Source organism: Anarhichas minor, unplaced genomic scaffold (genome assembly GCF_050575085.1).
Source record: "Anarhichas minor isolate MPS153535 unplaced genomic scaffold, ASM5057508v1 ptg000058l, whole genome shotgun sequence".
Classification (NCBI taxonomy): Eukaryota; Metazoa; Chordata; class Actinopteri; order Perciformes; family Anarhichadidae; genus Anarhichas; species Anarhichas minor.
Window position 1 is genome coordinate 7,141,659 of NW_027466504.1, and position 139,072 is coordinate 7,280,730.

The window sequence follows — 139,072 nt, forward strand, 5'->3', positions numbered from 1 at the left end:
CGTTTTTGAACGTTGCATCGGTTTGTATTTTATAGAAAGTTCTACAATTAATGAGTTAATTCTTACTTACATCTTCATAGAAATACTTAAATAAAATAAATGCTAACATGCTGATGTTTAGCAGGTATAATGTTTACTATGTTACCCATCTTAGTTTAGCGTGTTAGCATGCTAACATTAGCTTAAACCAGTAAACAGCTTATCTGAGGCTGATTGAACGTTTTTAGTTCTGCAGGTATTTGGTCATGAATCAAAGTATTGGACACATTAACATGTTGACCTGATGATTGTTCTCTGATGAAAAGTCAGAGGATCAATAAAGTTATTACGGTTCATCCTGAAAGATGAAAAACATTTCATCACAATCCATCCAGTAGTTGTTTAGGTATTTCACACAAAGTCACAAATGTCAAAAGGAAAGTTTATTTGAATATCATCTTTCAACAACAATTCGAAGTGTTTTACATGAGACGGAAAGTTTATGAAAAGAAACATAGTTAACAAAATAAACACAAAAACATATTTTGTGAGGAATAATTGAGGAAATATAAAATTATACAGTTTATGATTGTATTCCTGATGTTTTTGAGAATAATAATATACCAAAAAGAAAAGATACACATGACAATATAAAGATAAAAAAATTCAACATGCAGAGCATTATTTTCTCATTTTTCAACACCTATTACCCATTATTATATTTATTAGAATTTAATTGCAGATAACTTTTATAATACAGGAAGGTTCCCAAATCATGCAGTTATTTCACACCTGAAGTAAGTCAACGTTTTGATTTCACACGGGACACAAACAGCGGTCTCTCGGAAGTCCTGTTTGTTTGACCCTCCTAACCGCCTAAAGGAACAGTGTGTAACATTCAGGGAGGTTTATTGGCAGATATTGAATATAATATTCATAACTATGTTGTAATCGGTGTATAATCACCGGAACTAAGACTTGCTATGTTTTCTATGGAATGAACTGTTTGATGTCTGTGTTTTTCATTATTGATTTCTATCATTTATAAACTTCACTCAAAAATGCTATTTATTTTATTGACATTTTACATTTGTTTCCAGTTAGTTATTAATGACTTTATATTTTGACTTTGCTGTTGTAAACATTACTGTCGCTGCTCTAGAAACAATAGTTAGTTATATCCAAGTTATACATTACTTCTAATTCTGTTCTGAATTTATTTATTTAAAAAGATGTATATATGTTTGGGCATGATTTAGTCATGAATAAGAACCGAGTATTAACAAGAGTAGCTCCTTGTTGTACTAAAATCCTAAAGATACCGATCCCTACCCTAAGGCTACCGTAGTTGTCTGAAACGCTTGGAAAGGGAGGGCTGTGCTGAGGGGTAATTCGTTGGTTGCAACCAGCCACAATCCACTAGATCCCACTAAATCTTACACACTGTCCCTTGAAGTGGACTTTAATAATAACTAGAAAATGCATTTCCTGCTGAAAATGCGTTGGAATGCTGAAAGCTGAAATGAATCTCAAAAACATTGCTGAAAATAGATATCCAATTTAAAAAAAATTGCAAAAAGCTTAATAATTCAAAAAGTTGAAAGATTACAAATATGAAGTCATATGTAGCTGAAAGTATGAAGAAGAAGGCTTTGAAAGTTGAAGAAGTTTAACAGGATTTGAAGATTTTCTCCATAGAGATCCCATTCAAAAGAAAATTGCAAATAGCTTAATAATTCAAAGAATTTAAAGATTACAAATATGAAAAGTCATATCACCCCTCTCCTGAAAGAGCTGAATATTTTGATATTCGAATGGTTTCTGTGGCTTAAAAAATGTCAGCAGTAGTGATATTTGTAGTAGTAGTACTAGAAGTTGTAGTTGTAGTAGAAGTATTATTAGTAGTAGAAGTATTAGTAGCATTATAATAAGTAGTAGCAGTAGTGATATTTGTAATAGTAGTAGTAGAAGTTGTAGTTGTAGTAGAAGTATCATTAGTAGTAGAAGTATTAGTATTTAGAAGAAGTAGTAGAAGTAGTAGTAGTAATAGCTGTAGTAGTGGTCGTAGTATATAATATAACAGTAGTAGTAGTAGTAGTAATAGTAGTATTTGAAAAAGTCTAATTTTGAGCTTAATGTTTACATACAGTTAATCCATGGGGCTTTTATTTTGAAAGGGTGGGGCTGGGTGGGGGGGAGAGGAGACATAATCATAATGTTTGACACATAAACAGAGGTTATTAAATGACAGGCTTCATCACAAGCATTTCAGTTATATTTCACTCTGTGGGGCTTTTATTTTGAAATGGGGTGTGGGGGGGGGGATGGACTCATAATGTTAGATAAACACAAGCAGGTTATTAAATGTCAGGCTTCATCATAAGCATTTCAGTTAGAAATCATTCTGTGGGGCTTTTATTTTAAAATGGGGTGTGTGTGGGGGGGGGGGGGGGGATCCTCTAAAGATCTCTAAGAACCTGAATGACGTATGAGAGAGAGACACAGAGAGAGAGGGAGAGAGAGAGACACAGAGAGAGAGAGAGAGACACACAGAGAGATAGAGAGGAGTGTGTGTGTCTGTGAGTCTGTGTGTTTATCAACATCACTAATGAGCTTAATCATAAACACCTGTGTCCTTGCAGCCTTTTCATGGAGATTAAACAGGGAAACACCTCTCAAACAAATCCTCAAAACTCCCATAACCGTAGCTCCTATTGCTCCGATATTAATAAATGAGAGGAAGGATGAGTTGAAGAACAGATCCTGTAAAAATTGTGTCTGTAGTGTAAAAAATATGGCTGAACTGGCGATTTAGAAATGGGGTACCGTGTTCTGTGGAAGATGTTTTTGAAGCAAAATTTAACATTGGTCTCTATGGAGCAGAAAGTTGGTTTTCCTCTCAATTACAGGCTTCTGTGTCAAATGTGTAAATCTGTGGGATTCCACAGTCATTTGTCTACGACAAGGACAAGATTAGCTACTTCTACATCCAGAAATTATGCATGAAGAGTGAAGATTGTGGACACAGTGGCAAAAGACAAATGTTTTTTTCACAAGACTCTCAAGCTGCTCTTCACTCTAGCGGTGACATCACGCACTCTAAGCTGCGCAATACACACCCATTATAAAGTCAGAAAAGGAGTGAAAAAATCATAAAAGTTCAAATGGGACAGTTGAAAAAGTATAAAAGATATCAAAAAGCTGAATAATGCGGCAATAGATCAGGATTTTCTCAACATTTTAAAGTTTAAATGGTGTCTGTAGCTGAAAGTATGAGGAAGTAGAAGGATTTGAAAGTTGAAGAGGATTTGAACATTTTCTCCATAGAAACCCATTCAAAAACAAAATTGCAAAAAGCTTAATAATTCATAAAGTTTAAAGGTTAGAAATATGAAAAGTCATAGCACCCCTCTGCTGAAAGAGCTGAACATTTTGATAGTTGAACGGTTTCTGTAGCTTAAAATATGAAGGAGCAGAAGAGTTTCAAAAAGCGTACGGAAGAAATATAATTATTATAAGAAGAAGTATAAAGATTTGAAGAACAATAGTTGGAATGCTTAACAGCATTCCAACAATAATATACTACATACCTTTCAATAACAGTCACTCATTGTTCTACATCACTTTCTCTGACCAAATGCTAAAACGTCAACATTCAATGTAAATGTGGTTTGCAGAAACGTACAATGCCAAAATGTTTTCCTGGCGCCTGGGCTGAATCTGATTATGTCACGAATTATTGTATATGTCCAGACATAAAAATTCAACCAACTCTGTAATCGTGTATTTTCTACATTTGTCAGATTTATACAAGTTAAAAATGTTTTACATTGCTTCTGCAAAGGGTGCCATAAGAAAAAAACAGTTGTAATAGAGCAAACTTTCCTTGTCCCTTTATCAATCTATATATATTACACATATACAGTATATATACATTTACATACACACATATATATATATATATATATATATATGTATCATATTTTTTCCCCTCCATTTTGTAGTACAGCTGATTTTGGGTAAAAATACATTAATTTAAAAGAAACTCTTTGAGTAAAATGTAAAAAAGATAATGTTATTTTATTTCTATTAAATAAAAAACTGTTTTACGACACAGGGCCACATAGTAACACATTTAAACGGTGCTTTCAGACAGAAGGGGCCGTTTTTTCACACCACTGTGACCATGGTAACCACTCTGAGTTCATTGAATTGAACTTTGAAAAACACTTATGCTAACTCTAATTAGCTGCTGTATTGATCAGACACCTTTCGAGAACAAAAACCAAAATGTGACTTTCCAGACACCATAAAACTATATGGAAAAAACATTGTTATTGCTTTTTAAAACATATTTACGAAAGGAAAGTCAAAATAATAGAACTGTTCTTTCAATGTTCAACTGAGGTTCCATCTACTAACATCATACTGATTATTAATCAGTGGGTAGATCACAGGATGAAACATCTGTCTTTGTATTTCTGTTTTAGTTCATTTATTTCTTCTTCTTGTTTTTTCACCATGTCCTCCATTTGTTCTTTTCGATGTTCTTCTTTGTGACTGGAGAGGTCTTTTAACAGCTTGTACTGTTTTCCTTGCCTTTCCTTCAGTTCCTGTATTTCCTCCATGTGCTTCTCTACCAACGCTGTGAAGTCCTTGGTGTATTTCTGTCTGAACTCATTGAACTCTTCCGCTTGTTTTCTGGCCTCCTCTTCATATTTCTTCTTCATTTGCTCCAGGTCCTTCTTGTAAGTTTCCTCCAATTCTTTTCTCTCCTTCTTCTCCTGTTCTCTTCTTGTTCGATCTTCTTCTTTTCTTTTGATTTCATGTTTTTCTCTTTCTTCTTCGTATTCGTCTTGGAGCTTTTTAAGTCTAGCTTGCTCTTTGTGTCGTTTCTGTTCATCTTCTTGATATCGTTTATTCCACCATTCTTTTCTTTCCTTCTCCCAGTCCTCTCGTTGCTTTCTCATCTCCCCTCTCATCTCCTCCAACTCTCTGTCAATGGTTTCCTTTTCTTTTGATTCTGACTTTATTTTTTTCTCCAGAGCTCCAACCTGTTGTTCCAACTCCTGTTGTTGAATTTCCTCCTGCCTTGTCCTCTTCCTGTCCTCCTCTTCTCTCCTCTCCTGTTCTTTCCTTCTCTCCTCTCGCTCCTTGTTGATGTTTTCTTCCATTTGTTTAAGTTGTTTGGCTCTCTCTTGTTCAATGTCTTCTTTCTGTTCTTTCATTCTTCTCTTCACTGCTTCCATTTCTTCTGCATGTTTTCTTTGAAGCTCCTCCTTCTGTCTCTGCATTTCTTCTTCTTTCTCCTTTAGGATTCTCTCCACTTCCTTCTGTATTGCTGCTTCGGCCTCTTGGAACATCTCTGAGGTGTAGCAGCTGCCTCCATTCTCATTCATCATTGTGTTGGTCTTCTTCATCAAATCTCTGACTTGTGTGCGGTCTGTTTGATTTTTGTTATTGAAGACCTGGTATCTTCCTCCACAGTCATTTATTAGTTTTTTCAAAAAATCATGCTTGTCTTCTTCTATGTAACTCTCAATTGTTGTATCTTCCAGATCATCTCCTTTGGTGAATATAATGATGATGAAATCTGCTGAATTCTTGCCAAAATATTTCTTGATCAGCTCAACAGAGTCTTTCTCCTCTTTTGTCAAGCGGCCGATCTGCAGCACCAGTAAGATAACATGAGGTCCAGGAGACAACATGGTGATGCATTTCACAAGCTCCCCTTCAACCTCATCTTTGGACAGAGTCGTGTCAAACAAGCCGGGGGTGTCGACTATGACGACAGGCTGTCCATCAATCTCTCCTTTTGCTTTTTCGCAAAACCTGGTCACTGAACTTGGGCTAGTTTTAGAATTAAAATGTTTTTTGCCCAAAATAGTGTTTGCTGTTGCACTCTTCCCGCTGCCAGTCCGCCCGATCAGCACCATCCTGAGACACTCTTTACCCTGATGTTTATCATCACCTCCCACCTCCGTCTTCTGTTTCACATCCTGCAGTTCAGCTTCAAGTCTTGAAACCTTCTCCATCTGAGCCTTGGTGAACATCTCCATTGTGAAGCATCTGGATCCTTTAACTCTCATCTTTTCCACAGAATCCAACAGCTCTAGGATCTGCTGCTGGTCCTTGATGTTGAGAACAACATATCTTCCTCCACAGCTCTGACAGAGATCCTGGATCTCCTTGTCTTCTTTCACAAAGTTAACAAAAGCTGGAGCATCAGGATCTGACTCCACAGTGAACAGAAGCATGGTGAAGTCATTGACTAGAGAGCTGAATGTGTTCTGGATGGTCTGTAACTCTCCCTTGTCTTCATCAGTGAGGGGACCCACAGGTAGGACCAGGATGAAGACATGGACGCCCTCAGGATCACTGAGGAAGATACACCGGAGTGATTTCTCCATCACTGCCTCCTGAGGTTTTCCATTCAAGGCAGGCAGCTCCACCAGAGAAACCCGACGTCCACACACCTCTCCCTGATGTTTAACACACTCTGATGAGTTGGAGACTGAATGAAGCTCTGTCTGACCTAAAATGGCCTTGGCTGCTGAAGTCTTCCCTGCTCCTGTCCTCCCACACAGAACCAGGTTTAGAGATTGTTTCATGTGGTCAGACTTTGGTCTGATGGTGTCTTCAGTGAAGGTGAGGTAGGTTCCTTTGTTTTCATGCACAATGTTCTCAATGTTCTGCATTAACTGTGTGTGGTCTTTTTCGAACTTGCTGAAGTGTCTTCCTCCACAGTCTTTAAGGAGTTCATTAACAGAGACATTCATTTCATCCCCCTCATGTGTCATGATGACCATTGAGTGTTTAAAGGCATCTTGCTCAAACAAACTGAGGATTAACTTCAGTGTTTGTCTTTTCTCCTCAGTGAAATCAGAAGGCTTCACTAAGAGCAGCAGAACATTTGGTCCAGGGAGACAAAGACTCACACAGCTCTTCATCTCTCTTCTTATGGTCTCCTGAGACAGACTGAAGATGTTTGGAGTTTTCACTACTGTTAATGGGTTTCCTTTCCACTCTCCACAAGTGGCCACAATTTCTCTGTTTGTTTGGTCATGAAAACTTTGGTTCGTCATGATGAAGTTACCGAGTCTTGTCCGTTTGTCCTCACTTTTTCCCAGCAGCACAATCCTGAATCCAGAAGCTACAATAAAAAAGAGAGAAAGATAAAATGGCATGAACTCAAGATTAGGTTTTAATCACACTTGGCTGACATAATGATATCTGTTCGGTCATCGTCAGGCTTGGCAAATGTTCTGGTTCAAATCATAGTGTCAACGGTGCAAATTCTGATTATGTAGGTGGGCGTATATAATCCCTGCGCCATGCGCTGCATTATTCTCCAAAACACCAGAGGGCGTACAAACAAACTGAGCTGTGAATAATCAAAAGACAACAATGTAAACGAGCATAGACTGTAGGTGTAAGACATAAACAAACCTACAAAATGGGATTGTAATTGTTTTAAAACTCATATCTCATATTCATGGACTACTTTAGTGCCTTTGTACAAACCCTGTAAAGCGAGAAGTCAAGTATTACATGCAGTTTAAAGAAACAAAGGTTGAATACCCTGTAAACTATTTGATTTGAATGCAAAATATTTACTCAAATGAAGATTTTTAAGACCTCCTGTTTCTAAAGCATCTAAAAGCAAATTGACCTTCTTTGTATAGTCCAGACATGTAAATTCAGATGTACACGAACAAGCACGGCAACCACTTGTAGAGCCTACCTGCGCCATGCATGATTACGTAATTTTCCAGTGCACGCCTCACGCCGGCTTATCTATGGCGACTATAAACTATGCTTTACTCTTATTTAAGTACACACTGTTCATCAAACGTGTGAAATCAGCAGTGAGGACAGTTAAAGTGTGGCCAGGGGGAGCAGACTCAGTACTGTGTTTGCCGCTCAGGCCATCCTGGACTCCCACATGGACATTGACGCTTATGCCGCCACCATTCTGGACCACATCAACATCAACAATGTCACTACCCTCAAGTGTATCACAAAATTGTCAAATCAGTAGCCGTGGAAAGACGAAGGGGTCTGTCTGCTGCTGTAGGCAGACAACACCGCTTTCAAATCAGGTGGAGGCTCAGGCCTACTAGCTCAGGTTCTTCCAGGGCAAACCTGAAGTGGGACATCAAGCACAGCCAGAAACTAACAAATGAGGAGCACTTACACAACAACTCCGACTCCACCGCATGGCAAGGCATCCAGGCCATCAAAGGCATCCTTTGAAAGGGACAACCAGGAGGCCATCAAGACTGTGGTCCCTGCAGACCATTAGCCCCTCACACTCTCCCCCACTGACGTGTGCTGCACTGAGCAGGATGCGTGTGAGGCTGCTGGTCCTGATGGTATATGTGCTCAGTGCCTGTTTTGGGCAGATGACTGAGATCCTGACAGATATCTTCAACCTGTCACTGGCCCAAGCAGCAGTTCCCAAGTGCTTAAAACCCACCTCCATCGTCTCTAAACACTTTCCTGACTTAATAACTTCCACCTTGTTGCACTCGACCCCACCATCATGAAGTGCTTCAAGAGGAAGGTCTTGGCTCATCTCAAAACCTGTCTCCAACACACACTGGACCCCAGCAACACCAACTCGAGAATGTTGTTCAATGACTTCAGCTCAGCATTCAACACCAACATCCCCTCCAAACTGATAAACAAACTCAGTGTCCTGGGCATCAACATCTCCCTCCTGCAACTGGATACTGTACTTACCTAACCAGCAGACTCTAGTTGAACAACCAAACCTTCTCAAACGTCCCCGAGTACCAGTGTCCAAAAGCATTGTGAGCTGTCCCTCTTCACCTGTGACTGCATGCCTATAACTTGATTCCAATACCATTATCAAGTTTGCAGATGACACAATGGAAGTGTGCTCATCAACAGTAACGATGAGTCAGACTACAGGGAGGAGGTCCGACACCTGGCAGCATGGTGCCCTCAACACCAAGAAGATTAAAGAGCTTATTGTGGTCTTCAGAAAGACCAAAGGTGGCACACACAATCCCCTCGGTATCAACGGGACGTTAGGATGAGGGTCTCACCAGCTTTAAGTTTCTGGGTGTCTCCATCTCCAAGGACCTCTCTTGGCTCACCAGCCTCTTCTTCTTGAGGAGACTTAAGAAAGTCTTTCTGTCTCCTCAGATTCTGTTGTACCTCTACCGATGCACCATTGAGAGTGTTGGGAGTTCACCATGTGGTTGGAACAAAGGGGCTAGTCAACAGCCGGATTTGGTTTAAATTCACAGCAAACACCACGAGACGTTAAGCCTCACCTTTGTGTGACTTTTCATCCAAACTCAACACTGGGGTCTCATTGGACGAGGGCCACAGGCACCCCAGGGCTTCTTGTGCGGCAGCCCTGCTGTCCCTGAAACTATAAAACTGCGTCACCTCCAGTCTGTGCAATCCCACGCAATTCGATTCGCATGAAAGGAGGTGCACACAACGTTGTTGCTTTTGAAGAAAACCCTAGGTCATAATCTTAACTTTGCTGGAGTTAAGATAACTCCAGCGATTATGTTCGCTTAACATAATCTTAAATGGACTGTGTTTTTTTGGGGGGGGGATCCGGTAGAAGAGAACAGATAACTTGTATGCCCTGTTCTCTCCCCGTTAATGTCAACATTTTGCCGGTTGTAAGGACAAGAATTCCCTTAACTTTCGAGGACCCCGAGTTTAACCAAGAAACTCGAAGAACCACATCGACCGCTACGAAGTCATCTCAGAGTAAGAGGCTTGTGTCTGGGCAGAGAGAGTTGGGTCATAGTGTGTTTATTACCTTGTTTTGTTTTGTTTTAAGTTTACTGTATTGTTATAACGTGTTATTGTGTATGCTCATGGACCGCCAAGTTCCGTTAGTGCTGTGAAGAAACTACTGTTGTATTTCATACTGCTCTAAAAGTGTTGAGTTAGATCATCACCCCAAGTGAAGTTGGTGAATTGTGACTTCATCAGTTAAAAGACCAGAACCGCGGCTGGCCGAATCTAAGTTCGCCAGTTGGGTTTCTGCATGATAAAGTAACAGTTTTCGTATTTTACTCAGGCGGTAAGGATCTGCCTTGTTTTAAGTGTTCCCCTTTTTTTCTCTTCTTTTACTAATCCATACATACACACACATAGTCACACACACTTATAGGTTTTGATACCCATCTCAGACACACGTGGTGTGTAAACGCAACCTCTATCGTAGTCTCGCGCCATTCTGTAATCTCGCGCCATTCTGTAGTCTCGCGTGGCGTGGTCATGTGCGAGACTACATCCGCCATTTTGGGTGGTTTTCTCACTTCTCCCCCTACACACACACTCACACACTCTCATCACAGATTGTTTGTTAATTTTAGATAGTAGGCTCATAATTGTATGGTAGTTGTTAGTTTTAGATATTATTTGACTTGATCAATGTTATTAGAATTTAATAAACTCTGTTATACTTTAAAGAGCAGCTTTCTGTGATTGCTTTGTGCATGTGTCGGAACCACGCATACTGACTACGGGGGTTCCGCAAGGCTCAGTCCTGGGCCCCCTTCTCTTCTCGCTCTACACAACATCTCTGGGTTCTGTTATTCGCTCGCATGACTTCTCCTACCATTGTTATGCCGATGACACCCAGCTGGTCTTGTCATTTCCCCCCGGGGACACTCAAGTGGAGGCACGCATCGCTGCGTGCTTGGCTGACATCTCGAAGTGGATGACGACACACCACCTCAAGCTCAACCTGGACAAAACCGAGCTACTGTTCCTCCCGGGGAAGGGTTGCCCGCACCGAGACCTGTCCATCACCATTGATGATACCGTGGTGACGCCAACTCGGACTGCGAGAAACCTGGGTGTGACCCTGGATGACCAACTGTCGTTCTCAGCAAACATTGCATCGGTTACACGCTCCTGCAGATTCCTGCTCTACAACATCAGGAGGATTCGCCCCTTCCTCACTGATGAGACGGCGCAGGTGCTAATCCAGGCTCTTGTCATCTGCCGCCTGGACTACTGCAACTCACTACTTGCCGGAGCCCCGGCGCTGGCCATCAGACCTCTGGAGCTTGTCCAGAAAGCTGCAGCTCGCCTGGTGTTCAATCGCCCCAAGTTCTCCCACACAACTTGCCTTCTCCGTTCTCTACACTGGCTACCTGTAAGAGCCCGCATCCAGTTTAAGACTCTGGTGCTAGCCTACAGGGCAGTGAAAGGAACAGCTCCTTCCTATCTCCAGGCCATGGTCAAGCCCTACACCCCGGCCCGACCACTTCGCTCTGCTACCTCGGGGCGACTGGTTGCCCCGTCGCTCAGAGGTCCCTGCGGCCGATCGACCCGGTCGACCACAGTGGTGGAATGAACTCCCCACTGACGTCAGGACGGCAGAGTCGCTGCCCATCTTTCGGCGCAGGCTGAAAACTCACCTCTTCAAGAAGGCCTACCCTTCCGCTTAGCACTTACCTAGCATCTACTGTATTCATACTAGCTTATTGCACTTATTGTTTTTATATTAGCTTGTGGCACTTATTGCATTCCTTTGTTTCTGCACTGTACGTTGGCTCTGGTTTATGCTCTTAGATGCTTGTTTGAGGTAGGGACATGCACTTATTACTTCTGGTGACTAGTTGTTCTCTCGAAAACCGATGTTGAATACACTTATTGTAAGTCGCTTTGGATAAAAGCGTCTGCTAAATGACTGTAATGTAATCTGTAATGTAATGTGTATTGTGATAATAGCTGGATATATGGTCTGTGCTCGAATTCACACCTTCACTTTCACTCTGAATGTGTAACAGTACTTTGACTATTGACATTGTGAGTGAATACTAATTATGAGACTTAGTTTATAGTTTGGTTATTGGCCCCTGTTCTCAGGGTGGTGCCCTGTTATTATTAATAATTGTTAATAATGTTACTGAGATTTAGAATTCTATTGATGTTAATAATTTAGTTTTTCCTATTTGCTGATAACCAAACATGCTCCTGCCAGATCCCAACAAGAGCATCATCACCAACTGCATCACAGGATGGTGTAGGCAACTGCAGAGGGTGGTGAACAATGACTCCTCCTCCTGCCACATACTGTTAAGTGTTACACACTGACTCTCAGAGGACCAGCAGGCTCAGGAACAGCCTCTTCCCCTCAGCTGCCACCTTGCTGAACTCTGCACCAAGGTTTTGTTGTCTAAGTACCTGAACTTCTAAGATTGAGGTAATCTCATCTAAATGTGAGTGTGTTAGCCATAAATGACTTGTATCTTCAGTATCAACATTTGGATAGTTTTAAGGTGGCATCATGTTTCTCTTATTATGTATTTACAAAGGTAAAATAGTTACATATAAATGTAACAGATACAAACATGATATAACTGTAGATAAAATAGTTTTTATTCTGTTTTATTCTTTGTCAATGGTGAAGAATTGTGGGATGTGTTTGGGTTCATTATAGAGAAAAGGTGCCACCAAAAATCTATCTGCAATCACATGATTAGCATTGAGATAAATGTACTTACTGCGAGTCACAAGGCTTTTCTCTGAGAGGGAGAGTTGTGGACTGATTTTAACTGCATGCAGCCCTGTGAAAAACATGACATCATTAATTTGGAGCTTCATGTTTTAATTTCATCAAGAAGGATTTGTGTCAACAAAGTATTTATTGGCTTGTCAGAAATGTTTCTGCACTTACCAGCAGCGTTAACAGCACCTGTGATAGAAGTCAGTGTTTTCTTCTGTTTTGGACTTTGATGATCACCTGGTAGAGTAGATGATGTGTCCACAAAAACATCGTAGCTAACGTGCTCTCCATCGTTCTCTTTTACAATTTGACCCAAACGTGTTAACAGCTCTGGACGTTCAAGGTTCTTCTGGTTCAGGTATCTGTATCTACACATTCTGATCAGGTCTTTTAAAGGCTGGTCTTTGTCCATGGAAGCTGAACTCGCCTCTCTATGTGTTGATGTCAGTATCAATGAATGATCAAATGATTGATCACTGAAGAGATTCAGGAATCCGCAGAGCTTCACTTTGTGTTCCTTAGTGAAGTCTTCAGGCTGTAGAACCAGCAGGAACACATGAGGTCCAGGATTAGAGACACGCGCACAGTGTGCTACATGTTTCATCATGTTGGGGTGCAGCAGATTTGGAATGTTGATGACAACTATCTTTTTCTCCTTTAACGCTCCACTGGCTTTCAGACAGTGATCTGGTTCTTCCTCAGTGTTGAATACAGTCTCTCCCAGTATGAAGTTCCCCACTGAACTCCTCTCAGACCAGCTGTTCCCCAGCAGAACAACCCTCAGCTCAGACACTGAGGAAATCAAAGATTTTGAAAACGCAAATAAATGCAGATTTACATATATCAATTTATAGTCTCATTGCTGTTTAAGTTCAGGGTTTAGTTAGGTATAATTTTACCACCTAAATACTGTCAACTCAGATGTTCACAGCAGGTTAACACTTACTGTAAGGTGGCAGCCTCTCATTGCTGCTACTGCGCTTCAGAGGATGCAGCTTATCTGTGATTGGAGGACACAGCATTCATTTACTAATCACATGTAGACCTTCTTGTGGCAGTAACACTATCATTCAGATGTCCCATGCAGACTTCTAAAACTCTGCACCAGATATAATACAAAGATGTGGAAAACCTACCAAAGCCTAACTCAAACAGAAAGAGACCCAATCTGACAGTGAAGGTGTATTTGAGTATGTCCCATTGGCTAGCTCATGGCCGCCGCTCTGCACTGATCTCACACGGCGGTTACAGCTGATAGCGCTGTCCCAAACGGCGACGTCGGCACAGGAGCGTAGCGCCCACCCTTCTGTTCCCCCTCAGGTTAACACTGTGAGCTCTGTCAGCACTGTTGCTGTAGTTAGCACTGTTAGCACTCTGAGCTAGCCACCGGCTCAGCTCATCACCATGTTGAGAGCCGTGTGGTGGCACAAGATATGCTCTGAGTTTAGAATTTAACACCTTTAACAAGCAGCCACATGGAAAAGCAACATTTTCATTTTTTCGGCCCTTCACAGTTCACACATAGTTTTCTATGCCGTACAATACACCTCTCATGATAAAAACATATAATGAGAAAAGTTATATGGCAGCAAATTCAAACAACAGCTGCTTGTGTTGTGAATCCTCTAAAAGTAAATGTTTTGTCTCCACCAAGTGGAGGCAACTTTCAGGAAGATGATACATTTTCAAGATAAGAAAATTGTAATATTTTTTTATCCAAGTGTTGTCTCTGCATCCTCTACAGTTTGTAAAGAAGATACTGCACAATAGAACACAAGTGATGAATTATGATCTCCAGTTGATTGAACATGACTATTGTCCAGCTGTAGGCTGTATCTCTGCAAAGCTGTGAGGACAGAGTGCTTTCATTATATTCATGTTGTGTGGACAGAGAGAGAGAGGACAGTCTGTTATCCAGACTAGTACAGTCTGACTGGACTCACCTGATGCTGCAGTCGCCATAATGTGCTCTGCTGACATCATTCAACTCAACTGCTGCATTGAAGAACCTGAAGGGAGAACAATTCACATTTGAATGATCTCACTTTTTCACACAAAATGTTTTTACAGAGGAAACTTCAGCGCCGATTGCAGCTCTACAGATTGGTTGATAACTGAAAACTGCAGCCGCAACAAGACACTTTGACCTTTATACAAAATGTATCTTATTGTCCATTGTTGTTTTCTACTCTTCTCTATTAGCTTGCTCTCCTTGTTTTAGCTTAATGTTTTCTGTATGTTCCATCTCGTACGTTTGAATGTAAGTTCACTGATAGAAACCACAGTCAAAGTCCTTGTGTGTCCACACATACGTACATGGTCGATAAAGCAGATTCTTATTAATAATAACAATAATCATAATAATAATAGAAGTGTACTCCTCCACCAAGGCCAAATTACCTATTTCCTAAATGTAACAAAAGGGAAAAATACTTTGTGACTCAGATCAGTTCTAACATGTAATGTCTTCTTGCTTGGCTCTTCTACTCTTCCACCACGTTTAATATAAATCACAACGCTAGTTTTTCCATAATGCTGATAACAAACAGGCCAAACTGAAAACACAACCTCGTTGGCAGATAATCAAGGAATAATAATAAATAATTGTTTATCATCTGTATGTAAAGAAAGGTCTTGATACATATAAAACATATATTATGATTGTGATGTTGCAGAACAAATAGATCTCTTTATTAAAGTAATATAAATGTCTCTATCGTATCATATCGCTGCACATTCACACTGTAGACAACATGTCCAATCAGCACTATTCCTCCTTCATGAGGTCTCTAAATGGCGTCTCCACAGTTCACTTCGGCCTCAATGTGAACATGAACGTTTGTCACAGTCGTCTCAGTAAATCTCCTCGTTTCAGTCCGATATTAAAGAGATTAAACTTAGACTGAAAACATATCAGCACCTCTCGTTCCAGACCCAAACACAATCATCTGCTTCTCTTCACACTGCCTGATGGTGTCTTCTTTCTCTCAGCTCAAGCACATGAAGTTAACTTGGCCGGTCACATCCGGCACACGACACGTTACACGTTGTAGCAGTACAGTGTTCACACACATCTATTATTATATTATATTTGTACTTCTTTTACTTTAAATACTTGGTTATGGAGTTTTGGCCGAGTTCACTCACCTCCTGGCATCCTCGCTGCGACCCAAACAGCAGCACAAGTGAAAGTAAAAGTTAGAAGATGTTACAGGTCCCAGCATGAATGGGCCTGATCACAAAGACATAAAAGAGAAGGAACCCTCTGCTGCAGCAGCAGGAAACCTTTTCACAGCTACAAATACCGGTGTGGTTGTGTAGAAGAGAGACAGTCTGGTTGATTGAGGCTCTCCTTTTCAAAGAGTTCTTCTATACATTACTCGCTGTGACAACAGCGAGTCGATTTCATCAATGAAAATGGCAGCGGGCAATGGCAAACAGGGCTCGCACCATTTTCTCTCCCTCGCCCACCCACTTGGATGTGAGCGATGAAGCGCTGATGCTGAAGGTGGCGCCCGACTGGCAAGCTATGCATTTACCAATCAGAGTTTTCACGGTCCCCGGGGGTCCAAACAAGAATAGAATAGAATAGTACTTTATTCATCCCCAAGGGGAAATTTGTCTGTGGCAGCAGCAAACAGGGTTACACAATAAAATAAAAATATTAAGTGTGGGAAATGCACAATATATACAATGTAATAAAATAAAATAACCGAGCAGGACCTATTAGATTTAAGAAGATAAAGTAATAAAAATACACAGTATATACACTAAGTAGAATCGTATTTAATTAACTAAGTATGAAAAAATAAACAAAACAGTAGTGCACAAGATCACCAGCAGCAGCAACAACAGTGTAGCGTTGTTATAGTCTTGTGTTTGATTTGGCCAGAGGTGATATATTATAGAGTCTAATAGCAGAGGGCAGGAATGTTCTCCTGTATCGGTCCTTGTGACAGCGGAGCTGAATCAGTCTGTTGGAGAAAGTGCTCCGCTGTCCCTGCAGTAGGTGGTGGAGAGGGTGGTCCGGGTTATCCAATATGGACAATAGTTTCTTCAGTGTCCTCCTCTCCACCACCTCTTCCAGATAAACAACAGGATGCCTCAGGGTGGACCACGGAGGCCAGGAAAGATGTCGGGTCGCAGCATGGGCCAAACCACAATCTCCTTTATGGTGGTCTTGGCAAACTCCAGGCCCGCTATGTCATCCCAGCTGACGGGAGGCCCGTGGTCCATGATCCCGTCACAATTCGTTCTCAGGAAAACCTAAATTTGTTCTTTCACTTTCACCTAATGTAGAGAGAGACCTCCAGCCAAAACTAAACAAGTTGTATCCGTATTAGATTTACAAAACATTGACTTATGATGAAAATATGAGAATAATAAAGAGGCAAATAACTTATTTTGAAAATGTCGGAACGGGACCCATAACTTGTCACAACTAGGGAGTGCTGCATTTATCCCCCAGGTCCGCCCAGAGAGCGGCCACGAGCTGTTATGTGTTATTATGTCGCTCTGTCAATTTCCACGTAACGCTTCTGGATTCGTGATAATATATTACATACTACGAGACAGTCTTACCCTTTCTTTCGAGCATTACAACTTTATTCTCCAGACTGTGGTATCAACCAAAGACACAAGTGTCCGACCTGCTAACGGTGTAGTGAGGTGTACGGCGCCATCTTCTGGCCGAAGCCACAACCACAACGCGATAAATGTAACGATTAGAGTGTCGCTTTATCGTGTGGCATGCTGGGAAATGTAGTAGCAGCTTTGTTGAAATTCAGTCGGGCACTGAATTTCAACGTAAATATTTTTGAAGGGAAGAATACCTTTACATAAATTGCATTCAGAATGGTGTTTATTTACTTATAATGTGTGTTAGACATATTTAAATATGTATTACTCTTGTTATTAGTGTACGCGTAAACTACAGTAACCACAAACGTGGAGGTTTTTGTTTATGCTGTCGACTGTGGATGACAGCGACTGTCGAGCTGCAGAGTATCAAAGAATACGCCGCCGGTGGGGGAAAAAAGCCGCTTTTGTGATATTGTGTAGCTAACTGGGTAGTTAGTTCATATTCTGCACTATTTGGTATTAACATCTCTGTCTTTGATGAGAGATACAGAAAAAAGTTTCCTGAATAGCCATTCATAGTGGTCGCAGTCCGTTAGCCAAAGCTAAACCGGAGACGGGATCTCAATTATCGTTCATCCAGACGGGACCAGCCCCAGGAGCCGGTTGCAGCAGTCAGTCACACCCTTGTCTGGGTCAAGGGAACCCTGTCTGCGCAGGGACCTTAAATTGCATATCCTCCACATGTTAGGGTGTTTTATTCAAACAAATACTAATAACCTTCTGTTCTGAATTGGAGCTTCAGAACAATACTGGGAGTTAGCGGTTAACTGGGAAGTGTGTGCTGGATATGACTGACTCATCGTCATGGCACGGACGGAGGAGATAACCCCGAACAGTCTGTCTGCTGCAGGGCCAACCAGACAGTCTCATACCTAGCTACACAGCGAAGTTATTCAGACGTTCAACTGTTTATATTACCCCCTCGTAGTCAGCGTTGCAGCATGAATAACCCGATGTACACGTTTGTCACCCGTGACGAGAACAGCACTGTTTATGCAGAAGTTTCCAAAATCCTCCTCTCAACCGGACAATGGAAGAGGCTGAAAAGAGACAATCCCAGATTCAACCTAATGCTTGGTGAACGGAACAGACTGCCCTTTGGACGTCTCGGTAAATATGTTTTTATTTCTTATTTCATATGATGCTGACACGAGTCTGTTTGTGTGCCGTATTTGGTGTGAAGGATGAGGCAGCTGCTGTGACTGCGCAGGTCTGCTTCCTCCAGCATCCTTGGAAAGATGGTCCCTCTCGTTTAGATGTGCACGCATGTGTTTTTAATCCATGTCCATGTCATCACGTGGGTCCCCACAGGTCACGAGCCAGGACTGGTGCAGCTGGTGAATTACTACAGAGGAGCAGACAAGCTTTGCAGAAAGGCGCCCCTGGTTAAGTGCGTATTTTTCCTTTTTCAATGACACATCTGTATCTTTTGCTGTCATTCATGTGTACTTTGTTTGCGCATGAATTATTTAAAGGGGGGTTACATTAGCTGACCATTTCCCTTCTCTGCCATTAGGCTCATAAAGACCAGCCCAGAGCTGTCCGACTCCTGTAACTGGTTTCCTGAATCCTACATCATCTATCCCACTGACCTCAAGACCCCGGTTGCTCCAGCCACGAATGGCATCAGCCATCTGAAGAGCAATCCCAGGACGGATGAGCGGGAGGTTTTCTTGGCCTCCTATCACTCTAAAAAGGAAAGTGGGGAGGGCACAGTGTGGATAGCCAAGTCTTCCGCCGGAGCTAAAGGTAGAATCTGTTATCCACGTATTATTGTTTTAAATCCAAGATAGGAGTAATCCTTAGTCTGACATTTCCCCTTTGGTGTGAAATAGATAACATACACTTTCTGAGCTACTCTGAAGAGTTTTGCTCTGCTAAAGGCAACAATCTTTCTGTGATAAATCCCCTTTTATGGGACCTACTCCTTTTTTTGTCAACTATTTTAAGTTGTGGTTCATGACACCAGTGGCAGCTTCACATATTTGTTCTGTCTTGCAACAGGTGCTGGTATTTTCATATCCCATGATGCTAATCAGCTGCTGGAGTACATCGATAATCAGGGGCAGGTCCATGTTATTCAGAAGTACCTGGAGAAACCTCTGCTTCTGCAGCCGAGAGATCGGAAGTTTGACATCAGGCAAGTGTTTTACGTGTAGCCCACAGAGAACACGCCAGTCTGTCTGGACTTTGTAACTGAGGCTGTTATTACGCTATGCCGTTGCCAGGAGCTGGGTGCTAGTGGACCATCACTACAACATCTATTTATACCGGGAGGGTGTGCTGCGGACGTCCTCGGAGCCCTACAACAGCTCTGACCTCCAGGACATGACCAGCCACCTGACGAACCACTGCATCCAGAAGGAGCACTCCCACAACTACGGACGATACGAGGAGGGCAACGAGATGTTCTTTGATGAGTTCAGGCTGTACCTGCTGAACACTCACAACGTCACCCTGGAGGCCGCCATATTACCTCAGATCAAGCAGATCATAAAGTAGGTCCTTTTTGTTTTTGCTGCTGTTTTTATCGTTGGATCCCAGGTAATAGAAAGCATTGCTAAGCTATCGCATTGAAACATGAAATACATGTTTTTTTTCCAGTCTCATACTGTATCCAAACACAAAAACTAGCATATTTGTGTACGTCTTCAAACTCTACTACTGAAAAAAATGCTGACTGAGTTGTCAACTCAAATCTGTTTTAGTTGACAGTGAACGTAAATAACATGTTCTCGTTGAAGTTAGTTAATAAGTCAATGACGTATTGCTCTCATAGCTAACTGGATATAAACACGACAGATTAGACGAGACAACGTTTTTGTACGAGGACATTTGGCAAATGTGAAAGCCACTGACTTCAGCTCGGCGAAATGAGCATAAAATCATATTATATTTGTGGGGACTTTGATAGGATTGTTCACTAAAAACAAAAACAGGTGCTTTGGCTTTCAAACTCACCCTGTAGGTGAGGCACTTTTAGACAAGGTAGCAGTTCTAGGGATGTTGATCTGTCAGTCGGTCCACCGCTTTGGTTAAGACTGAAACATCTCGACAACTATTCAATGGATTGCCGTGGAATTTTGCACCGACATTCACAGTCATTTGGTTAAACTTTCATGTTGTTCATTACTTGGGTTGATGACCAAATACAGATAAAATCAGCTGTACTTGTTGTTGTTTTGTGCTAATTAGCAGATGTTAGAATGCAAACCCGCTAAACTAACGCGATGAACGTGATAAACATCCTGCCTGCTAAACATCAACATGCTGGCATCATCAGCCTCACAGAGCCGGTGGTTCTAGACCCTTTGTCTTGATACCTGCAATATGAGTGAGAATACAGCTATTTACATCTGACATCTGACTTTATTATCGAGACCACAAAGCTAGTCACGGAGCTGTAATATGTGCTGTGGGACCTTTGGCAGTTAGCCTTTTACTGCGCACTTCTCTTTCAAACGGCAGTCGAGGTCTGTAAAGAAGCGTTCCTGATGAATCGTCTCGAGTGTTAGCACGCGGCGGGGCGTTGTTGAGGTGTTTTGTCGAGCTGCCCGGCGATTGGATATGATTTTGCCGTCTGGTTTCACAGGAGCTGTCTGACATGTATTGAGCCGACAATCAGCACCAAGCACCTGTCCTACCAGAGCTTCCAACTCTTCGGATTTGATTTCATGGTGGACGAGAGCTTCAAAGTGTGGCTCATTGAGATCAACGGAGCTCCGGCCTGTGCGCAGTCAGTACCATTCAGCTGATCATTTGTGTTCAAAATGTTTCTTTCACTTCTATTTGTTACTGTTTTTTTTCCCCCCGTCCAGGAGTCTTACAGCCTTGTTCTCTGTCTCCTATTCACATCTATACCTGCAGTCTGCATTTAGACTTCTCTTGGCCTCCGTTTACAATATGGAGAAAACAAGCTTTGAATCCATTTCCCTTGTTATGTAAAAAATGTGTGTATGTTTGTTGTTTTTCTTCCTTGGAGGGTCAGAGTCAGAAATAGGAAAGCTTTGAAAGCATTATCATCGTTTCAAAGATAAACTGTAGAATTTTGCTCCTTACTGAACTTTTATTTTTGGAACTTTGACTCGTCGGTGAACTTGACGCTATTCAATGCAAACATGCCATGACAGTTATTTTCCTCTGCTAGATATTAAATCAGTCAACCTTCCACCTCCAGGAAACTGTATCCGGAGCTATGTCAAGGCATCGTGGATGTGGCCGTTTCCAGTGTCTTCGCCCTGAACAGCGGCGGTGACTCCTCATCTGCATCCTCATCCCCTTATTCTTCCTCCCCGTCCTCCACCTCCATCTTCACCACCAACTCCTGCTCCTCCCCCAAACTGAGAGGGCCTCTCCACGTGGGCCCTTTCACTCGACTGTAAGCACACGCGAATCCTCCCCCTTCGTCTCCTCCGTACGGCTTCTTCACGCTCCGTCCTCACTCCTGAACTCTACCTGAGAAGTAGCACGTGCCGGCGAGCATGGAGAGGGAAGTCACGGAGCTGCAGAGAGGATCTCTGCTCTCCTGATATGAATGTTACGAATGTGAAGACGGCGACGAGCGGATTCGGGGAGTTTCTGAATTGAGGACGGACGTCCTTCCATCTCGGTCCCACCACCAGACTGTAGTGCCTTACATTTCCAGCCACGCTCCCTTACAAAGACTGCCAGTTAGCTTGCTCTGTTGCTGTGAGTCCTACTTGTTCTATAAGCCTTTGCACTGTTGCCCAGTAAAGTCGATGCGGTCATGATCAGTCCACAAGAATGAACTTAAAACTAGACACTTGGCATTTCACATCTTAGTGAATTTGTGTAATTCTGAATGCTATTTTTCTCATCAGACATAGTTTTTTTATTGCAGCTTGTCTGCAGCTATCTGAACCCCTTAGTTTCATTTAGGAATGTGAGCAGCGATCAATAGTTTAAACTTAAAAAGACTGAAATACTCACCCAACTGTCTGAGCTGAACAATCAAGCCGTCTAGGTCAACATTCCTCTCAACATAACCGCATGGACGCAACATTTTATTTACATTCAGGGCGATCTACCTGAACAGGGAGACCGTCCTTCATCTAAACCCAGGTTTAAGTCCGTCCTAACGAGTGTCCCTGACCTCTGACCCCCCCCCCCCCTACGGCAGAGAGGAAAGACAAAAAGAGAACTCCCATGAAGTATTTGTTCTCAACAAACTCCTTACAACACATAGTCCAGCTGAAGATGTTTTTTTAGATTTGTCATTTGAAGAGAGCATGTTTGTGTGAAAGCATGTAGTAGAATGCGTCCTCATTCAGGCCCCCGCATCAGCACCTTTTAGCCCAGTTTGTAAAAAGAGCTGCCCTGATGTCTGTTTTATTTCTGGTGTATGAAGAGCTAGACTGTCATCGTGAGGTGTTGTCAATAAGTGTGTGGATTATGGGTTTTTTGAACCGTCGTCATGAAAGTAGAGTAGCTTGTACGAAGAGTGTTAAAGAGCCCAAACCGACAGGACGCGAGAACATACGACGCTACTTCATGCTTTTTACACCGGTCTTCTTCAACATACTGCGTCAGATGTGTTGTTACCAAAGACACGGTTCTTCATCCCATCATTGCCTCTTCTTCAGTTACTGTTAGTATTAGATCAAGTCTTTCTACACTTGTTTTTATTATTCTTATGTTATTATTCCTTTACTTTTCTTTTGATGAATCTCTTTGTAAATAGATGGGACATTAGAAGTGTAACTGTCCAAGATGACTTCAGACATGAAACTTTAAATTAGCTTTTTTGTGACAGCTGCACTTTGGGGAAGTCGATTTAACTGTTTAACTCCAGGCACTCATTTTTAACAGAATAAGTCAATCCAGGACTTTTAGTTGGCGCGTCTGTCATCATGGTAGAGTCCCTGCTGTTCCTCTCTTCTATCCTCAATTCAAACATGTCGAGGCTTCACTTCCCATGTTGCGAGTACCATCCGTTAAGGGACACCATCAGAGCATTTATTTATGTTTTTAAACGTGTGTTTTTTGTGTGTTTACAAGCTGACTCTTGGGAAATACAGGATATGTCAGAGAGTAGTTACAGAGCAGGTAACACTGTCAAGAGATGTGGATATTATGGGATTAATCCCAGTGAGTAATGACATGATGAATCCGTTCCTGTGATGTATTGCAGAGCCCTCATGTAGCTCAAATTATGTATGAAAGTTTGGGAAAATATCAATTTGGCAGAAAATTGGTATTTGTGATGATTGTGTTGGCAAATGGGTCACAAGTGTTTGCTGATTTTGTTTACCTATCGGAAGCAAACTGTCAGTATTTGTTTTAATTCAATTTTTAAGGGAAATGTCTTTTCATCAAAGGGAAAGTTGCCTTATTGGGAATTGCATTTTGATAAAAAGAAGCAATGAACCTCCAGCGTTCAAATGCACCTTCATTTGTTTGTATTTAAGAGATTTCTCCTCATTCATTATGCGACCTCTTGAATTCAATGATGTCATTTTCTCAATTTATAATGTTTTCCTCATATTTCTCCTGGATTTCCTCATCTTTACCAAAGATTATATTCCTGCTGTATTTTCAGTGTCAAACTATGTTTTGTCGTTGCTGTAATCTGGACTTTATCACATCAACTGGCCAACAGGATCCATAATCAAGGGTCATGTTCAGAGGGGCGTCTGTGTTTTTGTTGGTGATGTTTTATCCAAACTCTTGCATGAACATTTGTCTTCATCAGACACAATATTACTAGAATAAAATAATATTACTAGTATCAAGCCATGCCATGTGTATATTTCTGCTTTATGTGGTTCATTTCCCAAAATGTTGGACTGTTACTCTACTATATATACTTCTCAATATGAAGCAACACTAAACAGAACTAGATACGTTTTTTGGACTATGAATGTAGCTTAAGAAACACTGAGTGGCCAGAAAGAGGCTGACGTGATGTGAAATGCAACAACAGCCCTGTAACAGATGTTCAGTTGTTTCTTGTGTGTTGACTTAATGGTGTTTTTCTATTTCAGTTTAAGTGAATTGAACGATGAATTTCAGTGTTTCTTGTCTGTGCGTAATGATCGTCTCCTCTGTGTAATGAGACGACTAGTCATACTGTAGCACGTGTGGTAAAATAACACACGTAAAAGTGTTGTCTCTGTTGCAAATATTGAACGATTTTTAATTTAAGCAGCAACAACAATCAACAGGATATAACATTCATCTTTTTAATCCATAGCAAATTGAGTATTTTTAGGTATACAATCAAAATGTCCCGACAGCTCTGGTGGAGATGGACTCATCCTGAGGACGGCTGCTGTCTTCCAGATGTTTTTACGGTCAGGTCACTACCGTTACATCCTCACTGGTCTTGATGAGAGATGTATTAATTAATGAAGGCCTAATTAATGAAATTTACGAGGCTGTGCCACGTGCGTAAAATGCGCAGAACGCCTCTTTCAATGTGGAGACATCGATCCTGCTGCTGTGTGATGACTACAAGTATTTAATAAACTAAAAGGAAAGAATACTAAATACAAACAAACGGCGTGAACATACACATTAGTGTGAAGATAACACTGATTTAATAAAAAAGGTTGTAGTATGCAGATAGCACCGTATTGATCTAGATCCAGGAGGTGGCAGCAATGCCACGTAATTGATGCCGTATAACCCCAAAGACGAAGAAGAAGAAGAAGTGTTCTTGCTCCCACTGAAGAAGACACATGTGGAAACGTAAACAAATAGAGATTGATGACGTGAACAGGTGTGTGTGTGTGCTGTCCTCCTCCTTCAGCCAGAGAAGAGTTCCAGCAGCAGCACAAGTTTGATGAGATTGAGTTGTTTCTTTGTTTGAAATTCATAAGGCTTCATAAAACTCTTCTTAAGGGTTATAAAGAATACAAAATTGTGGAAATAATGTTTTATAAGTTCAGCGTTCATGATGCTTTGTACCTCCATGTCAAAGTGACAACGATGTCTGTGTGTGTGTGTGTGTCTGTGTCTGTGTGTTTCTTTCCTTCTGCTTATCTTTCTCTCTGCCTTGTTGTCAACAAATTATGAATATAATGGTTTATGGGCAGATGGGAGTTTGTCAGTGTTGGGGAAGTTGTGGATGATTGTTTACAAGTTTTTGATAATGACGATAATCACAATAATACTGTTAATATTCGTAGTAATAATGAGAACACATCAAAAAGAAGAATATGAGTCCTGTGTTACACAGCATATTATAACCATGACTTTATTGAGTTATTCAGACACATAGAGAACTGCTCCAACTTGTCAGAACAGATTGTAATTTCTACGTTTCTGAAATGGAATAATGTGTTACAAACATCAATAAGACGTTATAGCATAACTTTATGAGTTTTAAGTGAAGTGACAGCACTGTAAGTGATTAGCTATTGTATGAAAGCTACTATAACACTCTTATAAGGACTTATGAACAGTATTCGATGGCTGTGAGTGAAGTGTGAGACCAAATACAAATTCACAATGATGATCAGAGACATGTCAAGTGTCAAGTCTTTATTTTCCAATAGTTGTAAATATGAATAAGCTGTGTATAAATTGATTCAACATTCATCTTTCTGGTGAAGTAAAGACACAGCTGATGGAATATTAACCAATTCAAATTGCAGAAACTCTGTTTTGGTCAGATTCATTATTAATGAAGGAATCCATGAAAAACTAGGTGTGATTTGAGACCTCATGTTTCAGGAGTTCTCAGCCAAAACAGGAAGTGTTTTATAAAAGTCCTCATGGTGGCGCTCTCCCATCAAAAATCATTTGTTCTCTTGTTCATGGCCCAACTTTGCACCAAATGTCATTGAAGTGTGTTATGTTGTTTTTGAGATATCCTGGTAAACAACAGACAAACAAACAAACAAACAGCACCAAATAGCCTTCACACTGTCTGTGAAATATAGTATTTAGTATATAGAAATATAGTAATTTTAAATTGTCTTTCAGTTTATGGGGAGCAGCTCTGTGTGTTGTGTTTGATTTGATTTGGTCTGATAGAAATAATAAATGATAAATTCAAGGCAACGCTTTGGTCTGTTTGCCACAATATGAAGAAAAGAAATGAAAGTCTCTGATGTCAAATGAATATAATAATTAAATACAGGCTGAAGTTGGTTTAACAACTTATAAGAAAAGAGATAAAAGAAGAGGCAGATTTTAAGGAGCTTGTTGTAACTTCCATGTGATGTTCTGCTGAATTTCACTCAGACTCTGATATGAACTCACATAATGAACACTGACTTTTGACTTATCACAACATCGTTTTAATTTAGTGAAGAAGCTTTCTAAGTTATTATTATTCTAATAAACTAAATTCTGTATTTGTCTTTAGTAAAGAAAATAAATCCACCTAAAACTCTTTTTAGACTTACATTAAAGCTGACTTGATTTTTTTATTTATCTTGTCTACATATTATTTAATGAGGTTTGGTAAAATAACGTTTGTACTTGTCTTTACAAATCTTAAGGCTTTTATTAAAAGCTGATTTGAATTATTGTTCTGATGAGGAGTTGAGGAGCTCCGTGGCCCGTCCTAAACCTGCTGAGACTCTTCCAAAGCCTCGGGCCACCATCCTGCCTGCAGACCTGCCGGTTGCCTCCAGCATGGCCCCCGGCCCCCGGCCCTCCTCAACTCCACTGCACCACGATGGCCCTGTTATCCACAACCGCTCTGACGAAGAGTACCAGCAACTCCACCACCAAGTTGTGGACAATATGCTGAGGTGTGTTATGTCAAAAATCTATCTGATGATTATCACATGTTCTAATCACTTTAGTTTTTCACTCAATTTATACCATGTATAAACTTTTTAATCTCATGTCTTCGTCTCCTCACAGGTTCAAGAACGGCCATCTGTGTCCGCCCACCTTAAATCTGGGACGTCGCATCAAGCAGAAGCTCTGGGAGAGACTGGACCGTCCGACATTAAAAGAGACAGTGGACAAAGACGGACGGGTCCACGTGGACATCTCATACGGGGTAGGTGTTCATCCTCCACATTATTTTGTGGACACTTCGGAGGAACCAGAGATGTAAGACCAGGCAGGTGCCGCCTCCGCCTGCAGATTCTGGCCGACAGCTGAGGTCAAACATCCACCTACAGCCTCTGCAGCAACCTCCACCTTCAACCTCCGCCTGCAGATTCTGGCTGACAACTGAGGTCAAACATCCACCTACAGCCTCTGCCAGCAACCTCCACCTTCAACCTCCGCCTGCAGATTCTGGCTGACAAATCTGCAGGTCAAACATCCACCTTCAGCCTCTGCCAGCAACCTGCACATGCCGTCTCCACCTGCAGATTCTGGCCGACAGCTGAGGTCAAACATCCACCTTCAACCTCCGCCTGCAGATTCCGGCCGACAACTCCTGCTCTTCTCAAAGCTAAATAAAGTCCATCAATCTCTTCCGTCATCAGATCAGATAATTTGAGTCCACAACAATTAGCATCAAACTGATTCCTTCATATTTGAGATCTGTGATTTGTGGGATTTCTAACACAAGTTTGTCATCAGACACTTTTCTCATTTTAATTATTTGTTTTGCAGTTTGCCAGCAGCTTTCTGTTATTCTTAGTTTAAATGAGGAATGTTAAAGGTTTAACAGTGATAAAGATCACAACTTGTTCAAACTTAGAAATATCAATTATCATCATTCAAAGTAAAACCTTCAGTTGTAGCAACAAACCAAGCCAGTCCTCATACTTCACCGACAGTGAGCATTCCTAATATAAAACGTCTCGTTTTGATTCAGTACAAAGTGAGAAATAATTCTTGATACTAAAGCTGAACTAAACCTTTGTAGGTTTAACTTCATATCACACATTTTTCTACATTAATCTTCCAAGTCATGCACTGTTGATATATATATCTTTAAAATATATAATATATATATACAAAATATAGAAAAGTCTAGATTTTATTCAGTACAAAGTGAGAACAATTATTTTTGCTTTGGAACCATTTCAGAAATCTGAACACTGAAAGGTTGTGAGCTTGTTATCATTCTTCCCAGCATGCTTCGCAGTTGAGCTGAAAAAAAAAAAAGGTTCAAATAGTTTTTAAATATCGTGTAAATATCAAATAATCTTGTATTTCAAGACAAAATAAAATATTACTAATTTGAACTGATCATTTGCCTGTTTGTGAGCGTTAATAAACAGTGTCGGGCATTTTGACACATAACATAATGGGTGTTATTTTTTCCACAATAATGAGTTAATAAATCATAAAGATGTGAATCGTACCACCTTAACAGAAGTAACAACACAGGAGAGTCAGAAGGTGTAAAGAGAGTCAGTACACATCTACAAAGTCCTGACAAGAGAACTAATAGACAGCAAATGAAAGAAGCTGTGTGGTTGAACCAGACTTCACTAAATAAACCAGAGTAACAACAGATTACCAGTCCAAGAAGTTTAGAATCCAGAAAAGGTTAAAGGGCTTTTTAAACCTCATCACACATTTAAGTGTCATGTTGCACGTTTGTCATAGAAATGTTGGAGACAAAAGTAGTTCCAGAAACGTATTCATTTTATTCTTCAAATAAAGGAAATATGTTCACATTGTGATCCACTTTTAAGCTACTCAGCTCAATATACTGTCTTGTTATTAAGCGTTAGAACAGGCATAACTTCTTTATATTTGAATATCAGATTGTGAATATAAGTTATTGTATCATGCAATCTGTTAACATTATGAAAAACATCAACTGTGCATGACTGTGGATGATATAAACTCATACTGAGCACACAGATGTTTAAAGATACGAGATAAGTATTCATCATTATTATTGAAACAAGGTTTTAGGTAAATTGTACAAGTGCTGATCAGCCTTCAACGTTGCAGCTGCAGGTTTTTTTTTTCATCACTAGATGCCGCTTGAGCGTACACCCTGATGACGTCACGTTTGTAAAAACCCAAACCTCTCTGAACAAATAGCTCTCTCGCCGGGTGCGGTGGCGCGCGCCTGTAATCCAAGTTACCGGGAGGCTGAGGCTGGAGGATCGTTTGAGCTCAGGAGCTCTGAGCTGCAGTGGACTATGCCGATCCGGTGTCCGCACTAAATTCGGTATCGGTATGGTGCTCCTGGGGGAGTCCGGGACCACCAGGTCGTCTAAGGAGGGGTGCACCGACCCAGGTCGGAGACGGAGCAGGTCAAAGCCCCCGTGCCGCTCAGTAGTGGGATCGCGCCTGTGAATAGACGCTGTAGTGCAGCCTGAGTAACACAGCGGGACCCAGTCTTTTTACAAACAGCTGATACAACAACAACAACAACAACAACGTTGCTACATGTTGCAGCAGCTTCATCACTGCTTCTTTATATTCTAGTTCCCATGAAAACGACGAGAAGCCAGTTGTGTTTGTTTGTCCTACAGCGCCTCCACCTGGAGGAGAGGAGCGATGAGCATCAATCACAGCAGTCAGTGCTGCACCACAGATACAGCAAACTAACGGGGCTTTCTTTATGACGTTCAATGAACTTGGTGGAGAGGTGAATAGTCACAAACAAACACTATTATCTTTGTTTTTCTGTTCAAATTAAGAAAATATGTCCATAACAATTCTTCAAGGTATAAAAATCTGGATCACAAACATTTAAAAATGTGTTTTTCTATCTTGAAAGTTGGGAGACATGTTGGGAGAAGGAGAGGACACAAACAGGAAGTTTTAGCTGGGCAGGAGAGGAAATGGAAAGAGAGTTGGAAGTATATGATGAGTTTAGTGCAACTGCTGTGTGGCCTCTTAGACCTGTCTGGGTATTAGAAAATCTGTGTGTAGATCTGGAGTCACTTAAATTCATGCACAGGAATTAGACTGTTGACATTTTTACAGATGGATCAACGGACCAGCAAACAGATGCAACAGCGTCTTATGTAGCCGAGCCACCAAGTGGGATTTAACAAGAGAACAGCTCATTAAAGCTGCCTTTATGTTTAAATTCACACCATCTTCTCCTCAAAGGTATCATGTTGAGTGAAGGAAGAACACAAAGCCATCAAGATGAAACTACACTATCTGGAGAACGGGACGCTGACAATGAACTTCATCCACCAGACTGAACTCTTCCTCCTCCCACAATGCTTTGCGCTCAAGGTACTGTGATCAGTGTAATGCACGACTATATGAGATGTTTCAATGTCTGTTCGTGTATTTTTACTTCATCTGATTTTAAATGCATGTTAGAAATGATTAAACCTGTTTTCATAAAGTCCATCAATCTCTGCAGAATGTTTAGTAAACTTGTGTTCCTTAGTTGTTGAACCATTTCGAAACGTATGCAATGCAATGACTGAATGTAATATAAAAAGCATAGAATGACTTTCTCAGCACAGACGTTTTTGAATTTAATCCAAAAACGAGACAGGTAGTACGGAAGTAAGAATATGTCATAATAAAAGTCAAGGCAACAGAATGAAAACTGTTAGTCTATGATGCAAGCACATACCAGGGTAACATTAGAAGAAACACAAATAAATATAAATGAATAAGCGTGGGCCGATGCAAGTATGTTAGCAACAGTAGTTGACTACATGCATTTTAATATTAATTTATCCACGTGCACGGCAAGAATATAGTTTTCGATTAGTCTGTGCATTGTTTGATTGCATTGTTTGATGCAATACAGTTCGTAATATAATTTAATCAAAGTGATTTTTGTGTGCGCAGAGTTGTTGCTGTTAGCACTTTCCACCGTATTGTGCTGCTGCTTGAGTGAACACAGAGCATAGACTGTAAAAGGAGAGGCAGAGTACGTGTTGACCGTTTCTACCAGCAGATAGCAGTATGAGTGTATTTAAACCATAGATTTAGTTATATTTACCGATGTCTTTGTTAATTATCTAGGTTATTGATACAGATGTATTTAATGAAGGATATTTCATCTAGTATTTGATGTTTATGGTTAATTTGCGATATTGTAAACATCATGTATTTACTTGTTATTTGTATGTCATGAAGAGTGAGCATGTGTGGCTCATGAAGCAATAAATAATGACAATTTAAAAATAAACAGACATTTGGTTCATTCTTATTAAACACTAAGCATCATTTACCTACCTCATTGATTTATTTGTCACACTTAAAATCCTGATTTGAATGGTTAAACAAAAGAGGTCAAAGGGCCAAGATGAGAAGATCTTGTGGTCCAAATAAAATGACTTCAGTTTTATTGCCATTGAGATACAGAGACTTTGACTCTAAGAATATTCTAAATGTTTTCCTAATCTCACAAGACAAGAGCAACAAATAGTTTAATTGCTTCTCTTTTCTTCTTTGCTATCATGTTACACGTCTTGTGACCCCTCAGATTGATCTCTGGAGCTGTAGGCGGATGCAGACCTTCAGATGTGTTTTTATTTTGAAAATAGTCAGCCTTAAGTTAACACTGATTGTGTTTATTTTAGTTCCACCTCGAAGCCAGATTTTAGGTCAGCTTCTTGAATGCACAGAGGGCCCACAGAATTAGAAACATTTTATTTCAAAGAGAAAACCATTGATTACATTCTTATTATAGGGAAGGGGATCCCTAGTTACTTGGCCAGAGAGGGATGCCCGAAAAAGCTGTCCACAAACCTTTTGCCGGATGCATCAGTGGCGGCAGACGGTTATAAACAAGAGGTAGGCTCACTGACACAAGTGTCACACTTTGGCACCAACCTTTCACAGAGCACAGGACCAGGAGGCTGCAGAGAGGGAATTAGCTCTGCAGTGCCCAGATGTGAGTGTACTGCTGCAGCAGTACAATGCTGTCAATAATCTGCCACAATTTTTTAAAGATGGACTCAAATGTCTGATTGATGTTATAACAAGAGATTGTCACCACTGATGTTTTTTTTCTTTTTTCTCTTGCATCATCATCTACTTGGAGATGAACAGTTAGCGGTATTGTTACATTGTTAACAGTGGTATAAATAGTCATTCGAAACTATACAATTCACCTGATTCTAGTAATGGCTTTTAGTTCTTCTTATAAGTGCTGTAGAGAAGTGTAAGATTATTGGTTCAATTGACAAATGTCTTGTCGTGGCATTTATGTTGCAGATGGGATGGGGTTGTGTTTTCTTTACATTTTAGGGGTAGAAAGGGATTTTTATTTAAAATTTTGATGAGTATATATGTCACTCCGTTATCCTTGAATATAATATGTATAGTTTTATTTGACTAAGTTTTATTTAAAAAAAGATAAACTTTCATTTTTAATCTGTTATGAGAAAGGCTGGACCTGTAACATCCACTGTTGCTAGTCTTTCACACGTGTTTATTAAAGAAAATGAAATCTACTCAAACTGAGGATGGATTTAGTCCTCTCTCCGACCACAGAAACTCCACTGATGACAATCATTTCTGGACAGAAGAGTGGTGTGTTTTGGAACAGCTCTTGTAAAACAAAGCTGTGATGATTGAAATCATGTGCGCAGATTAACTGCCGACGGAAGAATCTGAATAATTGAGATACAGCAATACAACTCAGATACAGGAATGCAATCACAATGCAATCACGATAAAACAGACTATCAAAACGTACACGGACCTCCCAGGGTCATCTGTCTGATTCCCTTGCTTGTTTTGTTGCAAAGTATATACTCGTCCCGTCCAAACATTGCTCGTCTGAGCCGCTGGTAGGACCCTATTCAGAGCAGGCCGATGCTGAGCTATGATTGGTCAGTATGCGTTCGCGGAGCGGGGCTTATCGAAGGGTCAATTTCATTGGTTAGCACAGCCATATTTGCTGCTCCTATTGGTCCGACTATCTGTCACTCAGACGGTCGTCGGGGTCATTTCAGTCCATCTGACTGTTGCTTCAGGTCAGTCCACCTGCAGTGTGTCAAGAATGGCGGGACGTGTACTTCTCCGAGTCTGTACAACAACAGTGCAGCTGAGGAGCAATGTGGTGGCTCGACCGTTACACCGCGCTATGGCCACAGCTAAAGGTAGGAGTCTGTTTATTACTGACGACATTAAGAGAGATATATATATATGTATATAGTATATAGACAGCTCGCTGTCACTGCTGATTTATAATGTAGAGAAGAAAATGACGTTGAATTTCAACACAATTTATTCGCAGCAATGAAATGTATTTGTGGTCACTGTATGTGCAGTGGGACTGCTATGTACCACCGACATGTCACTATATGTTCCGCCCTAATGTGACTACTGCGTTTGAATCAAACAATGAAGGTCATTTGGACTTTAACTCGAGGACAGGCCTTTGCGAGACACACCCTTTCTGGTCAGATGCCAGTATGCTGATAGGGGACAGGGGCACAGGCTGGTGTGGGTGGCGAGAGAGTGCCGACGTGCAGTTTCACTGACTTTCAAGTAACGTTAGACATACAGCCCAACTGTAGTTTGATGTTAACCCATCCCATGTATGTTTTATTTGTCAGGAGTACCAACCGATGAAGAACAGGCGACTGGACTAGAGCGACGTGCTCTGCAGGCCCTCAAACGGGGAAAGGTTGGCTACTTTACACACAAGTGTACTGTGCTTAAATCTTAAAATGTACTCATTTTCTTTAAATTCACAATACAGGATCCCTACAGTATGCTGAAGCCCAAGGAGTATGCTGGCACAAAGGCGGAGCCTCACATTGTGCCATGCATTGGAACCAAGAGACTGGTGGGCTGTCTTTGTAAGTGATGCACATTAAGGACAAAGTCCAGTGATCTGTATGAATGCAATGTGTACATTACAAACCAGGTGATCCGTGATGTAATTCTCTGCAGGTGAGGAAGACAACACAGCTATTGTGTGGTTCTGGCTCCATGAGGGAGATGCCCAGCGCTGTCCTTCCTGTGGTTCCCACTATAAACTGGTCCACCATGAGTTGCCCCATTGAAACTAAATTCAACACAAGCGCTGTACAAACATACACACATACAAACAGGACAACACAGACGTCCATATTTGCCTCCTTCATGGCCATATACTGCAATGTATGCATGTCATTTATCATTAAAATGTAAACTTGTCGTGATACAAATCTGTTGTCAGGTTTTTAAATCAGGGAACTTATCCATGGTGCTGTGACAAAGGGCGAGTTCAGTTATTTAAGCTAAACTGGACTACTTTTAGTACTAATCTCATTGACATGTCATTCAATGGAACGCTGGAAATACTTAAATATCAGTGATCATGTTAATACATTTTTAGCCAGAATTCCCAAAGCTACAATGTTGCAATACACCTGTAATCCAGGAGACAATACTTAAAAATAACTTCAACAACAAGACAGTATTTTATCCCCAAAGTAACTCACATGTCTTTCAGTGGCTGTACTTTGTTTTTATTTGTGGATTGTTTAAGGCTGACAGCCAAAAAAATCCACTCAGGATCTAAAAGCAAACGGTTCACACTGCTCTCAATCAAATGTCACAACAGAACTTATGTCAAACATAAAGGGAGTTAGTGTACATTGTCTGGGTTCAAACGTGTAATACACAGGGGATGGACACAACATCATAATCTCCTGTAAAATACAACATGACTCACTGCAGTAGCCATGCAGCAACTACTACCGCAGTGGAGCTTAAAATGTTCCATTTTTATTGAGACCCGGTCAGAGAAGTGTTGATTTAAAATCTGGTCATTTTGAGGCCACAATAGACATGATGGAAACATCTCACTATTGCATTACATGATAAGCTTCAGAAAGGTAGTGCTACTGCATGCCATTCTATTTTACAGGTGTTAAGTGTTGCTGTATGCATACCCTGTACTCTATATACCAGTAGTTTGCCTTATCATACTCGTCATATTCCAAACAAGAATATATCTACAAGAGCAATATCAAATGTCAATCGACTTGGAATAGAGCATCAAATACTGTGACGGCATGGGGGGAAAAAAAAAAGCTGGGAAATCAAAGTCAAGATTACCTGCGACAGTCTAGACATCAGACTCTTAATCAGTTTTAGTGCCATGCGGCCTCCTCTTTCCACCCAGTGTCCAATTCTTACAGCAGAATTCAGGCTGCGAAAATGAAAACATTTGGGAATGCGGTCACCCTCAACAGTCTGGACATGGAGTTATAGGCATTTCTGTGTTCCATCAGGCAAGATTAAAGCCTTGATTGTGATCTATAGCCTGTAGAAGCTTCTCACGGAGTGTTTCCAGACTCCTGTACTTGGGTAGGTCCAGCAGGTTGAAGCAGGTGTGGGCCACAGGTAAGTATTGCTCCCCTCCCCTGGTGGGCTGGATCACCAGCTTCAGGCTTTTCATGCCCAAAATGGGTATGCGGTCACTTCCTGTGAGGAACACTGTTGAGGCAAGAGACGGTTCACATTTCCAGCTGTATTTCACAGTACAAGACAACCGAAATACACTCGAATAATCATTTTAAAATTGCAGAATTAAGGTGGATTAGTTTCCAACAAAACACATGAGTAAACTCAGGTTGCCAAAACCGCAGCTTCTGTGATATTTTCTATACATGGTGGGCAGCACTTACAGAGAAATTGCTTTTTCTTCTCTAAAGGAAGACCGTGGAACACCTCCCAGAAGAGCCTGATGGTGGGATGGTCCGCCCAGTACTCCCCTTTGTATTCAGTACTCTGAAGGGTGAGATACAAGTTATTGTAACTATTTAAAATAACAACTGACCAGTTTTGTAATACTCAATGTATGTTTCAAATTCATCAAATTATCCACTTTCAAAAGGTTACATTACAAAGTCCACAAAATGAGTTATGATAATATGAAACAAGACCTTTTCGAGCTCCGTCCAGTCATAGTTGGTGTTGCCAATGACCATGGCTTGCAGTTCATTTGGCTGGAACAGCTCAAGAACTTTTCCACCGCACACCTTGTGGAAGCCAGCGTAGAAGCACTCAAACAGCGGGGCCACTGATGTGTTGAACAAATAGTCTACGTATGCGTAGACAAAGTCCTGCCTACAGGGGGGGGAACGTTACATGTAAAATAAAGTGGCATAACAACAATATGGCTAGATTTCTAAAACAGAAAGTAATGCAAATAATAAAATATCTGCTACAGGTTATCAGGACAATTGAGACAATTGTACCTGTTTGATTTGTTGACCGTGATGTCTTCGCCGTTCCGTACTAGTTCCAAGACCTCCGTGGCACCATAGTTCTCCTCTGTGATCTGAAAATGTAGGCAGTGTTCGGAAATCACAACTATTTATGTTACACGTGACGAGACTGCTGTTCGTCAATCATCTTACTGTGAAGTTCAAGCAGAAGGTTTCATCCAGGTCGTCTTCTGTGTAGTCCAGTAAGTGCTGCAGACTCCTAGTTTATGAGGACACAGAAATAGACACATTTTACAGTATTTTCTTAAACAGACATTAGGTGAACTCTTTCAATCAACACTCTGTGTGGTAATATAATTGCAACATTGGATGCAGTTAATAAGTTACCATGGTAAACTGACATTCTTAAAACATGTTAAATGGGAACCTCAGATGACTGTTCCTTGATCTGACCTTCCCACATCTGGCATTAGCTCTTTCAGGTCATCTAGTGTTGGCTTCCTCTTCAGGAGCTTCTTGTACAGGGCCACGGGGAAGTTGAGTTCCACTATCGTGAGATTGTAGATGGCCAGACCACAGATCACCCCGATGAGGTTGAACAAGTCAATGTCCTCAAAGGTCTGTAAAGGATCGTCACACCTTTTGTTAGAGGGCATACTCAATGTGTCTCATACATTCATTTATATACAGGTAAACAAAAATAGGTATGCATTTAAAAAAAACTATGCCTATACGTTGTGCGTCCCTCCAATTATTTAGCTACTAAATGTAATAGCAAATGCATATTATCAAGTACTAACAAAACAACAAGCGTAACGACTGTAAACAGGATTGGGAATGTACCAATTTATAATACGAGAACTACTTCAGTGTCTCTACTATCACACACGCACTTTAATACAGCTAGGGATATTTCGGCTGCATGAGCATACAAAGGTTATTAATACAGGAAGTACCTTGTTTGAAAACCAGATGAGCCTGGAGTCCTCGTGGTAACGAAACATCCCGTATTTTGGATCCAGCAGCTCTTTCATTATCAGGAGGAAGAACTCCTTTCTCACGCCTCCTGCATCGACTGCCTCTTCTCCCACGAAGATCACCTGCCATGAATCTCGCAAACATTAGAGCAACAGCAGCACCTTTTGGTAGCCCAATCCTCCACCAACTCCCAGCTAAATGCTCCACTATGTTCACCAGCTAGTTGCTAACTTTCTCTGTTTGCTGGATGGTGCTGGGCGGGTCGTGTACAATGGGTTTTAGAGCTTGCTTTTTCGCTGGAAACAGCTGCCTGCTGCCATCATACCAAACCAAAACAACAAGCTGAAAGACGCTAAAGCACTGAGGGGAACTACAGAGCAATTTTCTACGGGTTCGTCACTGAGCAACACCTTTCACATACACTTCAATCATTTGCTCCATTGTTAATGGACAATCTCGATTATAGCAGCTTTTACCTTGAGTGGTTTCTTGTAGTCAACATTCTTTGACTTCCTGAGGACTTCCATGGTGTCTCCAACAATATTTTCTCTCCGAACGATGAGGATGAGGCACGGGTTGACAGACTCAACCGCTGGCAGGAACATGGAACTGAAGTTTTGCATCTGTGCCTGGTCCACTGCCATCTATCGATATAACAAGGGGATGGTGCATGATTGAAAAACATTTATACGTTTCAAAGATTCAACAGTGCAGTGGATTCAGCTCCTTATTACCTGCATCTGTATGACAGCATCAGTTTGTAGCAGTGTGGTCTTTGCTTGGGCATCAAACACAAAGGGATACCTGCAGAGAGTCACCACACCATCATGACCCTGGGGATAAAGGGGGCAGGAACAAATGGTTCATACAAATGCCTAAACACAGACGAATGGAATTAGGTGACATCAGCAGTAGACTCACCAATGGGTACATCTGCCTCTGAATCCATGTGACGTAGTCATTCCTGATGTCTATCAGGTCATCCAACTCATGGATGTAGAATTTATCGTACTGAATGATGTGTCCTGCTCTCTCACTCACCTGAAACCACAGACAAATGTTTGTAATCAACACTTCTTCCAGGTGCTGTAGGATGTAAATGCGACAGCTGTTGTAACACAGATCCATGCGTTTATTTTTTTTTGTCATTTCTCACCATGTGCAGGATCTCCAGGAGTCGGAGGGACGTGTCCAGGAAACAGGTGAAAATTCTCTGCTCTACCGAAGGAATGCCCATCTTGTGCATCTGAAGCAGATACACCACCACTTCCTTGTACAACTCAACCAGCCGCTGGAAGACTGGGGGCTCAAATGTAGACCACCAGTTTCCTGGCGCAAATACAAGACCAAACATGTGAAGAAAATATGACTAGCAGAAATTGTTGGATCATGTGTGGCATGAAGCATAAAAACACATTCTTCATCCTACCTAGGACCTTCAGTGGAGCCTCTTTCAGACTGAGGAGGGATTTGGCGAACGGGATCGCGATGGTCACGTAATTATTTCGGTCCCCGAAGAGAGGGCATTCTGGAAGAGTGAGGTAGACTCTCAGGGCTTCAATGTCTGGAGGAGAGTTGCTTAGTTTGGGTATTAGGTTCTTTTCCAGACTGGCAGCAATCTGAGGGAGACAGATTAAAGCATAAAGGTGCGTTATGATTAATGCAATCTTGGAACCCATTAGCTATCGGTCTGACGACGGATACGCCTCTGGGGGCAAGGGGCTCATTTTCTGGTGTTTTGGTGTAGTCAGCAGATATCCGGGCCAAGACTTCCTTTTCCGTGCGCTGCTATCCGACTGCTGATCCGACTCGGCCAGTGCAGGTGGAATGCCGTTATGTACATTTACAGCAAGTATCAGTACAGTGCAATATTAGTACAATTAATAAACTAGTGGAAAACCAGCGACGCGGATGCACCAACAACGGGATATTTCTAGAGACCACTGACCTGCTGAGCGATCTCATGGTGATCTTGTCGGATCACTCTGTGCAGCAGGACGCGAGCCATGTTCACATCCACCCCTGAACATTTACTGCTGGTGCTGTAGTGATCTGGATGACTGTGTAAGAGAGACAGATCTATTGGTGTCGGTAGCTGTACAAAAAGTCAAATACCCCCACTCACTTACAAGAGGGAGACTGAATATTAGAAACATAATGTTAACGTACAGGAGGACACCAAACCATAGAGTTGAATCAACACTGTAAATTAAGAAGATAGATAATACATATAATATAAATAAGAATGGATGAATCACAGGACTATCGTACTGGACTGCATTACATCGGGTACATAAGACCTCGTAACTTAGTGCGGCTCTGGCAGCAGCCATCTCCCAGCTGTTAGCAAACTGGCTAGCACAAAGTCAGAACACACTTTCAATGAAATTATTTATAGAGATATCTTGACACAATATTTCGTCATCTAAATTGATAATGACGAGCACATACCAACTCAAATGAAATGAGCACGGCCCAACATGGGAGTAGGTCTGATACTTCTAGGCTGCTAACATATGTTACGGATCTTTTTTCAATTTAGACATACAGTATATCAGTTGTAAATAGTATCTGAATAAGAAAGATTAAACACTTGAAGACAAAAGCATTGGATTTGATAATAATTAAGACGTTTAGACCAGACTGTAGAAAAAGCACTTTGTCTAAAAAAAGGGGATTACCTCATTGACAGAAAGGATCCATTGAGGCAGCTCGCTGAGGAGAACACAAGCTCAATCTCACTAAAGGAATCATAGAAGAAAAGTAAGTTAGTGTGACAACTTTTCACAAGAAAATCTCCATAAATAACTGACAGAATCATGACAACTTGTAAAAACATATCTACAATGAACTTAAAGTAACGGTAACATGTGGTCAGCCCAGGTTCTTGTGAGGAGAGGACCTTACTTTGAGATTTCTAGTGGGAGTCTTCCTGGTGAGTAGTTACACCACTTGTGTATGATATCCTCATTCAAGGTGCAAATCTTTCTGTGGGGATCTTGTATCCTCGCATCATCCATGTTCTGGAGTTTCTACGAAAAAAAAAGGGTAAAAGTTACAAGACCAACATATTCCCTAGAATGGTTGTTCAAAAAAAAAAAGTCCCAAGTATCAAATCCGGGGGCAGAGAAATACTTTTATCACATGTTAAGAGACACTCCTTGAAATGTATCCAAAAGATTTGTTTGCATGAGAACTTACATTGGAAGTGCAATAATGAGCAAAGCTCTGGTCTCCTCCGGCATGAATCCTCTTGACATAACAGCACGGCTCAGAGTCTGCAATGTTGAGCAAGAAATAAATGTATGGATAGATGAGGTTGGGATGACCTATGTCTAAATATATATATATATATTAGTGCTGGGCAAGTTAACGCGTTAATTTCGCGTTAACGCATTCATTAATTAACGCCGACAATTATTTTATCGCGCGTTAACGCATTTTTAAAAAATTATTATTATTATTATTTTTTTTAGAAAGACAAGAGACAATACATAGACATAACAACAAGAGGATGACAAGAACAGTGGGATAAAAGCCAGCAAACATCCTATAGTCAGACTGTCTCATGTTTATCGTTTTGTATTAGAGATATGATGTCCCTTCAGGGTTGCCGTAGAGAAAAGGCGACTTCCGCTTCTGGTGACGGGGGGCAGAAATAAAGAGAGAAGCTGCACCAGCTGTTGCAGACTAGTGGACATCGCTGCGGTAAAGTAAGCAGACACTCAGATCTCCGTGGTCAACTCAGCAGACACTTACATGTTAGTGCGCCTATATGCTGAAATTCACGGTAAACGCATTTAAACGGCACAGATCGGGAGCGAGCGAAGGACTTTGAAAGTTAGCGGAAACATTAACGTGAGACAACATCCGGTTTCTTCAGACGAACATCCGGTTTTCAGAATAAGATGCCAACAAAGTATGAATTATATTCACATCAAGTATAAAACATGCTACCTGCATCTCGTGAACCAAATGTTATTGCCCTTTTGTTCATATAGCAGTACTTTTAAAATAAAAGTGCGCAATACACTACTTTTGAATTAATTATTGAACTTTGCCATAACAATGCGATTAAATATTTTAATCGTTGCCCAGCACTAATATATATATATATATATATATATATATATATATATATATATATATATATATATATATATATATATATATATATATATATATATATATATATATATATATATATAAGAGAGAGAGAGACACACAGAGAGACAGAAGGAGAGACAAAGAGAGAGAGTGTAGAAATACAACATCTTAAGGATCCTTCATATTTGTGATATTAACATGAATTGAAATGTGTTGCTACAGCTACAGATCCCACTGAGAATCAACAACCAATCCTGTAGCTTTGTGCAGCTTTGGGATCCTTGTTTTGGTTGTCCAGTCTATATGGTTGAGTGTCTGTGTGTCTCACCTGTCTACAGACATGGGCTGACAATACAATACATGATCTGCCTGAACAGAGCGAATAAACTAAATGAGTGGCTGACGAAGAAAGTCGTCTAGTGAATCAAACCAGGAGTAAAATAAAACTTTTCTGTCACAAGAGCTTTATAAGCTAGTTAGTATAATACAGTCAGGGCCATAATTATAATGTCATGTTTTTGTTGTATCCATTAAATTAAAGCTGAAAGACTACAATCAACCACTTATTAACTGCCTCATTTCAAACCCATTGGAGTCGTGTACAGAGGCAAAAATGTTTAATTGCGTCACAGTCCAAATACTTTTGGCCCTGACTGTAAATCCTTTGCTTATGTGAGTTTTGTTGTTTCGATCTGCCTTTCACTCCTCAGAAAATACTCAATGCAGCTGTATTTACAGCATCTCACCTGTATCCTTGGAGGCCCCCCAGGGGCCTTTGACAGTGGCAGGGCTTTTTCTGTTGCAAGTGGAGCGAATACCAAGCTGCCCGTTACCAGCAAGCCCAAACGAGTCCATCTTTCCACAGGAGGGTGTGAACGCCAGGGTGTGCTGCCTTTTAATTGCACAGTGATTTGAAAAATTGTTTAGTTCTTTTAAGTCATTTCAATGAAATTCAATTATACCCATTTCCCTTTTACACTAATTACTCAATATTACAGTATGTACATTGATGTCAATACACAAAAGTATATGAATTCCATGTTTAAAATAAAATGGGTAAAAATACACATCAATTTTACCTTCCACATGAAATCTGCGTGACTACATTTCCCATGAGCTCAAACACTTTCCTGGGGTTGATTTCGTGGTTTGTGGAGTTGTGTCCAAGTTGTCCGTATCCTCCTGCTCCAAATGTGAACACACCTCCTTCCTGTAAAAACCATAAACAAGTTGTTCCTGTTCCTACCGAGAACAAGAGTACGGCAAGGCCAAAATGTTCACAGACAGCACAACACAACACATACCACCGCAGGTTTATCAAATCACCAAAAATGCTATAACTTAACTTGGTGAGTGCTGCTGTGTGATCTTCTCCACAGGAGATGTAAATCACTCTCTGTGATCTAAGGGACTTCAGCAGGGCTGGGAAAAAACGATCTGAAACAGACCTTCTGACAGTTAGTCTGACTTGAGGGCTTGAATGCTCATAAGTAGTAGTAGGAGTAGTAGTAGTTTAGGGTTTTGACCACCCACCATTGCAGTCATTGAGACCCAGCTGACCAAACTTGTTGCGCCCCCAACCGAACACTGCTCCTGAGAGAGTGAGAGCAAAGCTGTGAGCACCACCTGCTGATATCTGAGCAAAAGGAATGCCCTGCAGAGACTGAATCATCTGGGGCGCGGAAATGCTCTGTCCATTCATTCCTAGCCCAAGTTGTCCGTATCGATTCTGGCCCCAGGAGAAGACTTGGCCCCCTATGACAAGAAATAAACAACATAGAATGTCTAAATATGTTAGAAAATATAATAAGCTGAATGAATAAATGTGCATTTTGTGGGTACAAACCATCCTCACCTCTTGAAAGTGCATGGGAATGCCAATACCCACAGGCTACCTGAGCAATTTGTACATCTGACAAACTCTTGATATTTCTGGGGGAAAAAATAGCATTGCGTGTTTTTCTATTTTTTTTAATCACTTCACATGTTTAAATAAATCTCATCATGTGCAGTAGAATGTAATTAGGTAAGTTACTTTGATATTTAGATAAACATGTTTATACACATTTTAATGTGTCATTACATAAGAAAGCATGAGCAAATAGTGTGTTGTAAAATATATATATATATAAATATATAAATATATATATATATAAATATATAAGGGTTTTAGGCCAATCAGTTAAGATGATACATCAGTTTCTGAATTTACCTAGGCACACGAGCACATTCTTCAAAGTTTTGTAGGCCCAACTGCCCATCTGAGCCCAGACCCCATGAGAACACCTGCCCTTTGTCATTCAGGGCAAGTGTATGGGACTCTCCACATGACACTGCCAGTATGATCTGTGCATCCAGGGCCACAACCTGTTCTAGTAAAAGACAAAGAGAAACGTGACTAATGATTTCACTAAGTGTTTGTACATATATACATATATACAAACACACACCACCAACCTGGTTTCTTTCTGGACTTCTCATGCCCCAGCTGCCCGAGGTCATTGCAGCCACAGGTGTACACTGTCCCGTCCTCCAGCAGGAAGGCTGTGTGTCTGTGGCCACACCCCAAATCGCACACTTGCTTCCCGTGAAAGAATTCACATTTTCGTGGCTCAACCACAATCTCTTCATCAATCCCACCCAAGCCTAACTGTCCGTAGGAAGCATTTCCCCAGCACAGCATCGTAGCTCTCCCCTTTGGCTACACGAGCCAGCAGGATCCCCGTCTCTGCAAAGACGAGAGAGACACCTCAGCTAATGTAACCTTACAGAGCACGTTCAGACACCCATAGTTTTGGTTGCAAGATACACTTCAGCTGGTATCACCTAGCAAGGTAACGTTAGCCGAATAACGTAATGGATAACTAACATTATCGCTAACACACATAGAACACTCGCGTGCGAGTGGCTAGCTGTCTTGTCTAGCTGCTAGCTGTCTTTAGGATTGAATGATACAACACACGATATCAAAACGAGCTCGTAGCTGCACAGGTAACATGTAAACAGATTAGCCAAGTAAGCTACAGTTAAATATTCGGTTACGTTAGGTTAGCTAAATTACCGAAGAACGACTTCCGTTTTGGCCGAATGGAATTCCAAATTAAAAGTGTACGTCTAAACATGTTAAGAAAATGTACTACTTATTGAAAGAACATTTTACCCACAACTAAAAGTGCAAAGTAATGATAAACCCAATAACTGCCATTTTTCTTCTGAGACTTAGCGATGTATGCATATATTTGTAATATTCAAAACGGAAGTAACGTTATTATTCTTGTTCTGATACAGTCTCTGACAGGAGCATTGAAGACAGCATGCCTCTTGACGTTCGTTTTACCATAAAACAACGTGGTGACATTGATTTAGCGTAGCTTTTCTCCAACAGTGCTGTAATCATACGATGGCTGAAACGTTAATGTTAGCAAGTTAACGTAAGTCTCAACATAATGTACGTTAGCTGAGTTAATTTAGTAAGCAGACAACATTCATAAGTAGAGCAACTTAAATATATATTAATCCCTTACGTCTTGTGGAAGTTGTAAACAAGTTAACATCAGGTCTAACACGTCATAACGTTTCTATAACGTTAAAGCCAAATACCAAATCTTACCAAACCCGCCAGATCTGACAGTATTATTGTCGTCCAGCCAGCTGCTGATCCGACTGTTAAAAACGCAGACAAGCACACTTTCAGCGGCCAACAACAAGCGAGTTGTGGTTATTCCTGCCCAATCCCTCCCCTTCAGTGTCTGTCAACAACTGCTGCACGGGGCTGTTAAAGAAGCCCAAAAAGTCAGCTGCACTAGACTCTGAATGTCCGTTTCTTCTTTCAGAAGTAAAACTTATTTTGTAGTAACATGGCGGCACGGCGTAAAAGACAGTGCGGCTGCGATTCACAGTTTCACTAGATACCGAGAATACTGTCAGGATTATCTGATCACCTTCCTTTCAAAGGTTAGTGTTGCTGAAGTGTAAATGTGTTGACTTTTAATATGAAGGCAAACTCATTTAACCGGAAGTTTACGCTTTACTTTGTCGAGGCGAAGAAATGTCGCGATTCATCCACAATGTTCTAGATGGGGCGCACACGCGCATGCGTATCCGTGCCGCTTGTACATGTACGTGAATGAATGTATTGCCTTCGCTAGCCTACATATTATATGTAGTTTTGTATACAACACATGTATGTGTACGGTTGTGTGCAGGTTGTGTGAAACTAAAAGGAATGGTGAAAGTGCAATAAGTGTGCATGCGCGTGGGAAGGTTCTTAGTGCTCATATTCTTATCAACTATCATTGAAAGACATAAGTTATAAATGCCCATAGAAAAAAGACAATTTAATAAGGAAAACTATTCTACAATTTACGAATATATTCCAAGAGGCTTATATAAAGGAATCAAAAGAATAGTAAAGTTAAAATCTGTACTACAAAAACACTAGAATTATAATATATGAGATGAGATTATACTTATTCAAAAATTCTTATTTATTATACACAATATTCAAATTATTTTATTTTATTCAAATTTTGCTAACCTCATGACCTTAAGATGTCATTAGAAGGATCTGGAACTTCTCTGCTGGACCTCATTTGTCTCCCTCTGTTGGACGTTATACATAAACTCAGTCTCTCGCCAGTGCACTTGTTTTTTGTGAAAAAAGTAATCACATGAAGGGTCTTAAGCACTATTATATTAACTAGCTTCGCTAGCAAAGAATATCTAGAATAGCTTGTCTTTGGTGATGCCACAGAACAATAAAAAAAAAACAACTAACTAATAGCAATACTAATAGCAATACTACAATAAAAAAAAACATTCCAATACAAGTAAAAGTCTTGAAAATCCTAAAAGTAAATGTACAGAAATATCATCAAAATTGTACTTAATGTATTAAAATTAATGCTGGAATATGGCCCTGGAGAATGTAACAGTATCATTAAATATATGTTGGATTGTTTACACTGATGTGTTCACACATTAATGTTGTAGTAGGTCCAGGAGGAGCTAGATTGAAATATTTACTATACTGTTAGGTGGTTCATAACAATGTGTTTTATTTTAGTCTATTTTACAAACCTAGATTTTGTAAGAAAAATCTAAGTATCTACAGCAGTCAGAAAAATGTAGTGGAGCAAAGAAGTACGATATTCCTTTCTTATTATTCTGGAGTAAAAGTACAAAGTGAAATCAAATAAAAGTACTCAACTTAAGTACAAATACTTCACAACTTTACTTACATGAGTAAATGTACTTGTATATGTATGTTCTTCATAGCACTTGCCATAAAAGTATTCGTGGACAGCCGCCACACAAAGGGGTTAATTTGGATTATTTGATGGCAGTATATATGATGAATAAATTAGCAAAAAACTGCAATACATTGTTCCTTTCGATCAATACACTTCCAAAGTAGGTTAGGTACTGGTGACAGATGGTGATTCAACTAATCTTTTCCACGTTTTTCACAGTGGTGCATTCAATTTGAAATCATAGATCACAGTCATAACTCCTTTCTTTTATTGCTTTACGCAGGTGACAGATACAGTCAAAATTTCAAACTGCGTTAACACTGAAAGGCAACAATAACCCTCCTTCCATAACAATAGCTCATTCTACGCAGTCGCTTGCGTAGCAGCACTCGTGTCTCGTGATTAACATCTTTCAATTGTAAAAACAGGTGCTTGTTAAAATCCAGTTGATCCTGTATTGCTGGTTCTTCACGGGGTTTTCCTTTGGAACTTACGCACTCTGGTCCGACGTCTCAGAGCAGCAGGAACTTATTTCACTCACATAAGTTACAAATCAGCGCACAAACAGGACAGAACCAAGAGGAATAGACATGTTGCACTTGCTGGGAGTAAGTAAAAACATCTTTTTACATTATCTTAATTACTTCATGTCAACTAATCAATGCTTTTGTCGACTGTTGACTGTGGTTTATGTTATTTTGACCAGTGTTTTCTTTTAACATGCTCAGGTCGTTGCTGGCCTTATCTTCATCATAATGTGCTTTTCAAAAGGACTCAAAGAGGTGAGTTTCTCTTGTGTATGATTTTCTGTTTAAAAATGTAATTCAGATGAAGAATTTAAAAGGCAAGAACAAACAAAAACAGCACCAGAGCTGCTCGAGGAAGTGATCAGTGTTAGGAAGAAGGAAATAAAGTGTGGTTCTCGGCAATGATGCATTATTTCCTTTGACAGGGAATTAAACCTCAAAAACTACAACTATCTGAAACATCTGCCAGCAACAAGAAAGTGAGTAACCATCCAAAGTTAAATGCTGGAATCATTTGGGATAATTGAGATGGTATATTTTACATTCATCTTTTCAACAGAAGGATTTGACAGAAGAAGATGTGCATTTATTGGCCAAGATCCTTTCAGTTGGATTGGTGGATGCAGATCCAAACTATCTCCACCATCTTAAAGGCTTCAGAGACCTGCGTGGTGCCTGATTCAACACATCACAAATAAGGACATTAACAGAAATGGATGGACAGTACACATCTGGAATTTTGATGGCATCCAAATTCAGCATTGTGTTTTGGATTACCACAAGTCCAGTTATTCCTGCAGCCCGCAGATGTTTCATCATTAATGGAAAAATGTGCACTTTATTACAGGTCAAACATGACATTGTAATGAATCACAAAAGAACTCCCTTTTGTGTAGAGGGGAACTCAATAGTGCTTATTATCGAGGGGATAATGTTGATGTTGGATCCTGACTGCTTCCTGTATTGCTGAGTGGGTCATTTGTGGAAAAGAGCCTCTGATTGAATTCAACCTGCCTCTTTTTAAATCAGGAACTGCTTAAAATGAATATAATAATAATAATATAGAAAGAGGAGGATTACTTGCTGTTGCTGTCAGTGGTACTTGCTTTATTTGGCTTGCTTTGATGTTTAAATTGCATTATTCAAGTGTTTGTGCAATGTAAATAGCCCACTCCTTTATTGAGCTGTAAAACTACACTCTAATATTTACATCGAAGTATAAGTGTTACACGATATAGCTGTTGGATGCAGTTTCATGACAGATTAACTCCTTTAATGTGAAACTAAAACTCTGTAACATTTGTTTAACAGCCACTACTGTGGCTACAGTGGACAATAATGGAGAGAAAAATGATAGCTAATTTTAGCTGAATGCTAAACCGTAACGTTAGTTTACTGCTTGCTAAATAGGAGTTTAGCAACTAGCCCAACTACGAAGCTACTAATCATAGACCAACAAAGGTTGTAGCATCAAAACCCCTGAGTGTATTTATTTGAGCAATGTGGCCTTTTATTGCTTATAATTCTAACTTTTCATCTGAAAGAGGAAGATTGTGTTACTTCCTCTTTTAAAAGTTACATAGTCATAGTTTAAGGGATTATGCCTACTGTTTGATGATATTTATGTGGCAGAGATGCTGAATTACTTTGCTTTTGTTGTCATGTTGTTCATGTCCTTACCTAGAGTAAAGGAGACAAAAGAGAGAGAGAAGGAAATGAGACACAAATTAACATGCGATCCTATGTTTGTACCCAGTGATAAATTCAATGCCTCTTACTCCAAACATGGCTGTTGAGCTGGTCTCCTAGCACGTAGAGCAATGTCACCACCGCCATGTTAAAAACGAAGAAGCCCACCAGACCAGCAGTGCTGAAGTACGCCAGAAGGGGGTACACCCAAATCCCAACTGACAAGTACACCCATATAATCCTGCAGAACATGTTTAGAGGGAAACAAATAAATAGTATCACTGTATCTGTCTGAGCATCTTGTACTGTCTTGTCTCAAAGAACTGTGCAAAATATTCACTGGCACATCGTTTCCACCCATTGGCACTGAGGACACAGATTGTAAGAGCAAAACACACAGCACAAGGAATCTCCCCCTTAGCATCAGGTATATTTATGGTTTGTACCATCAGACACACAAGGATCTGTAGGCAGCATTGCAGTATGTGAGCCAACTATTGAAGGTACAAAGGAAGTTTTTATCCCTCAAGCTGTTTGTATTGTGAAATAATAAACACTGCTGTACTGAACTAGTCTGGACTAGTTATAGTAAGAACACAGACACATTTAAACACTCATGTGCTTTCAGACACATTGGGTTATGTCAGAGATTGATTTAATCTATATATGAACTTATATCTTTATTTTATTTATTTATTGTATTTATTTATAATTCATTCTCTAGTCCTCTTTATGTTAGTGTTTCTTAATTCCTTTTACCCCTGCATGTTTAGGCTTTACAATTTGTTATTTTTTAGTCAAAGACATCTTTCAGTTTTATAATACTGCCTTATTTTTTTTAAAGTTTGAAGAGGTGCTGCACGTCTATCAATCTGCATCCATTATAGTAACTTTGAGTGACCTCTTATTTGTGCTTGTTTTAAAATGCTGTGATATTTGTATGTCAATTATATACATGAAAATTAAATGTTTCGTCATGATTCTGCTGCATATGCTGACTCGACACTTACCAAATTAAGTACGCCGAGCCCACACCTCCTAATGCTGCCAGTGCATATTTCGTCTGTGGGTAGATGTGAGGCTGCACCAGCACTTCTCCAAGTAAAGCAGGAAGGACAAATGTGTGCTGAGAAAACAGGATGGGAATAACTCATTATGTGTGATGGTTTATGACAGGAGAATTAAGGATTATTACATTTTTGGCACATGTTTGTTGAAAATGCAGATTTACAAACCATAGCATGGTTTATCCAGGGAGGAAAGAAGGTGTCAATTGTAGCTGGGTAGACTAATTCTCTGTCATAGGCAAAGAGCGTCCAGAAAAGTAGAACAACAAACTAAACGAAATACATAGAACATGGAGTTAACGTAAAATTCTTATTTAATGATTAAAAAGATGTAGCATTTTAAAACATTTTTTTCTCACCGTGCCCACAGGGAAGGCAAAGACCGAGAAGAGAAAGTCTTTACATCTGTTTAGAGTATTCTCTGAATGTTTCACAGCTTGTAGATCATTCAGGGCCGCCAGTCCAAAGAATGACATTTGTAGTAACTGAAATATTACAAGCAACATAACTGTTTTCCATTTTCCATTTTCAATTCTGCAATATACGTTATTGTAAACTATTACTACTATTATTATTAGGTAATATGGGTGATGTACTCACCAAATTCAAAAAAGTAAGGTACTTCCAAGGTCCTCCATAAACAAAGATTCCTGGTGGCAACTCCTCTCCCTCCTTCCCAATGAGACTCTTCACAACAAATGCATACCAGCTGAATGCTGCTACGTGGTACACTCTCCTCAGGGTTGAAGTCATTCTAGTGTACAACAAACAACCCAACAAAAATAGTTTAAACAATGGCAAAAACTACTCTTCTTGAGTTTCTCCCTCAAATTGAGGTACAGGGAAGGCAGTGAAGGTTATTTAAAGCTTAGTGTAATTCAGCACAAGCTTAAGGCGTTTTCAAGCAGCGACAAGAGGCCCACTGAGACAAGAGGCCCACTGTTTCTTATGAAGCATAGGAGTCCTTCTTTCATAACCAAAGCCATGTAGCATGTGACTGGAGGCAATTTAACTTAGAGTGAAAGGATAGTGTTTTGCAAGAGAAGTCGTGCCACGTTAAGTAAGCTAATCAGTCCAAGTTAAGTAAGAAAATGAAGTTCAAGTGAAGTGAATCATGATCATTTGACAAATACACTTGAATTGATCTTTACAGAATAGACTAGACTAGAAGGTGTGAAGCTTGTCAAAGAACGGGAAACATTTACTTGAAACCCAGAGTTGATTCCGAGCAGTCATAACATGTCCTGAAATCCTCAAGTGTCATTGAGCAACATACTGAATGTCCGCCAGCATCAGGTAGGCTGTTTAAAAGTTGACCGTGACCTCTGACCTCCTTGTAGAGGGGCACACATTTTTATTTGTCAAATTGTGAAATTGAAAAGAAATGACAGCCATGACATGTATAAATCAGATCATAAGATACAAATACCATATCTGTTATTTGACAGATGACAAATAGACTCAATTTCGCTTTTTTTTAAGATCCAAGAGAAGAAAAATTGTTACATTTATTTTTTTTGGATTTTGTGTTCTGGCAAGTATTAAAGTGTTCAGGGATTTGCATGATGGTCATGACAGATCATTTGGCCTGAGGGTGGTTGTTAAAAAGGGTGTCTGTTGCTTCAGGGCTGTGTGGCCAGCAGAGGGCGCTCCTCTCCTGATTCCTGTGAAGCAACAAAGAAGAACAAGACCAGCTTGCTAAAAGCATAAAGAGTAGCCAGGACACAAAGACAGGCGCTGTGTTTAACATTTAGAGCATTAATAAAGCAGCAAACAACGATTTGCTAAATAAAGATATAGTGGAGAAATGTCTACCGAAGCAGGGAATGTAATATGCTTACAGTTCTTTTTTTCTGTTATATCTTCATGTTTATGAATGCAGCAAGTTAGAACAGTGTATTACAGTAAGATAGACACTAAGCTGGAGAGGCATATGTTATGTTTATTAAAGAACTATTATGTATATCATAGTAACATGCTGTATGTTTTATCTGTATACATATTCCTATATTTTTGTATTGTTTATGGTTCTTTTCACAAACCACACGTCCCATTATTACAAGTTATATGCACTTTAAAATGTGAACTGCTCTCTGTAAATGCAAACCCAGAGTTCTGACCAGACTTTCCACTGCGACTTCAACTATCCAATCTCCACAAAACACTATTTCTCAGTGACGCTAGAGGAAAGGTCATTGTGGTGAGACACAGTTAAGGGATGCCTTGTGTCGGCTTGGGAATTGCATGGTCAGTAAGTCATGCTTTCATTAAGCGGAAAAGAAATAATGCTCATTAATCCACATTGGACAGCTGATTTTCAATCACTTCGTCAATCAAAAAACATTTAAAATGTCATTCCTGTCTTATTTTGGCAGATGTTTCAAACCTGATGACTCACAAAACTGATGTTTCCAGGAAGTAATGTCTTTTGCGGAACATAACATTCAAGATGGAGATTTTAAGGACAGATTAGAAAAAAAGAATGGGTGTTTTTCACAGAAGACATTTTGACATGTCACGGCAGGAAAAGCAGAAGTGTAAGTAATAAAATGAATGATGGCTGTATTCCATTTAGCTGCTTCTTCAGGGTCCTGGTTGTGTTCATGCTGCCTCACGGTCACACTGTCATGGCTCACTGGTACACTTGAACACCTGTACTTTTCATAGTATGACAAGTCAAAATGTCTGCTTTACAAAAATGTCTATATATCTAGAGAACTTTCTTTTGCAAAGTCAGGCACACAAAAGCCAGAAAAACACATGTTGAAAGAAATTTGCAAGTGTATTGTATTTGCAGTTTCGAAATTTCTTATTTCAGTGTACAGCTATGATGAGTTTTCATTGAAAAAAATCAAATAACTATGTAGTCAATTACCCCTCTGGCATCTAGCCAATCAGGTAGCTTTGGCTTTAAACTCATAAAAAGTAACATCTTTCCTTATGTTTGTTTGTTTCACAAATCATCAAATTTGCTGCAGTTCTGTTCATATTTTTTAAATTCCATGTTTGATTCAGATTACAAAGACTTAAAGCTATAAAGTATTTACACCAGAACACCACCAGTCCAGCATGCATAGAAATTTATATATTCACTGGCTTTCACAAACACGTGTTATTAACGTCTTTGTTTAACATGGTTGTGAAATTCTACAATATAAACAACAGCATATTACAGCTTGATAAACTCTGACTACTTTAGATGATCTATTACACGTTTACATCACATTTTGTCTTAAAAACAGTTAACATTAACGCAACGGCTGTCATTGCAGTAAAAAAGGCAAGGTCAGACCTCAACACAGACACAAACTGTTGCACACATTGCACTTGACCCATGCAGTCAGTAATACCATATTTGATCCCTCAGTCCAGATACTTTTCACACCGGTAGCAACTTGTTAAATCACCCACGGGAAGAAGCCCTTTGTTGGTCATGACGCATGTAATTATGACATCAGGCTTGAATTCATGTATATTACCGGTAGTTTTACACTTTAAAGTTCAATGCCACCGATACAGGTCCCCTGTTTCTTCCTCACGATATGTCTTGTTTGCGGAGAACAAGCGGAGAGATCCTATTTCTATTAAATATCTTTGGTGAGAAAATGTCTTCAGGTCATCATTTCAGCCTTCAATTGACTTTGCTTCTGTCTACACACACTATGCTTTGCAACTTTCTTTGGATCCCCATTAAGGTGCCATCTGTGAAAATAATGGAGACACAAAATGAGTTACAACAAGGGAAACAAAGTAAATTTAAATAGGTAATGGTAAGGAGGTAATGTTAATGTATTCATACCTCAAATCGGCTGTAAACTTTCCTCTCCTTCCTCATGCTCTGAATCCGCTCCAGCAGCTTGTCACGCTCCTCACTTGTCTTAGGCTGCCCTCTGTTAAGTGACCTGATCCCTCTTTCTTTCTCCCTTTTGGCATTTTTGTCAGCTTCGTCTTCTTTCTCGTCATCGGTGACAGGAGACTCTTTAGCAGCTTCGATCCGGCTTTGGCTATTAGCAGAAATTTGCTCCAAAAGCAGCTTTGTATCATCTCTGAGGTTGCTGCTTGACAGCACGTTGGCTGTTGATGATTGGTAGCGAGACTGACTTGATTTTGGCTGCTTGGACTGTGGTGATGCAGGAACAACTTCATCTGATGTGATCTCTGGCGGTTTGGAGCAGTTATTTTGCCCTACTTTTTCAGTTGTTTCCTCATTGCAGACGGACTCCTGTGTAGTAGTTTTATTTACCATATTTGTGGCCTCTGTATCACCAGTTTTTATCTCATCAGGGTCAGGCTTTTCAGGCTCTTTGTTCACTTCTTGTTCATTCTGTCTGTCCAGATGAGTATTTTCAGCAGATACAGGTGACTTTGAAGGGTGGGGTTCAAAAGTCACAGATTCAGGTGTTTTGCTAGGCATAGGGGGCTCTGTTGGGACTTTTGAGGTAGGCTCAGTTGGGCTAGACGTTTCTGTTGATGGAAGCATTGGAGTTTCAGTTGAGTCTGTTGCAACCTGCTTGGGAAGACATTCAGTATCTGAGGGGCTGTGCAATGCAGTCAATGTTTTTTCAGTCTCAGGGGACAAAACTGATCCAACTGACTCTGTTAGAGGAGAAGAACATGATACGGTTTCAATAGGAGTGGGAGAGACAGATCCTGTCAGGTTAAGTTTGGAGGGAGGGTTCGCTTGTCTTTCTGACTGGGAAGCATTAGGAGTAAAGTCCGGGAGGACAGGAGAGCTTGTTTTTGCTGCACTATGCTTGGGTGGAATGTCTGCTGGGGGGGTCGAAGTAATAGTCTCATTTTGAGCAGATATGGATTTACTTTCAAGCTCAGCGGCATTATGTAAACATGATTCAGGCAAGGAAGGGCTAAGGCTAGAAGGTGTGCTACTAGCTTTCGCATTCTTTGATGATCCAAGATCCTGAGATTCCTCTCCAACACCATTTGGAGCAGAGCCGTTTTCTGATTCAGGAGCATCTTTTTTTGAAGGTGTAGGACCACAAGATTGTTCGGAGTCTGTCTTTTCACTGGACTGTGATGAGGAGGGTGAAGGACTTGGATTGATCTGTGAACCAGAATCTGGCACAATGTTATTAGCGGAACAGCTTTGGCCTGATGGGTTAGAAGAGCTGAATTCTGATTCAGTGTCTTGTTCAGGTAGCAGAGGAGGAGAGGAGATGCTGGTTTCTAACTGAACTGATTCAGAATTTGGGGTGTTAGAATACAACGCAGCAAATCCAGAGGATGACGGTTCCTCCACTGAACTGGGAGTTAGTGAACCAGACTTCTTTGAGGTACAATCAAAGCTTGGGCTTTCATTTTCATCAGTACCTTGTGCAAGAGAAGGAACACTAGCAGGAGTAGCGATTGGTGGTGTGTTGTGTATGTGTGGTGGTGTAGGTGGAGGACTGGGGTTACTCTGTTTTACAGCAGGATTTGACAGCTTTGGCTCTTCCGGTGGTTTGCTCTGAGTTGCTTCTGTTTGTGCAGAAACAGGCAGAGTTTCTGCTGATGGACTGTTCTTCAGCTCTATCTTCTCTGTATGAGTTGAAACTCTGGTTTGTTCTTGTTTACAGCTTTGGGATGTATTGGGATCAGTCTTGACCAGACTGTTTTGCTTGTTAGCTTTATCACTGGCATCTAAAGATGGACTAACTGACTTGTATGGCTCTGTGGATGCTGTTTTCCCCGAGTCCTCTGCTGTAGCATTTTTAACTAATAAACCCTCAGATGTTGAAGTGTCAGCCATCTTTTCAGAGGTGTCTTTTAGTACAGGCTCCTCCTTTATAACAGCAGTATTGCTTTTTAGTTCAGTTGGTGGTCTCATCGGAGCCTCCTCTTTGCTTTTTTCAGCTTCTGCAGCCTTATCGGCTTTGCGTTTTGCTGCCAACTCTTTGAAAAACAGGAGCCTCTCATCAGGATCACTCATATCTACACGTAAGGGAGTGGTGAGCAAAGATGTGGGTGGCTGTTCTGGCTGAACAGTGCTGGGCAACTTAGCTTCAAACCCCTTGGATTGGGGCATGCATGGTGAAGAAGTTGCTTGCTCTTCAGCTGGTGGCTTTAGTGATTCTTGTACCTCTGAAAGATCCTTTGACTTTTTGTCCTTTGGTGAATCTTCATCATCATGTTTACTGTTTCCATCATCTGGTTTGGATGGGTCTGTGGCAGAGTTATCAAAAGAGGCTGACTTCATGTAACGGCTCCATTCAAAAGGTTCTCTTGCTGAAGACCTCCATTGTCCTAAACCCTGAGAAACAAAAGGTAGTTTTGTCTGTTCTGCCTCATTTTGGTCACTTTGATCATCCTTTTGGTCCAGAGCAGTTTTGGTATCTTGAGAAGTATGCTGCTTTTCCAGTGAGCTGAATATCAGAGAGGATCTTAACCTAGAGGTCCTTGGTACAGCTGCATTGTATATCCTACGGAACGATTCCTCCCTTAGAAGACCAGCAGTTTTGGGTTCCTTTTGTTCTGCCATCTCTATCTTCTCCACTTCGGTTGTGGATGATGATTCTGAAGGTGCCGGTGTTGTTTTGGTTTCTGTTGATACTGCAGTAGGTTCCTCAAGGAATTTCTTTGGCGGTTCTCGTGCATTGGTTTTGGCATAACTTGGCATTTGACTTGCCCTGGGTATTGCAGGAACCCTAAACTCCCTCACATTAGGGATTTTAGGGACTGATACATGTATGCCTGGTGTTTGCTGTATGGGGTTAGAGGGCTCTTCAAAAGTATCTGGTGCATCAAGTGGTGTCGATGGCAGGCCTTCATCTTCTGCATTATCATATGCACTGAGATATGAGCTAAGCCTCCAGTTTCTTAGCCCCCGTTTCACCGTAGGATCCTTGCGGTCAACGTCAGGCTGCTGGAAAAACTGCTTTTGATCAGTTACATCGGAGGGGGCGGGAGATGTTTGACAAGCATTTGGCTGGCCTAAATTCATTCTTCTAGGGTGAGATGACCCAAATGGTAAATTTGATGCAGGTAGTAATTTCTCTGAGCCCTGGTCAAAGTCTGCATTTCTGGTAGATGATAAATAGCTACGCACAGGGTCAAAGTTATCAAGTGGTTCCATTTCTTGTGGTAAACCAGGTTCAGAGTACTGATCTGCTGAATAAAAGTCTTGGTTCCAGAACTTGTCATAGCCGCTGTAATCTGCTTCTTTTCCTGGACCTGGTCCAGGCTGCTGCCCCCTCTGGGACTGCCTTCCCTGGTTCTCAGGCTCTGGCTTTCCCTGCTGCAAGAACGGATAAGAGGATCTACCATGAGCGTCTTCAGCATAACTGTGACGTTTGAAGGCAAGGTTTTCCATCATAGGCATCTTCGAGGGCCCCTGATCAAAAGACGGATCCATGCGAGATTGCTGGGATGTAAGTCTACTGTACAGATCTGCAGGGCCGTGCGTGGACTCCGGCTTTTTAAGGGGCATCATTCTCCAAATGTCCCCGCGTTCATCATTGGAATGTCTCGGCCATTCCTCTGGATGAGCGGTGTCCATTGACTGAAATTTCTTTGGCTCTCGATACAGTGTTCTATCACCTGGATTTTGCCTCTTTTTTGAAAGGCTAAACTCTTCCATTGGAGTGAAATCTTCAATCATCAGCGGATCGGACTGAGCGAACAGAATCCGAAACTCTTCATCAAAGGTAGATACAAGCTGTCCAAGGAAAAGGTGTGCCATACAGCGGTGGAGCTTCTCAAAAGACCACATGAAGCTGGACAAAGACATGACAATAATTGAGAATGAATAGAAGCACTTAATTCATGGCATACTTGTGTCTGTTTTTTTTATGCAAACAGATACAAACTAAATATTCATAAATTCACAAAGTGTGGAGGTATTTTTTGGCTTTCTATGGCAATATTAAATGTGTTCACCTGTAGTTCCCACTCAACACAGCCCTGCAGTCTGTCAACAGGAAGCGATCCATCATCTGACCTTTGAAGGATTTCCCTGAGCAACACTGATACGTGATGCCGGACACTGTTCTCACGCGTAAAAGCTGAAAGACAAGCAACAAATCACCCACAAATTAAAATTAATTAAATCAATGTTTTAATTGCAATCCAAGCTAAGTGTTGGTATTGCACGAGCAAAAACCCTACCAAAACAGAGCATAGAAATAGATAGAAAAGATACCTTTCTATATGCAGTTACTATGATTTCTATCAATAGGAAAATGTCTATCTTTAACGTTATATCAATGAAATGATATATTATGTTAATTAACATCAATATGATAAAAACAAACAGGTAATATACAGCATGTAAATGATTAACAAGGAAAAACCACACACAAGGACAAAGCAAGATGAAGAAGTTTTTAAATATCTCGAGGACTGTTGTTTGCTAAAAAGCTTCCCAATAATAGTATATGCAGTTCACTCAAGTCAGTTAGGAGTGCAAGCCAGCCATATAATGTTCGGAAAGAAAATGACTGATAACTTTTCATTGTTTGTTTGATGGAGTTGCCTCTAGCAACAGCTGCAGTGTACCTAACTGTACTTCTGCTTTTCTTCACAAGTTTGGTAAATAAGGACAGAGTGAGACTGTTAAAGGATAAGTCTGGCGATATTCTATACTTTTGCCAACTAATCCCATGACTCAAATCTTTGTGACTTCCCTATTCTGTCTTTGGCTCTCAGCCCCTAGCCCATACATTCCTACTGAAGAGGTAAATCTTTAAAAGTAGGTCATAAATAAAGACAGGATATAGCTTGGCACTGTAGTTTTTAGCAAATGTTAATCAATCAGGAGTGCATTCGTTGTGGACTATTTTCAGCTGCGGACTACTACACAGTGAGTATTCACAGCAGCAAGACAGTGACTCAAAGTAACCTACGTGGTTATGTTAATCGGATAAAAAGAGAACATGACACACAGTAAAACATTCAATATTACGTTTTCAATCGTTTTTCAAGCTCAATGGCACAGAGGAATAAGCTACATCAAACTTTAGATACACAGAGAGAACCGTTTGTAGGATGAACTCATTGGTGTTTTTGGTCTTTTAACTAGATGTGTTGACAATAAGAAAATATCACCAGACTTAACCTTTAAGAATTCAAAAGAAATGCTATAACATTGCATCGGCAGGTTTTCCAGCTTTTAATGTAAGCAGCCTTATCTGTTGTATAGATTTTTCTGAGGAATATGTACTCACTTGAATGTTCTGTAGATTGACTCTGCAGCTGGACACCATGTGGACGAAGTGATGTGCGTTCTGCTTGTCTAAAATGACGTAGACGGCAACATTCCTCATGGCAGCATCGAGAATATCAGCAAACACGTCAACGTCAGTAAACATGTCCATCACTATAGCAATCACCTGAAGAGACAAAAGCCACAAACAACACCAGATTTTAAATTGCACTGTCAGGAGAAGGACACGTCTTTACTAGTTTAGCATGAAGTCTCCCTCTGTCAAGAAAGTGAAAGATCTACCTGCTGTGCATTCTTGATAAGTCGTCGGGCCTGCTCCTTAATACTCGGCATTCCAGGCTCAGGGGGGTTGACCAGAGTTGTGACCTCTGTTGGCCCAATGAAGGGGTGCTGCTGAGGCCAGCCGAGGTCCAAGCCCGGGGCGTCCTGGTCAGAGTGCATCGGCCAGTAAGTGTCTGAGGAGTTATCTCCTCCGGGCTCCGGAAACTGTTGCTCAGGGTTGTACCTCTGCTGAGGGACCTGAACCGAGCTCTGAATAAACTCAATTTCAGGTGAGGACAGGAAGTCCACCACATCTGCTTTTTGGAGGAACTGATAGTATCCCTCCAAGTCCTTCTCAATCAGTGCGTCAATAGCCACGCGGTACTCTTCCCGATAGTGAGGGGGGAGGTAGTTGGGGTCCAGGGGGTTATCCCCAGCAGAGGAACACTGAGAGCGATGTGCCATTCTGTAGTCTAAAGAGAGGGCGATGGCAAAAGTAGTCATGTGATGAATAGTATGAATCATCCTTTCCCCAGCTAGATCATTCTGAATGATCACTTACTTAGAGCTAAAACAATTGATTAAAAATGAACACTTTTCATAATTAGTTAACTGTTACGAAACACTTTTCAACAATCCCCAGATTTCTCTGGTTCCAGCTTCTCAAATGTGAATATTATTTTGTTTGTTCTTTTTGATAGTAAATTGAACACCTTTAGTTTTGGGACAGTTTATTGATCTTTTTTTTTTTTTTTTTAACCAAACAATCACCTGATGAGAAAATAATCATCAACTGGAGCCCATCAATTTAGATCATTGTTTATCGTCTTTCAGATAAATCATGTTACGAGATTGATCACATCCTGTTGTCATTTTACACAACTATAAACTCCATGTGACTGAATACTGCTGCTTTTGTTTTACATGTTGAAGTTGAAGTCTCAGAGCACAATAATGGTTCATTGGATTGTGCATCATTTAGACTTCTTCATATGTGAACTGATTTTTCCAGTCCAACCATGCCACCCAGCCCTACGGCTAGTTCTACCACACTACTCTTAGATGTGCGTCTGTAAACCTATACAAGCCACAGCACAATGAATGAGGAGAAGGAATCCAACCACAGGATAGATTATGGTTATAGGGTGTGGCTCCTCCCTCTGGACAAATGCACGGCCAAGTCTCCATTTGCAAGTTCATGTAAAGTCACATAAATGAAGTGCCGACAAAACAAAACATAAACAAACAAACAAACAAAGCTAAACACGACTGACATGACGGAATTAAGATAATACATTTGACCCATTAAACGGCTTTCCGTCACCTTAAGTGTTGAAAGTCCTATTCAGAATATATTTACGAACGTTTCCCCCCCACTGAGACCGATATGGCATATCAGAGAAACTTCAGCAAAGCCAGGTAGCACTGCAGAACAATATGCGATAACAAAACGTTGACGTCAACATGGTAAACTCCCGAGTAATACAGGCCACGACGGGAAGAACTTACCTCACTGCTATTTACTCGTCACGCTTCTTGTCGGTTAAACTTTAAACCCGTCATCTGCTCTTCTTCGCCTTGTTTTCCGAAACAAACTGCGACCCGCTTCTAGTCCAGGTGTCGAAACTTTTCTGTTTCATTACTTTTCGTCCCCGTCACCCAGCTCAACCAGTTTATTGTCACGCTTGAGGCATGTTTGCGAAGATGTTTGAGGCAGCACTCAGAGGAGCAAGACTTGCTGTCGACAAAGTTTCGCCCCGCCTCGACTTCAGCTCCGCACAGGCTGTTCCCTGCACGGCTCTGCTGTGTCCATGCTTGTCCTGAAGCAGCTCAACTCTGCCCATATGTGGACTCTGCACGTCTGTTATCTGGCGAGAGCTGAGTAACTACTGCTGCTGGCGATACTGATTGACGTTGTATATCAGGCAATGGTTGGCCGTTCCATAAACCCCCTATTACACATTGTTTAAAGCATTTATCATAACTCATTGACATATTACTCTACATGCAGACAGTCTGGCTTGTTGCCGCCCCCCTTAAGATGATGTGTCACCCAGCTACATTGTGTAAAAGTCAATATGGTTTCATTCTTTCAAATTAAATAAAAGTTTAGACGGATATGAGTATAGAGCTTCACCAGGTTATGAAAAATCATTATTAAAGCCAATACTAGATTACCAACAGGCTATAGGGCGCTATTGTCCCGGGGCCCCCAGATTTTGCTTCGTCAAATCACCAGAAGATAATTACTAAACTTTGCATATGGAAAAAAAAAAATCTGGGTCGTCAGTAGGGGCCCACGGTTGATTGCTTAATCAGTGCTGCTTAAATGTTGACTTATCGGATAGTATTTTGAAAAAGGGTGGCAGCTAATTATAAGCAGTAAGAAAGTACACCTTATGATAATTAGATTTTGTGAAGGAAGAAATATATCAATAGATAATTAGAATAGAATCATTAGGCTATAATAGACATCATTATTGTTGCACTGGAGATGACAATGTAACTGGAATTACTGGAAACAGTGAAAAACAGGTTACACTGTATGAGTCTCTGAATTTTTGCCAATTTATTACTCAGCCGATGACAGCATAGGGCCCATAGACCCTGTGCCATCTACTTATCATTGCATGGGGCCATGGTTAACCAAAACCTGATCAGATCGGCAAAAAAAACCAAAAACGAATAAGATGCCCAGAAGTGGCTAAGTAACAGCCACATAGTCCTCTGTGAGGCTTAAATGCCTGGAGGGTAACAAAGAAAACCTTCTAATGTATTAACCTTCGACAATTTAATGTGATGAGGAAATCAACAAACAATTGAGGTACTGGGTGAGGATGATTATTATAAAGACTGCATTGCCATCCTTTGATGAAGGTGCGGTCTGGTAACACAAACAGAAGAGAGGAGCAGCACAAGGTGGCCAGGACAAAGCATCCAAGTCCGCCAACATTCATTCTTTTGTTGCTTTGCATGGTTCGTTAACAATCCCCCTTCCCCTATACTAGCAATACTGTCCACAGACTGAAATGACATTACCTCACCAGACAGGCTGTGATGTAAATCTCCTGTGGTTTAGTGACAGTGCTTTGAATTTGGAGGAAGGCCGTCAGCATCTCCAGGATAGGACGTTGTAGCACATGTTTTGTTAAACCCTGAAAGGAGAGAAAGACAGACCAAATACAGTGATTTTCCTTTAATGGTTGCTTCGCTCTAGGACTTAAAATAGCCTCGGCAGCATGAAATCTGATGACTGAAGTAACGGAAGTGATGCAACGTGACTGATCAAGTGATGACTTGAAGACAGTCCCTCATTGTTTCCTTTGGGCACCACCCAAGACACACAGAGGAGCAGTTGTAATAGAAACTTTGAAAATGAATGTTCAATGGTAGATAGTTGCAACACTACATACCTCTGCACTCCAAAACAACTTTGAAAAATGTGGTGACTTGCCTTTTGGTTTTGTGACTGGCAGGTTGTAACACATGGACTTGGCCATTCACTGAACTTTGGCTGAATCCCTCCCCCTTCATTAAACACCTCCAGCAATGTATGAATCAAACACACAAAGTGTAACTGCTTTGATTTATGTGATAACACAATCTCAATCTGAACCGATTATTGCTGAAGGTGAATAAAGACGCAGTATCCTTTATGGTAGAAACACAACAGAGTAGATTAGATTATTAGCTACTGATAACCGTGTCCTGATGGAGGCCTTCCGGAATAAGACTTGTTTACTCAAAGTATTAAGAGATACAGTTCATAACGTGTAAGCCTTTTGGGCAAAGTCTTATACACATGGGGTTAGTTTACAGTGTAAACAGTACATGTTATCCAACTGAAGGCTGAGCTTCCATTATGCCACATGCACTGTAGAAAAAGGCTACGACCCTGCTGCAGATGTGACAGATGCCAACCTTCCAGTGTGCCATGTCTGAAAAGCAAAACAGAACTATGAAACTCCCATGTAGCTGCTGTAAAGAGGTCAGTGGTAGATAGCACACTGTTCAGGTGAATGAACGGTAATGTTTGATCTGCAGCATGAGAGCAAACACAAGGATAACCGTATGACGTCTAAGCGATAGCTCACCACATAATGCTTTGATGGTGAACACTAAATGCATAACTTTAATTGGAGGGTGGGGTTGAACAGGTGACAGCAAGTCTGTTTTTAATGTGGGCAAAAAAGGAAGAAGAAAACAAAGGGCTCTAGGGGGTAGAAAAAAGAAATTTCAGTTGGTTGGTCTTTGGTTCGGACTGAACATTATTAACAATGTGGTTTTGAAATTAAACGTCTCAACAAGTGGATTGATCGCCATTAAATTTGGTATCCACATTCATGTCCCCCTCAGGAGGAATTATAACAAAATCTTTGTGAACATATTAGCATGCTGATGTTAGCATTTAGCACAGCAGAGCGGACTCTATCTACAGATTATCAATGTGCAAATTGTAAACATATAATTGTTTGTATCTTTGGTCAGTATAACCACTGGAACGGCTGCTGTTAAAGTACTTTTATTCTGCAGTACCACCGCTTTTCTTTTGTTTACCTTAGGAAAGTACATGTTCATCTTTTGTTTAGACGATGTCTCAAGGCTTCTGTCATTCTGATAGGCACAGAGCAGGAGGAGGAAGATTGTCACAGGAGAAGGAAGGGGATGGGAAAACAAAGGGAAAAAGACGAGCAGCAGCTGCAAAAGCCATTTGCATCATTTGATGGAGCGAACAGGAAGTCTTGGCAGTTCGCAAAGATGTGAGATAATGCTTGCCTACAAGGGTGACGAAGGCGGAATTAAAGGGTCACTACACCATGACTGGACTATTACTCGTAGATGGTGATGACTGGCCATGACACACTGTCCGTAAATACACAATCTACCAGCGATTCGGTTGAGATTATAAAATTCTTAGACATGATTTTAAAAAGTAGAGGAGAACTCATCTAATTTGATTCTAGATTAGTCATCAATGTGTGAGGAACCACCTTTATCTTTCGAGGAAAAACAGGCTGCTCTATATTTGTCACTTGGAGAGGCCATAACAAATTCCACAGGTGATTGTATTCCCACGTTTTGTGTCGCTACGAGATACTGACAGACTCCGCGTCATCGGGTCTGATGGCAGTGATCACTCCGCACAGCTTTGTCAAAGGATGGTGGGGGTGTCGAGCCAGGAGACACAAACACACAGGTGAGACAAACCCACAGCAGTGGTGACAACAGGCTCTTGTCAGTGTGGAATGTATAGACACACAGCACCATGGAGTTGTGGAATGGTTCCAGGTCCTGTGGAAACTAAAGTTGCATTTTGCGTGAGTTTTAAGCTGTATTTGGAGGCCGTGTTGGGGCAACTGGGTGCTGACCTCGTTTCACACAATGTGCGTACTGCTGAGCAGCACGTGTACATTTGCATCTGATTTTGTATGCATGCGTTCATGCATGTGTGCACCTGTAATCACAGCAGCATGCGCGCTTGAGTGTGCCTGTCATTGTGTATGGCAGGTCGCTACAGGAGTGGCAGTCGCTGCACTTTGAAAAAGTTGCCATCCAAGTTTCAGTGAGAGGAGCCAGAGAAATGCTACAAGGGGAGTAGGTGCAAGAGAAACATGAGGCCTTTACTGACTTGTGAGACACGCAAACAGTTCTGACCCCACCCAGACTCTTAGTAGTTAAAAACATTGTTTACAGTTTCATCCTTTCAAAGAGTACATTTACACAGATGGAAAATAGCTACCTACAATGATGTCATAATGGCTGCCAAACAATAGAAAAGAAGTAGAACAGGGAACAGCAACTGTTACTTACATTTTGCAGTGTTGCCTTCCTCCAATCATCTTTTTTTTATTTGCATAATTTCTTTCCAGTTCTATTGTATTGTATCCTGTGTCACATCCTGCTGCTACAGCACATACTGGAATGTCCTGCATTGACTCAGGGACACACGTCTCAGGATAGACATCACCTGCTGCTGAACTACTAAACCGTACCAAGTTAGCTGTCATGGCTGCCTGGTATATGCTTATACGTTTGTATAAAATGTGGTACAGTTTCCCCTGTTCATGTGCTGCCCTGAAATATGGTAGGATTATTAGGATCACAAAGGATAACAGGTCAGAAGTATGATGTTACTGCATGAGAGAGTGAGCTTAGTCTGTTTCTCACCCTGAATTTCAAACTTTTAAATAAGCTGTAGATATACTTGTCTGGTGGAGTCTTGTAACAAGGCTCCAACACCTCTCTGCTCCGTGGGGGCCTGAAAAAGTGGCAGCAGCTTTCAACGGGGCACACAGATAATGATGACAGCACCTTCACTTTTTACCCTCACAATCTCCATCCCTACAAAACTTTGCAATGTATAAAGGGGGACTAGGTAATCAAATTAAATACAATTCCAATGGTTTTATCAAATACACATAATAAATATATATTATATATATTATTTTCTGTTTTATTCTTAAATATAGACTGGTAGGAACTGAACCAAGATATTTTTTTCACCACCTGCCCTTTGTTTATTTGTTTTCTTCATACAGGTCCAACCTGTGTTCAGGTTGGACTGCATTGAGAAGATCTCCCTGATCATGAAATGCAAACAGCACCACTCCCCGACAGCCTACTCACAGCATTTCATTCTGTTGAGGTCATCCTCCCTGAGGCCAACGTTTAGCAGCCTAGCAACATAGTGTAGGCAGCTACTGTAACAATCACAGAGGCTAAGAAGAGCTTTGATTAGTGTGGAGGGTTGAATCTTCCCCACCGAGAGAAGGCCGGAGAGCACGCTCCACTGTTATGTTACAGTAGAGTTGCTTCTTAATAAATCTACCATAAACTGGTTTACAATTAAAAGTATTTAATCCTACTGAAGCTAATACAATTACAGAATGAAGTACACTACTAACAGAATATATAATATATGATCCGCGCGGAAAAGCTATTCACTCGCGACTCAGCCTGAAAACACAGATGCTTCCACGCTGAGAGCCGAGTAACAAGAGAGTGAATACCTTTCCAGCACTTCCTCTTACAGTTTGAAATCCCCTCCCTTTTGTCCATCTTAATTCCTATTGGCTAATTTCGGTTGCCTCCTCCTGGCGTCAGGCTTCCGAAAACCCTTGCACGGGCACAACCTGCAAATGTCTGTCTAGAAGTCTGACTTTCCCTTGGCTATTCTTCACAGTTTAATACATTCAATGACTGTCTTTTATGGCTTAACACTTCTTTGGTAAACATTCTATATAAAAGATTAGGATTTGCAACTTTTGGCAAAAACCTTCACAAGTAAATATTAAGGTGCTACAATTCTACTAAGATACACTTCTAACTACAAATTCTAAAACACTTCTAATTATGAATCTTCTAATTATGTATTCCAACATACTTCTAATTATGATTTCTTAATTATGAATCATTAAACACTTCTATTATAATTTCTTAAAACACACTTCTAAACCCCAAATTTCCTACATTAGTTTTCATTAAAAAAAAAAAAAAAAGTGGTCCGGCCAACTGTGTGCACAGTTGAAGATTGAAGATTACAGCGAGTAAGGAAGGCAATGCAAAGACAATTAACTGTTTCACTAAACATATCTGGAGTTTTTCATGTTTTTCAACTTTTTAAAAACAGTTCTGCCATGTTAGGTAATTCAATTTTGTAAGCATTTTTTTCTGCCCATGCTAAAGATAATAAACAATGGGAATTACCATAATGGGTTACATTTTCTGGTGGGAGTGAATCCACTTTACCTACAAACAATTTGGTTAGAATGTTGTACATGCTGTGTAGAGACCTGGAATCTAGACTTTTCATTGTGATAATGTTTTATACTAAATTCCTCAATAGTTCACAATTGAAAGATACAGTAAAACATTAATTATACCTGGACAAAAAAAATGACTCACGTTTTAACTGTACACACACACACACACACGCACACACACACACACACACACACACACACACACGCACTTTTGTACCTTTGTAGACCTTTGTAGATTAGATATTACAAGCTCATGATTATAAAATAAGATAAGATAAGATAGACTTTATTGTCCCGAAGGAAATTTGTCTTGGAAACATACATACAGTGTCTGCTGTTAAAACAATACAAATAACATATTGCATACATACATTACATACACAGACTGTCGCCAGTCCACATACCTGCACACACAGTACCTACAGTACATGCAAAAGACTGCCACCAGCCAACAAATATATAATATTTTGGTATTTTTATACAGTGCCAGTGCAAAACATGCCTGTTCAGAATGGGCTACATGCTTGGACTGTGGTGCGGCAGCTTGCAGCTTTCTTGAAACACTGGTGTAAACGGCCTCTAGTCTAGTTCTCGGGGGAAAAAAACATCAGACGTTACCGTTCGGCAAGATAGGCAACCTGGGCCTGGGGCCCCAACTAAAAGGGCCCCAAACAGCTATAGATTATGATGTTTAGATATGAAAAGTATTGAATTATGTTACTATTCAAACTCATTGTACCCAGAAATAACTTACAAAACACTTGAAAGTACTACTTAGCCTACTACTGTGTTCTTCTTCTTCAGAGGAAAACATTATAGTACGACATTTACCTGACAAATGATAAGTGTTACTGGTTATGTTGCAGATTTAGATTATACTCACAAAATATAACAATTAAATACATTATGATTCATTAAACTATCCAGCACCGTATTTGAATTGAAAGCTCCACCTTGAAGAGACGCACATTTAAGTACATTGTGCTGATAATGCCTCTTTCACTCTTCACAGGACTCTTACTGTGCGGTATTAATTGTTTTACTATAATAGTTAATAGTTCAACTTCAGGACGTTTTTGAGTATGTCTTCCACCACTGCAAATACCAACATTCCCAGTTGGACAAAAGCGTGAAAAGTAACGCAAAACAGCGTTTGCTTATAGATTATTGGGTAGAACTGGCCTTTTGTACTTTGATAAGATACTGTAAATGTGTCTCAAAGGAAAAGCATTACTATTCCATCATTGGGAGGCGCTGTGTATATTTCGAAACTACAACGTTCCATCATTTTTACCAGAGAAGAAGAGTTTGAACGAATCACGTCCACTAGCAGGATGAGGCCCCGCCCCCAGGCTCTCTCCCCGCGCAGTGTCGTCAAAGATTGTGTATAATTGAGAAGATGAATCACTTGATCAAGAGAAAAGGGAAGCTGAAACAACATTGTTTTATCAACAGCCACGTATCACACAACATTTTAAACTCGTAATTTTGGCTTTTTTGCGAGGAAGGGATTACATATCTTTTTTTGACGAGTTATTGGTAAAGTTGAGGGAAGTTGAGTTGACTTTCACTGTACACTGAGATTTTGAGGGAGAGTTCGACCTTTTTCCTCCTCTCTGATCCAATCCATGCTTTGTTTCTTGTACAAGTTGTGATGCTACATTAAAGCCTAAATATATACATTTTTAACCGTATTTAAGTGTATTCGCCGCTATTTTCTGCGGTTAAACTGCCCTGAATCTTAGTCAGCAGCACTGTAAACATGGCAGGAGTCATCCGGAGGCTCGACGAGACTGTTGTCAACCGGATTGCTGCAGGAGAGGTTATCCAGCGTCCTGCCAACGCCGTCAAAGAACTGATTGAAAACTGGTAACTGACTAGCTACATGACACAGTTATGTTTCATCACGTGAGCTTAAGCTAGGTGTTTAACAAGTGGCTTAAATATCCTGCAGTGGGACCAATACAGGTGACAATATGGCACGACCGGTGTTTACAACACATTTGTGGCAGAGCCGCTTATCAACAACACCTGTAACATACAGTCTATGGTGACGTCATAGTCATGTGACACTGCGAACTGATGATTCAACTTGAAATGTAACATGGCTGTATAGTAACTAACTTGTATCGTATGTTCCAGTTTGGATGCCAAGTCCACCAACATCCAGGTGACGGTGAAAGACGGCGGACTGAAGCTCCTCCAGATTCAGGACAACGGCACCGGCATCCGGGTGTGTGTGACAGGGGCAGCTGTGAAGGCCCACAGCTGTTTTGGATGGTTGGAAAAGTGTCCTTCAGATGGAAACTCATGCCATGACTTCCCTTTGTGATAACTATAGAGTTTAACCAAAAAGTTAAGACACAACAGAAAGGACCTTGTGCCCTCCCTAGTATCCAGTCTAATAGGCAGTCTGGTCCTCTCCACCCCCATTAGTTCAGATTTAGTGGTTTGTTTTTCCACTGCCAAGAGAGTGTGTGTGCACACCACTGGTAGGTGGGTCTCTCTGTGCCACTGTCTTTTAACTACGCCGTCATTTTCTCTGATCAAGCCGTCTGTTCTATTTCCGAGGCAGAGAGAAGATATGGACATTGTCTGTGAGAGGTTTACCACCAGCAAACTCCAGACTTTTGAGGACCTCTCGGCTATTGCAACCTATGGATTCAGAGGAGAGGTAGAGCTCTGGAGCAGCAGCAGCAGCCTTCAGGTTATTACACGTTGACGTACATCTTGATGCGAGTACGTCACATTTGTTGCCTGTTCTTGTTTGCAGGCCCTTGCTAGTGTGAGCCACGTTGCCCATGTGACCATAACGACTAAAACAGCTGACGCCAAGTGCGCCCACAGGTATGCTAACATTTGAAATCATGCCTCACTCATCTACTGTCTCGCCTCCCTTGAAGATTACATGCACATTACAAGGGGTAGAAAGTAACCAGGCGATGTATCGATTGTCTGCAGAGCCAGCTACAGCGACAGCAAGCTGAAAGGCCCTCCCAAACCATGTGCCGGCAACCAGGGAACCCAGATTCTTGTGAGTTGTGGAGCACATCAACTTTTACCGACTGACGTCGATGGATGTTCAGAGACCTACAATAGTTTGCTCTCCCTGCCTGCAGGTGGAGGACCTCTTCTATAATGTGTCCACCAGGAGGAAAGCTTTAAAGAGCCCCAGTGATGAGTACTCCAGGATTCTAGATGTGGTCAGCAGGTCTGTGATCTTGGCTTCACTACGTGATTCCTGCCCTTTTGATGAATGCCACTGTGTTTGGATAACTCGCGTTTCCATGTTTATTTTGAAGGTACGCCATACACAATTCAGGAAAAAGTTTTTCTGTCAAAAAGGTGAGATGTGCTTTCTTGTAATGTTTCGTTGACCGTGATTGGCTCCACAACACCGGACACACAAAAAAAAATCACCTCTGTATTATAGATGAGGGTGCGAAGAATTACTCTTTGCTTAAAAGGAGAATATTATTCATGGCCTTCTTTTTTCCAGCAAGGAGAGACTGTGGCAGATGTGAGGACTCTCCCCAATGCATCTGTAGTAGATAATATTCGAGGAGTTTTTGGAAATGCAGTCAGCAGGTATTAAGCAACAAAGAGACAGAGAGAGAGAGAAAAAAAAAAAAGATATGCTCTGATGCTCTCTGCAGTTCTGTGACCTCTTATCACCGAAACTCCGACTGCATGATCGGCTCTGTGGTATGTTCCCAGGGAGCTGATCCAAGTTGGCTGCGAGGATCAGAAGCTCGCTTACAAGATGAAGGGCTACATCTCCAACGCAAACTACTCGGTCAAGAAATGCATCCTGGTGCTCTTCATCAACCGTACGTATCACAGGAAAGTGAAAATGTGGCTCACTGGTGCAGATAGTTTAATCCTATTAGCGCTTTGTTGAATGGAGTTTGTGATCTCTGATGTCTCAGATCGTCTGGTGGAGTCGAGCGCTTTGAAGAAAGCAATTGAGACAGTTTACGCTGCGTACCTTCCCAAGAACACGCACCCTTTTCTATACCTCAGGTAACTTAACGCGCATCTGTCTGTTTTCTACAACGCATTCTGTTACGGTCTACTTCATCTGATATCCACCGCTGCTTTCTAATCCCCACAGTTTGGAGATCGCTCCGCAGAATGTGGACGTCAATGTCCATCCCACAAAACACGAGGTGCATTTCTTGCACGAGGACAGCGTCATCGAGAGCGTTCAGAAGCACGTCGAGAGCAAACTCCTTGGCTCCAACTCCTCACGCACGTACTTCACTCAGGTATGTTGAAGGCCGGATCACTACCTCTGCGAAGATGCTGGCATCGTCACCGCAGCGATAGATCTGACCTCTGTCTTTCGTGATGATAAAATATTTGCACTCCGCTCAGAGATCACCTGTCACTTTTACACTGTATCCATTTTTTTTCCCCTTTTTAAAAAAAAAAACTTGAATTGTGACAGTGTCGAGATGATTCATACACTGCGTGTTCTTGTGCAGACGTTGCTGCCAGGGCTGTCGGTCTCAGGCGGCAGTGAGGTGAAGTCCCCCGGCGCCACGGCAGAGTCCAGCGAGCGAGTCTACGCACATCAGATGGTGAGGACCGATTGTCGCGCGCAGAAGCTGGACGCCTTCCTCCAGCCGAAAGAGAAGCCGCCGCCACCACCTGACCCCGAACCAGCCGGTCCCAGCAGCACGGGGTCTGCGACCAAAGCCGCCCGGCCCGACTGCGTAGAGATGGAGGAGATGGATGACGCAGAAATGCTGATGGCCCTGGCTGAGCAGGAAGCAGAGGGGTCAAAGGGCAACGAAGACGATGCTAACAGTGCTCAAAGGTGAAAAAAAGAATCCCGCCAGCGCTACATTGGGTGTGCCAGTATGTGTGTTCAGCAGAGGATGAAAGACTAAAGTCAGTGCCATCATGATTAATCCAGATCAGGACGGGACAAGTCTTGATGTGTGACTAATCCTGTAACGTCAGCAAATCTGTACATTGACGTGCAGCAGAGGAGTTGAGTAAGAGGAAGAATGCAATAGTAAACATGTGTCATCGCTCATGAGTGACGTCATCTCCCTCTGGGCCAATCGGAAACGAAATGTCAACTTGTTTTTACCTGTTGCTGATGTTATAGCAGCTAATAGCTAGTAGCTGTTTTCAAAGCTTCACTAATAAGTATTTTATTTGTTACAATGATGAACCCTCTCAGAATGATCAAACCTCCACAGCTTTCTTTTAGCTTATTGTTTTAGTTTAGGGAATCAAATTAGTCTGAGTCCCACTACTCTCATTAATCCAGTTTTCTGCTAAAAGGTTTCGATAAATCCAGTGAACACCACCGGCTTAGGGGAAGAAAAGTCAAACATCCTGTCAAAGACTGAGATATTTCTCTCAGTAGTTGTTAGAAACCCAAAACTGGAAAACATTCATCAGAAGGCCACGACTCCAGATGAGTGTTAATGTTGCCCCGTCACTGCTGGATGTGTGATTTGGTAATTCTTTGCCGAGTCTCTACAACTTTAATAAAATGACCATATGGCAAGTTTATAGTCCTCAAATCTACTCTGCCCCCTTGTGGCTGAAAAAGTAACTCATGCCGCATACATTTTTCAGGTACTTGTTGCTTCTATTATGGCGAGGCAAAAAATATCTGCTGCCCATTAAGAGAGTGATTAAATGCGTACACATTTTCACAGCCCGTTACGGGTTATAGTGTGTCCACTGTCTGCTTGTGTGACTTACTGTCTGGAGAGTACAGGTGACTATAAACATGCAGGGTGCACTTTACGCTGGAGGTGTGACAGCAGTGTGTGTGTGTGTGTGTGTGTGTTTGAACCAGGAAGCGACCCAGAAAAGAGCAGCAGCCGGAGGAAGAAGTAGACGAGGACCTGACGGCTGCAACCGTGCCCAAGAGACGAGTCATCAAACTGAACAGCGTTAAAGCGCTCAGAGCTGAGACCACTGAGAACACACACAAAGGTAAACAAAACATGTATCATCATCTATTACAGCTAAACTGTTAAATCCGCCAACAAACCCCGTCTTCCCCTCTCGCAACTCTATACTTCCCTGTGATTGTACTCTCTTCTCCAGGCCGCAACTCATCTCCACAACTACTTTCATGCAACTTCATGTTCATGCCTCATCTTTAAGCAAAATCTACAACTCAAAATATATTAAATCTCACTTGCTTATGTACATTTTTTTTTTACTCCAGGGCTTCAAGAAATGCTGCAGAACCACTCGTTTGTGGGCTGTGTCAACCCACAGTGGACTCTGATCCAACATCACACCAAGCTGTACCTGCTCAACACCACCAAACTCAGGTCAGAGCCACAGGAGACACACACACACACACACACACACACACACCGCTATGTTACGTTGTTTCAGACTGCTGCTCTATGTCCCACTTCACTCTCTCGTTTCTGCTGCAGCCAGGAGCTTTTCTACCAAATACTCATCTACGACTTTGGGAACTTCGGTGTACTAAGACTGTCTGTGAGTTAAGTCCAGATTGTGAATGGTTTGTATGAACTGCACAGGTTGTGATTTTAAATGGCTGATCATGTGCATTCAGACACCAGCTCCACTTTATGACCTTGCCATGCTGGCTCTGGACTCTGAGGAGAGCGGCTGGACAGAAGAGGACGGTCCTAAAGAAGGCCTGGCTCAGTACATAGTGGACTTCCTGAAGAAGAAAACCGAGATGCTGGAGGACTATTTCTCCATCGAGATAGACCAGGTCAGTTGGGACATTGTGGCGTTTGTCTGGGGGGGGGGGGGGGGGGGGGAGTTGTTTTTACACGTGCTGTAAACCTGAGCTTTGTGCATTGTAGGAAGGCAATCTAACAGGGCTGCCGTTACTGCTCGACAAGTACACGCCCCTCATGGAGGGCCTCCCCATGTTCATCTTGCGCCTGGCCACTGAGGTGAACCTCTCTCATTTATTATGAGATTCTGTAAACAGACTGTATCTGAAGGCTTCTGCTTGCTGGTGTTGTGCAGGTGAACTGGGACAATGAAAAGGAGTGCTTCAGAGACTTGAGCAAGGAGTGCAGCATGTTCTACTCCATCAGGAAGCGCTACATCTTAGAGGCCCAGCCGGGAGAGGAGCAGGTGTGCAGGAACACCAGACTCACGTTTAAAACAATGCTAGAGCTAGACACATTTTAAACTTCCTTTACAGTAACGACAAAGAATTGAACTGACGTGATGCGATTCTTGTTTCAGGAATCTGAGGTAAACTCGTGGCGTTGGAAAGTAGAACACTTCATTTTCAAAGCTTTCCGAACCCTCTTGAGTCCTCCGAAGAACTTCAGTGAGGACGGCAGTGTGCTGCAGATCGCCAACTTACCCGATCTCTATAAAGTATTTGAGAGGTGCTAAATCTGATCACCAAATCAACCCTACATGCTGCTCTTTTTTTATACTTTATTTGTTCTGTAAATAAAACATTTGTATGAGAAAAGGCTTCAGATGTTTATTTATGAGTGAAAAACAATATTCCTGTTCTGAATAACCTCTTTAAATGTGCCAAGGCTACACATGGTTTTCTAAAAGTAAGAATTGAAACATGCTGCCAGGAAAAACAGAATTGGGTCACGAGTCCCATTACGAAACCTAAAATGTGCCAACACACTTGCTTGACTTTTATTACAGCTACGTGTTCCCTGTCCGCCTAAAACACGTGAGACGTTTGGAGGAAGCAGAGCTCTGTGAAGGAAATGAACACCGCCACGAATGTTTCCAAATACCTTCTGGACAATTACACTTGAAACACCTAAAAGCATGGAAAATGAAGGAAACCTGCAAATGTATTTCCATGACTGATGCTATAGTAACAGTCTCTTTATTCCAGTCACATGGTCTGTAACTAAAACCAGAGTAAGAAAAAGAAAAGATTCAGATGGTACACACTTCTGTAAATTACACATTTATTTTCAAGAAATCTTTTAAATATTTGAAAAATTTCAATGAAACCGCAGCAGAAACAGTTGGTTTTACATATTTTTCAAATAATGACTGCACCTTTTTAAATACATCTTTCTGTACCAGTTAAAAACAATTCTTGTTTCATTGAGCGGCGCGAACCCCAGGTCTCCTAGTGTGAAAAGGCACTTCACTGTGTGAGGGGAAGCTGGGAAGGTGCAAGGCCGGAGCAGCCGTGAGGGTTGAATAGTTTAAAAAGCATCATTATACTCATTCATGCAACTTATCAAAAAAACAAAAAACAGTACAGCCAAGCACCCAGCCAGAGAGATATATGACATCTCATGGATAACATGATGTAGTACAAAGCTCTGAAAAATTAAGTAGCGAGTAGAGAAATTTCCTCAGATCCATCTCCCAGCAACTTTATAGTTTTATTAGTTAAGTTTCTGAGTCATCCCTCCAAAAACACTACCAGACAAAACACACAGTTCAGTTCGTTGCCTGTGCTACAGTTGTTTTTTTTAAAGTGTTTTTGGTTAGCTACAATTCTTAAAGTGTTAACCCTAAAAATGGAAATGTGCTCCAGACGCAATATGGCAGTCAGAGGTCTGAGGGGCGAGTTTAAGGGCTTCTGTGGTGACGCTGCCTTGCCTCACTGCTGTGACAGGAGGGCGTTCCTGTTGGCTTTCATCTTCTCAAGGCGTTTTACTAGATGGTTGTTGGTCATCTCCATCTCCTCGGTCTTATCTAGAGCTGTGCGCAGCTGTGGGGGAAAAAAAGGGGAAACGGTTTTTATTTAATCTTAATTTAGCCTGGAAAGACCCATTGAGATCGGGGGCTCAATTTCGATGGCGCTGTGGTTCTGACTCCCACAGGCAGCACCCTCTACTGGACACTACGGGTAACACATTCAATAAGTCTTATAAATTACAAAACAATATAAAAACCACCAACCATCAATAATACATTGGAACATATCAATAATAACCAAGGATGTTATGGTTTTACTATTTAGAGCATTCATAGATCTCAACATCAAATCAATTCAACAAATCTTTGAATTTGCCCAAAAAAACAAGGGCCTTCAACTTGATGGTCTCTTGAAACTTACTCCAGCTTCTTGGTGCGCAATAATTAAAAGAAGTGTTTTCACAGTTCCGTTGTGACTTGAGGGACCGCAAGAGCTAAACAACCCTGACTTCTTGTCTGGTAGCCATTAGAATACCATGTAATGAGGGATGAATAGATGAGGGTCCGGTAGGAAGCAGGAAGTAGTTTAAAGCACAATTAACTAGAGACCGAGTACCCGATCACGATAGAGACAGGTGGAGACATTAATTAGCAGGAAGTGAGAACCTTGATTTCTGGAGAGGATACCGTCATACGCAAAAGGGGGAAATGATGCTGACAGCAGGTCAGTAGTGTTTAGACATTTGTGAATGACTGAACCAGCGATGGAGTGTTATATTCAGCCTTCTTCATTTCAAGTTTCATATTATAAAGCACTAGTCGGCGTCTTTACCTCTCTTTGAAGTTTCCTTTTTTCTGCTTTAAGTTCGTCTTCTACTTTCTCCGAGTTGTCTGCTGATGACTTGTACCTGGACACTTGCCCTTCAAGTCTGTTAATCTGGAAAATGGAGACAAAACATACTTAACTTCTTCATATCTGTATTAGATTTCTATAATTCACTACTACTATTATTTAGTTTGACAAGACATTTATTTTGAACTTACATTTTGTTCCATTGTACCCATTTCCTGTTCTGCCTTAGAAAGCTTGAATTTGTATTCACTAATCTGTCGGTTGGCATCTCCTACAGAGAAGAACAGAAACCAGTGAGTTTGAAAATACAAGTGTTCAAACAATCTGTGATCAGATACATAATTATAAGGCTAACTTACTCTGCATCTCTATAATGTGTAGGTCTGTACCGTTCTCCATCCTCTCCCCGTCTATGCATGTACTGTCCATCTTTGTGTGCTTCTGTCTCTCCTCCTCCAGCTGATTCCTCAGCTTCCTGATCTGAGCCAGCAGTTCATCTTTCTCCTCTGCCAACTTCCGTAGCCTGACATCTGCAAGACGGATGGAAAATACATTAAGCTGATGCAATTTACTGTAACATGGAGAATGCTGATTGTACAAACTGGAGTCGTCTTTCCCATCACAAGCTTTGGTGCTTGTAACCACTCACACCCCCATCAGATCAGTGTATTTAGCCTTCATGTGAAACGCTCATGTGGACAGGAGCAATATCCCCGACTCACCCAGCGGGCCCTCTCCTGCAGACTCCAGCACCTGGGCGGCCTCCTGGGAGACCACAGTGATTCCTGAGGACAGAGGCTCATGGTTGACATCTCCATTAGGAGTGCCGTCTGGGATGATGATCAGCCCATGTTTCTGTGGCGAGAGAACACACGTTATTGAGGACCGGTTCCACTCTCTCTGTTGGCCAAACACAGAACAGAGGATATGCACAGATTTCACTTTCTTTATATACTACAGCCCTCAGCATGCATGAGAGAAGACACAAACCAACAGTTCGATGAAAAATCAAAAACTTGAAAAAGTAAAAGGCCATGGTAAATGACAATGATCTGTAGGACGAACTGAACAGTCAGTTGTCTGTGGCTGTTCAAATGTAGGGTTGCACGATATACAGTACCGGTGGTTATTAAGGTTATTGGGCGATAAGCAAGAAAATGTAATTATTGTACATCAGAGATTGAAACAGTCTTGAGGTTATATTTTACTCTCGTCGAGTAATCTGCCAGTAGGGATGAACGGATGAACTGCTTGTGCGGTCTGCACGAGCCTTTGCAGAATTGTGACTTCTTCACCCGCCCTGCTCGCAGTAAACTCCCCTCTTAACCCGCAGCCATACGGGGGCTTCTTATGCCTCTAGCGTATCGCTATGAACCAGCTAAAAACTATGGCTGATTGTAAGTAACAGCCGAACACAATCAGCTATGTATCTTAAAATGAGTTCTTGTGGAACAGCCAGCCACCCCTCTCTACCAGACGGTGTTGATCTGCACAGCAGTGAGTGTCTTCACACCAGCAACAGAGCATGATGCCACAAGACTGTTGTAAACAAAAATAAGGGTCCCTGATACACATGTATATATGATGCATGTAGCTTAACACTGGCGGTCTAAAGTTGCATTAACCAAAGCCTGACGGCACAAACTAAAGACCCCCGTTCCTATTCTAAAGCCGTGTCTGGATTTAAAAACAAAAAAACATTCTGAATCTCTCGTACGGTTATTTGCAAATCATCTCTTTGGCATTGTTACCATGTGATAAACAAAAGCAGATGCGAACTACTGCGTGTCTACGTACAGTGACATTACATGCACACCCATTACAAATAAGAAATCCACCAGTAATTGGATATAGTACACTGTAGTCATGGTCAAGTATATATACACCAAATGAATTATGGAAAACCAGCCAGTAGTGAATCAGTTGTCAAGAAAATGAAATGGAAAGAAAAACAAAGACTGAGAAGTACAAAGTGCAACACAATAGCAGGTCTGATAGCATCTACTGGCTTAGTTCCAACCAAAAGGAAAAGTATAAAAAGCAGTTTTGGGGCCACCAACTCATTCCTCTGGTCTTGTATTTTCTGCTGGGACTTTAGGAAGACCTACCTCTCCTGCTTTGGCCTTCCCCTTGATGTCAGCAAGCTCATCTCTGAGCTCGTCTCTCTCATTCCTAATGCAATCAAAGTACTCTTTCTGCCTCTCTAGGGCCTGGCCACACAGACGAGAAAAGACAAGAGAGTGGAGAAGAGGCAGAGGAGAAGTTTGATCCACTGTGGACAGACATGCAACACCACAAGCTACAGCAAGACATCTCCCATGCACAAACATGAGGTGACTGTGAACATCACGCCAACAAAAAAAGACAAACAAACAAACACAGATGAGGAGATTAAGAGAGCAGGGACTGAAGATACAGAATCAGTGAGGAGGTCGATCCTTTTGACTTTGCACTTTGTGAAAACTACAAATAACTATGATGCTTTCATCACTAAGAGTCTGACTTCATGACCTAACCACAGGTGGAACATGCATGTCATGCTACAATAGTTATTTATTTTTAAGTTGACATTGCAAACTAAACAAAACAATTTCTATTCCACAGGCTGCCCACTGCAGACTTTAACACGGTGCCGGTGCACTTGCATTGTCAGCTGAGGTCGCGGGATCCAAACCGCCAACCCTGTTATTTCGACATGCAAAATTCCATACTGTGAATGTGTCCAGGTATGTGCTAATGCCTAAAGGATCTCCAACATGCAGAGACGGCATGAAAGGCAAAAGAGGTGGATGCACAATCATCTTTTGCCTCCCATGTTCTGTCGGAGCACCCCTGTGGGACCTCCTACCCCAATCTTTTTGTCCTTCCAGTTTATGGTTTCCTGCAGGTCAAACGCCTCTCTGGTGAGGGTGTCTAACTTAGTCTGCATTCGCTGGCTCTCCTGGAGCGGCGTTGGGAGCAGTGACAAGACGACAGTACAGGATAAGAACAGAATAATTGAATGGAACAAAGACAAAAAGGAGAGAAAATGCACATAAACATACGAAAATGAGAGAAAAAGGCACAGGCGAAACACGGTGAGAGGAGACTAATTTGAGGAGATTATGCTGAGACAGAAATGATGATTGAGAGTCAGATAGGACAATGAAACGGAGACAAACATCAGAAGGGACAGAGAGGACCTAGAGGCAGGCAAATGGCAATCAATCCTTATCAAGTTCCTGCAGAACAGAGCCTCCTCTGCAGCCTGCACAGAGGCACCAACACCTTTCAATGTGTTGACAGAATAGCAGTCCGATGTGCTCACGCTGGCAGAAACAGGTTTTTTTTTTGTTTTCCTAATGGGAGGGCGGCCTTACCTCTATCAGCTCATCTCTCTGGCGAATTCCCTCTTTCAGTTCGTCCTGTTTATGCTGCAGGACTGTACACGTGTGCTTTTGTCTTTGTAGTTCCTGAAACCATAGACGGAACATTTCAGCCACAACCCCACCATGTAAATATTTAGCATTTTTTACCTGCATGAAATAGATTCCTGACATGTGGTTTAATACTAAAATAAGCTTCGGATCTTTTCCTTTTAACAGTCAATTGCACCTTTGTCTTGTCTTCCAGCTCCCTCTTCATCTCAGCCGTTTGTTCCTCCATCTCCTCTATGACGTCCTTTAGTGTGTCCACTTGATAGATGAGGTTGCCTTTGTCGTTGTCCAGCTGTGCATTCGATACCATGGCTTTCTTATACTTCTCCTCCACCTCGGCAAGTGACTCCTGATAAGGGTGGGAGCATGTTAATAAACAGTAAATTGGTTTAAAGCTAAGCTCACACATGCAGTACATGCATCAGCTGGGCTCTCTGGTATAAAAACAATTCCTTTTAACAGACATTGGCCAAACATACTACACGTCTTTTTTTTTTTTTTATAAATGTAACATTGAGTAAAGGTATAATTCTGTACCACCTTTTGTGGAATTTTAAAACAGGTCATTTGTGACTAATATGTGGTGCTATTGATCACGTAATAATTAAAATGCGCTGAATCACTAGCAGGAGTGAAACAAGGCATTGGGGTGAAAAGGGGATCTGAAAGAGAGAACTACAAGTGAACAACCAGGAAACAAGATGGTGAAAAGTAATCTCGCTAAAGTGCATCAGCAGTATCACACTCTACCAAGAACACTAAGGGAGTCAGGTTTGTTAGTGAACTACTCTTATCAATAAAACATACAGTGTTCTTTCTAAGAGCGAGAAACCGCCGAAAGTGACTGCAGGAGTCAGCCAGAGGGTCGTCGTACACTGTGGGTGGTAGAAGAGCATCAGAATTGAAAGCATGGCTGTTATCGGTCAGCAGGAGGAGCATTTTAACTCTTCCTCTGAAACAATTTGAACCCAGTTGAATTGTGGGGATGTCTTCATTCAGGCCACGACCAGCAAGTTGGATCAAAACAGAAAGTGAGGGAAGATCATGCAAAAGAACGACCATACGCAATTCACTCTGGGAGCATGCAAAGACACGACTGTGGAGTTAGGAGCTACAGAGGGGTATGAGTGGGGAGGCAGAGGGGGGGGGGGGGGGGAGATAGTGACTGCTTCCAGAGAACAGGAGAAGGCATGCTGTGAGATCAAGCCCCTCTACCTTCAGCTCTTTAAGCCCTTGCATGTACCGCCCTTCTACATCCTGAATCTGGTCCTTTAGTTCATAGATATCCTGTAGAGCAGATGAAAGGAACGGTCGGGGTGAACTGGGGCATCAGAGGGGGGGGACGGGTTCAAGGGGAGAGAACAAAGCACCCGCGCTGCCATCTCAAAAACAATCTAGCTGGTATACACCTGACCAGGGCACCCAAGTTTAAAAAAAAGTTAACAAACAGTTAAAGCAGAGAGGGCACAACAGAGAAAATGCTATGGAAGGTTTATATGCAGAAGACATGTAGTAGCATCAAACTCTATAACAATGTGATGACAGACATCTGGTACAAGTACAATCGAATTCATATGAGAGCATTTTTTCGTCAGTATATACAGTAAACTCTATAGAAGTGTGACACCGTGTGTATTGTGCGCCTTACCCTAAGTTCACTCAGACTGGTGTCGGGGTCATAAGCGCTACCCGTGTCTGCGCTGCTCCGTCGTGACGAGGTGCCACCCAGTGATGCTAACGTGGCTGCCGAGAGGCCCGGGGTGGCACATCGGGAAGACGGCTGAGAACACAAAGTACCACAAAACTCCAGTCAGTAAAAACAGCGCAGCACAACTCAGACAGGTTATTCAACACCATCACCTGATATTGGGGGCCCTTAAGTGATCCTGCCCAATGCAAATCCTCATAGGATAGGCATAGAAATCAACTTATTGTTCGGTGTGAGATTAAACTTACTGACTACTGCGTTGCTCAGTGAAGAATTTGAACGCAAGAAGTAAAAAGCTAAATCATGATGCACTCACCCGACTAAAATCTGTATACTGCTTGTCACATTTGTCGTCCAGCTGAAATAAAGAGAAGAAATATTATAAAAACAGATCAGTATTTTGAGAAGACCCATCCTGTGATGTCATGCTTGGAGTCGTTTCCGCATCTGTAAATCAGGGAGTTAGTTCAGGAGTTAGTAGGAGTCTTGGATAAGTGCTGCATGTTCACAGATCATAAAGAGTTCACAACCAAACGAAACACTGTGAGTGAGTGAATCACACCACTATTAAAAGAAGATTTCTTTCTTTCATGCTGCTGCTGCAGTCACATCCACTTCAGTTGAACTTAAACCACCTAACGTATTTATAGTCAATAAAAACACACGGTGGGATGAGTTTTGAAAACCAAATCTTTCACCATGCATCACTGGGGTTGCACTTCTCAGCCCACTGTTGTGAACTTACAGCGTCCAAATCCGGGATGCTCAAATCATCAAAGTCAGACACAATACTGCCTCTCCGGTTGGTGCGGCTGAAATAATCAGCAGCCGACTCACTAATGTCCGAGAAGTCAGACGACTGCTTACAACACACAGAGGAGGAGGAGTGAGGTATGGACAGAGAAACAAAGAACAACAGAGGGCCAAAGAGTGAAGACCATCAGTGAGGAAAGAAACAGAATATACAGTCAGAAGAGAGCACTGTTCAAAGGTCAAGGAGTTTAAATGGCTCTTGTGCGGTACAATAGAATGAAACAAATAGTTTGCAAAGCTTAGATTACTACAGTGATAGAGTAGAACATCAGTCTAGACTTCGTACAGCCCGGTCCCTACAGCTCACCACACTGTCCCTGCGGCCTCTGCTGAAGCGATCCTGGGACACGCTGCTGACAGTGTCGTCATCAGAGGAAGACTGAGAGGAATACGCACACACATAAACACGCACAAGATGAGGAGTCAAAGTAACGTAGGATGGACACATGCCCGAGGCTTTCTACGACACACGCACTTGTTCAAAACAGCAATCCGTAGACATCCAGTAGCAGTCTCTGTATTGAACAGATTATTGGATTACTCTAAAGACTCACACTATACGGAAGGCTGATTCATGCAATTAGGAACATTTCGTCAAATACACCAACTGGAGCAAAGTTAGATAAGACAATCTTGCTACAACATCTTAGCCTGCACAGCACTCCTTAATACACACACTTTGATGTCAATCAACAATGCTGTTCCCTAAAGCAGGCTGTGGGTGATCAACACCGTCCCTATGGAGGAGGGAGGCCTGCTGTTGAGAGGGGGCGAGGGGAAGCTTGTTAATAGCGGGCATCTGTGTGCGTGGTGTAATCTGACATCATGCGGGGGTGGCGGTGGTTTGAGGTGCTCACCACGGGGCTGCTGCGGGTGGAGCTGGCTCTAGAGGAGTAACAGCTGTATTCAGAGGGCTGCGGATGGGAGGAGGAGGACAGCACAAGGGATCAACATGAGGACAGATGTCAGGCCACATGCACAACGGTTAGCTGCTGTGGTGGTGACATTGCTTTAACGCTGTTTGACAAACATTCAGAAGACTTACAGGTCTTGAAGTGTATCCCGAGCCGCCAAGACCGGCGTCGTTGCAAATAGAGGCCTGAGGGCACACGTGGGAGACAATGCAGGGCTCAGCAACACAGAGGGGGGGGGGGGGGGGGGAGCATGAATCTTTGGCGCACTAGCTAAGTAGACAGACTCTCTGGGCCATGCAATAAACAGAAAAACTCTGCATTTCAAAACATGAAGTAGGCCATTTGTTTCAGTGCTCTACAACAAAAGCCCTGGCTTCACGCAAACTTCTGCCTTATCTAAATGAAGCACCAATCTCTGGCCACTGCCAAGTGCTCAGAGTGTCCAGGAGCTAAATATAAGCAGTCCCAGCCACCCTGAGCATCCTATCAGATGTATGTGGCCACGAGAGGGGGGGAATGTTTACTTCTGAAGGCAACATGAGGCATGCAGAGAGACATTGGCGACTCAAGTGGACGGAAACTGACCATGCTGTAGCTGCGAGGCAGCCCCGTGCCAACGGTGGAGGAGGAAGAAGTAGTGGCCTGTCAGAGAGGAGGGGAGCCGGGAAATGTCAGTTTAGAGGACAGAGGAAAGCTGTGCTTGGAGTGTGAGAGACTAAAGAGCTGCAGAAAAGGGAAACAGGATGAATGTGTCGCTGAGCTTGTAACTTTTAGGGGGAAAAGTGTTGAGGAGCAGGGGGGGGGGGGGGGGGGTCAGGTGACACTGTGGAATGTTTTAATACTGGTGAAGAACCACCTTTGTCAGTCAGCAAGTAATCTACGTAAATTCAAATGATCACAAGAACTGCTTCACAGGGGTAAACTACACCAACCTCAAAACCATGATTTTCTCTTTGCCTTTATGACACAAACAATGTCTCTTATTGCAGTTATACAACACGTTTGTTATGCATATAAATGTCCAATAAACTAGACCATGCAGATAGTAGTATACTGCTTCAACTGGCTCTGATCAGCCTGTGTATGAAAAGGGTTGAAAGTTGGACAGCACTGTCAGGGGGACCGACCCGAGGCCGATAGGTGGAGGTGGAGGGAGGAGGCGTTGGTTTTGTCTTCGTTAGGCTGGAGTAGTTCCTTTGATCGTGGTAAAGTCCAGTCTGGAAGGGTAGTAACATAACGTTGACCTCAAACAAACACCAACATAACAAATTGTATCCTCAAGGGTCAGACTACTATCTTTTTCAGACACACTCAACATGGCTTGGCCAACATCTATGTGACACTTCACAAGACAATAAATAGTCAATCTCATCACGGGTAAAGTCGATCAGCAGTAAATCATCACGGCAAGCCACCATCATTAGTCGACACTGCCTCCATGCTTAAGGCTGCAGAAGACACACAAACACTAGGGGTACACTGACCAGCAGGTCTTTCTTCGAGGAGCTGGATGAGGCCCTTTTATGGCCGTACAGGTCACTGTACACAGAACTCTGTTCAACCCACAACAAAAATTAAAAATGAGGCAAAAGGACTAGAGGAAGAAGCAGTGATACACAGCTGATCATCACATAGGTACATACAGTGGAGCGGGAACTCTTGAGGGTGGAGCTAGAGGAGAGGCCATCAGACTGAAGAGAGAACAGGAGTCACAAGAATTACAATGATTAAACAGCTGGGAAGCCGTTAGGTGCGTGCTAGCAGAAACACACTCCACGCGTCTCACCAACAATATGTTAGTTGTTCAACAGGCGACAAGTAATCCAACACGCAAGCAAACGCTGCATTTCTATATGACCTGTCAAGAACAAAAACATCTGTAAGTGTCACTCTGACAATTATGGTGGTTGTGTGTTATTATAATGTTGAAAACACAGTCAGCCTTAAGTTTGTTGTATCAACCGGTGCAAATGCAGACGCTGCCTACGTAATCCTGGTGAAAACAGCTTTGAGTTTCTGTGTTTGATGAGAACTGCACTAAATGTCTCGTCAAGGTAAACATTCTCAACACTTTAAAAGCTGAACATTCTATATCAAAGTTTAGTGTCAGCTCATCAGAATCACACAGCAAAGCATTCAAAGATGATTCAGGGAGAAATTCATTGTAGAGAATAAAGTACAACAGACAGTGGCTTCAGTGACACGTCTCTCTCCAGGTATAACCTAATCTGTCGTAGGTGAATCTCCGATATGAAAAGAGAATAACTGGAGCAGAAGTAGATGAGCCAGACGAAAGGAAAGTGGAAACACCAAGGAAATTTGGAAATCTTAAATCAGCTGTTTGTATCCGAGCACATCCTTTTGACTCAGAGTGAATTCTGCTTTGCACGTTAAAGTTAGCCAGACATGAACTCCAGTTACATGCTGAGAATCAGTTCATCCAATCAATCAGTTGCCAAACTCCACACGTATACACATTGTGCACTCACAACGCACCAACACATCTTTTCTATGGGAACTGGATCGACTGTTAGACCCCAAGTCACGTGTTGCTGATGATGTTGACTTCAAATTAAAAACAAAAAGAAAAGCAAAGATTAGGGGAAATCTTCACGTTCCAACCATTTTATGAAATGACGCAAAGCACTTCCCTAACAAGGACAATGGCTTTTCTCACATCTGTGTGACCCTGTGAGAGAGCAGTCTTAATAAAAGAAACTTCCAGAGATTTATTATGCATTACGCACCCTGTAGCTGCGGACTGACATGACATCATCATCCAGCCCCTGTTGGTGTGGAAACATGGAGTCACAGCAGAGAAGCAGACAGAGAGGAATATGTCTGATGAGACATTAACTGCAGGATTAAAGGAGAAAAGAAGAACGGAAACACAGGCAGACAAAGAGGAAGCGTGTGGGGGAGATACAGACCCGGCGATGACGGCTGGTTATACTACTACTAGAGCCTCGGGCTTTTTCTGAGTCAGCCTGGAGTGAGGAAGGAAAGTTGGGAAAGATTACAGAGTGAAAGTAGAGCGGCAAGGTCACTGCAACGCTCAACAGTTGCTAAGCAAAGACCAAAACATGCAAAACAACTTTGGTGATCATGTTTATAACCAAAAGGATGTCAAACAATTGCAAATGTTATCCGCTTCAAGCATGGCAGCAGCAAGATTAGCGATACACAAAAACAGGTAATATTGCACATTTGTGTCTCATCTGTTTTTTTTTTTTAAAGGCAACAAGACTGCACCCAATGAAACCTCTGCTTCTCTTTCTTGCATCAAAACACAGAGATCCATTGCATGCAAAAGTTGTTCATCAACATTCAACAGCCTCCATCCTTTCTGAAGCAGCTGGAGGAGTAAAACTTAACGTCCAAACCGCCTACTTGCTTGCAGACTCACCCACCCTAAATAAAGTCAAAGGCCAATGCATGCTCTATGAAAACACACAACCACAGATTACAGTGTCTCCAAAGCAAATACATATTTCTACAGTGAGGTGCAGTGTAGTCTGGGAGTCAAGTGGAGCTAAATGGTCAGGCTTGACTGGGGCTCAATCCCACACAACAGGCCGGGTTAGTGGAGTGAGCGGCTGCAACCCTCTCGTGCTCGCCTACCATCCACTGGTGGATCTGACCCCATTTTCTGTTGCCACTGCTGGAGGAGAGGCAAGAACGCTGGGCAGGGGGAGACGTGCCAGGAAAAACCAAAAACATACAATCATACTTCACTCAAAACTGCTGAAACGTAAAAAAAAAAACTGGGTGACATTCACTTCAGGAATAGAACTTTTGGTTTCATCTGTGGACATGCAGCACTTTCATTTTTCTTCCTGTGGGTATATATTTATGTATATGAACAGTCAGATTAATCTAAAAATGTCTTTTAAGGCATAAGGCCAAGCAGCTCCTCTGCACTATGGAGGCAGATGAGTAGCTTGCCAACACGGAGTCAGTTAATGTGGCAACTGTCCCAAATAAATAAATAAAGGAGAAAACAAGGCCAGTTTCCATATTCAATCTCCAGTTGATCTGTGCTGAGAGCAGCAGTTATGGTGCATTGGCTCCCTTGATGGGTAGACGGTGCATCTTTGCCGATGAGATCCACTTTGTTTGTTTTTTTATACCTCTTTCTGCTGCCGCTCAAGTTCCTTCATTCGAATATCCCTGGCCTCCGCTCGAGCCGCCCTCTTGGCTGCAAGCCTCGCCTCCGCCTGTAAGACACAACATGAACACACTTGTTAGCCATTGCTGGAAACTCGTAAAGGTGCCTTTCTCTGGAAGACACACCCAGTGAGTGCAAAGGAAAAAAACCCAAAAACAAAACACAATGAAGGGAATATCTTCAATCAACAACCAATCACACAGTAGGATGTACATGAGCCCTGTATATGGATGTACATCCCTGTATATAGGCAGCCCACTGCTCCCTATATACAGGGATGGGTCAAATGCAGAAGTCAAATTTCGTGTATATGTATATGACAATAAAAAGGGTTTCTATTTCTATGAGTCTCCTGTAAGAGAAAGGAGACCGTGGAAAATGTACATTTCTTCATGGTTGATAAGCCCAGCTTCTTTCACTAGCTGGAAACTAATTAATGATTAGGTTGACTTTATGGAAGCGCTCCATGGTTATAACATTGTAGTTTATTGTTTAGTTATATCAAACAAATCAAAAAAACAAAATGAAAAAAGAAGCAGAACTGCTTTGTTTTCTCATATATACACAATCTAGTGGAGAGGACAGTTATGTGCAGCATCAGGATAATGTGTCATGTGTAGAATAAAATGTATTTACTTACTATAGAGAATACTGCCTTTTAAATGCTCAATACAACAGAGCACACAGAGACTTGTTGGTGACCTCACACTAGGAATAATGCAGTTACCTACAACTGTACAGGTACCTCTGTACAGGTACCTCCGTATATGTTGGTACAGAAATGCCAAAGATATATTTGAGGTCAATTAGAAACAGTTACTAAGTCACAGTTCACCCACCAGAGAGCAGTAGAATTGTTCCACTGAACACATTCATAGGGTTCCTTATAAAAAAAAAATGCTTGTTCATCCTTAACGTAAAAATATATTAATATTGGCTGATGTATTACGATGATTAAATGTTTTACTCTCAAAAAATATTATAAACTTACTAAATCAACTATTGGTCAGGATAGAATATGGACAGTATAAATTCTCCACAGAGTTCACACTGTACCGTGTGCCCTCAGCTGACCAGTTTAGTCCGTGAGCCACAGCTCTTGGGACGCCTCATCACCAACATGTGCTAACCATCAGTTCCAGGAGGGCTGACGTACAGACCTCACGGGGGAGATGCCAATAGTGCACAAACAAACTGACAGAGGGGTTCAGGATCAAGAGAAAACAGAGTGTGGTTCTGCACAGTCGATAAACACAGAGGCAATTTCAGAACTAGCTGAACCTATAGCACAAACAAGTGGGACGCAAAGACAAACTCCTCTGGGGGCCAGGAGCTCAGCACAAGGAGCTAATTTAGGCAAACGCCTCCACAGCCCTGAAGAGTCACACAGGTGACTATGTATACTATCCTTCCATCACTTCCATAATACCATTTACACGCTCTGAAACTGAACATCCCACCAACAAAGAACGGCACGCTTGCTTCTGGAGCACAGGCCTTTATCTGTTGTTAAAAGACAGTCCATAAATACAGCATGTGGTGTACTGTGTACAGTATCGCACAGCAGACAAACACTGTCAGCATTCCAGCAACTTCTTATCTGCACTGCCAGAATAGAAGGCCGGTGTGCATAGGCTATTCCTGTTTCAATACCAGCCTGGAGTGAACGAACACCGTTTTATAATAATGATGAACAACCACCCAAATTCAGGTTATTTTTGCCTACACGCCTAGTGTTGCGTAAAAGGAATAAAAGTAAAGTTGGGGTGATGAGTGAGGTACAGTAATACCCATTTAGTAGCCAATACATAAATCTTAAATTCCATCATCACTAATGACTTATATCGAATGATTTGTGATTCCTTTTTTGTGTACTATGTAAGATTTTCTTTTGTAAAACTGCATGAACACCTACGGTTAAATGCCCTTTTGTGAATGAACGTTCGTGCACTGTGGGGTAATTCCTACGGCCGCTCTGTGTGATTTTGGAATCTAACTGACGGCCAAACATTTAAACTTGGTACAAGGTATAAAAAATAAAAATAAAAGTACATATGCGAGGGTATGAAGAGAGAGCAAATGAGAAAGCGAGCGACACGGCTGGCCCTGTGCTCTGCACCTGTTGAGCAGTCTGACAGTATGACCCGCTATGCACAGCAGCACAGCTGAGCGCTCTGTCTCTGTCCTATCTATAGCCCGGCCCATCCGGCCCCGGCTCCGGCTCTCTGACGGCGATATCATGAGGCTGGAAGGGTAACCTGAGCAGCCGAAGTTCACCATCAAACACACCTACAGCAATCTGGGCAGTAAGAGTCCAGCAATTCTCTATGAGCTCATCTGGAGCGCTCCCAACAATGAATTGTGTATACTGAGCTAATACCCCGGTTAGGGCAGCACCAATGAAATCAAATTAAATGAATTAAACTGGTAGGAAATAAGCTTGCAATAGGTATATTAAAAGAAAGGTGCTGATATGTAAACAGAATGCTTCAACATCAATGAAACATAATACAGAATTGTATCTAGCAATAAACCCTGGCAGGTTTAACGACAAATACACTGCTTATTGCTAAATCAACAAGTTACTTCATTATATAGACATCAAAAAGCGAAGACATACTACTACACACAAATACAAAAACATAGATCTTCAGCTTTAAAAAAAATAAAAATAAAAATAGGCCTGCACAGTCACTCCATCTTATGTTAACAGCTTAACTTTGGTCTATTTTGCAACATTAAAATGACACCAGACTAATCCTTGAAAACATTCATTGCTTGCTTCTAATACGACAAAAATTTTAAATGTCCAATAAAATTCAACTAGTGTTAAAAAGCTTGCATTGACAGGGGGATGAAGTCTGATCAAACAGGTAGTCCTTGTCCATCAGTTGTTCAAACACTAAGATGTTCTCTGTCTGCCGACAGTCTACAGAGAGAGAGAAAGTGAAAAACTTTCCATTGCAATAATGACTTGATATCACAAATCATATGAACTATGAACTATAGCTTCCACACACAGACACACACACACACACGTCAATGATTGCCATGTTCAAGTACCATTCGCTCCCTTAGATCCTAATCTGAGGGACAACGGGAATGAGATGATCATCTAATTCTAACACATGGCGACTGTCAGATTACTAAGCAAGCTGCTGGTGTTCAGAAGGACTGAGTGGCCAGAAATGGAAGAGGCCTCAGAACTGAGCTGGGGAAGGTGTAGGCTCAAATTCACAGTCATTCTCAGCAGTGATTGGTGCCAGGCGCAGGCAGGCAGTAACTCTTCCTAACCAGGCACAGACAACACAAGGCAGAAGCTGCAGTGTTTTGAAGATTTGTTTGAGAGGCTGGCGGGTTAGACACTGACCCCTTGAGCGCCCTGCACCGTTGATCTAATCTCCGCTTTGCTCCACAAAGAGATTCAAATTCAAAACCTGACTGGGAGGGTCGGATGACTCATGTTTCTATGACCGGCCTGCATGACTATAAAGAGAGCAAATGGAGCCGTTGTGCTTAGTGCCCAAGAGTGAGAAACTGCACAGATTAAAAAAAAAAAAAAAGTATTCTTAAAATGGGCCAAGGCAAATATTTAAGCGAAGACAACTTATCCAGTGTTACATTTCTACCTGTAAAAACAAGAAACAATGTGACCATAAAGCTTCAAAGACAATCTGCAGATAATGTGGCTTTTTCCCCCCCCCCCTTACACCTGCAATAAAAAGAGACATTAAAACTCTGAAAACTGATCTTTGCATTTCATGTTGTTGGCTACCTCACTCTGAAAAAAGGCAAAGGAATGGCAGCCCTGCTGTGGAACAAAATGGAATAATCCCAGGGCATGTCGTTACAGGCTAGGCAGCTTCTCTCCCCCAAATGAAAACACTACAAGTCAAGTCAATCTCTCGGTGGTCCAAACCAGCTGTCTCCACTCACTTGAGCTGAAACACAGTAACCATCGGAACCTGAATATCCACATTTAAGTATATGCGTCAGAGTCCCATTTGCTGACACGACTATGACCGCCACGTTTCAAATCAAACACACGGGTGTTAAATGGAGAATTTAGCAAGCAAGCCTAACACGCGACACATTATTCAGCAGTTTGCATTTGAATCTGAAATTGCTCCCAATATTCAAGAAATCTACCCAGAGCTGTTCACAAACAGTACCGACGACAAATCCTATTAAACTGCAGAGATAGTCAGAGTTCACTTGATTACCAGAACTGCTTATGTTTACGCCATCACTTGTTAGTCGTCCCAATATATCCCTGTTGTAATGAATAGTTTGGTTTTCAGAAGAACACAAAAAAGAATCACAATCCACTAATGTTTGAAAGATACAAATATAGTTGAATAATTTACCCAATCTTTAGAAAAACAAATTACCTGGACATGATAAAGAATAATGTTTTCTGCAAATATTAGGGAAAAAACAAACAACCTGTCTGGCACAAATTGCCAATCCCAAATTGACCATATTTAGATTTTTTCCAATCCATTTATTTGAGTTCTTCCGAGTCAATTTCATAAATAATACTTTCGTTTTTTTAGAAAGGTATCACAAAATAGAAACACTTAACATTTAGAAGACGGTCAAAGCATTTTGTGTGTAGTTAATGATACAACGTTGACTATAGATGCAACTGAAAATAGCCCGTTTAAACATTAACGTTTTCAAGCTTTGGCAATACATTACATTTAGGTTTTAGCTAATAAGGGCTCACTTTCAGCCCCAGTGCAGTGTCAGCCACTAATATTCATTAATGCATATAATGGTTTCATCTGTATAGTCATGATCCCTGTGTTTTAAACAGAATGGTGCTGTGATGGGGCTGCTGCACAAATTAACGACATCCGAGGCTGACAAAGCAATCTTCCACCTATGCTTAAAAAGCCCATCATCTGGAGAAGGATAAACAAGACAATTTGAGCAGGATAAAAATTACATTAGAATTGATTAAACATTGCATGAATAGAGCAATGTAGGGAGAATATAGCCTAGATTCATTCCACTTTGACCCAAATTAGAAAAAACAGGGTGTATATGATGGAGTTTGAACTTACCTCCCGAGCAATGCTACTCAAAGCCTCATCCTCTGCTGAGAACCGGTCTTTCACGGGGGCACGCTTTCTACCAGAGCCTTGTGTCCCCATGTTGCCTCTGCAACTGTAGCTCCACCAATGATGTGCAAGGCCAGAAAATACACAGAAGCGTATGTCGACAGCTACAGGAAAAAAAGCAGAGACAAAAGAAGCGTATTCTAATAGTCTGTAAACAAAGCTAAGTTAGGGAATAATGTGATGTGCATTCTTCAGTTTCAACTACATTTCATAGAGTATGATTTTATTCACGCCAATCTCACCAACAACCCATACACTCCCCATCTCCCATGAACCAGCTTTAACGTGACATGCAGGACCACTGCATCCTTATAATTCAGCATTTGAACACAACATTCAAATAAACAACAGCTACTGATGTTTACAGAGGGAATGAGTATATAAAGCTATACATTTGAAAATGATCTGAAACCACGATTGTTTACTGGCTTGCATTAGCTGGTTTTATAGTATTCTTCATCATCGACATGATAATGTATTTGAGGTCTTGACAATATTAGTGAGATCACAGTAACAAAAGAGCACTATAGCTTGCTGGTAAAGACAGGGGGAACACGCCTAGTTTAGAACCCAGCTGAGTCAGAAGACACAAGAGAGACGAGCACTCATTGAAGACGTTTGATGATCTGAACCCCGTGGAGCCATAAATCAAATTTAATAGTTTGACCACCTCAGCGTCCCTTGCTAACAAATCAATGATAAGTCATGGTCAATATACAACAAGATGATAAGTTACGTAGCTTACGTTATTCAACCATCTTCAGCTAACTTACTGAAACGTTAACTCGGACAGTTTTCCAACCACAGACAAATCTAACAATATACCTAGACCATGGCCATAGGAAAGGGATAGAGTTAGGTTAAAAGGTATCTCAATGTACTGCCCTGTGAGCGTTAGCTAGCTAATTATGCTAACATTTACGTTGACTAGGGTTAGCCAGCTCAACTGTATGCTAACTAGAGGTGCTAGCGTTAACTAGCATTTCGTCCTCTCGGAATTCTCGTTAAAGAGTTAGCTAGCGTCACCTTTTTAGGTTATTCCTCCGCCACCGCTGAAGCGAGCGCTTTACAAAAACGAGAACTATCCACACATGTACGTTCCCCAGCAATGACCCCCAGCACCGACGACTATCTCTGGGAGCCAACGCTGATCTAGCTGGGTAGATAGCTTGGCTAGCCAGTGGGGCTAACCTCGACTCTCCTGAGAGGCAGACAGGGCAAACTGGCATTGATCCTCCCGTCATATTCCCCATCCCAAATATGTAACGTTACCTCCGCGACACCTTCAAATCAACCGCGACACTGCCAAGGCGTTGTCCCTTTCTCCAGGAGGTTTAGGGGAGAGCCATTCAGAGATTGGTAGTGTTTTTGTCCACACTGACAGCTGTCATCAGTCCGCCTTTCCAGCGCTTTTCACTGCCCGGTGGTTAGATCCAAAGGTCCCGGATGTTGGGAAAAATTAGGGTGTGATGCTGCCTTCATGGCCCGTCAGACACGTCGTAATGCCAACTGTTATACTCGACTGGGAGAGAGCGGTTTTCCATTGAGTGATAATGAATAGGTCTGGTATAATAACATGCTGAGTGACTTTCCACTGTTTTAGATTAAGGGGCTGACAGCATTGAAATTGGAAACAAGTAATGACGTTAACTGCTGGTATTATTGTGACTATATGAATACTCGACTGTAATGCACAATTATAGTTCGTGCGTGGACCCATATAACAGACTTATATTAATCTTTTTTAATTCCATGCAATCACAAACAACACAATTCATTTTGTATTACAGGTCGCAAAATATGCCTAGTTAATCAATTATTATATCACCTGTTATATTGTATAAAGCTTAAAATTCTATATTGCTGATCAACTTATCTTGTTTATTAAAGATCCATATACCTTTGACACTAAATCAAAAGAGGATGGCAAAAGCAGTCTGCTTTGTCGGCTAATTACATTTTGTCCAGAAGAGGGCAGTAATGGATAATGAATTATTCTTGGTGGCATACCATATTTAAACAATGTCGTTACGCCTCATTTAAATAGATATGCTCAAAAATAGAATTGCAATCAACCACCACAATGAAGCACATAATCCAGTGTGGACTGCTGGTTTCCTGATGATGTTGTTAAGATTTTGCTTTTTTATGGTGGTGAAGTTGAAATATTTAAAGTAATCTATAGTAGAGTATTTTGGCAAAGTAAGAAATTAGAGTCTGACATTTCTACCAACATGTATGCGTGAGTGCAGCACAGCAGCATAACAATGCAAGCAGTACAAGCATTATGTATGCCTCATCTCTTGTAGATTTTGTTTGTATGTGGTAACCATAACACAGGTTACATTTAAACAATTCCAGACATACACTCACAAACCCACTCAGTTGCTGTATTATTCTCCCTCATCATAGCTAATGACTGTTTTGTCTCTGATCACCCCTTTTTTTTGTTTGCTACCGTGCAGACAGAGTTTACTGGAGTCTTAACCCAAAGACACCATCAGCCAAACTGTCTCCATGCTGCCACTCCTGGTAAACTTTCGATGTAGTCATCATTTTAAGCTCTAATTAACCATTGTTTACAGTCATAATAATAAACGATCACATCTAAATTGGCAACAGATGCACAACACTGGATTCAGCTATGCAGCTGCTAATCAAACTGTAATAATAGTAATTACAAGTCTATGGCCTTTCAGTTTCAGTGGTGCCTGAACAGACAGTCCTCATTTAAAAATAGGGGAAAAAATATTTTATTAACATACATAACATTATGAAGTTCTTTTTGAAAATTGGTACTGGCTCTGTGAATATTATTGGACAAGCTATAGTGGAGAAAAACAGGAGGCCTAAGGCATCCAGACAGTGCTTAATTGTGTTTGTCTAGGTTTATGGCCCTTTTAACTCATAAACATTTGGCTTGTTTTCCTGGGACAGACAGGCATGTACTCAGCTGCACCAAACCTGAAAACTCTCCACGTCTTTCTCTTGAGTATCTTTTGTCTTTGTTAATGTTCTCCTCATCTGTTACAGTCTCACCATAAACAGTGGGCTTTTTGTGTGAGCATAAGGGTGGATTTGTATAATTTTGGATGGCATGCACCACCGGTGGTTGGAAGCGCCTCCCACTGCGCTAACAGGACTGGCTCAATTGTTAACTGGTCTGTCTTTAAGCCTGACTCTCCACAGAAAAAGGAGTAGAAACCATGGAGCCCCAACTTGTAATTACCCCATGGAGGGCAATGCTCCCTCTCTCCATCTCCTCTGGAGCCCTTTGAAGATGCTCCATAGGGAGTTGGTTGTAATCAGGACACATGACTCATTGATTACTCCTTTTCAGTCTTCCAGGAACACAGCATAAGGAGTGGACGCAGCAGGGGGAGGGTAGTCCCCTCAGACTGTGCAGATAGACCGGAGGTGCAGATGCAGGGAGAACAGCACGGACTGAGTCTTGGACACAAATTAGATGCTATAAACAATCGGATGTGCTTTGTTTTTCTGGTGGTTAGCTCAGTTGGTCTGTTAAACTGGCTATTCATTACTGTCTGGAGTGAGGATGAGCAGCTATATGCCAAGGAAGGCTATGAGTCTGCAGGTTTTCATTCCAGCCAAAGTCATTAGTACACCGTCAGCCAGGAAGAGGGGTAACTAATTAGTGAATGCACCTGGATTCAAATAAAACCCACATAGTGAAAAAACCTTCCTAATTTCTACTGTATGTCTTCTTCCCAATGTTTGTGCATTTTGTTTTACATGAGTATGACCGGCATGACATACAAATAATACAAAATATTAGCAGTATATTTTTGGTATGGCACTTTAATATCACATAATTCACTGTTTGTACTTTTGTACCAAGTAATACTCATTCGTAGGGAGAATGCACGAAAAATGAAACAGAACTTTTTGTAAGATATTATACGAACCATTGTATGACGATACATTGCATAATTATACTGGAAACACTGTGAACATGTAGAAGGCAGTTTAGCCTTAATAAGCTGTTGAAAACTGGCCATTGTACACAAAATGAGTTCTCATAGCTCTTCGTGGGAAATGGTTGCCTGTCCCTGAAACATATAATTTGTCACATAACCTGTATTTTTGCTTCCCTCTCTTTTCCACAATAGTTGTATTATTTCCCTGCAGTTAAATGTCCTAACACAGGGTAGCTGAATGTTTTACACATTTTAAATTGCAAAAGGTTGTTAGAAAAAAAGAGTTAAGGCACGTGATAAAAACAATACAACTATCTCTTATTGTGTGAAACCAAAGGCCGGTACAAAGTTTTTATCTACATAGCAAGACTTGCAATAGATTGTTAGAAGATGCTTCGTTTAGCATTGAGAAAGACATCTCTGGTAAACAGAACGGGCAAAGCAAGTAGACCATAAAAGAGATCATAAAGGATGTCTTTTGATGTTTCTGGACTTGCACTCTGGACACCTGTGGGGTTGAACCCAGTGACTGGCTGTCCTATGTGGACATGTTGAGTAGAGGTAATTGGGTCATTACTTGCCAAGAAGCTGAACTAAAGCCTGAGGCAATGCTTATGATGTATTAAACGTGTATTAATTGCACTGTGCAGGGAATATAGATTCAATGCATTCTTGCACAACCACCCGTTGTTTTTTGTTGAGAACTTAGAACAAGTTTTGTTTCATTTTTTTGTTTGCAAGTGTGTCTCTGACCTCTGCTTCTCCCTCAGCACTCACAAACAGAGACCTGTATCGTGTCCATTAACAGTCATGAATCATAGGGCATGGTTTCTGTTTGAATTGCATTGTCTTTTTGGCAGTTAAGCGTTGTGGATGTCTTGGTTTTCTCACACAGGTCTGTGGCTGATGTCTACTGCCTTCCCTGGGAGATCAATAGTAATGTGGGGTGTGTCGTTCAGGCCTGTTCAGATGGCAAAACAAGAATCAGAGGAGCGTGGAGCTGCATACGAGCTACACACACATACACCCAGGTCATTGTTGATGACCACACTGCAACAATAGTAGTCTTGGAGTAGCAGAAAAAGCCTGCAGCAGGGAAAGTTCAAAAGCCAAATAAGGAATGCTGTCCACTTACCAGAGGCTAGTGGAGAGGCACATTGGTCATATTGTGCCTTTATCTTGTCAGAGATGAGGATCGTTTGTGCTGCGGATGATATGTTTGTGTCTGTCCTCCACTCGTTTGTCTCCATTTATATTGTGATTGCTGGATGATACCATTACAAGCATTCAAAGGCTTGTTGTGTAAAGAGCAGACCATAAATAAGACAACTGTCATGCAGGTAGTGTTTGCGTGTCTGTGTGTCTTCGTCTGCATCTGTGTCTTTGCAGGATTTCAATTATTATCGATTATTGTTTGACGCAGCAACCATTTAAAGGTCTATAATTCTTTATTTGTCAACATTTAGCATCCTCAGGCCCTTATAAAGAGAATGGTTAGCCTAATCAGGGTCTTCTTCGGGGGTGGGCTTATTTGCCAATTGACATTTGGTGAAAGGGTGTTAGCTGAAAAAAAGCACCTCACACCATGAGGTAGAAGCCTCACGCCAAAACTCATTTCAGACGTGTTTTGTTTGTGTGTAAAGAGGAACTCGTTTCAACACTCCCTCCTCAGAGCACAACACAATTTCTCTGAGATGTGTGAAGTGTGTTGCGGCCCGTAACCCTTTCTTTAAACCTTTTTATGTAAGTGAATCGGTCAATTTGCCTACATCCTTCTTCTTCTTCTTCTTCTTCTTCTTCTTCTTCTTCTTCTTCTTCGTTTTGACAGCATAATGGATGTAATTGCATGTTGATATTTGGGACCTGTTATTTCAGCATTATCATTAGAACAGTACCGGCTGATTACATTGCTTACCCTGTAATTACTTTAGGGGGACAACAAAATGGGTGCAATTGTGCAATATTGATAAGTACAGGTCAGGTCGCTTTAGTGTTGAACATGCCTATAAATTATAATAAATATGTAATATATATCTGTAATCTAATTAAATAAAAGCTTTCTTTAGGATATATTTGGCTGCTTCAGAAATGTGTACACTGACCATTTTTGGTCAAGTCCAATTTTGGTATCTGCCTACTTTGATGTGGCAAACCTGCATGATAAATCTACAGTGTGATGGAACATATCCCTTTCCTTTATTAGTTAATTTTGATGATAATGTATTGAAACAAGGTCCTCCTATTCCTGCATACTTATACTGACAGCAAATCGTGTTAAATCAGGAATTCAGCCAGTTCAGTGGTGTTATGATGTGGCCTGAGGCTAATAAAGTTCAATCTCCTCTTGCATCACCCTGTGAAGACTCAACAATACTCAATTTATAATGACTAGGCACTTCTGAGTGTAAAGTGACTCCAGTTTGATGTGCGTGCTTTTCAGTCCACTTTGAACAGTAAAGTAGAAAGAAGGCAAGAGCAGAAAGGCTGAACAAAATGATGGGAACGACAGGCCCTGGACAGTGGTGAAGTAATGGGTCTGAATCTAAGCTCCTCATTAGACAACAAACTCATCCAGGGATGAACTCTGCATGGGGCTGCGATGTCAGATTTGCTATGAGGAAATGGCAGAGCACTAGGAATGTGTAGTGAAGTAAAAGTCAGCTGACGACTCTTTGAACTGAATTTCTTTCTCTTCTGTTCACACTCTTCTCTTTATTTTCCTCATCTGACTTAGCTTCTATACTATCTAATTGGCATTACTTTCAACATTTATTTTCAACAGCATGCTGATGTTTGGCAGGTATAATGTTTATTGTTGATGCTAACAACAAAGCTGATAGGATTCATCCTCTGGGGAACATGAATGTCATTGCAATTAATCTAATAGTGTTAAAACTAAACAACAAACAGGCATTGTCATCCCTTGAGCTACACTGCTAGCTTTGCAGTCGAGAATTTATTTTGTTTTATTTACACAATAAGAGAGAAACGAATATCTTATCCATGGTAAGTATTTCGTCTAAGAGCTAACAAGCCACCATATTGACTCGTGTGTCACCAAAATGGCTCCCAGTAAAGGTCTTTTCATCCAAAAATTAGCAGGTCTGGCCTTTCATTACGCTAAACACCAGCACACATCACTTCTTAATTGAGCTGATGTTAACAATAGGTGATTAATGACAATAGTTACCCCACCACCACTCGAGCAAGCTCAATGGAACATCAGAGATTTACAGTGGCCCATTACTGGTGAATATGTGTTCTTAGTGAGAAGGAACGTTTGGGAAGTTGATCTCACACCTGGAAAAGCCACTTACACCTCCAGCCCAGAAAGCTGTTGGCTATATTAGCTGTCAGGCTAAAACAGGTCAGATTACTGTCCTCTGGCTGATTCTTCTATAAATACAGCCCGGTTTCCTGGTTTACAAATCCACTTATGGCACAGAGAGATGTCCTAACCTCTGCGTAAAAGAATGTGCCAAATGTTGAGTCCGGCCTACTGATGTGATGAGGAAGAAGGGTAACAACGAAGAGCATTAGCATTCTAGCCAGTATGAAGGAGAAGTGACATAAAAGCTCAGTCCATCTAAGATTAGCTTCCCTTCTCTGCCTGTATGTTGTTCCTCCATGGAGGAACCAAAGACTTCACTGCTGCCATTGTGGAGACCAGCATCCTGTGCCTCACTGCAGGATTGCCCAAGACACTTGGTAAACACAGGAAATACAAAGCCCCTAAATACATCCCTACTGTGCTTGGAGGACTGCCATGACAACACATAGTGGATCTCCTGGAGAGCCGGGGTGTTTGTTAGGTGGATACACACTGAGATATGCCCAAGCAGTGCCCTTCTGTGCGAGGTCGTGAAGCTTTAGCTTATGCACTGTCTGTCACACCACCAAAATAAGAAGCCTCTCACTGCAGGGACACAGAATCCATGTGAGACAGGAATCCACCCTTGGCTCGAACAGCATGCCTAATTTTGAAGGAATGTCAGGATAAAAATCTCAACTAAATGTAAATACCCTAATCTGCTCCACAGACCTTTACACTGGAGTCTTGAGATAAGGCTCGGAGAACTCATCTGTGGTTTTTTTACACAGCCTATCTGCTCTGGCCTTAACGTTGCATGGCCGAGGAGGATCTCCAGACAGTTTAAGATTACCCCTTCACAAGAAACTCCAGAAACAACTGTCAAGACTAATCTGCTCTGCAAGCACAGGTCATCTGGACGCCAGATCCACACAGAGCCGTCATCAAAGCTGGACCTTTTTTCTCCCAAGCTGTCTCTACCTCATCCCTCTCTTTCTTTCCATCTTTTTTTCTTTTGGCTTTAATAGCTTCAATGACCAGAGAAGAGGAAATCCACATCCATATGCCCATCCTGCAGCGGATGTCTTCGCTGTCATCGATCTCACTGAGGGGGGATATGCTTTTGGTGCAGATCGTAAAGAGCAGTGAAAGAACATGGGCATTGATCCAACTAGAGCACACCCAGCACTAATCAATAGAATAGATCCGCTGTTGAGCCATGAGTGGGGTGGTGTCAAACTGTACTAAATGAGGGCCGACGGCTGCTGGAGAGCAGCCTGACAGGAGCCTCTGAGGCCTGTGTCACCCAGTCTGTCATCTTTTGTCTTGTTTATTTAATGATTATGGCATTTGTTAAGTGGCGCCATGAGGTAGCGTGACTACATAATCCTCACTGAGACCATATTTTGCCGTGTTCCCACGGAAAGTATAATTGTTGGTTTGTACTGAGAACAACACACTACCTTAGCATAAAGAATATCACTAACCTATACTGTTAGAAATCTGGCACCTGGAAAAATAGAGCTGCTTTTAGCTGATGTTTGCTTGATATGTTCAAAATGTTCCACAAGCCTCTGGCTTTCAGTACTTTGTACTAGCAATTGTTTTATGGCTCTTTTACACACTTTTCCGCTGATTTTATCAATACCATATAATGAACATGTTCTATTAATAACCCTGTCATGTAGCCGCTGATTCTATGCTCACTATGTACAGTTTTAATAGAGCAGCTTATATACTGCATGCTTATATATACTGTTAGACAGCATCCGTTTCAGCAGGGTTAACTACACATGCTGGTGGAGGTACATTTAGAGTGGATAGCCATAAAACAACTAACTTGCTCAGATACTTCTGTATGTTGATGAGCGTAAGATAGCTTTGACTTTTAAATGCAACATTCTGTTTGGCCTTTCTCTGGAGAAATTAGTTTTGTTACGTGGGTGTTTTACTGTGAACTGTGCTAGCCAAGATAGCCAAGGCCTATCATTGCCAAATCAGCACATGCTTAACTAAAGTAAGACAGAGTTTCAACAGTGCTTTGATGTCAAACCTTGACCTCATTAGTATACGGGTAAAAACACACTCATATCTATTTTCCAAAAGAATGCTCTTGTGATTTATATGAACCTCATCTGTTTCTATTTTAATGTAAGACATGTGACAAAGAGAAAAAAAGGGGGATCCCAGTTGCAGTCCGTTTCTGATATCTTCGAAATCCTCTGTCCTTCATGTGCAAATCCCTCAACAAACTGGCCTAGAGTGTCACCCTGGGTTGTCCAGTTCAAAGGAACTCCGGGGTCAAACCTGCCAGGTCATCCTCTCTCAAAGTGACAGAGTTTACCCCCAAACTAGCCCCCTTCTCTCTAAAAACACATGTGGCCCCAGATAGACTGTCACCCTCCCTTATACTGCAGGCCTGTGGTGATTTACTGCCTCGGTACACACCACATATAAACATATCATCCACATGCCATCATCCAGGCCTCTGGGGGCTTTCACAGAGCTGTGGTCCAGATTTTTGAAGATTTATCTAATTCTCTGCTGGCTGTTAACATGATGAAATATTAGCCATGGCCAGCTTGATTTCTTCAGAAGTCCCTTCATCTTTGCCACTGGAGCAAAATACTAATTTCTGTTTATCTTTGAGCACATTCACTGTCAGGTGTTAATGTTTATGTTAAGAGCCATAAAGGGAAGTTCAGTTGCCACCCTTTTAACATATTTATGCCAGGAAGCTGTGGTGCTAACAGCCTGCAGCAGATAAAGGAAGGCTTGCCATATGTTGCCTTTAGGAACCACTGTGAAAACACAGTCCACCCAGTGAAAATCAACAGCATTAATGAAGAGAATGGTATGTTGCATTGCCCTCGACTGATAAATCTTATCCTTTTAGTTTTTATTGAAACACCAACTAATTACAGACAATACAACAGATTGCCAATTACATTTTAATTGTTCAACCCAGATACCCCTCACATAAATCCTTTCTTAATACCTCTTACCCCTGCACACAACAAGATCCATTTCTTGTCTGTAAGCCTTCCCCTTCAACTTTCCTTAATGCCCCTGTACAAAGGGTTAAGGTCTGCCCTCCCCCATCAGTTGCTTTTGTTTCATGTTTCAAAGACCCATTCATCAGTATAACATACACAAACGACTATACCATGCATCATTTCAAACTTTTGCCCTCTTGAGCTTGAAATTATCAAGTTTCACATGACATAGACCTCTAAACATTTTGGTGTAAAATGTCCCTCCCTGATAATGACTTGGTTTGCATGCTTGCCAATATTAATTTCCATGTGTCGAAGCATGCCTTTTAAGTCATGCATGCTTTTATACCAATTATGATCAACTAAACTGGTCCTGGTTAGTCTCACGGTGACAGCTGTTTGAACCTGTCTGTCCTCATTGTGTTTCCTATGGGTTGAGAGAATGATACTGCATGGAGGATCAGTCTGTTTGCCGCATGACCCCTGACCCCTGTGCAGAGATAAGACCTCAGGGTGTCCCGCAATGTGCTAGTGGAGCCGGCTGAAATTACATTTGCCTGCGCTGCAGTTTCGTGTTTGTTTGCTTTTTTTTGCCTTGACATGCCAGAACAACAGAAAAACAACAGCTGTGAAACAGAGACTAAGATAACAAAACAGGATCGAAAGGAGATAGACTGTACTTCGAGTCAGGGTTTGTTGAGGAAAGAGCCTTATTATCTTCCACAATTCCTCACCGTTGGATCCTTTCCACAGCATCTGCGAGCTGGGACCTGTCTCAGATGGGGGAGCGCAAGTCAACCACTAACTATACCTGGGAGACAAAGGTAAACAAAAACATACAGCAAACTACTGACCCCAAGGAAATGCTGCAGTTTGCCCCATAATAAGCCATGTCCCCCAGCTGAATACAATTTAATTGGACAGCGTACCATGCTTTGGAAAAAAGAAAGTGTACATGTGATTTCTTTCATCATTTTCACACTGATTATATATATTTTTCCTACATCACAATGAAGCAATTAAAGACGCTGTTTAAAAAGGAAAACCATGTACGTAAAAGAGGAGGAAGAGGGGCCATAAAACTGTGAACCTGCCAAACAGTTTTCTTCTCATAAAATTAATAGAATATTGACCCTTTCAGACATGCCAGCTGAGCCCGTCTTTTAACTGGAGCACACGCAATAGAAATAGACAAGCGTGACTCTTTGCCGAAAGTCTAAAACCTTTTTTACGGCCGTTAGACTAGAGTCCATTAGAGTGGTAGGAAGCCCCAGCTTTAAAGTGGTCATTGTGAACACACTTCCAACGGGTTTATGACATCTTGTAGAGGAGAGCAGTCACACATGAAGGGCAGGCAAATATTGTGGAGGTGATAAGTAGATAGCTAGAAAAGAAAGATAGAATGCTCGTGTAGCTTTATAGTTGAAGAAAATAAATACATGCTTTCAACTTTTAGGAGGCAAAGGGGAGTCAAAATGTTGGTTGGTGGGGGATTTGTTAGTGGCCATATGGGAGCAGCAAGGAGGGTGCTGGAGCAGGAGGGAGGTACCTGTTGGGTCCCATGTTCTCCTGTCACTCTGATCTTATCAGGGGGCCTGACCAAGAGGAGGACCAGCTGTCACTCTCCACGCTCTTTTGATGTCCCCCTTCAGAGCTCACACCACTTCAGAGTCGAGGCTTGTTTTTGTTCATAATGAGGACTGGTGGCTTTGTTGGTGAGCCAGTTGACAATCCCCACTGTAGAAAAAAAATCAAGATAAAGCAAGATAGTTACAGCTCTCAGAGGATATGTGGGGCTGGGGCAGTTCAATTTAGTAGTTTAGAGCCTGAGGCTTGACAAAAGAGAGCCAGTCTTCTGAGCTGACACAGGACATCCTGCTCATAAAACAGCCAGGACGTCCTTACAGAGACACTGGGACTGATAAAAGGGGAAACACCATGTATTCATCTGAAACTTCCTCACAAATGCACTTGCCACTGTTCCGCATGAACTCATGTCCTCCTTTGGAAATTGCACACTTTGGGTAGAATCCCAGTGAGCTTCAGGGAGATTGCAGAGTAATTATTTTTGCATACGAGAGACGGCTAGACTGTTTTTATAAAGTTTGAGGCTAAAGTAGCACCAACATGTTTCAGCCAAATAAGAGTAAATTCACACATTTTGAGGATTACCGAATTACTACAGTTATTTTTTTCAGATCCCACTCATTTCTCTAATCATGTGGCTTAACTGTTTTAAGTTGTGAGAGCATGTGTGCCTCCTGTTTTCTGCTCTTCCTGCTGTCTTATCGGTGAGCACTCATATAATCAAACACAAGAGTCATTTTTAGCTATATACAGTGGGTACGGAAAGTATTCAGACCCCTTTAAATTTTTCACTCTTTGTTTCATTGCAGCCATTTGCTAAAATCAAAAAAGTTCATTTTATTTCTCATTAATGTACACTCAGCACCCCATCTTGACAGAAAAAAACAGAAATGTAGAAGTTTTTGCAAATTTATTAAAAAAGAAAAACTGAAATATCACATGGTCATAAGTATTCAGACCCTTTGCTGTGACACTCATATTTAACGCACATGCTGTCCATTTCTTCTGATCCTCCTTGAGATGGTTCTACTCCTTCATTGGAGTCCAGCTGTGTTTAATTAAACTGATTGGACTTGATTAGGAAAGGCACACACCTGTCTATATAAGACCTTACAGCTCACAGTGCATGTCAGAGCAAATGAGAATCATGAGGTCGAAGGAACTGCCCAAGGAGCTCAGAGACAGAATTGTGGCAAGGCACAGATCTGGCCAAGGTTACAAAAGAATTTCTGCAGCACTCAAGGTTCCTAAGAGCACAGTGGCCTCCATAATCCTTAACCTCTTGAGCACGACGCCCGATGGAAGAAGTTTGGGACGACCAGAACTCTTCCTAGACCTGGCCGTCCAGCCAAACTGAGCAATCGTGGAAGAAGAGCCTTGGTGAGAGAGGTGAAGAAGAACCCAAAGATCACTGTGGCTGAGCTCCAGAGATGCAGTAGGGAGATGGGAGAAAGTTCCACAAAGTCAACTATCACTGCAGCCCTCCACCAGTCGGGGCTTTATGGCAGAGTGGCCCGACGGAAGCCTCTCCTCAGTGCAAGACATATGAAAGCCCGCATAGAGTTTGCCAAAAAACACATGAAGGACTCCCAGACTATGAGAAATAAGATTCTGTGGTCTGATGAGACCAAGATTGAACTTTTTGGCGTTAATTCTAAGCGGTATGTGTGGATAAAACCAGGCACTGCTCATCACCTGCCCAATACAATCCCAACAGTGAAACATGGTGGTGGCAGCATCATGCTATGGGGGTGTTTTTCAGCTGCAGGGACAGGACGACTGGTTGCAATTGAAGGAAAGATGAATGCGGCCAAGTACAGAGATATCCTGGAAGAAAACCTCTTCCAGAGTGCTCTGGACCTCAGACTGGGCCGAAGGTTCACCTTCCAACAAGACAATGACCCTAAGCACACAGCTAAAATAACAAAGGAGTGGCTTCGGAACAACTCTGTGACCATTCTTGACTGGCCCAGCCAGAGCCCTGACCTAAACCCAATTGAGCATCTCTGGAGAGACCTGAAAATGGCTGTCCACCAACGTTCGCCATCCAACCTGACGGAACTGGAGAGGATCTGCAAGGAAGAATGGCAGAGGATCCCCAAATCCAGGTGTGAAAAACTTGTTGCATCATTCCCAAGAAGACTCATGGCTGTACTAGCTCAAAAGGGTGCTTCTACTCAATACTGAGCAAAGGGTCTGAATACTTATGACTATGTGATATTTCAGTTTTTCTTTTTTAATAAATTTGCAAAAATTTCTACATTTCTGTTTTTTTCTGTCAAGATGGGGTGCTGAGTGTACATTAATGAGAAATAAAATGAACTTTTTTGATTTTAGCAAATGGCTGCAATGAAACAAAGAGTGAAAAATTTAAAGGGGTCTGAATACTTTCCGTACCCACAGTATATAGAGATGGTGTTTTGAACGGACATTCCTGGTCCCCAGAGGATGAATTCTAATCACTTAGGTGATCCATTGACTTTGATCCACATCAACAACTATTGTGATAGAATTTGTACAAACATTCATTTTCCCCTCAGGGTGATAATAATAACTGTAATGACATTGGTGATCACCTGGAAATCAAAATTTAAACTTGTTTAATACTTTGGTTTAGAACCAAATGCCTGCTAAATAACTCACATCAGCCCCAGCTGTGTTGCACTGTTAATAAGCCAATGTCAGTGTGCTAACACACTGAGCTAATATGGTGAACATAGTAAACATTACACCAACTAACATTTTTGTGTCACTGTGAGCATGTTAGTATGCTAATGTTAGCATTTAGCTCAATTATACCTAGCCATATTAAATGATGTGGTATTTAGAATAGGCAATGATTCAAAAATCAAGTTGCATTCTTTATAACAGTATGTTGTTGTCAAACATGTGTGTGGATTAAAATGAATAACACTTTCTTGTATTTGTAATACAGGGTATATTACAGTGCACTGTAGTCCAATTATCTGTCCCCAAATATTAGTTTGGTAATGTCAAATAAAGTAACTGATGGTGGCCTCAAAAGCTAGAGCCCAAAGACTCCTTCACTTGCATGCACAGGGATTTCTCTCTGCCTCAGACAATTGCTTGGCAGGAGCGAGCAAACTCACAATGCCCTATGCTGCAGTGAGTGCGTGCTCCCCATACACTGCGAACTTTTGAACCACCTCTTGACCACAGCTTGAAGAGGGTTGAGACAATGGTTAGTAAACACAGTGGAGTGAATGAAGGGATTAGGCATTAAATGACAGGATGTGCTTAAAGAAGGGCAGGTGGTGGTCGAGGAAGGGCCAGCTAAGCCTCGCAGGAGTTGAACATCATGTCTCCCTGTGTCTTTTTCTCCATTTTGCTCATCTTCATGCTCTGTCTTGCTCTCAATCTTTCACACTTGTCCTCCAGTAGCTCATCTCTTCCTGCTCATTTCCTTCCCTTTCTATCTCATCTCGCCGTTCTCTATCTCTATTGTTCTCTTCTGCACAACCAGAGAAGCCTGCTCTTTAACTCAGGCCTCAGACAATTGACATTCATGAGGTTGGACATTCCTGTCCAGCCCCATTCATATGTACAGTAAGCAAAGGGACAAAAGCCACCTCACACACTATAGAGCCCATCCCCCATGCAAAGGGTTGCAGAGGAGCTGGGTAAATCCTAGTTGTTTCACTATAGACTAAAGTACTATATTGTTGGTGTAGACAATATAAATTCAATACACTTTGCCATGTAGTTTACAGTCCACAAAAATGCTGTTTAGCCGCTGTTTAGCCGCTGTTTGTAGCTTCATGTGCCAACGACTGAATATGTCTGCAACTCAATGTGTCTTCCGCCTCAAGTAGCCAACCAGTCAAGTTACAATTTACATTCATGTCTTTACAAAATACAAAATCACCTAATCATTTTATCCTATTAAACATTTGAGTGAAATTGGCAGAATTAGCCAGTTAATTTGTAAGTTATGATCAAAAACATGTTTCGTAAAGTTACAGTGACCTTTGACTGCCGGCCTATAATCAGTTCATCTTTGAGTCGATATGGATGTTTGTGCAAAATTTGAAGAGGCGTTCCCGAGATATCAGTTTCACGAGAATGGGACGGACGTGAGATCACAGTCACCTTGACCTTTGACCTCCAAAATTGAATCTGCTCACAACTAAGTCCGAGTGGACATTTTTGCGTAATTTGAAGAAATTCGCTCCAGGTGTTCCTAAGATATTGTGTTCACGAGGGTGGACCGGACGGACGGACAACCTGAAAACATAATGCCACGGCTGTCGCTGGTGCAGAGGCATAAAATCTCTGAGTATTACATGCTGCTGAAGGCCGACCACGATGAAGAAAGAAAACACAGGAAGCTTGATGAGGTAGTATGTGTTTTGAACATGGAGACAGACTGAAGGGCTGGTGCGTGATGGGTTTTAGGATTACCTCATTCACACACAAGAGGAGAGCCCCACCTCCAACTGTGACCGAATGTGAACCAAGCCAAAGTTTAATTAACACCCGTCTGCGGCACACCCATTGTTATTTCAACTCCATTTTCTGCTCTCTCTTTCGTTTGTTTGCAATGTTTTTCTTGTTTTACGGATGTCACATTGTCACAGAGACGTTAATTCTATTACTGGATTTGTTATCAGGATACAATTTGATAATTCTTTTTCCAGACTACTTTAGCTTTAGAGACCTGAATAAATGTTTTTCAATCATCAGAAGATTCATGTCACCAGTAGAAAAGAGGAGCACAGTGACCTGACATGTAATAAGATCAGTGTCCAAAGCGGCTCAGAGGCATGCATTTGCTGTATTACATCACTTTTTACCTGTCCCACTACTCAGAGTAGTTTGGCATGACACCTCCACCTATTTATATTTCCCTGGACATTGAGAAGCATGTTTTACTGCAGGCCGCTTTAGACGGAGCGGGAGAGGAAAGCTGTGTGTGAGTGTGAAGCCAATAGTCAGTTATTTTTAGTTTGCTAGTTAAACCATGCACTCTCAGTACCTTCATTGCCTAGATACTCCACATTTCCCTTTTTCTCTCAGGACTATGGTGTAAAATGCAAATGGTATAAAAGTAAAAAAATAAATAAAATAGAACTGTATTCATGGGTCTCTAGCCAGGTGAAAAATGAATCATGGCTGAGTCTTTGTTACGGTTGAAAGACCTCAGTTGAGATCTTTTATCAGCAGGTGTGGTGTCAGCTGAAAATGTTTGATCTTGATTAGCTGTGACCGTTTGCCCATGTATATGATGTCAAAGTCAGAGCACTTCTGTGTAATGAGATCCCACGTGACATCTGTAGTCCTTCAGTATGACTTGAAAGCCATCCATAGGGAGTGTGTTCAATTACGCCCTCAATGCACTCAACGTTATACCCTCTAAAATATCATGACCAAATCCTATTTGCAGGTGTGAACCTGTACACCTGCTGCACAGCTTGCTGCTTCCAATTCGACCCCCGGAGGTTTCATTCCCCAGCCGAATTGGCTTTATTCATCATCCAATTACATTTTGTAGTTAAGGCACTGCTTCTGCAAAAAAAAACATTCAATGTATTTATTCTGCAAAGAACTAATTTTAGTCGGGGCCTAGCAGGTGGACTCACCTTCTTACAACAGACTCAAACAATGAGTCTTAATAAGGAAGTAAATGGCAGACAAGTTGAACACAAAAAGAGACAAGCCCAGAGACTGCAAGGGTACAACCAGGCCCCTGACCTCTCTTTTGTGGGGAGATGTGCCCTCAGAGACGAGCCAGCTCCACAGCTGGAAAGGTCAGCAAGCACACAAGGTCAAGCCGACACGATCCCGCCATACTCAACATCAAACACAAGTCCAGCACATGTCATGCTCCTTCTGAGCCGGGTTGAAAACAGCAGCACTAATCCCACCGACAGCTCGCTGTCGCTCTTTCGGTGAGGACAGAGGTCAGCTGGCTGTACAAAATCCTAATGAGTTGATTCAATTGTAGCAACTCTCTCAACTAAAAATCCCTTTGATGTGTGGCGTTTGTGCCCTTTAGACCTGTCTTGTGTTCGATGAATAGAGAAAAAAATGCTTCTGAATTAACACATGCCCTTTAGTGAGCACTTATATTCAAAGAGTGATGCCTTTTCTTCCTCGATGGCAAACTGAACATTTCTAGAAAGGAGAGAAAATTAATAAATTAAGGATCCATGGGTCTTAACAATAATGGTCTTCACTGTGATTAAATCAGCAGGGAGAAAAACTTCAAAGTAACATTTGATGAAATGCTGAAATTGTTTGTCGGCCCTATAAGCTTCTTAGTTGGGAACTTTTAAGGTCAGAGTGGCTTTCTAATGAGAGAAAGCATTATGTATGACCACGGGAGAGAGAGTGCCGATGTGTGGAAGGCCAGTCACTCCACTGCTTCATGAGTGCCCTTTTGCTCACCTCTTCTTTGAAAGAATTTTAATGGAAAGATATCAAGGCAGATTTTGGAAATGAGATTATTGGGCAACTCTGTGCAGCTGCCCACTGTTTAATCTCCTCATTACAGCTCAGAAATGAGGAGCCTCTTATCATTCGTCATTCCTTCTAAATCCTTGCCATATACACCAACTGTTTTAAAACCTCTGGTCTCTCCTCAAAATCCTGAGCTTCTGCTGCCATCATCTTAATGTCTGTTTGTGAAACTGTAGGAGTGTGACTGTGTGTTTTAGTGCTTCAGTGCAAGTGTGTTTACTTAAAATTTAAATGACTGAGACTGGGGTGATTGTTGAAGACGCACCATATTAAACAGACAGCTGGGCAGGAAACCAGATAAGGAGCCGTTAGCGCTATCTGTGCTAAATTAATCTGCCTCAGTGGGACGTTTGTGAGGATTAAGTGGAGATTTTTTTCAAACATGTCAGATAAATCGTCACCAGAAGAAGGGAGAAGTTAACAGATTCAATTTAGTAAACATTTCGTACTCACTGAAAAGTAGGGTGCTAATAATACCAAAGCTAGTGCTTAGCTCAGTAGGCTAACGGACAACAATTCCTTTAGCTGTCTAAAAAAGAAAAAGTGAAGATTCATAAACACTCAAACTATACCAATATATATTAAATACATTTATTCTAATAAGAAAACATGGATGGTTTTAACCAATGGGCAAAATTAAGAAATGAACAGAAAATAAACAATTATTTGAAATAAGAAATTGGATTGGTTTTATTTCTTAGGTACATACAATTATATGACAGATGTCCATGAAATTGTCAAATGCAGCCAGATGATATGACAAACCCTAATTACAACATAAATATTAACAAATTAAGTGGAATTGTGTTATATTTGCTTTTATACAGTGCACTTTTGTGTACAGCCTCATGTTCAACCATTGCAAATTCTTTTAACAAAACAATCAGTGCACAGACGCAGTCCTGTTTAATTGCTGCTTCTCAGTGATGATTAATTGAGGTCAAAGACTCGGTTTCCAAACAGTTTTGAAGGCGTTTCCCACAGCCCTCTGTGTTGTCCCAACAGTTCTCTGCCCAGGGGGAACTTTACACCAGGGTCATGACCTTCAGGGAGGCCGGCTGGAACCGACGAATCTTCTTCTTCAGGGCCCGGGAAGCTTTGATGCGGCAGGCTGATGGCTCAGGGCGTGGGAGCTGCTGGAGGGGCAGTCCAGCTGCGGTGGGCCCCAGAGCAGCCTCGGCCCACACCAGACCTTTCTCCTCCTGGCTGTCTACCTGGTCCTCCTCGTCCAGGGACAGGCTGCTGTCAGAGTCTGAGAAGGACTGGGAGCTCTGGCTGGACTCGCTATCTCCAAAGCGGTTGGTGGTGTTATCACTCATCTCCCCCTCGCTACTCTCAGCAATGGTGGAGTGAAACAGTGAGGCACATTCGGCCGAGTACTCGGACTCGCATCTGGGTGGGTAGTGGCTCGAGATGTTGAAAGCTGCTGGAGGGTATCTGGCATTAAGATTGTGGAGAAAAGGGTTAGCGGACTGGAAGGAGCGAGGAGGTCCTATCCACTGGCCTGACTTGGCACTCATACTGTGGACCATCTGCATGCTCCCTGGTGCCTGAATATGACGCTGAACACATGAGGCCTGGAACATCTCCAAATCGGACGGCCATTTGGCAGCCCCCTGCCTTCTCTTCCTCTGCTCTACAGGCTGATCGTACCCAAGGCACTGCAGTCTGCGGCTTTTGCTAGACTTCGAAACAGCAGGGATGGGATGTGGCTTAGAATGGACCTTGTGGGTGTACATGAATCCTGGGCTACAGTGGCTGGAGTCAGAGCCTGAGCCCTGTCTGCGCTCTTCTGTGTGACAGGGGGTACATTTCTGGGTAGTTTTTCCTTTTCCTGATCTTCTCTGTTCCCCCTTGGTTCCACCACTGGCCTCTCTGGTCCTTTCACCAGAGGAGTAGCCAAGTTGCTGCCTCATTGCTCGCGGCTTCTCACTGCCTTTTCTTCTCAGTTTCACGGCTTTGGTTTTACGGTCTGCCTGTCTCACCTTGACCCTCTGAGATCCAGCAGGGACAAATTTGGCATGGACAAACTCAGGGGAAGCTGTGTGACCAGCGTGAATCTCAAAGCTTTGACTCTCCTCTGTGCTGGAGCTGTGGGCCATCACCGATCTTTGCCTATAGCCCTTTCTCTCTTGGGGCACGGACTCTGGATTGCCTCTTGCTACACTAGCATATTCTCCTTGCGGTTTATCATTCTTCCTCAGAGATAAAGTGGTGACCTCATCTGCGCTGTAATCCCTCATGGCAGCAGGATAGGAGTATCGGTATGAAACCTCCGGGGCTCTCACTGACTGATTGTGATTCGCCTTATCAGCTGGCTCTTGGCTGGAGAATGTCGTGCAGTGTCTCTTCTGGTAGCTATCTAGTGGGGTGATGTCTGTGGTTGGAGCTGGAAGAGGCTGCAGCACAGACAAGTCTTTCTGAGACACTTCAGGAAACACAGTTAAAACTTCAGTGGGCCTCCTGTTATAGTCACCGTGTGTCTGCAGAGTCTCTGTGCCCGTGTCACTCTGGATTTTGCTCAAGCTGCGCAGGAGGAGGTTGTCAATGTAACCCAGGGTCTTGGTCTCATAACCCATTTGTGCCCTTTGGAGGGTGTCAGAACGGCTCACTGCAAGGGCTCCTTGCCCTTCTAGAAGTCCAGGTGTGGCTGGGTCGCCCCCATGGGAAAATATTGGGCTCTGGAGAGCGACAGCGTGCAGGGGGCTCGGGTAGTGGTACACTTCCGCCCCACTGCGGGACACCAGGTTGCTGTGGAACTTGGGGTCCATAGTGGAGGTCTTTACGTTTGAGCACATTGGGGGTTTCTTTGCATCCACAGATTTGTAGTAGCTTGGTCCTTGAGCTATCATCCTATCGAGATCACCTAATGAACACAAAGACAACACAAAATACAGATTAACTTTTCAAATCACTGAAAAATGTTATGCAGCAAAATACAAGTAACAGCAGTTACATGGTTCGCATTACGACACGAGAGACCTTAAATTTTCTTAAATTAGAGATTGAGAGATTTGGTTACCTGTTGACACAGGTCTTGGTCGAGCCTTTTCGGTGCTCGCTCGGATCCTGCTGCTGCCAAGATGGAGGCCTGTGGCCCGCAGAGGGTTGGTCTGGGTAGTGCTCTCATCAGCAGAACGCCGGCGGCATCCGTCTACTTGTGATGGCGGGCTGATGTGGGAATTAGCAGGCCTCATGGGAGAGAGGAGAAGGCTTGTCTGGGAGGATGACAGACACTCGCTGTACACAGAGGTGCACGAGTTGGACAACGAGCAAGAGCCGCCATCGCTGAGCTCATAGAAACCTGGAGAGAGCAGGAACAATTGTGCACATGAGCGTTTTTCTTGGTATCTGTGATGGTAGCTTTGCAGGATAATTTGATACTTGTTAAACAACCGTAGGGCTTTTTGTACAAGTGTTAGCATACACACCTGAACTTGGCCTGCTGTCACTCTCCAGCTGCTCTGTGGAGGCCTTGCTCACATCCAGCTTCAACTCACTGATCTGTTGATCCAGCTGCTGCAAGTGAGTCTTCAGGCCTACATCCTGTTTCCGAAGACGAGACTGTAAAACAGACACCACATCCCATTTTAGTCGACCCCTAAAATGTGTATGGTATATCTTGAACCAAAGGACATGTCTTACTGATTTTCTCAGGAAAGGAGTTTACGCACACACATGCATACAGTTACATAAAGTATCTGTACAGGTGAATATTAAGCAGAAAAGTCATGATGAAGGTTGGCAGTGCTTTAATTTCATTTAGACGAGGCCTGTTGTTCAGATAAAAGATGCTCTAATGTACAGCCATCAGAAAAACAAAGGCGACTCAGCTGTGGCTGATGATTAACCCCAGCAGGACAAGGGGGAGCATAAAAGAAGCAGTGGTGGGTAACTCATTTCTCCCCCACAGCGAGGGCCTGGCCATTGTGTAAACTAATAGAAGAGGAAAGCTTGGGGGTTGGGATGAAAGACTGTTTGTTTTGCAGCTCGGGCTGGGCATTTACAGTGGATACAGTGGTTCTTAAAATGAGGACTCTATTTAATTAGTCATATTCTCTTGTAAAAATCAAGTCAGTTTGGTTGAGTTCTTTTTAAACTGTGGCAAAAAAAAGAGAGTTCTTGTAAAGTGTTTCTGGAACATTATGTCTATATGTAGATGGTGGTGTCTTTTAAAATATGGGGTGTTGTGAGTCTGCAGCATTTTGCAAGATTGTTAAACACAATTTAAACCATATGTTGTCCTATTACTTTACATTCACCCAATTCTACTTAAAGTCAAGCATATCACCTTAATCCCTGCTCTTCCTGTGAAGGGTTACAACACTAGCCCACATGGAAAAAGCTTGTCATGGAAAACTCAACACAGCCAGTTTTCTGCAACACTCAAGGGCATCTCGTGACTGTCATTCACAGCAAATTAACCACTTTTGAAAAACACGCCACCATATATATATTTTTAATACTCCCTGGCATTAGTGGTTAATGATTGCGGTATGCACCCCCCTGCAGTCTGCACATGCACTGTGTGCGCGCACGTACACAACTCAGAGTCCTCTTGGTCCCGCAGTGAACCTTGATTTATGACACCTATCCTACTTCCTACCCCCAGCTGAGAGCATGAAAGTGTGTCTGCTAATAATTAAAGACGGTATGCACATGAGCATCAGCTGACGGCAAGATTCAAAAGGGACGATTTTATTCCCACGACAATAAAAATAGTAAATGAGGGTGTTAGTCCCATCGTTATAAATATGAACTATACTAAAGGTAAAAACAATATTATGGCTGACACCAAACTACTGCCTGCACAGTATGCCCCGGAGAGGTATTTTAATGATTTTATGGCTTTTGAGATAAATTGCTTCCTACCAGCTGTTGCTTTAGGGTTGTTAAGGTTGCCTCCAGCCGCTGTTCCTCAGCCCCCATCATCCTGGGACTCTCCGGGCCTGCGTGGACTGCAGTGACCGGCTTCTCTCGGTCCATCCTCAGCGCCCAGCTCACCATGTCGCTCTGTCTGTCCTTCAGCAGATGCAGCTCCTGCAACCCGGCCAGGGCTGCCTGCAGCCTCTCCCCGACCCTGCTGCGGTCCACTCCGGCCGCAGCACTCATCATCCCCGCACAAGACCCCTTCCTGCTCAGCATGTTGGAGGGGGACGTCCGGGCATATCCTGAAATAAGACCCTTTAAAGAAACGTCCTTGCTCATACTTCGTTGGTGACTGTCTTGTTGCTGCTGCTGCTGCTGCTGCGGCTGCTGTTGATCCGTTTGGTTTTTAAACTACCTGTTAGAATAAATCTTGAGCTCAGAGGAGAGACGGAGCTCCTCCCACAGTCCAAACGGCCCTCCTTTGTTGATTGGCTGGCCACTGAGTCCCAATGAACATCTGGTTTTAATCCTCCCCATTCAAGTCCTCACTGGAGCTGCCGAGGCATGTACTAACCATCTGCATAATACCACATGGCATGATGAGCATATTATTATGCTATTTACACTATTATTGTGTTATTATTCTCTCCAATAGTACTCAGTAGTACTTTAAGTGATTTCAGGGAATACATAGGCCATGACATATGCTCTCAGTACCATTCAACAAATCCAAAAACAATCTAATCACCTGAAAAGCACGCATCTGAGCAGTTATGAGGAAAGTATTCCACACGTTTTGTACAAGGATTGAATTTGACACTAAAGTTCTGTGCAAAACTCAAAGCTTTAAATCACATTTACAATGAATAGATGGAAACTTCGATTCAAAACTACTAATCTTCCTTCAACCAAACTCATTTCCTTGTATTTTTTTCCTTGGAAATGGAGACTTGAGAAAACAGCAACTGTAGATGGTGTTGGCAGTATTGGATAAATGACGCCCCCATGTGGTTATGAAGAACACTACACTTTAATGATCTGCACATGTGTCCCTCCTATGCTAAGTAATAAGCTACTTTTGAGTACCAAGCTCCATTAGTCTATTTTGACGTTTATTCCCCATGCAAGCTGGACATTTTATTGCATTCAAAGTACAAAAAAAAATTCCCACAGTGAGTGAGTTAATTTGCATTGTGAATGAAAAAATGTTGGTGGGCCACCAGGCCTATAAATTAAGAATCACTGCACTTATATTTTTGAGATTCTGGCATAGCTTAAAAGTTAAAAAAGAACAGAAAATGTATATATTTAATCTACATTTAGGGGGAATACCTGAAGATGTAAATGACTGAGACCAATTATATATCTCGTGCATATTTTAATGGTTGCTCGGAAGCTAAATTGAAAGTACTCTCACCAAAGTCAATGTACTATCAATGTACTATCTGACCATACGACTGCAAATGATGAACTTCAGCGATATGTTTGTGTGTTGTTGAGTCTCTAAATATTACAACACTGACTGTAGAATATTCACCAGTCAGGGCTGTAATTGGGTATGCTGGTTACCAGATACTGTGTTTAACACTATAGAGGTGCAGTCAGCTCAATGAGACACGGAAAGAGTCCACTTCAATCGTGATTTATTGTAGATGTGGAACAGGTGATAGGGCAGGTGAGGTTGGTTTTATGTAAACAGAAGAATATGTACCATGTATTAGCACCTTACACTAAATGCAATACATAGGGAGCAAATACCTGGCTATTACTGACAAGAATTAACACAATGTGCATCAGTGTAATTCAACATACATCACACAAGCATTAAGGTAATGCAAACATAAGTGTTATAAGAGTCAAGAAACTCACATTTCCCCTCAGACAAACAACTGTGGCCAGTAGAAAACCCCTGCAGGTAATGCAAAGAGGTGCACACCTGTACTTAATCTTATAGGCTGTCATCAAGACAGGCTCCTCCCACCTCCTCAGACAGCTCCGCCCCCAGACTTGCTCCTTGTTCAACGTAATGAATGTCAGTGTCAACAGTTGTATCTTAACTTTAAAGTGGATTAAGTCTTTGAAAAAGGACGACATTTATTAATTTGGCTGCAGGGCTGAGATAGTGTAGTGATGAAGAATCAGTGAAAACTAGTCTACTCTTAGCCATTAAGTCACTAACTTCATTCATTATGAAATCACATCTCTGGTCTTTGTTTATCTCTGTTCTTCTCAAAACAACATGACTCACAGGAAAAGTATTGTTCTTCTTTTCTTCCTACCTGATGCAGCTGAGATGAAGTAAGCTCTTGTTCTCGTCGTTAATAATCTGATAACAAATAAATGAGGGAGTGACTGAGCCCTCATCACAGGCGAAGGCAGCATGATGGAGGGCTGCAGACTATTCACCTTCACTGCTGCTGTTCCCACTGTAGCACAGGTGGGGACATTCTTTCGTGCTGGTATCTGCAGCTATCTTGAAGCCAGAGTTCAAAGGAAAAACCGGAATGCCAGGAGGGGTGTGCACCTGTGTGAGTATCTCTCACACACACATGGGCAGATCCAAGATAAAGTTGATTGAATCATTTTAAATAGGAGCTAAATCAACTGCTCGCTAATATGTGGGTTAAACGCTGTTTGAATGGCATTTGGGAATTTACATTCACAGACTACATGCAATTGTACTATGAATTTAAAACCATTAACCTAAAGACACTAGAGGGCAGTGTCACACTACTTCTCAATCTTGTGAGATTATTATTATCCTGCCTCGTATTGTTGGTGGATAGTCTGTACATCTTTGGGAAATTTGGAATTGAATAACCCTGGGTGCAAGCTGGTTCATCCATTCACCACGCAGCTAATCATGACATTTACAGATTTTTCTTTTGAGATATGAAGCTAAATCACTTGTTTACCCACCCCCGATTGCAAAATAACACATCCCCATCACTTTGATGGGCAGGCCCTATCATCAAGATGCTCACATTATAGCGAATATACAGCGCATTGTGTCATGCGTCATGTCCTTGTGATGCTGCTCGCATACAACGCTGCATTGTGATGCCTGGATGTCCCTCTGCCCCCATCCCCTTCAAAGCACTTCCTTTAGGGTGACATCAGCAGTGGTGCTGCTCCAAAAGGTGTCCTCCTTTTAGCAATCAAGTGCGGGCTTTGTGCTTGAGTCATCATTGCTCTCTTAACCTCATCCATCCTGGCTTCTAAAAATTCCCTTTTTACCTTACCACTTTGTAAGGCTGTAAATTCAAACAGCTTTGTCTCACCCAAGGCTTCTCTTTGTGTGGCTTCTTCTTTTATCAGCAGATTTTCCATCCTCCCTCTTTTTTTTCCATCCACTTAAGAAATGATAAAGCAGCCAAATGTTGATAAAAAAAAACAAAAGCACAGGGCCAGCAATCCCTTTTATTGTATCCATGCTACTTCTTTGAAAACAGCTGCAGTGGAAAGAGCGTGATAAAGAGTTTGTACCTGCTCCGGTAGATACGGACGGGAACAATGGAAGTTGCTGCCACAAACAAGATGCGTGGGATGGAAGTCAGGGTGGTAAACATGGGGTGTTGTCATATGTGGGACTGAGCGAGTGTGTGTGTGTGTGTGTGTGTGTGTGTGTGTGTGTGTGTGTGTGTGTGTGAATGTGTGAGAGGAAGACCTACTGTCAGCTCAGTGTCCATGGTAAAAAACAAACAACCTTTTCACATGTAGACATCATGAGCGTACGACTTCAAAGGAGTACAATCTGATATCATACAGAAGACACTCCGATGCCTGCGTGAAAAGAAACAGGATTCCTGTGATGGGTGTTGCTGATTTTGAGCTATATTTCCGGGGGTTTGTGTGTTGTCAAATATTTCTGTGTGTGTGCGTGTGTTGTTCTTGTTGCGTGTTAGGGGATTCCCATGCAGGTTCTCTGATTGAAAATCCCTCTCACAGGTATTCTGTCATCAACAATGGCAAACACAGGGAATTTCAGAGATCAAAGTGGCCTCTCGTGTCTGACAACGGGGCCTCTGTCGCTCTGCCACCAGTGATCCCTGCAGCGCTTCAACCGCACCAACACAATTATCACACGCTAGAACGAGTGAATGAATGAACCTCACACACTACTTTTTGATGTCAACATGTGGCCACTCACCAGTTCCAGAGTTAGTGAGGGAGATTATTCGATTTTCTTTTTCCAAGAGAGTTTTACTGGCAATGAAATGCATCTGTTCTTTATCTGCAGCTTCTTGAATAAATACATCCGTTTAAAAGAATGGCTTCCAGTGACTTCATCTTTGTAGCTTTGGTTGTTTTGAAACCGTAGACTTACTTTTAATGCCTCAAGTGATTTCTAATCCAAAGCACTCCATGTCAGGGATAGGCCGGTTGGCAAGTCATGGGTCTTAAAGGCCTGAAACAGAGAGCAGAATTCACATTTGTTGTTCTGAATTTTGTAGACTCTTCGAACATAACGTGTCGCTGCCTATGACACTGACTGATATCAACTTTGCCTACAACAGGTCCCGGGCCTTTACAAGGTATCTGAGATATGTTCATAACGGCGTCTCTACCGATACTGTCAAACCTACTGGAGAGCAAAAGCTCAGGCAGTCACCGCACAATCCACCATGTCAGTTTCCAATTCATTGTCAGTGGAGTAGCTCCAGGATTTATCTCCTGATGAAATCCCAGATTAGAGGCTTGTGTCTGTGGGTTTTAGCTTTGATTGAGAGTTGTTCATGCCAAAAAAAAGTTGAATGAACTGTCTAATGTTGTTGGAATTTTCTTTACGGTTGCTTTACTTCATCCAATAGGGACATTTGATTAAATAACACAGTGGGATGTTCATTTGTTCATTAAAGAGGTCATAAAACTGGTTCCTTAAAGTATCTTGTGATCATTTTATTATGTACTCATGAGGATGTTGAAGGCCTGTATGTTTAATTTTTGAAGTTACAAAGAGGATTTTTGACTGGAGACTGTTATGTGGACACGTGGAGGCCTGTCCACAACGGTGGACCGAATCATCCATATCTCTCTCTGTCATCTTGTCCACCGTGTGCTGAACGACCTCCTCAGACTCCCATTTGATTTTCAGCACCCCTGCACATGAGAGAGACCTTTATGCTGTATGCTCGCAAAATTATCTCCTCATCAAATTTTATTTGAGCTGAACAAATTTTTGTTTATACAGCAACTGAGGGAGACTGGCTCTCATGCTGTACTCCTGCAAATCATAAAGACATCAGTCTAAATTAACTGGTTTCGCGTTGCCTTACCTATGAATGCAGTGTGCTGCTTTCAGCCAAGATCCCATGGGGGGGATTTAAAGCAGTGGATAGTCTATACCTCTTGTGTGACAAGCTGGGGGAGCTGTTTGGAAAATGTTTTTTCCCTGAGTGAAGCCTCAAGGGGATTTGTCAAGGGGAACAGTGTGCCACGCACAATTGCCGTGAATGTGATGTGAAGATTTGTATCATATTTATATGTTTACACCTGCTTCACCCACAAGTATTGATAGACGTTTGAGATAACTTATGTGTGTACAATACATGTGTCTGTTTGGGTCTTCAGAGGGGGAAAGACAGAAAAACTAGTCTGAAAGACATAATTTACTTGGAAGGCTACATTTCAGGCATGGATGTAAAAGTGTCAAAGTCCATACAAGAGAGACTTATCATGGTGGGTCTCTAATGGCCCATATCTTTTCATAGGAGACGCGTGTCTGAGCAGGGTAAGACTTGGATATCGTACTTAACTGACCCTGTCTGTGGAGCCCCGGACACCCACGCCACTCTGCAGCCTTGCTGGGAACCGACTAAACTGAATTTGGCATCTGTTAAAGGCCCTGTGCGTAGGATTAAGGGGAATCTATTGGCAGAAATGGAATATAATAGTAAAAGGTCTGTTTTCTTTAGTGTATAATCACCTGAGACTAAGAATCAATGTGTTTTCGTTACCTTAGAATGAGCCTTTTATATCCACATACGGGTCCTCTTGGTCCACCATGTTTCTACAGTAGCCCAGAACGGACAAACCAAACACTGGCTCTAGAGAGGGCCATTGCTGTTGTCGCGACAGCCATCGTACACACTTGGCAGACGGGAGAAGTTTCAGTTGGTGTCAATCTGAAACCCTGCTGCCACTTAAACCTACACACTGGACCTTTAATAAAAGGAAGACTATTACTCCAATGCCAATTAGATTTAAATGATGACACAATATCACAGCCTCTTGTGGTTTGCTCGTCTCCCTGCCCAGAACAGACAAACCAATCACTGGCCATAGAGAGGGTCTGTCAGGTTATTACGTTACCTGAAGGCCACCATAGTTTTCTGACACACTTGGTAAGGAAGGGGTCAGTGGAGGGGTATTCGGTTGGATGCAATCTGCATCCTCACCCCTAGATGCCTCTAAATACTACACACTAGTTCTTTAAGACAGAATAAAACCAAATTAAAACCTAAATCATATGTTAATAGTGTGCATCGACACAGTCTCAAGAGTGGAACTGAACCTTTTAAAGGCAAAAGGAATTTAAAAAAAACCAGTCCCTTGTCCACCCCCTCTCACACACAAACTGATGCACACGTAGGGAGGAAGTCTATTGTCCAACCCAGCATCTGAGAACACCATCAAGTGAAGGGAAACTCTGCTGTCATGGACAACTACGACACAATGTCAGTTGTTGTGTCCTTTATTCCTCCTGTATGCACTGTTTACATATGTTTATCAAGATGGTGGCAGAGACAGCTACATTTTCTCTCCTCCTCTCGACGGGCAGCTATTCTGACGGAGCAAGTTTCTTCTTGTACACAGGAACACCAGCGGACGTGGCTGGCCACTAAGCTATCACAATGCAGTTGCAACACAGACTCCAAACTCTCTTGTCTAAACTTCCCTCATGTCTGATCAGCATCTGATCCTTGCATCATGAGATGAGATATTCAGTCTTGAGGTTTGGGTTCATAGGAATATTGCCGCAGGCGATACAGGTTGAGTTCTGAAACGCTGCGGTCCCTACACAGGTGTGCAATTTTAAGAGGCCTCTTTTTTTGCAGAATCACCTGAGGTTTTTCCACCTGTGGGGAGTGTGACAGAATTGCCCTCAGGGTGGCATTACGCGTCTGTCCGCAAGGAATTGTTATTCACCGAATGTGCACAATGTGTACAACTGCCCCCCCCCCATCCCCCATCCCCCACCTCCCCATCTGAGCTAACTCAATGCGCTGTGCGGTTCGTGAGCACCACCCCCAACCCCTCATCCGCCATCCCAGACCAAAACAACCAGCAGCGCTCTCCTCGGTTGCACTGGACAGGAAAACACCAGACTCAGGTGATGTCCTGCCCTTCTGACAAGCACGATCCCCAGTGTGAGTAAATTACACTTGATGGGTTGAAGAACTGCGGCTCATGTCAGTGTAAGCCAGTTGAATCAAAATAATACATCAGAGCACATTAATTTGTACTTGAGAGGAGATCAAATGTATAACCCCGGACTGACCTCTAAACACTTGCTCCTGAACCCTTCACCCCCTCCTATGGTGTGCTAATCCTCCTGAAGCCCTCCATGGGAGCTCATGTGGATCAGAGGAGATGGACCGGACAGGATGAGGCTGACAGCACCAACACAGCTGGCCTGTGGAGGGGCGCGCTGGGATCACAACGATCACAGATGTGATTGTCCCTGATTTGGAGGAAAACCCACTTGCTCTTCCCCATGCCCGCCGTGTGCTCGCCCCTTCTGAAACCTTAGTCCACACTGAACATAGTGTGTGCTGGCCAGTGATCTGATGGCTACGAGAGGCATACGTGAGTGTGTTTCATTAGACACAGGACCACACAAGACTGTTGTTAGGTATTTACATAAACATTTGAAACAAAAGGCTACATCTATCAAAAGCACCAGATTAAAGTTTGATTTTGCACAAACAAAGACTCAAGGCAGCTTTCCCAGTGCCGTCATAGAACGAAAGTCCAGTGAAAAATGTTCAGTTTTGTTTCGGAGGTGTTTCCTAACAACCTTTGCAACTTGCGTGTCATTAAAAAATATGAGCAGACAGGGTCACTCTAGAGCGTTTCCTTCCCAAGACTTTCATTTTGTTTATCTACCATTTAAGGTACAATGAATCTGGCAAAAAGGGCTCGGCACAATAAGAGAAACAATTGCAATGCGTCCCACCCTGAGGAGGAGCAATTATCTTTCCCCTCTATTAGACAGAGAGTGAGGATTAGGAGTGTTTGTAACAAGATAATGTGCAGCAAATGTTTGCAAATTCCTCTGAGTGAAGCACTCCTCACATATTTGAAGAATGAGTGCCCTAAAATGTACTTGCAGACTGTTAAAGTCTTGCTTTTTACTGAATGATCTGGTATTTTGACCAGGACATGACACCTTATATAGAGGGAGCCAAAGGTCAAGCTGCGGAGCACATGGAGCCATTTACAAATTGTCAGAGTGGCTGTGGGAAAGTTTTATCTGTTGGCTATATCCCTGCTTGTCCTTTCTGCTTTGAAGGTTCAGCTGGCGTTATGTTTTAGGGAAGTTAGATAAAAAAAGTCCACGCCATTCCAGTGCAGCATGGACATTAGAAATGTCATGTGCAGGGTTGGTAAGAGGACTCTGTTGCCTTTATTGGTCATATATTTCTCCTGACAAGGCCTACAAAGCACTTATGTAAATCCTCCCAGTATCACATATCAGCGCAGGTATTTGGAAAGGTACAGCCAGACGGCTATTTAAATCAGTGGCCAAACTCTGAATTAATTTATGGCTGTGTTTGGATGGCAAATAGATTTTGATGGAGTGGCTGATAGCACAGACGTGTTTCTGGACATGACTGGGTGGTGAGTTTCCCAGCTGCCTGAGCCAAGAGCCGAGACCCGTGATTAGAAAGGGAAATTTTGGGGTGAAATAAAAAACTCCATCCCTGACATTTTCTTGTGGTGAAAAAGTTGTGAACTACAGGGGAGAAGCAGGGGCCAAGGACCCATAATATAGCCCTTCTCTCCAAGGCCAGGTCTGACGCAGGGAGCCTGACGCTCCGCAGGCTGGGACAGAGCAGGTCTGTGTGGTGAGCCAACCATAGAAACTCTGTCACCTCTCTGCGCTGCGTGGAAACCCCTGTAAACTGTCGCTAACAGCGTCCCACAACAGACACATGGTGACTGTTAATTTGTGAAGCTTCACCTGCGTTTTGTTTCACACATAAAGATGTTTACAGACTATAACTGCTCTTGATTCAAGAAACTGTATGACTAAAAATCTGGAAATAATGTTTCCATATTCGTCCTGCAAATGAACACAGAGTAAAATGAAAACTATCATTACTCTAAATAGATCTGAGCATGTTTAGGAATATTGTCTAGATCATTAAAGAAATAGTTAAGATAGTAAGATGATCTGGAACACACTCCCCACACCCTGCTATATCGTCTATTTGACTCTAAATGGACCATCATTTACTAAATGAACACCATGCTGTATTGAAAAAGACTTGCGATTGAGACTATAAACTCATGTTTACAATATTTACTGAGGTAATAATTAAGTGAGAAGTAGGGTTTTCTCATAGACCTCTATACAATCGGATTATTTTTGCAACCAGAGGAGTCGCCCCCTGCTGGCCATTAAACATAATGCAAGTTTAAGGCACTTGCTGCCTGGCCTGAACTCCCAGAAGCTTATTGCACCATAGAATGTCAAAATGTCTGAAAGGATTATTTCTGGAAAGCTTTGTCATTATTTTCTTCTGTGTCAGAAAGTTCAAGGCTTGTACAAGGCCTGGTAAGCAGCTGTTTGAGCAACACATGTTTAGAATTGAATATTTTTTTGATGATTTCCTCTAACTAATGACACTCATTCAAGTTGACATCCATCTTACGCTGTCAAAATCCATGTGTCAAGATGTGTGTTGGAATGTGTGCCTCTCTACTTATTTGTCACTTTTATGTTGGGTTCTGATCTTCCAACACTTTCTTCGTCAAGTATTTTGTGGGGAAAAAAATTTGTTGAAAAAAACGTTGCTCAAAACCAAATGACATTATCCTCAGCCTCAGCTGTACTCATAGACTGCAAGAAGTGGATGTAGTCATCGTGACGGCTGTGGTAATTGCAGCGACCTGTTAATCACAGTGAGCCCGCTAAAAAGCATACTCCGCTTTATTGTCTATTTGACTCTAAATGGACCATCATTTACTAAATGAACATCACGCTGTATTGAAGTAGACTTGAAACTAGTGATTGAGACCACAAACTCATCTTTACAATGTCTACTGAGGTGATAAATCAAATGAGAAGTAAGGTCATTTTCTCATAGACTTCCACTCATCGGACTTCTTTTTGCAACTGGAGGAGTCGCCCCCTGCTGGTCAGTCAAGGGAATTCAAGTTTTAAGACACTTCCGCATTGGCTTCACTTGGCAGAAACAGAAGTTGCAGCCTGGTTGTACTTTGGGTTTAGAGCTAATTTGCTAACAAATTGAGCATGCTAACATTGCTAATAAACATCAGCATTATAAGCATGTTAGCATAATGACATCAGCGTTTAGCTTCAAGCAACACTGTGCATAAGTAGAGTCATTAATGTGGCTGTATTTGTGATCAGGAATAGCCAAAATACAAAAGCAATACAGCAATTTATATGTAACGTGTTTATTGATATAAAACTGTGCCATAAAAAGCCTTCACACAGTGGAAGAAAGTGGGCTTTGTTGTGATAGAATCTGTCCCGCATTCAGACAACATGGTGGAGATCCTGTGACTTCCAGTTCAGGTCTGATCCCTTTGCCAGTTAAAACCGCCATTTACTGATTAGTTCCTATCAGTTCTCTGTGTGATGACGGGGATGTGCACAGGGAGAGGTCTCTGTATCTCTTTGGGTATCTGAGCTATGTAAACTCACCGCTGTGGGTCAGGTACTCTGCACGAGGAGACGATGGCACAGCTAAAGAATAACGGCTCTGGTCTGCAGGGTGAGTCACCGATAGTGTCATCACCAAGATGAGACAAGGAGGAAACTGCCAGGGTGGCACGTCTTTATCATGGCTGCTCATCCATCACTCAACGATGTAAGAAAGGCTGGCGAATATTCAGTGTAATCAAAATAATGGCTATTGATCACATCTTACCATCTGTCTGTAATGCCATTAAAGGCAACATTGGGTATTGCCAGTGCCAGGAAAGTCCTGATCTTGTTACAACTTGTCAATAATTATTTTCCCTCCTTGCTAGAGAGGGCTTGTTGATTGTGTATCACTGGTCCTGCTCCAAGTCCCCGACCCACCATACACTTCGTGCCCTGTGGCACTGAATGGTTGCATCACTGACTTGGCTCTACGTTACAGCTTTTTTTAAAAATGAGTTTATGTGCATGGAAGAGATATCCACAACTACAATGGAGAGCCTGGAATAGGGGCTTTGCATAGGGGAATAGGGGCTGGTGTTGCCTGGAGAATCAACAGACTTCACATGGAAGGTCTCAGTGGGTTAAATGAAGAGGTAAATTTGGATGGATACATTTTAACAGTATTAATGATATGCAAAGACAAATATCAGGATTGGAAGCAGGGTGGGGAGCCACACATACTGTAACTAAATCACATATACAAAGCCAATGAAAACTTGAGGCAAAATGAGGCATGAATGCTTTCTTGTGCCATCAAATATTAGATTATGCAAGTGATCCTTTCAGTCAGCGATGGCTCGGAATTCGAGGAGGCACCGAAGGCCAAGTCGTGTCAAGCCGTCAACTCCTTTCGCCAGGACGTCGCTGCACGGTCCCCGCTGTTTGTTCATGTGGCTTGCACATGACCCAGCCCAGTGAGGAGCCTTCCCAGCACTGACCAACACTGAACACTACAGGGTTTTACTCAGCTTACATCATGGTAGGAAGAGCCATAACGGCGCCCCATATGTCTTGAACGTTGATAATTTCTTGAGAGCAAAACAAGTATGCACCTTGAGATGGGGGGCTTGGACCCAGCGTACTGTCTGTAAGGACTCATGAAATGTACATCTCGAACCGGATGGATTAAGAGGGGAGTTTGAAACGGAGCATGGAAAAACATACCTGGGTCGATGCCTCTTTGCAGTTTTCGATTTCAGCCGGGGTTTGCCAGACATTCATCAGAGTTGCAACATAACCTACGTTATGATGTTTTCATTCATCAACTCCATCTTCGGGCGCCAACTTTGAGCGTCACACCTGATTTCATTGACAACTACAATGATTTCATTTCATATACTGTAATTACTACAATCAAAATATTGTCTCAAAGCCAGAGAAACGGTATGGTGCAGGGTCTAAACAAAACACACACACAAGAACGGGTTTGTGGCTGAAAATCCTGTTTGCTTACACTGCAAATGTTGGCTTTAATAATTTCCGTAGTAACTGTCATGTATCATGTTTTTTCTGCTTTGGAATCTTTAGGTGGAATCACTTAAAGATGACAAATCACTGGCAGAAGTTAGAGACAGAGACAGTGAGATAACAGAGAGGTACAGAGAGTGTGGGAAGGGAAGACAAAATGAGAGAGAGCCGATTGTGCCTTTCTGTCTATCTGAGTGCATGTAGAACGTTTGTGCAGTGGGGGAAGTTTTGAGCTCTGAATTATCTACATTGTTTAAAATCCCCATCCCTCTTGTGTCTTGGCAGACGAGGCACAGGCCGGGGTGTCCATGAGAGTGACTGTAAATGAAACATTCCACGCTGAGTTCAGGACGGGGTTCTTCTTGACTCATCGTCCGTCACTGCATGAAGCTCGCTCTCTGCTAGTGAAGCAGCCCATTCTTCTGTCCATGGTGAGCCGGGCAGTAAATTCTCAGGGCGCTCTTTGTTGAAAGTTCCATCACCTCCTTAGATGCCTCTATCTCCCTCTACCTCTTGTGAACATCTGCAGTGATGGCCCACAGTGCGCGATGCACAGCCTTGGCTGAAGGGTTTGTGACCCAAGTGAATTATTTTAAGATATAATCAAAAGTAAACACCTGCATGAGTTTTGCCATTGTATCAGAACAAGTCTCCTTGTGCTCTGCTGAAACTGAAGACAAACTGGGAGAAAAGCGGTTCGGATTCAGGCAAGCTACTCCTTTTTTTCAACATTTATTTATCCAAGTAAATGTATTGCTGAGCGTGCATGCTCTTTTTCAGCAACTCTTTGCATCACATTTTGTGCAATTACACACATTTACACATGGCAGATCCCCAGTACAAACAATACTGTTGGTAGCTAAGCAGATGTGCCTTGCTCAAGGGCACTTGAAAGAGGGAAGGGTGAGAGTCATCGAGAGATATTCGACTCCACGGCGAATCCAGAGATGCTTCGGGCATTTGGGTGAAAGACAAACTTCTTCTGGAGGCTGTCTCATGGTGTGCGTCTGAGTCTGGCTCTTAATTTGGAGGTGTTTATGTGGCTAATTCTTCATAATGCATTTTGGAGAGGAGTGAAAAGCTCTCCTCAGGGAGTGAACGGGCCCGGTAGCCCTCACATCTGAAGAGCGGCCTAATGGGAAAGCAAACACAGTGATTACCAAGGCCCCTTTACAAGGAGCAGCCTGCAGTGAGAGTGGACTGCTGTACCTGAACAAGCATGTGTGTGTGTGTGTGTGTGTGTGTGCACTTTCATGTTCATGTAGTACATGTAGTTGACGGAATCTCAATGAGTTTGTGCCTACTTTCTTCATTTTGAATATGAAAAGATAGTCAGGCCTAGAAATTCCCCCATGACTTCATGTGATGGCCTTCAGTTAGTAAACGTATCAGTGCAACATAACTTAAAGTGAAATGTGTTAAAAGCTGTGAATCACTGCGGAATACACCTAAGGGGTTGTGATTTTAACGTACTGGTGGCCTGTATGGGGATTTGGGACGCTGGCCATGTAGGTGCATGATGTCATCCCTCCTCTCTCGCTCCTTTTGTCTCGTCACCTCAGAGTTAAACATGAACACATAAAAAAGACCTAGACAGCCAAAAGAGCAGATCCTAATTGTAAGCACATACTCGTATGCAGTATATTTACAGAACCGAATATAGAAGACAACATAAAAGACACCAAATCGTAATCCTAAATATTGCACCCACACACTGCATTCACTATACAGGTAGCAAGAGCTCATAATGTTAGCAGCATCCTGCCACTGCATGTTTCTATGGATATGTTTAAAACACCCAAAAACCCAAATTAATGGAAATCCTGTATTTTATCTAATGTTTGAGAAACTGTACAATTGTGTGGATTAGTAAATATTTGCAACATATAAATGACTACATTTTTATTATCTATTTACTTTGCATTTACATACATATTTCATATTAATTCTTTTTAAATGATTCCCAGCATGGCAGCCTCATGCTGTGGTGTGCCATGTCTCCTCAGGGACCGCTGCAGTTGCATAGAGGGGCTTTCTTTGCAGCACACGGGCCCTCTTCACTCTGTGTTGACTTAGTAAATTACTTGGGATGTCAGGGCCCAACCACAGCTTATCCTCAGAGGGGGAGATGGGGGAGGGACGCAGTGTGGTGGTGAGAAAAAGAGGGAGTGTGAGAGAGAGGGAGAGAAATTATTGTTGAGGGCTGGAGCGCAAAACTGAAACACTGAAAGCTTCAGGTAGGAGTCAAAGTGTAGGTTTTTGGAACTGAAGACCCGAGTCAAGGATGAAATAATAATGCGACACATTGATGTCTTCTTCATAGGAAAAGACTACAACATATACAAAAGAATCAGATGGAAGATTTAAAGTTTCTTTGTTGCTACAAATAGAAAAAAAAAGGTTCGCTCTGACAACAGCACTTTGTGATGCTGGGAAAGCAAAAAAAGAAGAAGTTAGGACCTGTTTCTGAGTTAGGGACTAAATAATTCAAAACATGCAAACCGGTAATCTTTAATCCCTTCATTATATGTATGAGACAAAAACATTGAAATGTTAATGGTAAAGGCCCCTCACATTTTTTCTCCGTGTTGTAATGTGTCATTTTTAGAATGTTGCACCTCACAACAAAGGTTTGTTGGGTCCCCCCCCCCCCTGTCGCTCGTGTGCAGCCGATCCAGGTGGATGGAGGAGGCCAGTCAGAGAGAGTCCTGCAGGGCACGCGGCTGTATGGTATGCACGCTGGCCGCTCAGGGCTGTCTGTGCCGCAGCCTGTCTGCAGTCAGCCGAGTAGACTGCACACCTGTGGGCCCCTCAGCTTAGTCTTGTTTGCTTTGACACCTCGGATGCTGTCTCCTTCAACAACACATCTTTCATCCTCGCCATCAACTTCATCAACCCCTCGCCCACCGCCTCTTCTTCCCAAAACCCACTTTGTTTTGTGTCGTTCTCCTTCCTAAATCCAGCAACTTTTAAAATCCCAATTTGTTTTACATTATTTATCGGTTTTGGCGGAAAAATGTATGAAAAGAATCATGCAAACTTAACGTTAATGTGCAGCAACTTATTTTTTGACAGTAGGTTTTCTATTTTCTCAGGCTAGTGTGCTCCAAATGTGTTGAATTATGGGGTGAAACCGGCTTATTGTTTGATTCATAATGGCCTGGTTCCATCAACGCTTGCACTCAGTGCTATTCTCAGTCCCCTTACACTTCATTGGCTTCTCACATTTTTTTCTTTTCCTAATTTTTTTCCCCTCCATTTTCCCCTTCATCTGTCCTCAGATCACGCTAAGCCTTTGATAGGGATGGTGGTGCCGGGGCATGGGAGCGGTGGGGGTGGAGGGTGATGTCTGATTGTGGGTCGGGGTGTCAGTGGCTCCCCAGGACCTTCTCCTCTGAAAGGATGTGACTGGATCCCTGGCAAAGTGAAGAAAAAAAGAGCTCTCAAAGAATGGCTTTGTGTGCAATCATCAACCCATGGTAGTGCCACAATCGCCTTGTCTAATTTGTCATAACATGCTTTGCCATTTGTTGACATCCCCTGTCCACCTTTAAAGGGAGGTTTCACCACTTGCCACGCCTCTGGTCTTTGAGTCTGACTGGGCGCGGGGGGGGGGTTGTGTTGAATCTTAACACAATTTAACAATATATCTAATATTTTTTAAAGGATTTGTTGGACATTTTGGGATATATGCTTATTGTGGAGGAGTGACGTAGTGACGCCGGATACGGCTCTGGTAGGTGCAGCAACCTGTCAATCACAAGGTAGCCCCGCCCTAAAGCACACCTTATGGTCTATTTGACTCTAAATGGGACCATAACTTACTAAATGAACATAACGTAAAGGTAAAGGTTGAGCAAACTTCACGTTTTCTGGTAGTTTGTTCTCGATGTGTGGTGCATAAAATCTGACTGCTGTCTCTTCATGTTTAGTTTTGACTTTGGAGACGCTGAGTAAACCCGTTCCAGATGATCTGAGTGGTCTTGACGGTTCATAACGAGAGACCTGTAAAGACAGCATTACAGTAGACGAGCCTGTAACAGATGAATGTTTGGACAAGATTTTCTAAGACTATAGCTTTCCTTTCCTTTCCTTTCCTTTGTTTCTTCATCTAACCCCGGCCCCGCTCTCAGGGCTACAGCACACAGATCTGAGGCAGCTTCAGTAGAATAGCTCTTTGCTCTGATACAGACATTCAAAACTAATGCCATTTAAGAAGCTCTCCGACACTGGACATTCACATAACCTGGCTTCTAACGTTTTCCAGCCGGTGGAGAGGAGAGGGGGAGGGCGGCAACAAGAGCCTCTTTCAGGGCATTTCAGCGCGGATTACAGCGGCTGACTGCTCCCCTCGTTTGAACAATGTGACCACAAGGCCTTTATGATTTGTAGCTTTGCTGGATTCGGCAGATCTAATAAATCATTAAACCACCTTATTCACCACCGAAAAAACAAGGGAGAAGGATTAGAACAGCATGAGAACCATATGCAGAGATAGGAAGGAAGAAGGAGGGGGGCAGAGGAGGAGATATGTTCACTATCTTACTCATAAATATTGCATTCAGGATTCATGTGACAAGCTAGAATTTTAGATTTACGTTTTGCGTTAGTAGAATTAGACTTCAGCCCAATAAAAGTGAAACATTTATAAGGCAGTAGTCTCTTCAATAGAGGGCACCATAGTGTGATTACAGATGCAGAGTTAGTCAGAGAACGCAGGATTGATGAAGGAAAGAATCATGAGATGTGTTTACTGTTGGCCTGTCCAATTGCTTTCCTGTCGCATCTGGCATGTTTGTGAGTGGTGTGATTTAGGGATCTATTAATCTACCTCTATGTTATTCTGGTAATGTGCAGTGAGCGACCGGAGGAGAGTTATGTGATGAGTAACTGCTTTGTGCCGGACTTGTTTAAAGCCGGAGCTCAGCAGTCAGACTCGAGGGAAAGTACAAAGCCTTGCCTGGTGGTCTGCACACATGCCTAGATGATCTGCCCAAAACAGCCTGCATGGTGGGATGGCAGAGACACACCTGCTTTGTCAACACCATCTTCCTCACTACTGCGGCCAACTGAAAATCCAGCCTCTATAATTGCAAAGACTGTAAGGCACCATAGATTTGGAGTAGCCTCGGTTTAAGAATACTGGATGCTTCATCACTGAATTTGATCCAAGTGTGGAGATCATTTCCTGTTGTTTGTTACGTGACAAGTTTAGGTCTAAAAATGTTTGATACTGCAATATGAAATGTATTAATTCCTTATTGAATTTGTGGGTACTGAAACAGAAAGAGCAATACAATTTATTATTGGAAATGAAGATAAAAAAATATTTATATGAATATAAAAAAATAAGAAACACACATAAACAGTAGGCCTATCAGTAGTAGGCTATGTATATAACAAGACCAATGTTTTGAGCCACAGGCTACAAGTTATTTTCAATGAAAACCGGTGACATGAAGCTACAAACTGATGTCTAACACTTGTCATTGTACAAATCAAAGTGGAGCTTGTCTCAACTTTTTCTCAATCATGTGTTTTTGTTGCCCGCTGTACTGTTCCGTCAATTCCATTAGCCGGTTCCCAGAGCAGTTTAGAAACAAGACTTGATTTAACATCAAGAGGTTGAGCAATACTTCAAAGGCGACTCAGCGGCAATGTAGTTTGCAACACGTGGCCGTTATGTTGCTTTTGTTGCTCGTGGTGTGAACATAACATAAGAGCCTACAGCCATGGTAGTGGCTTTGTCAGGCTAAATGCTAACACATCTTTGTTTAGCATGTTAACATGCTAACAATTGCTCATTAGTATGGAAAACGAACTGCAACCGAGGCATAAATGTCAACCTCATTGTGATGGTAAAACAAAAGTTAGTTGATCACCAAAGTTGATAAGATTCATCATCTGGGGAGCATGAAAGTCTATACAAAATGAAGTACCATTGCCTCAGGTAGATTTCACTTAAGAGAAGACTTTGACACACTGGTGGCGCGAGACAAAAAGATAGAGGCTCATCAAAGCCAGTGGGATTCATCCCCTGGGAACCATGTACACAATGTAATGGCAATCTATCCAATAGTTGTAATAGAGATATTTCATTCTGGATCAAAGCGGTGGACTGTCCAACATTTTTGCAAGTCAAAATCTTTTACACCTCACCTGTGTTTTTTCTTTGTTTTCTGCTGCTTGTATCTAAAGAAACCAGAAACCCCTGACGTTCCTCCAGAACATCCACCTGGATCCCACAGTGACCCCGGTTTGTCACCTTTGACCTCTGAAGACTGGAGTCCCACCTGAGCGGTGTGTTGTCCCCCGGTGTTCACCTGATGTTTGGATAGACTACCTGCTTCTCAAAACATAAGGAGACATGGCGGGGCAGGTCACCAAGGAGAGAGCAAAACAAAGAGTCAGATTTCACAGACCCTCTATCAATCAAACATCTTAGAAGCACAATCATGCTCACCTTCAGGAATCCCACCGACTTCAAAGGGAAACGTGTGAGGGACTTTTCCTCGCTTCTGAACATGGGATTGTTGTAGATCAGCAGCAGTGTTTATCGTCCTTTGTCGCTACTTGACACAACCAGAGGATGTAAGAAAGACATTAATATGGAATTAATTCAACGTGAAAATAATAGTGCAGGAAATTAATCCTTTGTCTTCCATTTCTACAAAGTAATACTTAAGACTGCGCAGCAAGCATGGGCAAGCTCTTGTACATTCCCAAACATAAATTATGGCAGGACAAATGAATTCACCTACTGTTCTTCGTGTTACCAAATGCTGCCATGTCTGCTTTGTATACAGCACGCTGATTAAATGGCTGGACTGAAATACACGGGCATTGTTCTGGAGTGAAGATCAAGAGAGGTTTGCGTGTGTGATTGATCTGTAACTTATTCAGCTTGCTTGTTCAGGAAGGCTAAGTGTGGAGTTTAGCTTACCACAGATTCGCGGCCTGTTTATGAAGTGAATAAAACCTAAAAAAAAATTGTATTGGGTAATAGTCTTTCTAAAATGATATGGATAGATTCCTGTTTTCAGGTGGTATAATCTCTTCACGCTATGGCTGAGGTTGATGGACCAGTTTGCTTTGAAAAAGGATCTTTGGCCAAATTGTTTATTGATATACTCATCAGTCTGTGGCTACGTATGGAAGTCTGTTTTCCTCCTCACCACCTCAGCCACCCCATCTCTCTCTGACCCATCCACCCACCACCCGCTTCGCCTTGGCCGTGCACCTGTCTGTAGCAGGCAGCTGTGGGTGGGCGGGTCTTGGCTGTCAGTGGAACATTCCACAGGAGAAGTCACCCCGTTAATCCCTTGAGTTTAGGCCTGACAACCCCCCACCTCCTTCCCTACCTCCAGTACCCCTCATTGCTTCTCTCCCTCTTCCTCCCATCGTTGCCCCTTCCTCGCGGCTCTCCCTCTCAGCCCTGGTCAGGCTCAAATGGGATACTGCTATGTCAAAGGCAGACACTGTGAGAATGAGATTAAAGGACGAGTACCCCCCACATGCACACCCACCCTCCAGCTCCCAGGCCCAGAGGTTTTAATCCCCCCAAATATTCAACAATGAATGCAAATATTGTTATGTCCAGATCTGCAGGTTTGTTTTGGAGGAAAAAGGCTAAGTGGACACAGAATGCACCACTGTAACTCTTTAAAGATGCCGTCTATTTCAAGTTACTGCATTACTGGAACGAATGAAATGTGAAATTTGTATATTGTATACATATATTGTATATAACCTGTATATGGTGAATGCTCTACACATTTTCAGAATTTTGCTTTCTAGTCTATAGTTAGTGGGTGTTTGGAGGTGTGAAGGCCATGACCACATACACAATTCTGTCTTTTGTCTAGTGGAAATTTCACTCCTCTAATTGCCCATATCACTCTCTCAGTGTCACAGTTTTTTTTCTCTCCCACTGTTTATTAACTGTGATTCAAACAAGAGTCTCTTTATCACCCCGGGAAATTCTGATGCCGGGCCAGATCCCGAACTTGGCAGCCACCCCATTCAGCTGGAACACATAAATGAGAAAAGCTGCACAATTCGCCTTACGAGCACAGAAGACAGCGTTCCCTTCGGTTTTCCCTTAACACTGCAGACACTCTATCTCGAGCGTAACATTTTATCTTGCTTAGTTGGCTGTTTGGCAGGAACGACTAATGCTGGTTGAGTCCATCGCAAACAGAGGAGGCTGATTTAGTAGTTTTTATGCATTTGATTCACTAAAGGGGAAAATATCATATGGCCTTATATGTATATACAGAACAACTTGAAGAGTTCTGGCTATTCCAGACAAAACCACTAATGACACATATGTGGTTTGTAAAAAGGTCTAGTTGTGTTTGTTCTAAACATTTTTTGGAAAATACACTTATTCGCTTTCTTGGCGGTAAATGAAATCATTAATACCACTTCGATGTCTGTATGATGAATATGAGTTAGCTTAGCATAAAGACTGGAAACTAAGGATAGCAAACAGCTAGCCAGGCTTACCAGAGGAAACAGCTATCAGCACCTATAAAGCTCACTAAAGAAATGTTATATCTCTTTTCTTTAATCTGTACAAAAACAAAATGTAAAAGAAAATGTTTTTTTGGGGTTATGTCTGTAATTTCTTAGCCGAGAGCAGTAAACTCCTAAGAGTTTCTGCCTTTTGCCCAGCGAAGAAGTAGTCCTGCACATAAACTCGTGTGAAAGACGCATAACAATTTTTACTCATTGGTTTTGTAGCAATAAACAAAGAAGATATGTTGATTAGTGAAATTGTGAGGTGCTGGTTGCTGGATTTTGTCACCTTTAGCTGTTTCCAGTCTTTATGCTAAGCTAATCGTCAGATGGCTGTTGCCGTATATTTAATGTACTGACATGTCAGTGCTAACTGACGACAAAAAAGCAAACATGGGTTTTTCTTAAAACATCAAACTATTGCTTACCCACAATAAATAAGGTAATTTAGATGGGGGATAGAGTTTGTGAAAAGGCTCCTTGTGCGAGTGCACCTACTCCCATGCAAACACTTAGCACCACTTGTTTTTCTTTTGCACGCCATTAAAAAGTCACACCTCCTCTAGCAATTCATTTTCTTGAGTGTAATGGCCGGCGGTGTCCTGCCGCGCTGGCAGGACTGCTGGGGTGTTTGGGCCACACCAGGGGAAGCAGTAAGAGAGTGAGAGAGGGTCCCAGGGTGCAGGCCGTCCCCACGCTGTTTACCCACAGACCAGAGCCCCTCCAAGGGCCAGGGGGAAGCAGCAGCTGGGCCAGAGGCTATTAAAGACCTGATGGCTTTTGACAGTAATTTCTTCATGAGTCCACAGCTCGCGAAACCTGCCAGTGGTCAGATCGGGTGCCTCCTCTTGCCCATTAAAGCACACAAACTGTGCCCACAAATCCCGCTCAATGGTATCTCTGTGCTCAGGGAGTGTGTTTGTGCATGTGTGAGTGAGACAAGTGAGGACGCAGGACTGAAGAGCAGTGGAGGGGGAGGCCTCGCCAATCGGGAGGCAGTCCCGGTTACCGCGCCAAAAATGTTTGGATGCTTTTCTACAGCTACTCCATCAGTTCAGCCACGAGTCCAAGCCATCAGCAGAACATATTCGGAAAACCATGCCCCGACAGCCAGCCAAATCGTAAAAGGTGTTTATGTGCATCTCAGCCCAGGGGAGAAGAAATCACACATGACAAGGGTTAAGCATTGTGTTGGGCGGAGGTTGGGGCTTCAGCAGCGGTCGAGGAGCTAGAGTTGGCTAGAGGTTTAGGTGGAGGTTGATGAGTTTGCTGGACAAGGAGAGCAGCAGTAAGGTGTAGCTTCTGCACTGCTACACCTGTAACCAGCACAGCCACAGGAACAGATTGCATTGCCGTTTGGGAAAAGCAAATGTTATTCTGGGCACGGTACTAACATCACCTTCGAGGGGATTTATGTCCAAGGGACACTGGTGGAAATTAGGAACATTGCAAAGAGATGGAGCTATATTGTGAGTTTATAATTTGAAGACTTTGTAATAGCAAGCAAATAAAGAACACCAGATGATTTTACACACATAGAAAGGCTTGGTTAGCAGTATACTTGTGAAGTGGGATAAAAACGTAAACATCCTTGCAGCATAGCACTTGCTTCAGATTTAACTTTCCTTTGCTGTGGATGGAGAAAGGGCTTAAGAAGGCCATAGGCATAGGTTATCCATCTCTAATCCACCATTATAGAGCAGGCAGTCATAATCTCTCTTGTGTGTTCCCCTGGGGTGTTAAAACCAGACCATTGGGCTGGATTATATATGAGAAAGGAGACCGATGTGTTAATCATAAATTAGAGGCTATGCCTGAGTGAACAGGTCAGTCTGAGGTCAGTCGCTCAGCCCTATAGGGGACTTTCTGTGTGAAAAGCCACGGCTTACCACTTCGTAGCCCCAATGTAATCAGGCACGAACAATGTACAGTAGTGTAATGTGTCAAGGCTGCCCTGAGCCGAACGTCATTCTTTAAGAAAGAATCCGTTCAAACTTCACTGACTGTTAAAGTATACATTTACTGCATACATGTAAGTATACCTTATGCAAATACACATGTTCACATACACGCACTGGCTCATATAACTCCCTTTTAATAGGCACTCGTACCACGCACAGCCAAGATTGGTCCATTTATCTGTTTTCAGTCTACGTTGGAAATCTGTGACGAGAACAGACATAAGTACCATCCGTTTTTTCCAATTCTTAAATGTGGCCTCAAGGGAATTGGCAAGCTGTCTGAAAATGGGATGATACACGACCTTTGCTATGTATGACTAATACTTGGCTCATAAAGACTGTGTCAACAAGGTGTTTTATTGAAGACAGCAAGAAAACACTAAATGGCAAAGACATTACAAGATTTATATAAGGAGAAGGAAAACGTGGAAGACTAATTGGATTGGAGAGAAACAAAGGAATTTGCTGACCCAATTAACTTTTGACACATTAAGACC

The 139,072-nt window shown here is 42.0% G+C and overlaps 10 protein-coding genes and 1 long non-coding RNA gene across 39 annotated transcripts; 5 read left to right on the top strand and 6 right to left on the bottom strand.

Annotated features, from left to right (window-relative positions):
* Nucleotides 1-407: 407 nt before the first annotated feature.
* Nucleotides 408-15,975, bottom strand: LOC142932829 (uncharacterized). The gene is made up of 6 exons (XM_076076918.1): nucleotides 15,644-15,975; nucleotides 14,440-14,505; nucleotides 13,443-13,496; nucleotides 12,668-13,288; nucleotides 12,495-12,557; nucleotides 408-7,132 (listed from the first exon to the last, which is right to left on the bottom strand). Exons 2-6 carry the CDS (start codon nucleotides 14,477-14,479, stop codon nucleotides 4,431-4,433), a joined length of 3,480 nt encoding a protein of 1,159 aa, XP_075933033.1. The 5' UTR covers nucleotides 14,480-14,505; nucleotides 15,644-15,975; the 3' UTR covers nucleotides 408-4,430.
* A 1,491-nt stretch (nucleotides 15,976-17,466) lies between these two features.
* ttl (tubulin tyrosine ligase) lies at nucleotides 17,467-23,889 on the top strand. 2 transcript variants are annotated; one of them, XM_076076921.1, is made up of 7 exons: nucleotides 17,467-18,247; nucleotides 18,449-18,527; nucleotides 18,654-18,886; nucleotides 19,142-19,277; nucleotides 19,366-19,635; nucleotides 20,730-20,873; nucleotides 21,315-23,889. In XM_076076921.1, the coding sequence occupies exons 1-7, from the start codon at nucleotides 18,079-18,081 to the stop codon at nucleotides 21,517-21,519; spliced, it is 1,236 nt and encodes a 411-aa protein (XP_075933036.1). In that variant the 5' UTR covers nucleotides 17,467-18,078; the 3' UTR covers nucleotides 21,520-23,889. The 2 variants fall into 2 exon arrangements, with proteins under 2 accessions (XP_075933036.1, XP_075933037.1); XM_076076922.1 differs by having other exon boundaries at nucleotides 21,285-21,420.
* Nucleotides 23,890-24,042: 153 nt separating this feature from the next.
* Nucleotides 24,043-28,470, top strand: LOC142932835 (uncharacterized protein C22orf31-like). Its single transcript, XM_076076925.1, has 2 exons — nucleotides 24,043-26,862; nucleotides 26,978-28,470. The coding sequence occupies exons 1-2, from the start codon at nucleotides 26,744-26,746 to the stop codon at nucleotides 27,174-27,176; spliced, it is 318 nt and encodes a 105-aa protein (XP_075933040.1). The 5' UTR covers nucleotides 24,043-26,743; the 3' UTR covers nucleotides 27,177-28,470.
* A 4,440-nt stretch (nucleotides 28,471-32,910) lies between these two features.
* cox5b2 (cytochrome c oxidase subunit 5B2) lies at nucleotides 32,911-34,125 on the top strand. The gene is made up of 4 exons (XM_076076924.1): nucleotides 32,911-33,069; nucleotides 33,529-33,599; nucleotides 33,675-33,774; nucleotides 33,869-34,125. Exons 1-4 carry the CDS (start codon nucleotides 32,970-32,972, stop codon nucleotides 33,979-33,981), a joined length of 384 nt encoding a protein of 127 aa, XP_075933039.1. The 5' UTR covers nucleotides 32,911-32,969; the 3' UTR covers nucleotides 33,982-34,125.
* A 254-nt stretch (nucleotides 34,126-34,379) lies between these two features.
* herc4 (HECT and RLD domain containing E3 ubiquitin protein ligase 4) lies at nucleotides 34,380-44,989 on the bottom strand. 4 transcript variants are annotated; one of them, XM_076076920.1, is made up of 24 exons: nucleotides 44,831-44,988; nucleotides 43,678-43,948; nucleotides 43,433-43,592; nucleotides 43,076-43,152; nucleotides 42,754-42,975; nucleotides 42,566-42,657; nucleotides 42,300-42,430; nucleotides 41,967-42,112; nucleotides 40,315-40,391; nucleotides 40,021-40,145; nucleotides 39,795-39,854; nucleotides 39,062-39,173; nucleotides 38,543-38,732; nucleotides 38,270-38,442; nucleotides 38,035-38,154; nucleotides 37,848-37,946; nucleotides 37,590-37,757; nucleotides 37,092-37,235; nucleotides 36,589-36,755; nucleotides 36,328-36,394; nucleotides 36,166-36,248; nucleotides 35,851-36,034; nucleotides 35,593-35,695; nucleotides 34,380-35,401 (listed from the first exon to the last, which is right to left on the bottom strand). In XM_076076920.1, the coding sequence occupies exons 2-24, from the start codon at nucleotides 43,901-43,903 to the stop codon at nucleotides 35,193-35,195; spliced, it is 3,135 nt and encodes a 1,044-aa protein (XP_075933035.1). In that variant the 5' UTR covers nucleotides 43,904-43,948; nucleotides 44,831-44,988; the 3' UTR covers nucleotides 34,380-35,192. The 4 variants fall into 4 exon arrangements, 2 of the variants coding, with proteins under 2 accessions (XP_075933035.1, XP_075933034.1); XM_076076919.1 differs by having other exon boundaries at nucleotides 42,300-42,657; XR_012947539.1 differs by lacking the exons at nucleotides 34,380-35,401; nucleotides 35,593-35,695; nucleotides 35,851-36,034 and having other exon boundaries at nucleotides 36,176-36,248; nucleotides 36,537-36,755; nucleotides 42,300-42,657; nucleotides 44,831-44,989.
* Nucleotides 44,990-45,023: 34 nt separating this feature from the next.
* On the top strand, nucleotides 45,024-49,511 carry LOC142932837 (uncharacterized). The gene is made up of 5 exons (XR_012947540.1): nucleotides 45,024-45,174; nucleotides 46,901-47,080; nucleotides 47,201-47,254; nucleotides 47,425-47,478; nucleotides 47,559-49,511. It is a non-coding gene; the product is annotated as an uncharacterized LOC142932837 (long non-coding RNA).
* LOC142932833 (androgen-dependent TFPI-regulating protein) lies at nucleotides 46,757-50,948 on the bottom strand. The gene is made up of 6 exons (XM_076076923.1): nucleotides 50,356-50,948; nucleotides 50,115-50,240; nucleotides 49,924-50,025; nucleotides 49,699-49,814; nucleotides 48,778-48,929; nucleotides 46,757-48,679 (listed from the first exon to the last, which is right to left on the bottom strand). Exons 1-6 carry the CDS (start codon nucleotides 50,506-50,508, stop codon nucleotides 48,642-48,644), a joined length of 687 nt encoding a protein of 228 aa, XP_075933038.1. The 5' UTR covers nucleotides 50,509-50,948; the 3' UTR covers nucleotides 46,757-48,641.
* Nucleotides 50,949-52,518: 1,570 nt separating this feature from the next.
* Nucleotides 52,519-60,983, bottom strand: fam83ha (family with sequence similarity 83 member Ha). 2 transcript variants are annotated; one of them, XM_076076917.1, is made up of 6 exons: nucleotides 60,683-60,983; nucleotides 59,195-59,646; nucleotides 58,914-59,078; nucleotides 57,628-57,752; nucleotides 53,555-57,464; nucleotides 52,519-53,457 (listed from the first exon to the last, which is right to left on the bottom strand). In XM_076076917.1, exons 2-6 carry the CDS (start codon nucleotides 59,636-59,638, stop codon nucleotides 53,446-53,448), a joined length of 4,656 nt encoding a protein of 1,551 aa, XP_075933032.1. In that variant the 5' UTR covers nucleotides 59,639-59,646; nucleotides 60,683-60,983; the 3' UTR covers nucleotides 52,519-53,445. The 2 variants fall into 2 exon arrangements, with proteins under 2 accessions (XP_075933032.1, XP_075933031.1); XM_076076916.1 differs by lacking the exon at nucleotides 60,683-60,983 and having other exon boundaries at nucleotides 59,195-60,671.
* Nucleotides 60,984-68,569: 7,586 nt separating this feature from the next.
* Nucleotides 68,570-74,392, top strand: mlh1 (mutL homolog 1, colon cancer, nonpolyposis type 2 (E. coli)). 2 transcript variants are annotated; one of them, XM_076076576.1, is made up of 19 exons: nucleotides 68,570-68,805; nucleotides 69,079-69,169; nucleotides 69,512-69,610; nucleotides 69,710-69,783; nucleotides 69,898-69,970; nucleotides 70,056-70,147; nucleotides 70,239-70,281; nucleotides 70,436-70,524; nucleotides 70,654-70,766; nucleotides 70,866-70,959; nucleotides 71,051-71,204; nucleotides 71,424-71,758; nucleotides 72,761-72,900; nucleotides 73,139-73,247; nucleotides 73,359-73,422; nucleotides 73,502-73,666; nucleotides 73,761-73,853; nucleotides 73,930-74,040; nucleotides 74,155-74,392. In XM_076076576.1, the coding sequence occupies exons 1-19, from the start codon at nucleotides 68,699-68,701 to the stop codon at nucleotides 74,308-74,310; spliced, it is 2,202 nt and encodes a 733-aa protein (XP_075932691.1). In that variant the 5' UTR covers nucleotides 68,570-68,698; the 3' UTR covers nucleotides 74,311-74,392. The 2 variants fall into 2 exon arrangements, with proteins under 2 accessions (XP_075932691.1, XP_075932692.1); XM_076076577.1 differs by lacking the exon at nucleotides 68,570-68,805 and having other exon boundaries at nucleotides 69,721-69,783.
* Nucleotides 74,393-74,737: 345 nt separating this feature from the next.
* On the bottom strand, nucleotides 74,738-93,979 carry lrrfip2 (leucine rich repeat (in FLII) interacting protein 2). Of its 23 annotated transcripts, none has more exons than XM_076076553.1 (27): nucleotides 93,817-93,979; nucleotides 92,488-92,648; nucleotides 87,381-87,467; nucleotides 86,872-86,931; nucleotides 86,181-86,237; nucleotides 85,998-86,036; nucleotides 85,747-85,815; nucleotides 84,894-84,941; nucleotides 84,735-84,803; nucleotides 84,378-84,467; nucleotides 83,836-83,892; nucleotides 83,382-83,435; nucleotides 83,194-83,250; nucleotides 82,644-82,715; nucleotides 82,269-82,382; nucleotides 81,840-81,881; nucleotides 81,464-81,595; nucleotides 81,031-81,102; nucleotides 79,994-80,164; nucleotides 79,759-79,851; nucleotides 79,248-79,340; nucleotides 78,508-78,609; nucleotides 77,122-77,254; nucleotides 76,759-76,929; nucleotides 76,591-76,670; nucleotides 76,379-76,483; nucleotides 74,738-75,619 (listed from the first exon to the last, which is right to left on the bottom strand). In XM_076076553.1, exons 2-27 carry the CDS (start codon nucleotides 92,575-92,577, stop codon nucleotides 75,509-75,511), a joined length of 2,268 nt encoding a protein of 755 aa, XP_075932668.1. In that variant the 5' UTR covers nucleotides 92,578-92,648; nucleotides 93,817-93,979; the 3' UTR covers nucleotides 74,738-75,508. The 23 variants fall into 23 exon arrangements, with proteins under 23 accessions (XP_075932668.1, XP_075932669.1, XP_075932670.1 ...); XM_076076554.1 differs by lacking the exon at nucleotides 93,817-93,979 and adding an exon at nucleotides 93,571-93,724; XM_076076555.1 differs by lacking the exon at nucleotides 86,181-86,237.
* A 17,628-nt stretch (nucleotides 93,980-111,607) lies between these two features.
* dact2 (dishevelled-binding antagonist of beta-catenin 2) lies at nucleotides 111,608-116,000 on the bottom strand. Its single transcript, XM_076077338.1, has 4 exons — nucleotides 115,728-116,000; nucleotides 114,287-114,419; nucleotides 113,878-114,159; nucleotides 111,608-113,721 (listed from the first exon to the last, which is right to left on the bottom strand). The coding sequence occupies exons 1-4, from the start codon at nucleotides 115,998-116,000 to the stop codon at nucleotides 111,881-111,883; spliced, it is 2,529 nt and encodes an 842-aa protein (XP_075933453.1). The 3' UTR covers nucleotides 111,608-111,880.
* Between the last annotated feature and the right edge of the window lie 23,072 nt (nucleotides 116,001-139,072).

What these genes read in the sequence shown, in the direction of transcription:
- LOC142932829 (XM_076076918.1), bottom strand. Translation starts at nt 14,479, where the DNA reads ATGATGTCAGCAGAGCACATTATGGCGACTGCAGCATCAG. An exon ending in TGAGAGGCTGCCACCTTACA is followed by an intron (nt 13,289 to 13,442) that starts GTAAGTGTTAAC and finishes TGATTTCCTCAG; the next exon opens with TGTCTGAGCTGAGGGTTGTT. An exon ending in AGGTGCTGTTAACGCTGCTG is followed by an intron (nt 12,558 to 12,667) that starts GTAAGTGCAGAA and finishes TGTTTTTCACAG; the next exon opens with GGCTGCATGCAGTTAAAATC.
- ttl (XM_076076921.1), top strand. Translation starts at nt 18,079, where the DNA reads ATGAATAACCCGATGTACACGTTTGTCACCCGTGACGAGAACAGCACT. An exon ending in ACTGCCCTTTGGACGTCTCG is followed by an intron (nt 18,248 to 18,448) that starts GTAAATATGTTT and finishes GGGTCCCCACAG; the next exon opens with GTCACGAGCCAGGACTGGTG. An exon ending in CAGATCAAGCAGATCATAAA is followed by an intron (nt 19,636 to 20,729) that starts GTAGGTCCTTTT and finishes CTGGTTTCACAG; the next exon opens with GAGCTGTCTGACATGTATTG.
- LOC142932835 (XM_076076925.1), top strand. Translation starts at nt 26,744, where the DNA reads ATGGCCCCCGGCCCCCGGCCCTCCTCAACTCCACTGCACCACGATGGC. An exon ending in GTTGTGGACAATATGCTGAG is followed by an intron (nt 26,863 to 26,977) that starts GTGTGTTATGTC and finishes GTCTCCTCACAG; the next exon opens with GTTCAAGAACGGCCATCTGT.
- cox5b2 (XM_076076924.1), top strand. Translation starts at nt 32,970, where the DNA reads ATGGCGGGACGTGTACTTCTCCGAGTCTGTACAACAACAGTGCAGCTG. An exon ending in AGGCCCTCAAACGGGGAAAG is followed by an intron (nt 33,600 to 33,674) that starts GTTGGCTACTTT and finishes TTCACAATACAG; the next exon opens with GATCCCTACAGTATGCTGAA. An exon ending in GAGACTGGTGGGCTGTCTTT is followed by an intron (nt 33,775 to 33,868) that starts GTAAGTGATGCA and finishes AATTCTCTGCAG; the next exon opens with GTGAGGAAGACAACACAGCT.
- herc4 (XM_076076919.1), bottom strand. Translation starts at nt 43,903, where the DNA reads ATGCTGTGCTGGGGAAATGCTTCCTACGGACAGTTAGGCTTGGGTGGG. An exon ending in CCTTCTGCTTGAACTTCACA is followed by an intron (nt 36,249 to 36,327) that starts GTAAGATGATTG and finishes CTACATTTTCAG; the next exon opens with ATCACAGAGGAGAACTATGG. An exon ending in GAAGAAAAAGCAATTTCTCT is followed by an intron (nt 35,402 to 35,592) that starts GTAAGTGCTGCC and finishes TTGCCTCAACAG; the next exon opens with TGTTCCTCACAGGAAGTGAC.
- LOC142932833 (XM_076076923.1), bottom strand. Translation starts at nt 50,508, where the DNA reads ATGACTTCAACCCTGAGGAGAGTGTACCACGTAGCAGCATTCAGCTGG. An exon ending in CCTGGATAAACCATGCTATG is followed by an intron (nt 49,815 to 49,923) that starts GTTTGTAAATCT and finishes CTGTTTTCTCAG; the next exon opens with CACACATTTGTCCTTCCTGC. An exon ending in GCTCAACAGCCATGTTTGGA is followed by an intron (nt 48,680 to 48,777) that starts GTAAGAGGCATT and finishes CCTTTACTCTAG; the next exon opens with GTAAGGACATGAACAACATG.
- fam83ha (XM_076076916.1), bottom strand. Translation starts at nt 59,698, where the DNA reads ATGATTCATACTATTCATCACATGACTACTTTTGCCATCGCCCTCTCT. An exon ending in TTATCAAGAATGCACAGCAG is followed by an intron (nt 59,079 to 59,194) that starts GTAGATCTTTCA and finishes TTGTCTCTTCAG; the next exon opens with GTGATTGCTATAGTGATGGA. An exon ending in TCAATCTACAGAACATTCAA is followed by an intron (nt 57,753 to 58,913) that starts GTGAGTACATAT and finishes CTTGTCTTTCAG; the next exon opens with CTTTTACGCGTGAGAACAGT.
- mlh1 (XM_076076576.1), top strand. Translation starts at nt 68,699, where the DNA reads ATGGCAGGAGTCATCCGGAGGCTCGACGAGACTGTTGTCAACCGGATT. An exon ending in AAAGTTTTTCTGTCAAAAAG is followed by an intron (nt 70,282 to 70,435) that starts GTGAGATGTGCT and finishes TCTTTTTTCCAG; the next exon opens with CAAGGAGAGACTGTGGCAGA. An exon ending in CCCAGCCGGGAGAGGAGCAG is followed by an intron (nt 74,041 to 74,154) that starts GTGTGCAGGAAC and finishes TTCTTGTTTCAG; the next exon opens with GAATCTGAGGTAAACTCGTG.
- lrrfip2 (XM_076076553.1), bottom strand. Translation starts at nt 92,577, where the DNA reads ATGGGGACACAAGGCTCTGGTAGAAAGCGTGCCCCCGTGAAAGACCGG. An exon ending in CCAGTCTGAGTGAACTTAGG is followed by an intron (nt 81,103 to 81,463) that starts GTAAGGCGCACA and finishes TCTGCTCTACAG; the next exon opens with GATATCTATGAACTAAAGGA. An exon ending in ACACATTATAGAGATGCAGA is followed by an intron (nt 76,671 to 76,758) that starts GTAAGTTAGCCT and finishes TCTTCTCTGTAG; the next exon opens with GAGATGCCAACCGACAGATT.
- dact2 (XM_076077338.1), bottom strand. Translation starts at nt 116,000, where the DNA reads ATGCTGAGCAGGAAGGGGTCTTGTGCGGGGATGATGAGTGCTGCGGCC. An exon ending in CAACCCTAAAGCAACAGCTG is followed by an intron (nt 114,420 to 115,727) that starts GTAGGAAGCAAT and finishes TCTGTTTTACAG; the next exon opens with TCTCGTCTTCGGAAACAGGA. An exon ending in ACCAAGACCTGTGTCAACAG is followed by an intron (nt 113,722 to 113,877) that starts GTAACCAAATCT and finishes TGTGTTCATTAG; the next exon opens with GTGATCTCGATAGGATGATA.